This window comes from Hyperolius riggenbachi, chromosome 10 (assembly GCF_040937935.1).
Source record: "Hyperolius riggenbachi isolate aHypRig1 chromosome 10, aHypRig1.pri, whole genome shotgun sequence".
NCBI lineage: Eukaryota > Metazoa > Chordata > Amphibia > Anura > Hyperoliidae > Hyperolius > Hyperolius riggenbachi.
This window is the reverse complement of record NC_090655.1, coordinates 242,664,578-242,808,756: the sequence shown is the minus strand read 5'-3', so window position 1 is coordinate 242,808,756 and position 144,179 is coordinate 242,664,578. Positions and strand designations below refer to the sequence as shown.

The 144,179-nt window shown below is 45.2% G+C and overlaps 3 protein-coding genes, 1 long non-coding RNA gene and 1 pseudogene across 6 annotated transcripts in view; all 5 read right to left on the bottom strand.

The window, feature by feature from the left end:
- The window catches only part of LOC137535068 (gastrula zinc finger protein XlCGF57.1-like), a 4,986-nt gene extending 741 nt beyond the window's left edge, over positions 1 to 4,245 (bottom strand). Inside the window, exons 1-2 of one of the 3 annotated variants that reach the window (XM_068256844.1) lie at positions 4,096 to 4,245; positions 1 to 869 (exon numbers count right to left, since the gene is read on the bottom strand). The exon at positions 1 to 869 is cut by the window's left edge and continues 741 nt beyond it. In XM_068256844.1, the coding sequence (XP_068112945.1) occupies positions 1 to 869; positions 4,096 to 4,132 (906 nt within the window). In that variant the 5' untranslated portion in view covers positions 4,133 to 4,245. Of the gene's footprint in view, positions 870 to 3,838; positions 3,926 to 4,095 lie in introns of those variants that run through there. The other 2 variants (XM_068256845.1, XR_011024394.1) reach the window with 2 other exon arrangements.
- A 48,357-nt stretch (positions 4,246 to 52,602) lies between these two features.
- LOC137537018 (zinc finger protein 776-like) lies at positions 52,603 to 60,861 on the bottom strand. Its single transcript, XM_068259175.1, has 5 exons — positions 60,775 to 60,861; positions 60,601 to 60,679; positions 59,846 to 59,943; positions 58,093 to 58,528; positions 52,603 to 53,904 (listed from the first exon to the last, which is right to left on the bottom strand). Exons 1-5 carry the CDS (start codon positions 60,859 to 60,861, stop codon positions 52,898 to 52,900), a joined length of 1,707 nt encoding a protein of 568 aa, XP_068115276.1. The 3' UTR covers positions 52,603 to 52,897.
- Positions 60,862 to 70,102: 9,241 nt separating this feature from the next.
- On the bottom strand, positions 70,103 to 86,793 carry LOC137535067 (zinc finger protein 502-like). Its single transcript, XM_068256843.1, has 4 exons — positions 86,753 to 86,793; positions 83,519 to 84,566; positions 76,085 to 76,402; positions 70,103 to 71,257 (listed from the first exon to the last, which is right to left on the bottom strand). Exons 2-4 carry the CDS (start codon positions 84,546 to 84,548, stop codon positions 70,398 to 70,400), a joined length of 2,208 nt encoding a protein of 735 aa, XP_068112944.1. The 5' UTR covers positions 84,549 to 84,566; positions 86,753 to 86,793; the 3' UTR covers positions 70,103 to 70,397.
- A 1,566-nt stretch (positions 86,794 to 88,359) lies between these two features.
- LOC137537017 (zinc finger protein 850-like) lies at positions 88,360 to 142,462 on the bottom strand (annotated as a pseudogene).
- On the bottom strand, positions 126,042 to 129,874 carry LOC137535070 (uncharacterized). The gene is made up of 3 exons (XR_011024395.1): positions 129,831 to 129,874; positions 126,256 to 126,319; positions 126,042 to 126,141 (listed from the first exon to the last, which is right to left on the bottom strand). It is a non-coding gene; the product is annotated as an uncharacterized lncRNA (long non-coding RNA).
- Positions 142,463 to 144,179: the final 1,717 nt, after the last annotated feature.

Here is a 144,179-nt window from a genome sequence, read left to right as displayed (position 1 = left end):
ACCTCTGTGAATTTTCTGGTGAGCCAGAAAGCCTCCTTGATACATGAAACCTTTTCCGCATTCCGTGCATGAAAAAGGGCGCTCACCAGTGTGGCTTCTCTGGTGAGATACAAGGTCTACTTTGTGAACGTAAGCTTTCCCACACTCTGAACATGGAAAAGGGCGCTCCCCTGTGTGACTCCTCTGGTGTGTGAAAAGGGTTCCTTGCTGAATGAAACTTTTCCCACACTGTGAGCACGAAAAAGGACGCTCACCTGTGTGTCTTCTCTGATGTCTCAGAAGGTCTATATTCTGAATGAAACATTTCCCACACTCTGAACATCGATAAGAACGCTCCCCTGTGTGATTTTTCTGGTGTCTAACGAAGGCTCCTTTAGAAGTGTAACATTTCCCACACTCTGAACATGAAAAAGGACGCTCCCCTGAATGAAGTCTTTCGTGCATAAGGAGGGCTGCCTTATTGATGAAACCTCTTCCACACTTTGAACATGAAAAAGGACGCTCACCTGTGTGAATCCTTTCATGTAGAACCAGGAGAGAACTTGATTTAAAGCATTTATCACAGTGAGAGCATGGGAATTTCTTACCACCTGTTTGACTAGCAGTAGGTGATTTACTAGGACTAGGAGATGTGTTTGGATTAGGTGAAGTTTTTGATTCGTCCTCACCCTGAGATTGTGCATGGGGAGTCGAGATAACAGTTTTTGATGCATCAGAAGATTCCTCAGGATTGCAAGAATTGTCAACATGGAAAATAGCAATGAGACTTCCTCCAGGAAAACATTGTGTGACACCATTGTCTTCTGCCTTATCATCTGGAGGTGAGATGAGATGTCCTTCTGTGGGAATTCTCACACGGTGTCTATCTGCTAGAGAAAACAATTGCTATGAAAAGAACATTCACTTTTCAAACTGGGTTAAGTCCTAACAACAGTCTAATATACATCAGACGATGTATGGGCAGATCAACCAAGAGACAGATCTCTCTCTGATCAAATCTGATTAGAGAGAGATCTGTTTCCTGACTTTACACCGCAGGCCAATTCCCCAGAGATTTCAGCATGAAATCTCTGGGGAATTGGCCTTGTGATGCCACATTCGCCGGCCCAACGCTGACCCCTCTAATGTAAAATGTTCCTCCCTAGTGCCCAGTGCAGTATACGTTACCTGTCTGTGTCCGCCGAGTTCATGCGCCCCGCCAGGTTGCCGGCGTATGGGAGGGCACACGTGTGACGAAGCCTGAAGTCATTGGTGGACACAGACAGGTAAAGTATATACATTTTACATTAAGGGGACACCACTTGGGATTCAGTCCCGATATTGCTCGCCGTTACTGCCATGCACCCGATCAATCACTACAGCCCGACGTCTTGCAGCATGTCCAATCAATACATGCAACCAATTTCAAGATGAAGTTGGTCGCATCGTTGATTGGGCATACTCTTGGCAGCACGGATATTCATCCAATTCAATAATAATGATTGAATCGGATGGTCGATCAGCCGCCAAGTCGATAGATATATGGCCACCTTTAGAAAAGCATATGTAATAGATCTATAGCTCACTGGTTGATGGTGCAGGCACTCTGTATAGTGATAACAATGTTTTGGTAAGAAAAGGAGACAGACCTATGTCTAAAGATGTTCAACTACCGTCCTTGAGGTCCGCAATTTCTACACATTACAGTATTTAATGTAGTTCTAATTAAAATATGAGAGTAAATGATGTAAGGTCGTTTTAACCAGTATGATGACTCTGTTCTTCTCAAAATATGAATGTAAATATGATCCTCAAGCACTAGAGTTATGCCATCTTGGTTTGCACTGTCACAATATCACCTGTAGGTAAAATGAGTGTTGATGCACAAAGCTGCATTAAAAGTGATGTACATCGATAGCGCACAACAATATTACAGTTACTACCGGCACCAGATATAGCGCACAACAATATTACAGTTACTACCGGCACCAGATATAGCGCACAACAATATTACAGTTACTACCGGCACCAGAGATAGCGCACAACAATATTACAGTTACTACTGGCACCAGAGATAGCGCACAACAATATTACAGTTACTACCGGCACCAGAGATAGCACACAACAATATTACAGTTAAAGCGGAATATAACCCTGCATTTCAACTTTGCTCTAAAACATTATTTACAGTATATTATATGCAACCAGCATTTTTTTTTTTACTAGACCAGCATTGGAAGGGTTACACAGGGCTTTAAAGTCCCTGGAGATTTTTGCAGACGCATCCGAACTTCAGTTAGATACTTTTTCTTTACAAATAAGTATCTAATTGTTTATTGTGACTCATCTCTCTCACTGAGAAGGAGCTTGGAGGACAGCCAAAGAGTGTGTAACTGTTTATCAATAGATACATCTAACTAAATAGAATGTAACTATCTGAACGTCTGCACGGAACTTAAAACCTCTGTGTTTAACCCTTCCAATGCTGGTCTACTAAAAAAAAATGCTTTTTGCATATAATATGCTGTAAATAATGTTTTAGAGCAAAGTTGAAATGCAGGGTTATATTCCGCTTTAATACCGGCACCATAAATAGCGCACAACAATATTACAGTTACTACCGGCACCAAGTTACAGTGAATTATGCTGTTAGCAGGATCCATGGTACTTGAATAACTTGAGCATTGCTATGTTAATGGCATTAATAGCACATGATACCATAGCAACGCTCGTGACACTCAAGTACTGTGGGTCAGGGACGGATCTAGACCAAGTTGCGTCTGGGGCAAGGCCAGGTTTTGGCGCCTAAAGTTCAGGTTTTGGCGCCTAAACTGCCATTCCCCATTCAGTTTTGGCGCCTAAAGGTCAGGTTTTGGCGCCTAAACTGCCTTTCCCTATCCAGCTTTGGTGCCTAAACTGCCGTTCCCTAACCATATTTTGCCGCCTTTTTAAGAATTCAACAAACTGCGCCTGGGGCAAGAGACCTGCCTGCCCCCCCCTAGATCCGTCACTGCTGTGGGTTATACTAATGGTGTACCTCGCAGTATAGTAATGGTAATATCCTACATATCATACACTGATACAAATAATATCAAAATGTGAAGAAGAAAAATTGGAGAAAAACTATGATAAAACTCGAGTAGTTGCTTAGACCTTCCAATCAGAAACCTTGATCTCAGCATCTGCTCCACTTGGACTACTTTTGGTCCAATTTTCGTTGCACTATTTTGGTTACATTTGTCTGTATGTATCTAGTGTTTATTACTTACCTGTGTTGGTACCTACAGAAGATTCATGCTTTTTAGTCATCTCCTTTACGTCACCCTCCTCCACGATTGAATCAGTATCTTCTTCTTCCTCTTTAATTATCCTCATCATGTCACCCTCCTCCATGGACTGCTGCTCACTCCTCACATATGTCTCTTCTTCCTCTTTACTTGTCCTCATCATCTCACCAATCTCCATAGCCTGCTGCTCACTCCTCACATACGTCTCTTCTTCCTCTTTACTTGTCCTCATCATGTCACCATCTTCCATAGACTGCTGCTCACTCCTCACATATGTCTCTTCTTCTTCCTCTTTACTTATCCCCATCATGTCACCCTCCTCCATAGACTGCTGCTCACTCCTCACATATGTCTCTTCTTCTTCCTCTTTACTTGTCCTCATCATGTCACCCTCCTCCATAGACTGCTGCTCACTCCTCACATATGTCTCTTCTTCTTCCTCTTTACTTGTCCTCATCATGTCACCCTTTTCCATAGACTGCTGATCACTCCTCACATATGTCTCTTCTTCATCTTTAATTTCATTTATCATTTCACCCTCCTCTCTCAACTGCACTTCACTTCTCACATACTTGTCTTCTTTGTCTTCTTCTTCAATCTTCCTCATCATTTCACCCTCATCATTAAACTGTTGGTCACCTCTCCCAGGCATGTCTTCTTCCACCTTTTTAATTGTCTTCACTGATTCATCCTCCTCTCTAGATTGCTGATCACTCCTCACATATGTCTCTTCTTCTTCCTCCTTCACCTCAACTTTCATAATCAGCTCTTCAACCTAAACCCACAAAACATCAAAAAATAACATCTAAATAGGACTAAACGTACTTACTGTAGAATATAATTTCATTAAGGATTTTTTTAGTCATAGCTCCTCAGTTCCAACTACCTGATAATGATGAGGGCTGGTGAGAGATTCCTGTGGACAATCCTGGGTATAAAGAGGACCTGTACATCTCTCTGGTGGGTTTCTGTTACTGGATCCATCTGTAGGAAACACACACACACTGCCTGAATACATGGTTCAGATGGTGTACTAAGGTGTTCCAGAGTAGGGATGGGCAATGAGATGCAAATCTTTCAGAATTCAGGCAGGATTTTTCACATTCTGTATGCAAATGTATGCAGCTTGAAAATGGACCATTCAAAGTGCACCTCTGGATCATTTGACAAACTGCATATATTTGCAAACAGAACTTGAATAATCCTACAGCAACTCTGTCATTGGCATCGTATTGCTCATTCTTACTGAACTGGATAACATACGTGATCTAGGAACATATGAAATTGTCTGATGAAGATTTGCAACCCTCACTGAGCAATATCAAAACATACTGGGGGTTCTGGAAGCGTAGTCATTTAGTAAATATGTGTGCATGTACACACCCACAGTGACACGATGAGGGTAAAGAAGCACCCAGGGGTTTATAAAACTGAGTTAAAAACAACAATAAAAACGGTAAATGAGGTGGCTTACCTCAATAAGGACATTCTCATAGTAAAAAAGAGAATTTTATTTTTGCACAGGCAACGCGTTTCACGTGAAACGCGTTGCCTGTCTAAAAGTAACATTCTCTTTTTTCCTATGAGAATGTCCTTATTGAGGTAAGCCACCTCATTTACCGTTTTTATTGTTGTTTTTAACTCAGTTTTATAAACCTCTGGGCGCTTCATTACCCTCATTGTGCTTATTCACCCCCCACATCTTCTGTGGGCGGAATTATAAAACAGACCAGGTTTTAAGCCATTATTCTCCTTTAAAGAAGAAGTGACCACCACAAGTCCCAGTCCGGGACACCCCGAGTGGAGATGGGTTCATTATCTCCACCTGCTTCCTGTGGTCGGTTGCCCCCAACAACCAAGCTTTGTGAGTTTTATCAAGGATATTGTTTTCAATGTAACTGACTTACTACACCATTTGGGCTCCTGATTTTTTTTGTCTCTTCTTTCAAGGGTGTCTCGACACCCCATCCACTGCCTCTAACACCCACAGTGAATAAGTCCAGGCTGTCTCTCCTCCTGACAATGCATGGTGGTATTACTGTAAAAGCACAATCTCTGATTCGCTAACTTCTCAACAATATTTCCTGTTTGGAAGACAGGAAAAGGAAGTCTGCACCTACTAAAAGGTGTCCCTCTTTATTAGAGATGGCCCGAACCCCAGATTTTCTTTTCTGCGAAAGTTCGGTTTGCGCAAACTTTCAAGAACCGCAATAGACTTCAATGGGGAGGCGATCTTTGGAAACTAGAAACACTTATGCTGGCCAGAAAAGTGATGGAAAAGATGTTTCAAGGGGTCTAACATCTGAATTTTTGCATGGATGAGTGGGATAGACGCCAAAACTCCCAGGGAAAAATCTGGATTTGACGCAAAGCAGCGGTTTAAGGGCAGAAATCACATTGCATGCTAAATTGTAGGCCTAAAGTGCTTTAAAACATCTTGCATGTATATACATCAATCAGGGAGTGTAATTAGAGTACTGCTTCACACTGACACACCAAACTCACTGTGTAACACACCGCAAACAGCTGTTTGTGTAGTGACGGCCGTGCTGGACTGGTGCGCACCATGGCGAGAGTGCAGGCCGTGGCGTTTTTCAAGCCCATATGGTCGCCGGGCTGTGGTAGCTCAATGATAGAACAACAGTGACTGTCCAGCTGATCGAATTTGGTCTTTCCACAATGAAGCAACGACCTTATTATCTTCTTGGGTCAGGTGTGCCACCCCAGAGACACTCATATAGCCGTCGTTCATTGCTTCATTGTGATACGCAAGCCCCTTCACTGCGGCAAGGTAATGATCATGAAGAAGAATTGGCACATGTACATGCCTTTTATTTTGTTGTTGCAGCTGCAGTGCAGCCAGAAAAATTAGGCAGGCATGTACACGCACCAGAAAACTAATATAGCGGCCGCTGCTAGCAGCGACCTTAAAAATTCAGGGATCTACCTGGAGTCCTGGACCCTGTTGGTGGTGGCAGTCAAGCGACCTGCAGGCAGAGATGCTGTGTGGGGACTGAGAGCGACTTAGTCTTGGGGCAGGCAGTCACACGGCGTGCAGGCAGAGATGCTGTGTGTGGGGACTGACTTAGTCTTCGGGCAGGCCGGAGCGTGCTTTGCAGACCACGTGGTCAGATGGACTCTTGACCCAACGCTGTGTGCCAGAGATGACACCACTTGCCTTTCAACATCACGGTACAGTTTGGGTATCGCCTTTTTTGAAAAATAATTGTATATCTTCCACTGCGGTGTGTGGATTTCCTTTTGTGTGCTACTTTTCCTCAGGTGGTCATCCCATTGCAGTTTGTGCTTTGTAATCATGTGCCTTCGTAAGGTAGTTGTCCCTACACGGATTAGTTGACCCTAATGATGTACTATGGGGGCAAATCGAACTTCCGGAAAAATTTGCGGTTCTCCGCGAACGCGAACCATGGAAGTTTGTCGGGAACCGTTCGCCAGCGAACTGTTCGGGCCATCTCTACTCTTATTAAATCAGATCCACAAACAGACATGGTAAGCGATGACCCAAACAAGCCAATGTATTTTAAACATTTCCTCCCTAAAGAGACACTGTAACATCAAAAAGTTCCCCTGGGGGGTACTCACCTCGGGAGGGGGAAGCCTCAGGGTCCCAATGAGGCTCTTCCCACACTGTCCTGTCTCACGGGGGTCTTGCTGCAGCCCTCCGAACAGCGGCCCAACAGATCCGAGAGCCTGTTCAGTATTTACCTTTCCAGGCTCCAGCAGGGGCGCTGTTGCGGCTTTCGGCTCCGAAGCAGATGGAAATACCTGCGCAGTAGAGCAGACCCGACGGCGATTGGGTATTTCCGCCTATTTCGGAGCTAAGAGCCGCCACAGCGCATGCGCAGGAGACAGAAAGGTAAATATTTACATCGCTGCTGTTCGGAGGGCTGCAGCGAGACCCCCAGGTGACGGAGGATGGCATGGGAAGCCTCATTGGGACACTGAGGCTTCCCCCTCCCGAGGTGAGTTCCCCCAGGGGAACTTTTTGATGTTACAGGTTTTCTTTAAAGGGGAACTGAAGAAAGAGGTATATGGAGGCTGCCATGTTAATTTCCTTTTAAGCAATACCAGTTGCCTGGCAGCCCTGCTGATCCTCTGCCTCTAATACTATTAGCAATAGCCCCTGAACAAGCATGCAGCAGATCAGGTGTTTCAGACTTTAAAGTCAGATCTGACAAGACTAGTTGCATGCTTGTTTCTGGTGTTATTCAGATACTACTGCAGAGAAATAGACCAGCAGGGCTGCCAGGCAACTGGTATTGATTAATTGGTATTGGTATTAATTGGTGCCATTTAAAGGTATTTTTATTTAAATGAAAATATTTCCTTGGAGAAAACTTAAGAGAAAAGTTAATAGTATATGGGCCTGCATGATTATCAGATAATGGGGGGGATCAAGATGGACCCTACATACTGCTTTCCCTTTTACAGGATACAAAAGTCTCCTCTTACCTGGTGATGTGAGGGGAAGCTGATCCTTCATCATGATGTCCTTGTAGATGTCTCTGTGTCCTCAAAATCCTATGATTCTTGCATGGAGCAATAGACAGGGACATCCTGACATCGTATAGGAACCTGACACACACAATAACAAGGTCCCCATCCAGACACATCCATCGCTGTCAGCAGCTCTTGATGTTCTCCAGCAAGCTTCCTCTCTATGTATCTCCCAGTTATTATCAAGTAGCATGGGCACTGTAACATGAGGTGGGCCATGGAGATGGTTGTCTTGTCCCAGTAGCTTCCCAGATAGCTTTACTACTTCACAAACCTGTGTAATAATAACATAAAGTAACAGAGAGTGAGGTCATCATGTGACACTCCCAGAATCCTCCTCACTTCTCCAGTAAGTAGGTGGATGACCTACAGAGTGCGGTTTAATATCCTCTTGGTCATAAGACTCTGGTTCAATCTCATATGTTCTTGATCTATGTGATCTATTCAGGAAGATCTTCTCTACTGAACGAAAACAAATTGAGAAGACTCTACACTAGTGTTGGGCGAACACCTGGATGTTCGGGTTCGGGAAAGTTCACCGAACATGGCCGCAATGTTCGGCATGTTCGGGCCGAACCCCGAACTCCCCGAACATCCCGCTTTTGGGGGCCCTATGGGGTCGCAGGCATAAGGGGGGAGCATGCCCCGATCGCGGGGGGGAAGGGGGGTCGGAAATTCTCCCCACCCCCTCCACTAGCGCTCCCCCCTCTGTCCGCTTCCCCATACAAAAGTTTCAGGAAGTACCGGTCCGGTGGTAGTGGGTGGCTGGCAGTGGGCGGCACTGTGAAGTGAGTGACTGAGGAGGAGGAGTCCGGAGAGTGACGCGTTGAGGGAGGCCGGGCAGCGGGCGGTTCAGCAGTAGTACGGTACTACTGCTGAACCGCCCGCTGCCCGGCCTCCCTCAACGCGTCACTCTCCGGACTCCTCCTCCTCAGTCACTCACTTCACAGTGCCGCCCACTGCCAGCCACCCACTACCACCGGACCGGTACTTCCTGAAACTTTTGTATGGGGAAGCGGGCAGAGGGGGGAGCGCTAGCGGAGGGGGTGGGGGAATTTCCGCCCCCCCCCCCCCCCGCGATCGGGGCATGCTCCCCCCTTATGCCTGCGACCCCATAGGGGGGCAGTATTCGGCCGAACAGGGCCCTGTTCGGCCGAACAGGGGCCCTGTTCGGCGGCCATTTAGCAGTTCGGGGCGAACCCGAACTTAAAATGCCGAACACCATCAAGTGTTCGGCCGAACGCGAACATCACCCGAACAGGGTGATGTTCTGCAGAACCCGAACAGTGGCGAACACTGTTCGCCCAACACTACTCTACACTACCCTAGGAGGAGGATAGAGTGCATGTATCGAGGGCTCAGCTTGGGTCAGAAAGGATCTACAAGCCTTATTTACAGAGATAGTAGACCCACCTTGGTCTCTCTCTTTGTGTTGGCCTGCAGAAGAGGAGGGTAGATGATCAAGGTCTATCTTTGCTTAGAGGCCTCAGGTCTGTAGTGTCACCATCACTTAGCCTGGGCTAGAGCTACTCGGGCTCTGGTTAGTTGTGTTGTAACCCAGCCTTACTTGTCATGTGAAGCAGCAGTAATGTGACATCCTCCTCTCCCCGCCTTCCTCATTCCTGGCCTGATAAGAGGCAGCAGCTGGAGGGGGAGAGAGACTGCCCCAGTCTCCAGCAGCTTACTATTGTCCTCATTGATCCTGCTTGTAGAATAGATGCTGAGTATGAGGGGTGTTGAGGTAGCCACAGACTGGAAACACTGATCTGTAAATGGTAGAAGGACCTGCTGCAGCTGGCCTACAAAAAGGGGTAGTTGAATTTTTCCCAGCCGATTTATTATAGGAAAGTTTGATCCACTCTATTCTGGATCAGAGATCAGCGGAGGACCGGACACACAAATTAACCCTATGTTAAGTATAGGAACCATTTATATTTGATCGATTTAGCGGATGTTTGTTCAGATCCACAAACATACCCTAAAGGACCACCGGCGCAGATTTTGCACTGTCCACTCTTTCTGGCTGTACGTGATCCGGCCCCAGTGTGGCCCGAGCCTAAGAGCTTTTTTATATTCAGGTCCCTTTTACACAGTTTTTTTGCGTTGCGTCCCTTTCTACACGCAATGTAACATAACAGCAAGGAAAGTATATCGGGCGCAGTACACTTACCAAGTCACATCGGAAGCTTCTGATTCACTGCTGACACCATGTTGCAAAGTCAACAGTGCGACACGTTACCGTGTCACTTCTGCAGCGGCGGAATGCATTGAAGTCAATACGCGATGCAGGAATTTTACATTTGTTGGCCGTGGTGCTGCTGCGGCGTGCATGCATTGTAACAACGCGAATGTGATGGGGAACCCGGGAATAACAGAGACATACTTCCTGTCCAGCAGGGCATACGTCGCTGTGTGAGGGGCGGCGAGCGGTGGTGTGGGGGGGCCGGGGTGCACTGTGGACCCTGTTGGTGAATCGCTCTTTTGCATTGCGGTGCTGTGCGAGGGGGCGGAGCATCGCACCACAACGCTCTCCAGAGATGTAACACCAGCCGCAAAAATGAAATCTAAACAATTTGAAAACATAACATGACGAAAATAATTCATATGAAATGATGGAGGCAGGGGGCATACATATGTTCCTGGCGGCTGTTATTTGGGCGCAGGGAGAAGCTAAGAGATGGCTCTTTACTCCTTTGTAGTGTAATTTGGGGTCCAGCTATTGCCGGTAGAGATGGGCCGAACGGTTCGCCTGGGAACGGTTCCAAGCGAACTTTAGGTGGTTCGCGTTCGCCGGCAAACTTTTACGGAAGTTCAATTTGCCCCATAATGTTCTATGGAGCAGAACTTTGACCCTCTACATCACAGTCAGCAGGCACATTATCACCAATCAGACTGCACTCACGCTTGGAGCCGACCCCCCCCCCCCTTTATAAAAGGCAAGGTTCTGCAGTTGTTTTACTCACTCGTCTGCCTCCAGTAAGTAGTTAAGGGACAGCTGCTGACAGACTCTGCTAGGGAGTGTTTAGTTAGGATCTTGTAGGTTTGTTCCTAGCTGATTGTTATTCCTTATATCTCACTCCCTCCTCCCTCTCTCCCTCCTCCTTCACTCCCAGAGGGAGGAGGGTCTCACTTCCAGGGAATTGTAGTGTTTCAAAAGTCAGCTATAGTCAGAAATAGTACAATTCTGTGGATTAAGCAAGCTAATTTTTCTCTTGGATTGATCATAATGGTACATGCTAGGCTGGCTTCAGCATGTAGTGTGGTTGGTGATATAGTGGTTAAATTAGATACCTACTGCACACTGAGACCTGGGTTCAATTCCCAGCCCAGCCTGGGTTCAATTCCTAGCCACGGTATGTAAACTGGCTTTTGATATAGTACAATTCTGTGGATTAAGCAAGCTAATTTTTCTCTTGGATTGATCATAATGGTACATGCTAGCCTGGCTTCAGCATGTTATGCAGGAGAACAGAGGCGCCAAAAAGGATAAAAGGAAGCTAAATGAGCTTAAAAACCAAATTTTTGGTAAATAGAGGAGGTAGTGGTGGACTTACCTCCTCCAAGTAGACACACAACGACTGTAGTAAAGACAGTCAATATATTTTATTTATGAACTCCAAATATGCAACGCGTTTCGCAGGTTTGATCCCGCTTCATCAGGCAATAACAACGGAGCAATAGCATATGTGGTCAGTAGAAGAGCCAGGCACCTCTGAGAGGTCCATCACAGAGGTGCCTGGCTCTTCTACTGACCACATATGCTATTGCTCCATTGTTATTGCCTGATGATGGTGGAGGGCTGAACCCCCCTTTTCTCATCTACAGTGAGCAACTTCTTATTCCTGAGTGGGGTCAGGAAAATCTCCCCACCTGTCTTTACAGTGGTTGCCTAATGGTAACCCTGGTTTGTGAGTATTAATATTTACTCTATCTAGTAACCATTTACCAGTACATATTACACTATTGGGGCTCTTGGTGTTCAGCATGTAGTGTGGTTGGTGGTATAGTGGTTAAATGAGTTACCTACTGCACACTGAGACCTGGGTTCAATTCCCAGCCACGGTATGTAAACTGGCTTTTGATATAGTACAATTCTGTGGATTAAGCAACCTAATTTTTCTCTTGGATTGATCATAATGGTACATGCTAGGCTGGCTTCAGCATGTAGTGTGGTTGGTGGTATAGTGGTTAAATGAGTTACCTACTGCACACTGAGACCTGGGTTCAATTCCCAGCCATTGTATGTAAGCTGGCTTTTGAAATACTACAATTCCCTAGAAGATGAGACCCTCCTCCCTCCGGAAGGAGGGAGAGAGAGGGAAAGAAAGGAGAGAGGGAGATTTCTGATGTCATAAAGCAGTGTAGGCCTGCAATTGAATTCAATAAAATTTCTGACCTTAAAGAAAACCTGAACTGAAAATTAAAAGTCAAAATAAACATACACAAGTCATACTTACTCCTGGGTAGTCTACTCCTCAGTGTCTTTCTCCTCTCTTGCGTCCTGTTTGTTCACTGTGATCAAGGGAATTTTCCGTCCTCCATTTTGAAAATGGCTATTACCCATAACAGCTTTCTGGTCAGCACACAGTTAAACTGTAACATTTCCCACTTGAGCCATAGGGAAACATGGACATTACCTGGTACATCAGTTTTCCTCTCAGCTATAACTGACAGCAACTGATATATTTCAGATCTGACAAAATATTGTCAGAACTGGAAGGGATTATTGTCAGAAGAAAATGGGGAGCTTCTGAGAGGAACTGATGGCAAGGTAACTATGCAATGTTCATTTGAAGTTACCTGATGTGTTTATTTTAAATATTTTTACTCAGTACAGGTTCTCTTTAAAACACTGCTTTGTATTAAATACAGATTTTTTTCTGGGACTTTTGATGTGTATTTTAATCAACCATGTCTTCCTCCAGGTATTAGACCCCATGAAACATCTTTTCTATTATTTTTCCAGTCAGCAGAAATTTTTTAAAATTTTGAAGTTCGCCTCCCCATTGAAGTCTATTGCGGTTCGCGAAAGTTCGCGCAAACCGAACCTTCCGCGAAAGTTCGCGAACAGTGTTCACGAACCGAAAATCGGAGGTTCGGCTCATCTCTAATTGCCGGCACCTGAATGACAGTGTTTTTATTTGAAATCCCCTGCACTGCTATAGTCGTCATTACATCTATGATGGCACCCAAATCAGGCGCTGCTCGGCGCCGAAGGGACCTGACTCAAAGCAGAGGCATACATCAAATATTGACAAAATTCCCACAATAATTCCACCCCTTCCAGCTTCCTCCTACAGTTTGTTACCCTCACAGACAAGTGGTGCATCTTGCAGGCATCACATGATAAGTGCCACCATCATGACTGGCCCCAACCATATAACAAGTGTGACCTCAAAAATACCTGCCCTGAAGGGCTGTAGTGAGAGGTGCAAGAAATTGGGCCACACCATGGACCTCCTGGACCTCACGGCATCTGTAGTGACTGCAACCCAAATGGTTTTACTCCTAACAAATATGTCAAGGGGAGGCTAAAGTTACCCACAACAAGGGTTACCAACCTTATTGTAACGATCGGTGTAACACAGAGAGAATCTGATTATTGGTGATCTGCAGTATCACCAAGAATACAGATCTATAACTGATTATGGATGATCTGCAGAATCACCAATAATACAGATATAGTGCTAACCTCTGGACACCTCTAGATATACAGTATATATGGTGAGTGTTTGGTGTAACAGTATGACTTTGAGCAACCCACCTGATGAACAGGTGACCCTAAGCAGTACAGAAGACACTGCTATGGAGAGTACAGAAACCTTCCAGCAGCCTGAGACTCTCCAAGGGGTGGAGTCAGGCTGAAGGTAGGAAGGACCAGAGAGTGAGTGACACTTGAAGGTGGATGTCACTGACTGATCTTGGAGACTATCTCTTAAGTGGAGAGAGATAGCTCTCGAGGTTGGGCAAGCCAGGTCGGCAACACACAGACAGATAAAGTATAAAGACAGAAGGCTAATTCGGTATCCAAGTCAGTCAGGGTTTGGCAACGTGATATCAGATAGAAGTGGTACCGAATCAGAAAGCAGAGGGATAGTCAGGAAAGCAATAGGTCATAACAAATATCAAACAATGCCTAGTCTTGGGTGTGAGGTCCGTGGTCTCTACACCCTGGAACTAGTCTGATGTATAACAGAATCATAACACAAGTTCCCTAGTCTTGGGTGTGAGGTCCGTGGTCTCTACACCCTGGAACTAGTCTGAAGTATAACAGAATAATAACACAAGTAATCTGGCTCAGTGTGAATTCCCAGGTCCTCCTGGTTCAAACACACTGTTGGATCTGACTAAGGTCTGAGTGCTTCCACGTAGTGATCGCAACGGCAGACTGTGAGGATCCGCGTGGCTGCCTGTGCAAGCAGGCAGCCTTTTGACCACTGTTCAGGTCTGCATTCTGCAGGTCTCTGGAAGAGAGACCTTTTGTCAGTTGTGCAGCTTGCTGCTGAGGAATTTGCATACGTTTGTCATGCAGATTGCCTAGCCACATCCTTTGTGGGTTTGCTCTATAAAGAGCTATGTTTCCCACAGTAAGTTGCTGGTCATAAGAGTTAGTCCTGTGGAACACTCGCCTGGAGTGTCACCCTTGCTCTTTGTTTGAAGATTAACCTAGAGTAATTCCTGGAACTGCACTAGGCAGTTTCCCTAGTGCAGTTAGGATTGCATTATTTGTATTGCCTGTTCTGTCTGTCTGTGGGGTGCTAACCAGAGCAGCGGTTGTTACTGGTAGGCCCCTCTGTTCTGTTGTTGCCTTACTTGGATCGCACTCGCTCTGACGGTAAGAGCAGTGGATCGTATCTCTTACGTATTCCTGTTTTCGTGTGTCTGTCTTGTCTGCTACGACCGCTTGCTGGAGGCTCGGTGAGGTAACCGTTAAGCAAGCGCTCGCGTCCTCTGTTTCATGTTTGTCTGTCGGTGGTTAGTTAGGCATGCTTGTCTCTGTTGTGCTTATCACGTGGGGACCGCGCACAAACACGTGCACTGGTGCGAATGAGTGCGGTGTTCGCGGTTAGCTAGCGTTTGTTATTTTCCTTATCTCCTCATTGTATGATTTGCTGTGCCTTTGCTACTCTCGTGCTCTGCCTTGCTGTAGTCTTGTGTCTCCTCTGGCAATCGCCTCTCCCGCGATTGCGTTCCTACTTCATATCTGCTGCTGTGTATGCACCGTAGCGGGATTGGCGACTAGTTTGGTGCACACACATACAATCTGTCCCTTTGTTCAATCTCTTTCAGGGCTATCTTGCCCTGCGTTTCTTCCCTTCGTGCAATTCCTGTCTGGCGTGTGTGGCAGGGCAGAGGAGCTATTCCTCTGCACTCCACAGCTCCCCCTGTCGACAGGAATTTCCCTCTACAGGTGCATTGCACCTTTTGCTGGGTTCCCGCAAATTACACGCTTGTGGAGGATTTCCGCAGTGTCAGCGCACGTCTTGTGCGCTGATCACGGAGAGAATCCCACAATCGTTACACAGACAATTTGAGAGTGGCCAGCAGTAACCATATATAGAGTAGTGCTCTCTGGCGCCACCCTAAAGTGATCAACCAATGGTTACCAGCTCTGAGGTCAGCTGACCGGCCTGGTCAGCTGATCCCCCCCTTGATCATCATAAAAGTTCTGCCTTTCAGCGCGCGCGCGCGTATTCCTAAACCTGTGTGAACTAACAGGCTCAGCCACACCAGCTGCACGCTGCTGCGTGCAAACCGCCGCGCTGGACGCGGAACCAGCCTCCTTGCTGTCAGTACATGCGGCGGCTTTTCCGCGTTCTGCCATGTCACTAGATGCATGCTTCCGCGTGCAGACCGCCGCGTTGGATGCGGAATCAGCCGCCTTGCTGTCAGTACACGCGGCGGCTTTTCCGCGTTCTCTCACACTTATCATAAAAGGTCTTGAGACACACAGTTCTCCCCACTAACCAGTACAATACGATGCAAATGTGATTGATTTCAACCAAATTAACATTTAAAAAGTGACTTGTTTTACTGACCAGTGCCAGCCAGGCACTCTGGGAAAGTGTATACAGACACTGGAGAGTTGACCAATCCAGCCATATACATTGAGAGGAACAATGCAGACCTTTTGTCTTACCTTACTACAGTTGGCTCTAACCAGACCATCTGTCTGATATCTGGCGACAGTCAAAGAACATGTTATGGGCAATAGAAGGCACCTTCGTCAAGGTAAAATAATACTTAGTCAGTGCAGATGTACTACACGTACCTGTTTCAATCACAGAGGACCCCACTCAGAATAGGTGGGATCACATTGCTATCTAGTGTGGCTTACCTTGTTATGTTTAACAGTAATGCAGTGGTAAAAGTCTATTCAAATTTCCTTAAAGCTGGCCACTCACAAATTGATTTTTCTGATCTATTCCCTGCGAATTTAAACACTTTGTTCACATTTGCTGGACACGTGTTGCTCCAACTTAACTGACTGCTTCACTGTCAATGGATTTTGGGTAGATTATCAATGAAACATCTGATCAGACATTTTGGAAAATCTCCATCTAACAGGTTAGGGCAGTGGGGGATTGATGGCCGATCTAGGAGTTCAATACTCGTAGTTTAAGCAATGCTCAATAGATTTCTGCTGACATCCAAGGAAACTAGGTTTGCCAAGTAGGTTAGGAATGAACCACATCTCGGTTATTTATCGACTGGCATATTTGGTCAAATCAACCCATGTATGGCCAGAAGAAATTAATTGATTTAAAAACAAGCATTAGATACTTTCCTCTGTGGTTAGAAGGCTCAAGATGGGTCAGAGGCTTCCCAGATCCTCGTAGAGCCCACCGTTCCAGTGTGCATGGTCCCTCCTCATCTTCTGATCCATGCATGGACAAGCGTATTCAGACTGGGCATCTGTGAGTAAGGGCCGTGAATGCCCATTCGAATGAAGCTGCTAGTGAATGGCTTTCTTCATCTGTCCACAAGTGCTTTATTCTACTGGGCAGCAGCATTGAGAAGGGGATACTGGATAGCAGAGCAGGGACAAGGTCCTCCAGCACTAAAGGCTGAGACACCAAAGTGCGCCCCTCCATCCCTCCCACCCCAGCCGTCACACACTGATTGCTATTAGACTAAGAGGCGCCCCCAGGCCCCCAATCCTCCCAACACCTTAATCTCTAGTTATCTGGCTTGCAGTCACTGCCATGTATCCCCTTTTCTTATTTCTTTCTGCTTCATACACAATAGGGGAATGGTAGCTGAGTGAGTTTTGCGCCCCCTCCTACACTGCGCCCTGAGGCTGGAGCCTCAGGTATTAACCTTTTTTTTTTAAAGTTGTACTTTCAGATGTACTTTAATGTGGTGTTCTTGTGGACCACCACTGTGGAGATCCATTGTTTAGCAGTGATTATCCCAACTGGAAAAGTATTGTGAAGCTGAGAGATAGATGATCCACTCTCTTTATTATCCTCATGGCCAATTTTTACACCTAAAATGAAAGAAAATAGAAATGCCAAGCAGAAACCAGCGGTTTGGTACCACTTATTCCTAAAGTAGGGGAAAGTCCCGAATGGTACAGGGCTGCTAACCTGCACTAGCCAACGGAAGTCATTCTCGGCTTGGCCAATGCCATAAAACGGATTGTCACCAGATCAAATGACTTTTGACTGGAATGCTATCAGATCACACCTACCCGCAGCTCAAATGACTAAGCCTGTATTGCCAGATTTCTGGAAAGGACACAAAGGCCTGGGCCTTGGACAGCAGCTGGTGAAGGGGCTGCTGGACATGGAAAGGAGATTACTGTACATGGAAGAAGAGGCTGCAACTGGAATATGGAAGCTTCAAGAAAGGAGCAACATATGGACATAGGGAGCTGCTGCTTAAGGGATGTGTATATAACGGAAGCAGCTGCTCTGTATATAACTGAAGGGGCTGCTGTACATGAACATAGAAGAGGGGTCTGCACAAAGAATAGGAGGGGCTGCTGCATATGGAAGGGAAAGTTGGCCTAGGGGTGGAGAAACTATAAATCCAGCCTTGTTGTCACCACTAAAAAACACATACACAAGGGAGTAAGTCTGGACAGGCACTTGAGCCATACAAATCACAAACATCTTGCTTATATTGCGTTTCACTGCATTTGCATCTCCATGCACATGTTTTGTGTGCAATTTTACATTTTGGAAAAGCGTTTGCATGTGTTTTTACAAACTGAGCAAAATATGTTTCAATTTGAAATGCTCACAGCATGCAGTAAAAAGTTTGGTGTGGGCAGTCCTTTACTCGCAACAGAAATGCGGAAAAAAAATCCTGAATCGGCCCGTAGGAATACATGACACGAGCGTATGCTGAAATGCAGCAGAGAAACCACAACTTACTGTAGTGTGTGCCCTACCTAAGCTAATAAAGTTCTTCAAATACAGGAAACCAGGGTTGGATTTACCATAAGGCACTGTAGGCACATGCCTATAGGCACCTGATGATGATGGAAAGTGCCGGCTGCTTACCTGGTAGCAGTGTTCCGGCGAGTCCTCCAGGACGGCCCTCCTGAGACTGTGTAAGTCTCCCCTCCCAAATCGGAAACACCTGACAAGAATTAAAATCAATTAGTATAAGTTCCACCCCCTCACACACTCATACAGTTTTAGTAGAGAAAAGAATCCACGAACCACTATCATACTTAAATAAAATATATAATAGGGCCGGGAACCTAGACGGCCGTCCTGGAGGACTCGCCGGAACACTGCTACCAGGTAAGCAGCCGGCACTTCCTCCCTACGTCCTCCAGGACGGCCCTCCTGAGATCTAGCGAGAAATTTACCTTAGGGTGGGATAACGGCCTGAAGAACCTTGCGCCCAAAGGCTTGGTCCTGACTAGAAAGGAGCTCCACTCTGTAATGCTTGATGAAGGTCGAGTGACTGGACCATGTTGCGGCTCGACATATCTGCTCTAGAGAAGCTCCCGACCTCTCCGCCCAAGATGCTGAAAGGGATCTGGTAGAGTGTGCTGTAATGTGGTCAGGCACCTGTAACTGCGCCTCTGAATAGGCAAGGAATATTAGCTGTCTAATCCACCTAGACACTGTCATTTTGGATACATGAGACCCCCTCTTAACACCCCCAAAAGCTACAAAAAGATTAGTGGAAACTCTCCACTCTCTGGTTCTCTCTAAATAAGTCAGAACCGCTCTTCTGACGTCTAGAGTGCTCAACCTCCTCTCCTTATCATTCTGAGGACTGGCCAAGAAAGAAGGCAGTACAATATCCTGGGTCCTATGAAAGGATGTGGACACTTTGGGTAAATAAGAGGGATCTAGCCTGAAGACAATCTTATCGGAATGAATTATCATGTAAGGGTCTTTTATCGATAATGCCTGTATGTCTCCTATCCTGCGGGCCGAAGTAATGGCCACTAAGAACACGACTTTAAGCGTGAGGAACTTCAAAGGTACTGAATCCAAAGGCTCAAATTTGTCTGAAGTTAGGAAATCTAATACTAATGAAAGATCCCATGGGGGAACAAGCTTCTGAGGAATCGGTTGAGACCGTTCAACCGATCTCAAAAAATTCTTAACATAAATATCGGCAGATAGCCGTCGAGACAAAAACACAGAAAGAGCTGAAACCTGAGCTCTAAGAGTACTGACGGTCAAACCTAATTTAACTCCCTGCTGCAAAAATTCTAGAACAGAAGTGATGTCGTCTGACCTAGATGCATCCTTCTGCTTCCAGGCCGAAAAGGTGTACCAAACCTTATTGTATTTCCTTCTGGTAGTTGGTTTCCTACAGGCTAATAACGTATTAACCACGTCCTTAGAAAACCCCTGAACTGTCAACATCTGCTCCTCAGGATCCAAGCAGTCAGATTGAACAATCCTGGATTCGGATGGAGATTGCCGCCCTGTAATAGCAGATCCGCTCTGTATTGAAGATGCCAAGGTCCCCGAACCGCTAGGGACTGCAGTAGCGGGAACCAAGCTCTCCTTGGCCACCAAGGGGCTATTAGTATCACTTCTGTCTCCTCCGATTGAATCTTCCTGAGGACCCTTGGTATTAATTTGAATGGAGGGAATGCGTAAAGCAACCCTTTTGGCCAAGGTATTGATAGGGCATCCAATCTGCTCATTGAAGCAGAAGGATCCAGGGTACAGAAATCTTGCACCTTTGTGTTCTCTGGATTTGCGAACAAATCGAGAATTGGAACCCCCCAGTGTTTTGTAATCTCCAAAAACGTTTCTGGATTGAGTTCCCACTCCGACTCCTCTATTAGCTGTCTGCTTAGAGAATCTGCCCGTCTGTTGTGAATCCCCTGTATGTGGACTGCCGACAGGGATTCCAGATTGGCCTCTGACCATGACATGATGAGAGATGTCAGGTGCTGGAGGTCTGGTACTCTCGTGCCTCCCTGTTTCCTGACATAACAGACTGAGACGAAATTGTCCGAGAATACCAGAACCTCTGAGTTGGAGATTATCGGTAGTAGTGCCTGTAAGGCCAGCAGAATCGCCCTGAGTTCTCTGTAATTTGACGACCTCTGGGAGGTCTGTTGGTCCCATGTGCCCTGGACCTGGTGGCCCAGACAATGGGCTCCCCAGCCCCAGGCACTGGCGTCCGTGTATAATTTCAACGGAACTTCCTGAGCCCACTTGCGGCCCTGATTCAAGTTGGACCGTTGACACCACCAGCGGAGGGCTGCTACCACTTCGTCCGGTACTAACACCCTTGTGTCCAGAGAACGGTGATCTCTGTCCCAAGTTGACAACACCCAATTCTGGAGACTCCGAGAATGGGACTGTGCCCACTCTACCGCCGGAATGGCTGACGACATCAATCCCAGGCATGATACCAACTTCCGCAGGGATACCTGAGGATCCTCTCTGATCCTCTGCACCTCTGACACTAATCTCTCTATCTTCTGGTTTGGCAGGAAGACACGCCTGACCGTCGTGTCCCACCTGAGACCCAAAAAAATCAGACCCTGAACCGGGATTAAGTGAGACTTCTCCGAGCTCACAATCCAACCTAACTTGTTCAAAAGTTGAAGAGAAAAACCTAGCACATCCTGCAAGGCTTCTCGAGTTTCGGCCATAAAAAGAAAATCGTCTAGATAAGGGAGAACCCTTACATTGTGGAGATGTAGGAAAGACATTACCTCCGCCACAACCTTCGTAAAGATTCTCGGGGCTGACGAAATTCCGAACGGAAGAGCCTGATATTGGAAATGGCATATCGACTCTCCTGACTGAACTGCGAATCTTAAATATTTCTGAAAAAGAGGGTGGATTGGAATGTGGAGGTAAGCATCCTCCAGGTCCACTGATGCTAGAAAAGCCCCTGGAGACATGAGGTTGCGAACGGAGGCAATGCTCTCCATCCTGAACTTCTTCTCCACAATGTAAGGGTTCAAAGGTTTCAAATTCAAGATCATTCGAAACCCTCCCGAGTGTTTCTGAATTAGAAACACTCTTGAATAAAAGCCTTTCCCCTGTTCCGAGGCTGGAACTCGACAAATAACATTCTTCTGGAGAAGTGACGAAATTGAGTCCATCAATGCCCCCGCTCTGATCTGATCTCTGGGGGATGTTGTGATTGTAAACCGGGAGGGAGGAGGAGAACTGAACTCTATTCTGTATCCCTGTTGGATTAAGTTCAGAATGAATTCGTTCTTTGTCACTTCTCGCCAGGCTGGCGCAAAGTGGTGCAGTCTTCCTCCCACCGGGATCTGCCCGTCATTTAGAGGGCTTTGAAGCAGCAGAGGGTGGCTGGGATCTATTGAAGAGGAAAGGCCTACCTCTACCTGCATTGTAGGACCACCTTTTATTCTGTTTCTGCCCTCTACCCTGCTGCTCCTGCCTAAAAAAGGGCTTTTTGTTCTGAAAGGGCTGCTTCCCTTTCTTTTTCTTTTCCGGAAATTTCCTGGATCTATTGGACGATCTCTCCAATACTGAATCTAAATCCTTTCCAAACAAAAGGTCGCCCTGGAAAGACATCCCACAAAGCTTCTGTTTGGAAGTCACATCGCCCTCCCATGTATTTAGCCAAACAGCTCGCCTAGCCGAATTGATCAGAGCCGCCGTCTTAGCAGCGGCCCTGAGAGACTCAGTAGCCGCGTCTGCCAAGAAAGCAATAGATTTGATAATTACAGGTAAGCTTTCTAAGATTCTTGCATGAGGGGTACCCTCCTCCAGACGGCTCTGAAGCCCCCGAATCCATTTATCCAGATTGCGAGCTACACACACTGAAGAAATGGCTGGTTTAAAGGAGAACGATGTTGAATCCCAGGCTCTTTTAAGAAGGGCCTCGGCCTTCCTATCCATAGGATCCTTTAAGGCCCCCATATCCTCAAAGGATAGATCTGTATCCTTAGAGCACTGAGAGAGAGGGGCATCCAATCTAGGGCATTTAAACAATGCATCATGCTCCTCTACATTGAAAGGAAATCGGCGTTTGAACGATCTGGGAATAAACAGCCTCCCCTCCGGATCCTTCCACTGGGCGGCAATAACACTTTTAATAGCCCTGTGTACAGGGAACACCCGGCCTCCCCGATCCTCCAATCCTCTATCCTAGGTGCATGAGACTTTGACTTATTGTAACATTCTATACATAAAGTCTTAGACGTCCCCTCAGGTAGCCTTGCACCACATTTAGTACACTTATTGGACTTGCCCGGATACTTCTGTGGTTTCTGAAAAATATAACAAACAGGAACAACCCACCAGGGATCCTTAGCTACTGAGTATGGCATACATGAAAAAATACCCATAAATCATCATAGCTGACACCTTACCGGCTGCTGTGCTGCCTCCCCAGTGACAGCCGAAGGCGTTTGCTGTGTCTCTGGAGCGGGCTCTGATGGCTGCTGCATGGCCCCTGCAGAGATACACTGCCTCCGTGCAGTGTGTATGTGCGCTGGGTGGACCTGCGAGTATAGCGCTGATGTCGGAGACTCCCTTGAAGCTGCAGAGGGTTTCCGCGTGTCAGACCTCCGAGCAGACGGAAGTGAAATGCCGACAGACGCTAGTGAAGAACGCCCTCTTCAAGTCACGCGGCCAAACTTCCGCCTGACGCGATACGCGTCATTTCCGCCTCCACTCGCATCAGAAATGCGTAAGAGCGTCCACCCAGCCGATTCAGGAAGGCAAAGAGCGGCGGGAAAATGGCAAAAACCCCTCCGGATTCTACCACCCCACCAGTGGATCCAGGTACAGCTGCCCCTCACTCCACCTCGTCAGGTCGCGCCCAGCACAGACCCAAAACCGCTCCCCTTCCAGAAAACACTTTCATAAGCCTGGTCAATTGAAGTAGGTGCCATCAGGCTCCCCTACCACCAGGAACAACTCCATAGGTGCTTCCGTGGAAAGTCTGGGAAACAAACAAAAAACTGTATGAGTGTGTGAGGGGGTGGAACTTATACTAATTGATTTTAATTCTTGTCAGGTGTTTCCGATTTGGGAGGGGAGACTTACACAGTCTCAGGAGGGCCGTCCTGGAGGACAAATCACAAACATCTTGCTTATATTGCGTTTCACTGCATTTGCATCTCCATGCACATGTTTTGTGTGCAATTTTACATTTTGGAAAAGCGTTTGCATGTGTTTTTACAAACTGAGCAAAATATGTTTCAATTTGAAATGCTCACAGCATGCAGTAAAAAGTTTGGTGTGGGCAGTCCTTTACTCGCAACAGAAATGCGGAAAAAAAATCCTGAATCGGCCCGTAGGAATACATGACACGAGCGTATGCTGAAATGCAGCAGAGAAACCACAACTTACTGTAGTGTGTGCCCTACCTAAGCTAATAAAGTTCTTCAAATACAGGAAACCAGGGTTGGATTTACCATAAGGCACTGTAGGCACATGCCTATAGGCACCTGATGATGATGGAAAGGCAGCTCACTCCCCTCCACCCCCCTCCTTCTCTATGCAGTGACCTGATGAGAGTGTAAATGAGAGGTTATTCACTCTGCTCTTGTCATTCCACTGATGACATCTCCCTTCAGTTAGGGGCACCTCCAGCTACTTAATACTGAGGTTCCTCTAGCTACCTAATACTTGGGGGCACCTTCTGGCTACTTAGTATTAGGTAGCCAGAAGTACCCTCAGTATTAAGGGACACCTGTAGCTACCTATGGTGGGCAAGGGAAGTAAGGGAGAAGTGACACCTGGGTCAGCCAGCACACTTGCGGTGCAGTTCAGTGGGGGGGGGGGGGGGGGTTGTAGGTTCATGGTGGGTGAAGTCTAAGGTGCCAGGACATCTGTGCCTACAGGCTCCTGTGATGCAAATCCAGGCCTGTAGGAATCTATTTGTATTTGCCTTGGATGACCACCATCAAAATCTAGGGGGAAAAGAGATAAAGATCGGATTGTAGAAGCTGTAATTGGGGGCTACTCAATATTACAAGATTTTCCCCTATTCCTAGTCATTAAAGGTGCCAATACATCACTCCGTTTTGCAGGCCGCTTGCCTTTCGATTTAATAATGGCCACCTAATCCATTTGTGGCAGGGACCACCTCCTATTGTTTATCTTGCTGTAATTTACTATATGAACGTGTACCAATTTTAATGATATCTCAAATCACACCTTAACTATGTATTTGTACTTATATTGATAGATGTCATGATTATACAGAGTCTTGGACTTCTTAAAGGGACACTTAAAGGGAACCTTAACTGAACGGGGGTAAAGAGTTTCACTTACCTGGGGCTATTACCACCCCCCTGCAGCAGTCCTGTGCCCTCGGCGCCGCTCTGGAATCCTCTGGTCCCCTGCTGTCACTTAGTTTCATTTTTGACGACTCACCAGTCGCCGGCCACCATGCGTATTATTGGACGCATTCACAAATGCAATTAGCGCTATTGCGTACCGCAACGCGTACAAAAATACGCGTTGCCGCATTCCGCACGTGTAGATATGCGGCAACGCGTATTTTTGGACGCGTTGCGGTCCGCAATAGCGCTAATTGCATTGGTGAATGCGTCCAATAATACGCATGGCGGCCGGCTATGTTCAGTTAAGGTTCCCTTTAAGTCAAACAAAAATAATGAGTTTTACTCACCTAGGGCTTCCAATAGCCCCCTGCAGCTGTCCAGTGCCCTCGCTGTCTCCCTCCGATCCTCCTGGCCCCGCCGGCAGCCACTTCCTGTTTCGGTGACAGGAGCTGACAGGCTGGGGACGCGAGTGATTCTTCGCGTTCCTGGCCACAATAGCGCCATCTATGCTGCTATAGCATATATCATATACTATATAGCAGCATAGAGGGTGCTAATGTGTCTGGGAACGCGAAGAATCACTCGCGTCCCCAGCCTGTCAGCTCCTGTCACCAAAACAGGAAGTGGCTGCCGGCGGGGCCAGGAGGATCGGAGGGAGACGGCGAGGGCACTGGACAGCTGCAGGGGGCTATTGGAAGCCCTAGGTGAGTAAAACTCATTTTTTTTGTTTGACTTAAGTGTCCCTTTAAGTGTATATGTTCTACAATATTTGTTTTGTACTATGTACAGCGCTACGGAAGATGTTGACACTATGTAAATAATAATAATGGCTAAAAGTATTAGAGGCAGAAGATCAGCCGGAGAACCAGAAAAATGGCAGCCTCCATATAACTCTCACTTCAGGTATCCTTTAGAGGACTACATCTCCCAGAGTGCATTGCGTCATCCGGGGGCACCCATCACCACTGCAGCTGCTTTGAAAGGGAGCTCTGAGGCACACAAAGAATCAAAATGGAGATGCACGTTTAGACGGGGGGGGGGGGGGGGGGGGCAGGTGAGAGAGCAGCACCCCATAGGTAAGTAAACACTCGCTGCCTTAGGGGGAGCTTTGTTTCATTTCTTGTTCGATTATATGATGCTCTTAATATCTATGTTATCTTCTGTGGTTAGAGAGTTTTCTTCCAGTTGATATTTTCACATCATAAAATACATTTTAAGCCACCAGCAAACAAGAAAATCCCTTTTATTTTTTAATTGTAAAATGCTGAAAAGTTAGTTTAGCCTCTTGAGGACCGGGTCTTCAACCCCCCTAGCAACCACGCCGTATTTACCAAAATAGGCCACTGCAGCCTTAAGGGTTTGCTGCAGGGCTGCATAACTCAGCACACAACTGATTCCTCCTCCCTTTTCTGCCCTCCAACAGAGCTTTCTGTTGGTGAAGTCTGATCGCTCCCCCAATGTTTATTTTTTAATAAATATTTTTTTTAAAATACATTTTCCTATTTTACTTTTAATTTTTTAAATCCTCCCTCCCCCCGCCAGCCAATCAGCGTGATCGGCTGGAAGCCTATGACAACGGATCACTTCCCTGCCTCCAGAGGGGACAGCTGTGTACATGGCTGTCCCCAGTACAGCACTGCCTTAGATCGCTGCGCTGTACAGTGTTATTAGACATCGGTTTTGCTGTCTAACAGTCCCTAGCGGCGATCGGCATGCGCGATACCCTGCAATCTCCATTCCCAGCCATTCTGCCAATCGGCATGGAGTGGTCCTGGGGTTGCCGCGCTGCTCACGCCAATCGGCGTGCAGCAGTCGTTAGGCAGTTAAAGAGGAGATGAAAACTATCTCCTAGGCAATAACTGAGGAGAAAAAGTTAATTGCATATTTATGCCCATTAACTTGATTCATTAAACATGCGCTGCTGAGTTAAATATCAGCAGCGTGAGTAAAAATCTGCTTGCACATGCTACGCTCGGTAGTGCTGCCTAGCTTGCGCTCCTAAGTTACACACGCTCCTTTCATCTGCCGTGCAATGTGAAGTGTCGCGGTTGCGTTACTGCACAATGCACGGCAGATGAAAGGAGCTTGCGTAAGTTAGAAATGTACGCTACGCAGCAATACCGTGCAAAGCATGCGCAAGCAGATTTTTAACTCACGCTGCTGATTTTTAACTCGTGCGGCTACAGCACATAAGAGCGGTTATGTACATCAACCCCCATTTAAGCAAATCATCATACAAGAATGCAGATTGTATCTAATTACATTCTACTTATGGCTATTTGAGGTGACTTAAAATAATGACAACTTGACAATATAAGATATACTGTATTTTTTGGACTAGAAGCAGAGGCGTAACAATAGACCCTGCAAGGGATGCAGCCGCAGGGGGGCCCAGAAGCCACAGGGGGCCCCGTACTGAAAAGACTGACAACTAAAGGCAAGGAGAGAAAACACTTTCTGCTCTCTGCGCAATTTTTCTAATGACTGCATCTGCTCAGCAACTGATAAAGAATCATACAAAGATTTGTAGACAGTCCCTATTCACTGTTCATCAGAGTCGTGTGTATAGTACTGTTCTACCCCGAGCCTTGCTACCCCTTCCCAAGTGCTGTGTCCAGTAGTGATGCTTGAGGAGTCTGGGCACAGGGAGAAAAAGCTTTCTGTTCTCTGCACAATTGTTCTAATGACTGCATCTCAGTTTAACTGTGCATTGGTTCTCAGTTTACCTGTGCTGAAAGTGTGTGGAGGGGAGAGGGTTGGAGATATTAGGGGCCCCATCCAAAGTTTCGCAGGGGGGCCCAGTGATTTCTAGTTACGCCCTGTCTAGAATACTCACTTTTTCTGCCCCAAAAGTGGGGGGGAGGGGGGGGGGGAGTCACTGCGTCTTATAGTCCAAATGCAGGGAGTTCCTGACTTGTGAACGCCTGCCAATACTAACCGCAATGTCGGGGACTCCCTGTACTGTGCCCATGCAGAGGAGGACACAAAGGGGCATAGAGAACACAAGGAGGACAGAGGCAGACACATGGGGGACACAGAAGGATACAAGGGGGGCAGAGGACACAGGGAGACACAAGGTACAAAGGAGGCATAATACACAAGATGCCCCTTCACCATGGATGCACAAGGTTTAGTATATATATTTTTTCCCTGAGGTTTTTGTCCTCTGAACCTAGGTGTGTCTTATGGTCAGGGGCATCTTACAGTCTGAAAAATGCAATAATTGGCATAGATCAGTACTTTCTTATTTAAAGAGTGCAGTTACTAGTAGTACTTCATGTATTTCTAAAGCCATGTACACATGCTAGATGGTATTTGGTTAGGGTAGCCCCTGCCAGCAGTCTAGCGTGTGTTTATACAGTGCCCCCCAATCCCCCTGGATTCCGGGGTGGTAGATCCAACTGGTGGACAGTCTCAGCAAAGCTGAGGGCATTGTTCTTTTACCCCACCAGCTCGGTGTCACTCTGTTGTGCACTGTGTCATTGTCCCTCACCCCTCTACATAGCAACAGAACATATCAACAGAACATATCAACAGCCTACAATGTTATACTGAGGAATGGAGATGGGCCTTTCATATGGTGTACAGTATCTCCTCCTCATGTGTTGGTGCTATGATGTTACACTGAGGAATGGAGATGGACCTTTCATATGGTGTACAGTATCTCATTTGTTGGTTATACCGAGGAATGGAGATGGGCTATTCATATGATGTTCAGTATCTCCTCCTCATTTGTTGGCACTATGATGTTATGCTGAGGAATGGAGAAGGAGCTTTCATATGGTGTACAGTATCTCCTCCTCATTTGTTGGTACTATGATGTTATGCTGAGGAATGGAGAAGGAGCTTTCATATGGTACACAGAATTCCGTCACCCCTGCTGATGCCAGACTGCTTCCTTGCCTAAGTGCAAGAGGTAGAGAGCTACGTGTCCCCAGCACGCAAGGGGGGGGGGGGGGGGGGAGTTATGTTAGTGACTGTGAAATTGGATACCATGGTAGATCAGATCATAGCCAAGATTAATCCCATATCCCTCCTCCCACTGCAGTGCATGTTCCTCACCTGCACCATATGATCCCTACCATAGTCAGAGTTTATATACTCTGTAAAGTGCTGCAGATGTCAGTGCTATATAAATACTTAATAATAATATGGTAACACATAAGACTGACAGTGGTAGGATTAGATTGGGAGCTCTTCTGAGGACAGGCAGTGATATGACTATATACTCTGTAAAGTTCCGCAGAAGATGTCATAGCTATACGCACAATCATAATATGGTAAGACATTAGACTCTGACTATGGTAGGGGTTAGATTGTAAACTCCTCTGAGATCAGTCAGTGACATGACGAACGTCTTACCATATTATGATTATGTATATAGCTATGATATCTACTGCTGCACTTTACAGAATACATAGTCAGTCACTGACTGTCCTCAGAGGAGCTCACACACTAATCGCTACCATAGTCCTAGTCTAATGCCCTACCATATTATTACAGTATTGTGTATTTATAAAGATCTCACATCTTCAGCAGCACTTTACGGATATTTCACACCATAAGACACACCCAGGTTTAGAGGAGGTAAAAGAAGAAAAAGATTATGAACCAAAAGGTATTACTAAAATATTTTATTTCAACTATGTAACAAAACAGTAGTCAGCAGCGATATGAAGGACCATCATTGCTGCCATTAACAAATGAGGGGAGACTGGTTCAAATATTATTCTAGTTTTCTTAGTACCCCAAGTAGTCTTCATCACTAGTGTCAGAACTTATGGAGCTTGACTGCTCAGAATCACTCATATCACAATCACTTATATCACTTTCTTCACTACCTTCATGCACGTTACCATCCTCAGTTATATCTAACGTATTGCTGATGCCACATTGTGTGAAGGATTCTACAACAGTTTCATCCTTCACGGAGTTCCATGATGTTATCACCCATTCACAAACTTGAGCGACAGCGGGCCTCTTCATTCGTCCCGTCGATGTCAGATCAGGCTTACCACCACTTATCCATTTTTCCCACTCTTCTCGCATTAAGACTTTAAACCGTTTGTTGATGGAAATGTTGAGAGGTTGCAACTGGTTTGAAAGGCCACCAGGAATGACTGCTAGATGAGTCTTCACTGCTTTAAACCTTTTTTTTGTACTTTCGGAAATATGTGCTCTTAACTGGCCAAGCACCAGCAAGGAAGGTTTCTTCAGTAGACCTCCGGGTCGTTTGGACCACACTTTTTCAACCCATACCCTCATTCCCCTTTGGTCCATGCAACCATTCTCCTGGACGTGCACAACAACGTCCTGTGGAAGCTCTTCTTTTGGCAAATTTTTCCTTTTGAGTATTAACATCGGGGACAATTTGGTGCCGTCTGCACAGCAGGACAACACAACCGTGTAATGGGCTTTCTCATGTACTAAGGTTTTCACACCTTTTACATCTACAGTCCTAATAGAGGGCAGTTCAAAGGTTAGTGGGGTTTCATCCATAGCCCCAATCTCACTGATTTCAAAGTTCTTTTTCCTTCTAGCATCAGTTACACATTTCTGAAAAGACAGGATTTTAGTGTCATATTCTATTGGAACCTTTTGCACATTTTTATTGTTGGTGCGCACACCAAGGTCACATCGCCTCAAAAATCTGTGGCACCACGATGGTGATCCAGTAAAGTCTTGAATGCCTCTCTCTGCAGCAATGCGTTTGGCTTCATATCTTATCATTTTTGAAGAGACTGACAAACCATCACTCCGGAGACATTTGACCCAATCTTTCATGTCCAGTTCCAGCTGAGGCCACTTTGCCGCATGCCCACGGAAAGTGTGTTTACCTTTGTCCAATTTCAGCAGCTGATCCTCCTGTTTCCTCCACTCCCTAATCATTTTTTCAGTTGGAGGTCGCCCAAAGTGTCTCTCTGCTGCTCTGTTTCCATGTTTCTTAGCATATTTTACTACCTTTAGTTTAAAAGGAATTTTATATGCTAGCCTTTTCTGCTTTGACATCTCGTCCTGTAGCATGAGGAGGCTGAATTGGTAGTCTTCTGCAAGAAAATCCAGTAATAAAAGAACGGTCAGTAATACAGATATGTCCTTCATTCCTCCCTTTCCCCATATCTCATTCAGGTGCTCTCATATCCCCCATATCTCATCAGGTACTCTCATACCCCCATATCTCAATGGGTTATCTTATAACCCTCATACCTCATCAGGTGCTCTCATACTCCCCATATCTCATTCAGGTACTCTCACACCCACCATCAGCTCTCATACCCCCCATATCTCAATGGGTTATCTCATAACCCTCATACCTCATCAGGTGCTCTCATACTCCCCATATTTTATCAGAAGCTCTCATACCTCATTCAGGTACTCTCACACCCACCATCAGGTGCTCTCATACCCCCCATATCTCAATGGGATATCTCATAACCCTCATAACTCATTAGGTGCTCTGATACTCCCTATATCTCATCAGGTGCTCTCATGCCCCCCCCCCCCCATTTCTCATCAGGAGCACTGATACCTCCCATATCTCATCAGGTGCTCTCATACTCCCCATATCTCATCAGAAGCTCTCATACTCCCCATATCATCAAGTGCTCTCATAACCCACCCCCATACCTCATCAGGTGCTCTCATACCCCCATATCTCATAAGGTGCTCTCATACCCACCATATCTCATCAGATGCTCTCATACTCCCCATATCATCAGGTGCTCTCATAACCCACTCCCACACCTCATCAGGTGATCTCATAACCCACCCCCATACCTCATCAGGTGATCTCATAACCCACCACCATACCTCATCAGGTGCTCTCATACCCCCCATATCTCATAAGGTGCTCTCATACCCCCCATATCTCATAAGGTGCGCTCATACCCCTCCCCCCATATCTCATCAGGTGCTCTCATACTGCCCATATCTCATCAGGTGATCTCATATCCCATATCTCATGAGGTGCTCTCATACCCCCATATCTAATGAGGTGCTCTCATACCCACCATATCTCATCAGAAGATCTCATACCCCCCCCCCCCCCGTATATCACCAGGTGCTCTCATACCCCCACATCTCATCAGGTGATCTCATACCCCCATATCTCATATCTCCCCCCACAGGTGCTCCCATCCCCCCCCCCATCTCATCAGGTGCTCTCATACCCCCCATATCTCATCAGGTGATCTCATGCCCCCATATCTCATCAGGTGTTCTCACACACCCCATATTTCATCAGGCGATCTCATACCCCCATATTTCATCAGAAGCTCTCATACCCACCCATATCTCATCAGGCGATCTCATACCCCCAAATTTCATCCTTCAGCTCCTCTAATTTGCACATAATAATCTTGTTGATTGAAAGTATGTAAAATAAAAGGTATTTCATCACTGCCAAAGCTTAGGAATTTTAAAGCTATATTAAGATGGCATCTGCTTTTGGGAACAAAAAGCTCCTGGCCAGGAAGCTGACACTCTAACATCTCAGTCATTCCAGCCTGTAATTGCCAACATGAATGTCCCAGCACGTTGTCTGTAAGATAAGATTCACTGGAGCCCCATATCAGTCATGTAGCGTGTAGCCCTGCCAACTTGCAGAAAAAGGTCTGTACCTCTTCTATATATTTGATATAGAAAAAGCCAGAGCCATTTTCTGCAAGGAGACAGATCCATGCGCCAGAACTCAGCTGATATGGGGTTCCAGTGACTCTTATTAAAGGGTTACTTAAGGCAAAATTTAATTGACCGCCAGGGAGGTTAAAGGACAATTGAAGTGGGAGGGCTATGAAGGCTGCCATATTTATTTCCTTTTAAGCAATACCAGTTGCCTGGCTGCACTGCTGATCTTTTTGGCTTTAGCAGTGTCTGAATAATGCCTGAAACAAGCATGCAGCTAATCTTTTTCAGATCTGACAATAATGAAAAAACACCTTATCTGCTGCATGCTTGTTTAGGGTCTATTACTAAAAGTATTGGAGGAAGAGGATCAGCAGGGCTGCCAGGCAACTAGTTTTACTTAAAAGGAAATAAATATGGCAGCCTCCATATTGCTTTCTCTTCAGTTGCCCTTTAAAGGGAACCGATCCTTTCCGATCTTACTCAGAGGTACACACCTAGCCTGTCACTCACTTACTCCACTCCTCCAATGAACTTCACCTGACCACCCCCGCATCACCCAGTCCCATTCAAGGACATTTAAAGCGCTTCTCCAACACCATGGAACTCCCTACCTCCCCCCATTAGGGGTTGCCCCCTCCCTCAACAACATCTCCAAGAAGGCCCTCAAAATGCACCTTTTCACTCTGACCTATTCCCCCCCCCCCCCCCCTTCCCAACTAGTGGTCTAAACCTGCAGCTGAATTCACGTGCAGAGTTCACGCACCTCCATTACTGTACATCCATCCTATGGATCTGAGTGAACTCTTGAGTGAACTAATCTCTGTGCTCCCATCAAGTGATTGACTGACCTTGTACTCAGACTGTGCTGCGTGATCTGGTTTGCATGTATTCCTGTATTGTCATATTGCTGGATATCACCCCTAAATATTGTCTGTAACCTTAACTAATGTCCAGTGCTGCGTAATATATTGGCGCTTTATAAATACAATAAATAAAGAGAACCTGAAGTGAGAGGTATGGAGGCTGACAATATCTCCCTTTAAACAATGCAAATTGCATGACGCCCCCCCCCCCCCTCCTCCGCCTATAATTTTGGCCATAGCCCCTGAACAAGCATTTACATCTAGTGCTCTGACTGAAGTCTGACTGGATCTGCCGCATGCTTGTTGCAGGTGTGTGATTCAGACACCACGAATGCAAGAAACATCAGCAGGATGCCAGGCAACCAGTATTGTTTAAAAGGAAATAAATGTGGCTGCCATCACATGCCTCTCACTTTATGTTCCCTTCAAATTCTCTTAATTTATCACTAACCAATCTTCCATTCACTTGAACCCAGCAGCCGTGATCCTAACCTTCTCATCTATGATTAGTCTGATGCAATCTAATCTCAACCGATGAATCTGCCAGCTACTGTATTCCAGCAATTTGTGTTTTTGACGTACCTGTCCTGATATCTTGGTTACTATTCTCATCTTGAACTGACAACATACTTTCATCCTCTTCCATAGGTTGAAGATTATTTTTCACATACATGTCTTTTTCCTTCCTGGATATTTCCATTTCATCCTCCCCCCAAAACTGCAGATCTTCCCTCACATACGACTCTTCTTCCTCTGTTACAGTCCTCATTGCTTGACCATCCTCTGTGGACTGCAGATCTTCCCTTAAATACGTCTCTTCTTCTTCCTCTGTAAATGACTCCATTGTTTCACCATCCTCTACAGACTGCTGATCTTCCCTCACATCCATCTCTTCTTCTTCCTCATTAGCGGTCCTCACTGTTTCACCACTCTCTACAGACTTCAGATCTCCCCTCGCATGTGTCTCCTCTTCTTCCTCTTGAGTGGTCCTCACCGTTCTACTCCTCTCTACAGACTGCAGATCTCTGCTCCCATACGTCTCCTTTTCTTCCTCACTAGTGGTCCTCGCTGTTTCACTACTCTCTACAGACTGCAGATCTCCCCTTGCACGTGTCTGTTCTTCTTTATCTTGAGTGGTCCTCAACGTTCTACCATTCTCTAAAGACTGAAGATCTCCCCTCACACATGTCTCCTCTTCTTCCTCTTTAGTAGTCCTCACCGTTCCACCTCTCTCTATAGACTGAAGATCTCCCCTCACAGGTGTCTCTTCTTCTTCCTCTTTAGTAGTCCTTATTTCACCCCTCTCTGTAGTCTGAAGATCTCCCCTCACACATGTCTCCTCTTCTTCCTCTTTAGTGGTCCTCACTGTTCCACCCCTCTCTATAGACTGAAGATCTCCCCTCACAGGTGTCTCCTCTTCTTCCTCTTTAGTGGTCCTCATCATTTCACCCCTCTCTATAGACTGAAGATCTCCACTCACACGTGTCTCTTCTTCTTCCTCTTTAATTGTCCTCCTCTTTTGATGGTTGTCTGGAGATGTCTGAACAACCCTCATATGCGTCTCTTCTTCCATCTTTACTGTTTCCAACATTCCACCCTCCTCTACAGACTGCTGATGAGTCTTTGCTTTCTCTTTATTACCAATTCTCTTATTAGTACGGTCTTTAACCTAGATTAACAAAAAAATAAATAAAAACTAAACGTTTTTAATGGAAGTGCTGATAAACTGAGGACAAATTAAAATATCATGCAGTTTGTAGTCACTAGAGGTCTAAACAAACCCACTGCTAGCTACACCTACCTGATAACGGGCATAGTTGTGGTCTGCCTGTATACAATTCCGGGAATAAAGAGGATCTGTACATCTCTCTGGTGGGTTTCTGTTACTGAATCCATCTGTGGGAAACAAACACTGACTTAAAATGGAACTGAACTCAGAACTTCCTCTCTGCTCTAAAAGATCAGCCACAGCATGATAACCTTTATGGAAAAACATCTTCATTACCTTTTACATATACATTAAAAAAAAAACCAGAAGTTTAACTTGTTTTCACTTTTGCAGAAGGCAGTGAAAGGGTTAAGCCTCAGTGTTTACTGTATGAGAGCTGCCTTGGCAGAGATCCTGTCAGAGCTCCTGATGTCTATTCACCGCTGCAGCTACATAGACGTGAATTTATTAAAGCATATCAGAGTGAAACATTAAGGGAGAAATAAGGGCTGCTGACAGACGTGGGCATGTTTGCAGTGCCTGACTGCACTTTCTGATTACTTTCAGGGACGATCATTCTTCTGCAATGGACTCGGTTAGCGGCGGCGACTTTATAAGTCACCCACCCTTGACCCAGAAGATTTAGCTCTGTGTATGCGCTATAATTAATATCAAGGATCTGTAAACAGACAATGTGATGGGAGCGTTCGTGCGTTGTGGTCGTGGGCTCGCCTTTAGCACACTCAAAGAGCCTTGAACTGAATTATTGCACATGAGCAGAGCTAATTCTCCAAGGTCAAGGGTTGGCGACTAATAAAATTGCGGCCTTTAACTAAACCTATTGCAGACCAATAGAGCCTCTCAGGACTAATCAGAAAGTGCAGTCAGGCACTGCAAACATGCCCACATCTGTCAGTAGCCTAACACCTCTCTTAATGTTTGTCTCGGGTATCCTTTAAGCAGTTATCGGTGGAATAGTTCCACACAATTAATTGTGTGCTGTGAAAGAGTTCAGGTCTGCTTTAATACATTGGGCTTGAGTCATCAAGCTGCACTGTGAAAGCAGCGTAACTTAATGTTCTGTAGTGCGCGCTATGCACACCTTACATAGCAGAGCTCCCATGTAAGGAGCATGTCTTCCGTAGTTAGGCACATTGCTTCCTTGGCAATGCTCGTAACATTAACTGCGGGTGGCCCTGTTCGAGTGAATTATCACTACCGCGATACTTCACTTGTGACTGCTACTGTGTTAATTTACAACTTTCTATAAATTAATACAGTAGCGGCTGCGAGTGAAGTATCACGGTAGTGATAATTCATTCGAGCAGGGCCACAGGCGGTTAATGTTACGAGCATTGCTAAGGAAGCAATGCATGTAACAAAGGAAGGCAGCGAGCTCTGCTATGTAAGGCAAGCATAGCGTGCACTACAGAACATTAAGCTGCGCTGCTTTAGCAGTGCAGCTCGATAAATCAAGCCCATTGTTTCTAAATGTTTATTAGATGATGGAAGATCTAGGCCAGGCATGGACAAACTCGGCCCTCCAGCTGTTACGGAACTACAAGTCCCACAATGCATTTGCCTTTATGAGTCATGACTGTGGCTGTCAGATTCCTGCTATGCATTGTGGGACTTGTAGTTCCTTAACAGCTGGAGGGCCAGGTTTGCCCATGCCTGATCTAGGCGGACCCTTCATACAGCCCTCTACTTTACAAGAAATTAAAGTCTCTTCTTATCTGGTGGTATGATGAAGCTCTACTGAGGAATGGAGATGGGCCTTTATATGGTGTACAGTATCTCCTCCTCATTTGTTGGTACTATGATGTTATACTGAGGAATGGAGATGGGCCTTTCATATGGTGTACAGTATCTCCTCCTCATTTGTTGTTACTATGATGTTATACTGAGGAATGGAGATGGGCTTTCATATGGTGTACAGCATCTCCTCCTCATGTGTTGGTACTATGAGGCTATACTGAGGAATGGAGATGGGCCTTTATATGGTGTACAGTATCTCCTCCTCATTTGTTGGTACTATGATGTTATACTGAGGAATGGAGATGGGCCTTTCATATGGTGTACAGTATATCCTCCTCATTTGTTGGTACTATGATGTTATACTGAGGAATGGAGATGGGCTTTCATATGGTGTACAGCATCTCCTCCTCATGTGTTGGTACTATGAGGCTATACTGAGGAATGGAGATGGGCCTTTCATATGCTGTACAGTATCTCCTCCTCATTTGTTGGTACTATGATGTTATATTGAGGAATGGAGATGGGCCTTTCATATGCTGTACAGTATCTCCTCCTCATTTGTTGGTACTATGATGTTATATTGAGGAATGGAGATGGGCCTTTCATATGCTGTACAGTATCTCCTCCTCATTTGTTGGTACTATGATGTTATACTGAGGAATGGAGATGGGCCTTTCATATGGTGTACAGTATCCCCTCCTCATGTGTTGGCACTATCATGTTATACTGAGGAATGGAGATGGGCCTTTCATATGGGGTACAGTATCTCCTCCTCATTTGTTGGTAGTATGATGTTATACTGAGGAATGGAGATGGGCCTTTCATATGCTGTACAGTATCTCCTCCTCATTTGTTGGCACTATGATGTTATACTGAGGAATGGAGATGGGCCTTTCATATGGGGTACAGTATCTCCTCCTCATTTGTTGGTAGTATGATGTAATACTGAGGAATGGAGATGGACCTATCATATGGTGTACAGTATCTCCTCCTCATTTGTTGGTAGTATGATGTTATACTGAGGAATGGAGATGGGCCTTTCATATGGTGTATTACAACTTTATAATTTACTCTAAAGGGAAGTCCAATTAATGTGTACCTGAAGGGAAAAAAGTGCCAAATTAAAGGTGGCCACTAATGATCCAATTTCTAGTGAAAAATATTTTGTGTGATTAGAAAATTCTGGTTGGAAGAAAGATTGTTCACTACACCATCAATGAACCAATCTTTGCTTTCTATCACAACCAACAAGAAAATCCAAATTTTGATTTGATGAAAATCCAATCGGACGACTATTTTTACAATAGTTTGTAATCCACAGTGTCCATCAACGGAGATTATTTACAACTGATATGATCAGAATTTCTGATCCCTCAAACGATTTTTTGCTAGAAATTGGACAGTTAGTGGACACCTTCAGGCATTTACTTCAGTAGAGGGAAGCCTGTGGATAATCCAGAGGCTTCCCGGTCCTCCTACTCCTCGCCATTCCAGTGCTTGGACCCCCAAAGCACGTTGACGAGCTCGGCCACACGACAACAGAAGCGTCGAGGGAACGGGCTCGGCTTTTTCCACTGAGCCAGAGTGGTGGCTCCATGATTCTCTGCAGGCACGAGCTCTCCCACACAGTGCAGCTAGGCTCGTTCTTTTACCGGAGCACAGCTATGAGCTTTGGGGTGCCACAGCTAGTACGTGGAGGTGGGGGGACAAGGGAAGCCTCTGGAGGATCCACTGAGGAATCTTCCCTCTACTGAGGTAAGTATCTATGTAAATAAGTATCTTTTTGTAATTGGAACCCCCACAGGTTTGCTTTAAACATTTCAGTATTTTGTCTCTTAATTTACCAGTATCAATACGCATTGACGATTCTTCCTGTTTGACTGTCCGCGTTAATTCTCCCTCCTCCGTAGTCTGTTGATCAATCCTCACGTTAGGCTCTTGTTTTTCTTCTTTAACGTCAACTTGCATAATCAGATTCTCATTCTAAACCCACAGTACAGTAGAAAGTAACATCTTTAACAAGCTACCATTAGTATTAATAACGCACAAAAATATAATCTTGCACAGATTTGGAAACATATAAAAGTTATATTTGTTTGGTTCCACTTACCTGATAATGGTGGGGGATGGTGGGATCTTCCTGTACATAATCTCGGGAATAAAGCGGACCTGGACATCTCTCTGGTGGGCTTCTGTTACTGGATCCATCTGTAGTAAACACACTGACTGAATACATTGTCTCTATGTGATTATCAGATGATGGGGGATCTGGTTGGACCCTCCATACTGCTCTCTCCTGTACAAGAAATGAAGGTCTCCTCTTACCCAGTGATGTGAGTGGGGGCCGATTCTCCACCACTGCTACGTCCTTTTTGAAGTCCTTGTGTCCTAAATTTGGGCATTCCTCAGGGGAGTATAATCCTGTTAGCAGCTGGAGGAGTTTGTAAATGACATGTAGAATCTCCTGCTTGGTGCTTCCCTCAGATGTCACGGAGAGGGGTAGACGTAATGCAATGCTCACCTGATCACCAGACTTTATAGGAGGAACACTCTGCATAGAAAGACCAATTAATGTCAAAAGACACTCCCAGAATCCTCCTCACCTTTTCAGTGAAATCTGTGTTTTATTAAAGGAAAACTGAAGTGAGAGGGATATGGAGGCTGCCATATTTATTTCCTTTTAAGCAATACCAGTTGCCTGGTCCTTTGGCTCAAATTGTTTGGCTACAGACCATGAACAAGCATATGCAGATCAGGTGTTTCTAACAAGATTAGCTGCATGCTTGTTTCTGGTGCTATTCAGATACTACTGTAGCCAAATAGATCAGCAGGACTGCCAGGCAACTGGTTTTGTTTAAAAGGAAATAAATATGACAGCCTCAATATTCATCTCTGTTCAGCTGTCCTTTAACATAAACAGTTGTGATGTCATGTGACCACCCAGAATCCTCCTCACCTTTCCAGTTAGCAGGTAGATGATCTCCAGGGTGAGGTCTAATATGATCTCAGTCGTGTGACTCCAGTCCTCCATTCTCAGTCATGTGGTCATGTGACCTATACAGGAAGCTCCGCTCTGCAGAGGGATAATAAGCACAGAATTACCGTACCTGATCTGTAGGACCTTGGCCTGCGTGAGGTTATCTACACATGTAGGACCTTTTGTGCAAACAATCAATTTTCTAATTGGTGAATGACAGGATGGGTGTGCCAAGCTAATATACAAACATGTCCAACGGCTCCTGTCTGATTTATAACCCAGAAACTTTCATCAGATTTTTGCAATATCAATATGTGCAGGACTGATCAACACAGCCTAATCTAATATAATTACCTAAAGACCGCATCACGCCAACGGGCATGACCACGGCAGAAGCCCCGGGACCGCCTAACACCAATTGGTGTCAGATCCTGGAGCTGGCTTGTGCAGATTGCGCGTGCTGCTGCGCTCTGCCTTCAGTCTCCCAGCGGCGATCGCCGCTCAGAGACTGCTAGACCAGTGTTCTCCCCAGGGCTCTTTAAGTGGGCGGGCCGCCCGGCTGGTTTGAGATCCCGCCCGCCTACCTTGCTACAGCTGATGTCACGCTGGCAGAGTGGTCCATTGCCTGCTATAATCAGTACTCAGCTCTCGCTATACATTCATTGTAGTGCAGGAGCGCTCATCTGCCTGTGTGACCTCCTGCTTGTACAGTGATTGGCTGGGAGGGTTGTAAGGGGCAGGGCTGGATAACTGTCTGTCACCGCCATAACTGAAAGCCTCTTCTATGCCCCGCTTTGCTGGTTGCCTGTGTCTGGTAGCTTGCAGGCAGCTCAGCTACCAGAGGCAGCCGCCAGTTACAACTACAAACAGAGTGCAGGGAAACTAGTCCTGTCACAGTTACTTGAGGGCGGCTGGGAGAGAACCTGAAGCTGCACTCTCTCCCTCCTCCACCTAGCAATCGTATCCACACAGAGGCTCTCCTGTGCCCTGGCAGCATGAATCTTCAGCTCTAGATACAGTACACGGCAAGGAGTTCTGACGCCCCACCCCCTCTGTTTCCTGGCTGCTTCTCTACAACACGAGCTCCTCTGAAGCATGCCACACTGATGCCGGGAAAAGTTCAGAGCACTGCACATGAGTGGATAATCATCCTTCCTCTGGTGTGAGTGAGACATCTTCTAATGCACTTCTTATCTGATATTGTGCATAGTCTGCTGAGAGTACACCCAGCTTTCAAGATAGGGGACCTGTGAAAACAAACAATGGCTGCAATGTGGATTAGCTGACTTGCTGGGGATGGAGGCTGCTGCTGATGCTGTCTGTCTCATCTGCCTGCTTGGTTGCCCATAAGATGTGATACATGACTTGATTTTTAGCAACTGGCCGATTCAATCACAGTGATCTGCCAGAGATCAGTTGTGAAAAGTTTCCTAGGGCAGTAAAAATTACAAATCCGGCCGCCCTGGCTCTACTAGCTGGACAAAGTATGTTAAAAGTTGCTGCTGCTGCTGCAAAAATAGTAAAAATGGAACATAGATCAAGTGTTGAGGGTACGTGCAAGTGCCTTGAAAGGACAGTGTGTGGGGGTGATTCTTGCAGCGTTCACATGCATGTTATTTCATATGGATGTTATTTGCTGCTGGGGTAGAGGGGTATTGCAGATAATTTAGTATGATACTGACTGTATGATACTGTTTACTATCTGCAATACCGCTTGACCCCAGCAGCAAATTACAACCATATGATAAACAAAAATCACCCCCTCTATGAAATGCAATACCCCTGTATGAAACGTGAAATTACTCCCCCCCCATATTTAATGTAATAATCACCCCAGTATGAATAGCAACTATAACACCCATATTCTGTGTTCTCTCCAGGCTCTTTTAGATGGGTGCATCATCTAACTAGTTTTGGTGAGCAACCGGCTGTCATCAGCTCGCCTCCTCATCCTCTTCTTATGCTGTAGGTAGCGTTGCACTGGTCCAGCATTTCCACCTCGCACCCCACCCGGCTACTTTTTCATGCCACCCGGCTGGAAAAAAATCCTGGGGAGAACACTGTAGACGGCAAAACCGCTGTCTAATTACCCCGTACAGTGCTGCAATTTAAGGCAGCGCTGTACTAGGGACAGCCGTGTGACACGGCTGTCCCCTCTTTAACTGCGGAAGTGATCCGCTGCCATAGGCTGGAGCCTATGACAGCCAATCACGCTGATTGGCTGTCGGGGGAAATATAAAATTACTAAATAAATAGTTAAAAATAATAACAAAATAAACTAATAAATATTTATAAAAACAAACAAACAAACACCTGGGGTGCGATCAGACCCCACCAACAGAGAGCTCTGTTGGTGGGGAGAAAAGGGGGGAATCACTTGTGTGCTGTGTTGTGCAGCCCTGCAGCTTGGCCTTAGAGCTGCAGTGGCCAATTTAACAAAAAATGGCCTGGTCTTTAGGGGAGTTTAACACTGCAGTCTTTAAGTGGTTAATGACCGAGAAAGTGATTTTTTATTGGTCATTTCTGATCCCTTTGTGGGAGAATTCCCTTCTGATGAGTAAACTGTCTGATAATTTAAATTGGATAATTTATCGACTGGAAGTGCATATCGGTTAATGTTTACCAGCCCTTGGGATGTAGATATATTGCATGTGCTCCATAATCAGCATGGCAGAGACTCATTACTACAGTAAAACTGTAATCAGACAGACAGGCATTAGAGTGTAAGCTCCTGTGGTGCAGAGACTGATGGGTAGGGATCAGTTATTTCTGCACAGTGCAGTAGAATATGTCAGAGCTAGATAAATGTATAATAATAATAATAGTGTGTGACTGTGGTGAGCACATGAGAGTGTAAGCTTCTCTGTTGGTGTATAGATGAAATGAATGGATCACTGATCTCTGTACAGTACTGTGAATGTCAGACCTATATAAATGTATAATAATAGTGTGTTAGTGTGGTGAGGACATTAGAGTGTAAGCTCCTGTGGTACAGAGATGATGGGAAGGGATCAGTGATCTCTGCACATTATATATAGCATCAGGTGTTGGTGAAGGGGACACAGGTGGGTAGGAGGGGATATTAGTTGGTAGAAGTATATAATAAATCTCGTATTACCTCCTGTGCTGCCAGTCGCAGCAATGTCTTCTCTCGACTTCCTCCAGCTTCAACTACTTCCTGTATGCAGGCCCCGCCCCTGCACGCTCCATTTCCTCTCTCTGTACAGGGTAGCCACCCAGTGGACAGTACAGGAACTGCAGTTATAAGGGACGATTTAGAACAAAGAATACTCAGACAGCTCATCCAGATTAGTGTTGGGCGAACAGTGTTCGCCACTGTTCGGGTTCTGCAGAACATCACCCTGTTCGGGTGATGTTCGAGTTCGGCCGAACACCTGATGGTGCTCGGCCAAACCGTTCGGCCACATGGCCGAACTAAGAGCGCATGGCCGAACGTTCCCCGAACGTTCGGCTAGCGCTGTGATTGGCCGAACGGGTCACGTGGTTCGGGCCCGAACGCGCTCTGATTGGCCGAACGGTCACGTGGTTCGGGTAAATAAATACCCGAACCACGTCATATCTCCGCCATTTGTCTGTGGGTTTAGCTTTGGGTAGGCAGGCAGGGTAGTTCGCTCTCCAGCCACGCTAGCCAGGGTCCCCCCCAGTCATTGTGTGTCGCTGCTGGGAACAGTAGTACACCGCTCGCTCAGCCACACTATATATAGCATTGTTTACTGCCACTGTGTACCTCGCTCAGCCACGCTATATATATAGCATTGTGTTTTCTGACACTCTGTGTACACGGCTTAGCCTGACTAATATAGCATTGTGCGTACTGCCACTGTGCACCTCGCTCAGCCACGCTATATATAGCATTGTGTGTACTGCCACTGTGCACCTCGCTCAGCCACGCTATATATAGCATTGTGTGTACTGCCACTGTGCACCTCGCTCAGCCACGCTATATATATAGCATTGTGTTTTCTGACACTCTGTGTACACGGCTTAGCCTGACTAATATAGCATTGTGTGTACTGCCACTGTGCACCTCGCTCAGCCACGCTATATATAGCATTGTGTGTACTGCCACTGTGCACCTCGCTCAGCCACGCTATATATAGCATTGTGTGTACTGCCACTGTGCACCTCGCTCAGCCACGCTATATATAGCATTGTGTGTACTGCCACTGTGCACCTCGCTCAGCCACGCTATATATATAGCATTGTGTTTTCTGACACTCTGTGTACACGGCTTAGCCTGACTAATATAGCATTGTGTGTACTGCCACTGTGCACCTCGCTCAGCCACGCTATATATAGCATTGTGTGTACTGCCACTGTGCACCTCGCTCAGCCACGCTATATATAGCATTGTGTGTACTGCCACTGTGCACCTCGCTCAGCCACGCTATATATAGCATTGTGTGTACTGCCACTGTGCACCTCGCTCAGCCACGCTATATATAGCATTGTGTTTTCTGACACTCTGTGTACACGGCTTAGCCTGACTAATATAGCATTAGAGAGGAGATTGACATCCTCCCCCTCCTCTAGCCAGTTGTACGCCGACAGACTGACTTCCGCAAACCCAGGACGACCAGGAGGGCAGCAAACAACGCAAGCCGCAGCTAGTGCCCAAAAGGGAATGGTATCGGCAGTGTCCTTGGAGTGGGAAAATTTTCTGACACCCATGCAGCAGCAGCCCACTGAACAGGAAGCGTGCAGATCCACCTCCAACACCGATCGCCTGGAGAAGATGGTCAAGGACTACATGTCAGATGACGTAGCTGTGTCGAACAATCCATCTGCACCCTTCAACTATTGGGTATCGAAGCTAGACACCTGGCACGAACTGGCAATGTACGCAATAGAGGTGCTGGCTTGCCCGGCAGCCAGCGTTATGTCGGAACGCTGTTTCAGTGCTGCCGGAGGCATCGTCACAGATCGGCGTATCCGCCTCTCCACAGAAAATGCAGACCGTCTGACTCAAATTAAAATGAATCAATCCTGGATTGGAAACGACTACTACACTCCAGGACCCCAACCAAGTAACATGACCAATGAACATCTGGGATGGTGTAGCGTTACCGGTCCCTGTTTATTGAACCTCTCATCTGTATTACATTTATGACTGCATGGCGGCAAAAAGCATTGCTGCTATATCCGCACGCTTTTTGTCCTCATGCAAGGCCTGGGTTGTTGTGTCTCAAAAAGCATGGCCTTCTCCTCCTGCGCCTGCTCCTGTTCCATCACGTGTGCTGCTGCTGCTGCTGGGTTAGCGTTGCCGCGTGGTCCCTGTTTATTGAACCACTTATCTTTATTACATTTATGACTGCATGGCGGTACAAAGCATGCTATCCGCACGCTTCTTGTCCTCATGCAAGGCCTGGGTTGTTGTGTCTCACAAAGCGTGGCCTTCTCCTCCTGCGCCTCCTCCTGTTCCATCACGTCTGCTGCTGCTGGGTTAGCGTTGCCGCGTGGTCCCTGTTTATTGAACCACTTATCTTTATTACATTTATGACTGCATGGCGGTACAAAGCATGCTATCCGCACCCTTCTTGTCCTCATGCAAGGCCTGGGTTGTTGTGTCTCACAAAGCGTGGCCTTCTCCTCCTGCGCCTCCTTCTGTTCCATCACGTCTGCTGCTGCTGGGTTAGCGTTGCCGCGTGGTCCCTGTTTATTGAACCACTTATCTTTATTACATTTATGACTGCATGGCGGTACAAAGCATGCTATCCGCACGCTTCTTGTCCTCATGCAAGGCCTGGGTTGTTGTGTCTCACAAAGCGTGGCCTTCTCCTCCTGCGCCACCCTCCTCCTGTTCCATCACGTGTGCTGCTGCTGGGTTAGCGTTACCGGTCCTTTTTCCTGGAACCTCTTATATGTATTACATTTATGACTGCATGCCGACAAAAAGCATGTTACCTGTGCAAAGAAAACAGACATTTCCCGCATTTAAAAGACAGTTTTCCCTTTGAAACTTTAAAATCGATTTTCTCAAAAACTATAACCTCTTTTTGCTAAAAAATTTTTTCCTCTTGTACCCACTCCCAAGGTGCACATACCCTGTAAATTTGGGGTATGTAGCATGTAAGGAGGCTTTACAAAGCACAAAAGTTCGGGTCCCCATTGACTTCCATTATGTTCGGAGTTCGGGTCGAACACCCGAACATCGCGGCCATGTTCGGCCTGTTCGGCCCGAACCCGAACATCTAGATGTTTGCCCAACACTAATCCAGATGCCTGATGGGAATTGCAGGTTGTATGATAGGTTACAGTGCTGGAGATCAGTAGAGACATGAGGTATGGGCAAGTATGACAATAGTAATAGTTGGAAAGAGCATTGATATTGTATGCTGCAATAAAAGTTTATGGATGGAAAGGTGGTGATAGGAAAGAAAAAATTAGTAATTAGAGTTAGATGAATGAACACTCACTCAGGGCTGGTGCACACCAAAAACCGCTAGCAGATCCGCAAAACGCTAGCAGATTTTGAAACGCTTTTTATTATTTTTCTATGGCGTTTTGCTAGCGTTTTGCGGATTGCTGCAGCGGATTTCAGTATAGTACATTTCATATATTGTTACAGTAAAGCTGTTACTGAACAGCTTCTGTAACAAAAACGCCGGCAAAACCGCTCTGACCAGGTGTTTTTCAGAGCGGTTTGCGTTTTTCCTATACTTAACATTGAGGCAGAAACGCATCCGAAATCCAAAAAATGCCTCACCTCAGCATTTTTCGTTTCTGCAAAACGCCTCCCGCTCTGGTGTGCACCACCCCATTGAGATACATTGACCAAGCGGATCCGCAGCCGCAAGCGGCTGCAGAAACGCTGAAAAAGCCGCTCGGTGTGCACCAGCCCTAAGGCCCAGTGCACACCAAAACCACTAGCAGATCGTCAAAACGCTAGCGGTTTTGGGTGCAGAGAGCAGATATTTGGCCGGGTGCACACCAAGCGGATTTTGTATGCGATCCACCAGCCGCATCAGCCAGTGAAAACGCTTGGCTATTGTATTTCAATGTGTGGTGCACACCGGCGGTTTGAGGTTTTTTAGCAAACCGCAAACGCGCAGCAGGAGGCGCGTTTGCGGCTTGGCAAAAACCTCAAACCGCCGGTGTGCACCATCCCATTGCAATACATTAGCCAAGCATTTTTCCAGGCGGATGCGGCCGGCGGATCGCTCCAAAAACCGCTCGGTGTGCACTGGGCCATAGTGCTCTTCTCCTGTCAGTTCTTGAGCACTGCAGCCACAGAAGACACTCAGCAGGCCACCCTGAAATATTAGGGAGTCTTCTTGCTAAAAGCTATTAACCAAACAGGAAAACTAACCTGAGAGGAATATAGAAACTGCCTTATTTCAATACCAGTTTCCTGGCATTCTTCTGACCTTTCATGCATCAAGTGTCGGAATCACACACCTGAAACAAGCATACAGCAAATGCAGGAAAACTTAAAGGAAACATGAACTGAAAGCGATGTGGAGGCGCATACCTATGAAATAGCCGCCAAGACATTTGGGTGCAGGGTAAAGCCGACATACGGCTTACCCTGCTCCTGCACAAGTCCCGGCGGTGTTAAATTTAATTCCCCCTCCAGATCAACGTGGATGGTGGGGAATGATGTAATGTGGCTTCCAGCTATTGCTGGCAGCCGAATTACAGTGTTTTAAAAGTAATTTGAGCTCCCTCTTGACGGCGCTCAAATTACTGAGTGCCGCTAAACTATAGCCATAATTCCTATTACGGCCTATGGTGGCGTAGGTTGCGCCCAAATCTCTTGCGTTGTTTTCACAGCGCTTGTGTGGAGGCTGCCATATTTATTTCCTTGTAAACAATGCAGATTGCCTAACTGTCCTACTGACCCTCTGCCTTCAATACCAATTGCCTGGCATCCTACAGATGTTTCATGCATCAATAGTCTCTGAATCACACCTGAAACAAACATGCAGAAAATGCAGTTAAAGGGAACCCAAGGTGAGAGGGATATGGAGGCTGCCATATTTATTTCCTTTTAAACCATACCAGTTGCTTGGCAGTCCTCCTGATCTTGTGTCTCTAGTACTTTTAGCCATTAGACCCTGAGCAGGCATACAGCAGATCAGGTACTCTGACTCAGCAGACTCAGGTTTTACTGGATGAGTCATATGCTTGTTCCAGGTCATTTTTATGAGTGGGAGGATAAATTGTTTATCTCATAAGTTTATTTTCACTTAAACATAATCTGAGATGGTTCACTAGCGCTAATTTATACTTATCTGGGGCTGTCTCCTGCCCGTTAAATACTGTGACCTCCCTCGCTGTCCTCCTCAGCCCCTCTGTTATGCCGCTATGACTTCTGGTAATGCGGACAGTCATGGCCTTCTGCGCATGCGCGGCTCGGCCGCGTGCACCCCGCTCGTCGCGCTCCCATACCCTTGGGCGTTCTGCGCCTGTGCAGTAGTACTGCGCAAGCAGAGAATGCTCTGGGACGGGAGCGCAGCAGGCGCACGCACGGCTTGAGCTTTGCGTGCGCAGAAGCCCTCGACTGGTGGCAACTGAACAGATTACCGGGAGTCGTACCGCCAGAAGGGAGGGGCTGAAGAGAACAGCGAGGGAAGCCACAGTGCTTATGGGGCAGGAGGAAGCCCCAGGTAAGTATAAATTAGCACTAGTGTACCATCTCTGGTACACTTTAAGTAAGTTTCTGCTTCCATGAGTTTGTGTGTAAAGAACAGGAGAATTGGTACATCCGCCGTGTCCTGGTACTAGTGAAGGAGGATTATTTGTTACATGGTTTGATACACAGAGGCATTATGGACACCACGAGATTTGAAAGATCCTACTTACTAATAACCTTATAACTTGGGTAACAACCTTAAAGCTCCTCTTACACTTGCCTTGCAAACCTGCATTGCGTTACCCTGTTTTGCTGCAAGGTAACGCAACAGCAATGCAAGGCAATTGGGCCTAGCACACTTACCGCATCGTGTTATACCAGAAGTGGCTGATCCGCCGCAAAGCTGCAGCAAAGTCCACAGCGTGTCACAGTTGGACTTCCGTGGCGACAAAACGGCGGCAGAAGTAATGTAAGTCAAGGGGAGATTTTTAAACATGCTGGCGGCGGAGTTGCGCATGCGTGGGACAACGGAGATACGACTGTGAAACCCGGGAATCTCAGTGATGTACTTCCTGTCCAGCAGGGAAGATGTCAGTGGGCGAGGTGGGCGGCACTATGCATATAACCCTGTCAGCGCACTCTCCGCAGGGTCATTGATTGACATTTTGCGCTTTGTGGAGCGATGCGATGGGGGCGGAACATCACACAGCAGGTGCACAGGCCAGGTGTAAAACCGGCGTCAAGGACAACTGACCTGAGAGATATATATGGAGGCTGCCATGTTTACTTCCTTACAAGCAATACCAGTTGCCTGGCAGTCCTGATGATCTTTCATGCATCAGTATTGATTCACACACCTGATACAAGCATGTGGAAAATGCAGTCAGACATCAGTCAGAAATATTTGATCTGCACGCTTGTTCAGGGTCTATGGCTAAAAGTATTAGAGGCAGAGGATCAGTAGGATACAATACATCCAATGTGTATTGTTTAGTTTACAAAAGGCCCTTATTAAAAGTAAAGGCAAACATAGTCATCAACAGAGCATGGTGCAATTTAAACCAGTTGAAATGACATAAGCATAGCCAACAGTTACTTACAGTATGGTTGGCTGACAATCAAATGGTAAAACATAACAAAACACTAAACTATTTTGCTCCACAGTACAAGAAAAAGAAAAAACATTGCTGAAACATTGGTACAAAATGCAGCAGACATATTATTAGGCAGAAGAAGAATTGGACTTATATGCAGACCAGTCGGACCATAGAGGAGATAAAGCTGGCCAGTCTATCAGTTTCCATGACAAGATCTAACCTTTGTTCAAATTGTGAAAACGGCAAAGTAGGTTATTTCCAATTAAATGCAATGACCCATTGGGCAGCTAACAAGGGATGTATGGATAACTGGAGCATTAGCATATAACAGAGCTTGGGCAGGGACAAAGGAAACCATTATCTGAGTGATATTGTGAAACAAAGACCAAACTTCAGCCCAGAGGGATTGAGCAATCGTACAATCCCAAAAGATATGAGTTAAGGCCCATACACACGTCTGATTTTTTTTAAACGATGGGTCGTTTGGACATCCGGATGTCAAATCGGGCGTGTGTACAGTCCGTTGTTCAGCTGATAAGACTGGTCTTGAGCGATCCGCCAGGCGGAAATCTCGTGGAGTTTAACCGGGGTATTATACCATCTCATCATCACCGCCTGCGCAGTTCGCTCCGGTCCACGTGGCAGTGATTGACAGTGCCGCTCGTGCAGGCGCAGTACAGGACGACGTGACGTCATCGCTGAGGCCCGGGAGCTGCGGCGAACGGCTGCGGGGAGAGCTGCGGCGAGGGACATGCTGGGAGCTTGGGGCTGGAGGAAGCCCGGAGTAAGTAGCGTTTGTTTTCTTAATTTAGCCTGAAAACTCCTTTAAGAGCTGTTTCTCCTAAACAGGGGGATGGGGAGGATTTCTGTATTCTATTATAAATGAGTGCCCATTGATTTTCTGTAAGAACCATTCCCAACTCCACCTCCCAATCCAGGATATATTTAGGTTTGGTGTCAGTGTCAGTAATCCTCATAAATAGTGGAAATTAACCCTTTACTCGGTGTATCCCCTTTGCACAAGTTATCATAGAGGGAGGGGGAATCAACCCTTCTGCCAAGGCTTCTTAAACGCAAAAAATGCCTAATCTGCAGATAACGAAAAAATTCTGATCTAGGGATATCCTTGGTAAATCTAAGCTGTTCAAAGGAGACAAAAATATCAGAGATCCAAAATGTTTTACTTAGGAAAGCAGCACATGATGTGGTGAACAGGATACAACAGTACATATTATGCGGTCGTTGGGGGCGGGGCGAGCCGAATGACAGCTCACCCTGCTGCTGATGAAATTCCCAGCAGCGTTAAATACTATTCCCCCTCCGAGTCATAGCTACTTGAGAGGCGATCACCCATGAATCAACCGTTCGTGGGGTGTGGACTATAGCACTGCAGTTACAGCCGTGCCATCATCTAGAGCTACGCGGCTCCGTGCGTGCTCCTAGATGACCTGCTTCGCATATAGCACTAGTCCTACTAAGAAATCTCAAGTCTAAGTATAATAGAGCACACTATAATAATGTGTACTGTATAAAGAAGCACTTAATTTTGATCTGAACAACAATGGAATTTAGATGGAAAGTAAATAGAAGGCAAAACACATTTGTCTGACTGTGGAAACATTGCTGATAAGAAGGTGAAGATGAAGCAGATTTTACATCAGTTATGACTGTTGTTTAAAATTAAAAATGCAGATCTTAAACGGAAAATAAAAATAGGACACTCAGTTCTATGTTACTAATATTATATTTATCATTAGTGCTACAACTACAATTAATTATTTCCCTCCCAAAATATGGACAGTGTTGTAAAAAAGTAATACATCAAATAAATCACGAGTAAACATGTAACACAATTTTGCTTTTAAGAATTTATTTCAGGAACAAAGCTGTCCACCACCAAAATCAATTGCATGAATACGTATCTGCTCTTCAGATTCTTAAATACATGACCACATACAACTGATAATTGGACACAGATAACTAAGCACAGACAGGCTAGATTGAAGCCGGACATATTGAACGCTGAACCTTCCTATGTGTGCAAACAAGGAACAGGGTTTTATTTCCGTGCCAGTAACATCCAATGCTGGGACTCCAGTCTGAACCACAAGATTAACCTCCTTAGTGGTAACCCCGACTCAGGCTTATGCCGGAAATCCATATCTTAGAGAGGTAATCCCGATCCTGACTCGGGGTAACCGCCAAGAGGAGTATGTAGAGCCTGCGCACAGCGGGCGTTTGTAACTCACCTCCTCCGGGATCCAGATGCTGGAAGACATTCTTCTTCCGGTTCTCAGAGAATTTCGATCCCTGTAGTGAGATCGCCTTTTGTTACATGGTGACAGACGGCGATCTCACTATGGCGTACAGCGCCACCCAGTGGACAGAGGAAGAATTGCAGCACTGGATCAAGGGAAGGTGAGTAAGTGCAGGGGCTGCCGCAGATCGATCCAGCAGTATAATTTATACCTGCTTTTAGGGTATAAAAGTATGTGAAAAAATGCACTGCTTTAAGCCCCTAAAATCAGGAAGTAATCCTACTGCTAGGGTGGTTAAAGGATACCCGAGGTGACATGTGACATGATGAGAGAGACATGTGTATGTACAGTGCCAAGCATACGAATAACTAGTAGAGTTCCTTTTTTTCTTTTTCTGCCGTAAAGAGTTAACATTTCGGTATGTCAGAGTGGTATTGTTATCAGCAATTGTTGGGTACTCTAGGAAGAATGGAGATCGGTGCTGCAACTCAACATAGATAAGTAAAAAGCCTTGAAACTCAACCCCCCTGGATGTGTGAATTGTATGCTGGCTCTTGAACTACTTTTTTTTTTGAAAACAGAGAGATGTGAGAGAGAAATAAGAGTGGGTGGGGTGGGAATGGGGGGAGGTATGGGCTTTTCTTTTTTTTGTTTATTCTTATTTTCTCATTGTCAAGACAACTTGCCATTGTTGAAAAATTAGAAAAAGAAACAAAACTGTTATTTAGAAAAAAAAGCAAATCTGAAAAGTGAAAATAAACGGGATAAAAAAAAATAAAAATTTGGTATGCAAGTGACATTTTCCTTTAAGTCGGCACTTAGGGCCCATTTCCACTAGAGCAGAATGTGGCACGAATATGCAGCATTTCTCTGCATGCGAGCTGCATGGAGAAACAGTTCTATGGATTACCATCAGAATCACACTCTGGTGCTATTTTGGATAACATGCTAAAGTTTCCTGCAGCACGCACCCAAATCCCTATAGCTGTGCATGGAGCGCTAATCGATTCACATGCGTAATTTCATCACTACAAAGTGCCGGTGTGCATCCTGCAAGACGCATGCTGTTCCAGTGGAAACCGTCCCTTAGACCTCATTGATAAGGAATTACAGCCATAAAACACTTTCCTTGCTGAGAACAACTTCAATGCAGGGGATAGATAAAAATTGTCAATAGTATATGTATATATATATATATATATATATATATATATATATATATATTTAAACAATAAATCATTCATAGGTCTTAGCTGCTGGGACACTGAAAGACTGTATCATATGAGACAATCCAACATTAAACATTCTTTTCTTAGCTGATACACAGAAGATAAAACTGAAGGATTTGGAAAAAGTAAATAGATACAATTGTTTATCTTAACAGTTTATGTTCACCTCGGGTTTCCTTTAAGAGGATAGAGTGTTATCTCAATTTGTAACTTGCAATTTTTGTAAAAGTAAAAATGTTGGCATTCGATGACAGCTATTTTTGTACCGAGGAAGACAAAGAAGTCTATGTTGTGTGAATACTTTGGTGCTTGCGAAGGTTCCTTTTTTGCATGAAGTATTTCCCACACACTGAACATGAAAAAGGGTGCTCACCAGTGTGAGTTCTCTGGTGTGAGAGAAGAGCCGATTTCCGATTGAAATCTTTCCCACACTCCGAACACGAAAATGGACGGTCACGTGTGTGAATTTTCTGGTGTCGGAGAAGGTTTGCTTTATCGATGAAGCCTCTGCCACACTCTGGGCATATAAAAGGACGTTCACCTGTGTGATTTTTTTGGTGTCTAATAAGGAGTCCTCTCTGACTGAAACCTTTTCCACACTCTGAGCACAAAAAAGGGCGCTCACCAGTGTGAATTCTCTGGTGGGCATAAAATCTTACTTTATGAATAAAACTTTTCCCACACTCTGAACAGGAGAATGGGCGCTCTCCCGTGTGGATTTTCAGGTGAGCATTTAAATTTCCTTTGTGGTTAAAGCATTTCCCACACACTGAGCAGGAAAAGGGTTGCTCGCCTGTGTGACTTCTCTGGTGTCTAAGAAGATCTACATTCTGGCTGAACCGTTTCCCACACTCGGAACATGCAAAAGTCCGATCATGAGTTCTCTGGTGTGCATTAAGGTTGCGTTTATGAACAAATGTTTTCTCACACTCTGAACAAGAAAAAGTCCGTCCGCCCAAGTGCCCTCTCTCATGGGCGTTTAGGTTTCGTTTATGCGTAAATGTCTTCCCACACTCTGCACATGAAAATGGCCGCTCCTCTGCAAGAGCAAGTCCTGATCCACTTTTAACAGACTGAGAACATGGAAATCTTTTATCACCTCCCTGTGCAGCAGTACAAGAGTTTCCATGACATTCCCCAGTATTAGATGGATTGATTGATATCTCTTCACTTTGAACTCCCTGATATACAAATAATATAATGGGGATTCCACCTGGAGAACATTGTGCTATGTGATTATCTCCTGCAGGTATTAAAGGTCCATCTGAAGGCATCCCGGTATTGTGTCCATCTGTTGGGAAAACAATATTGACAAGGAAAGCACATCAATTTTTAATGTTTCACACTTGACGGGGCAATGGATAAAACAATCTATGAGAATCAGATTGTATAAACTACAAAGCACAAGCCACCCACCTATGATACAACTGTTTTGGTGGCACTATAATGTTATACTAAGGACTGGAGATAAACCTTTCCTATGGTGTACAGTATATCCTAATTTGTTGGCGCTATGATGTTGTACTGAGGAATGGAGATGGGCCTCTCATATGGTGTACAGCATCTCCTCCTCATGTGTTGGTGCTATGATGTTATACTGAGGAATGGAGATGGACCTTTCATATGGTGTACAGTATCTCCCCCTCATTTGTTGGTGCTATGATGTTATACTGAGGAATGGAGGTGGACCTTTCATATGGTGTACAGTATCTCCTCTTCATTTGTAGGTACTATGATGTTATACTGAGGAATGGAGATGGGCCTTTCGTATGGTGTACAGTATCTCCTCCTCATTTGTAGGTACTATGATGTTATACTGAGGAATGGAGATGGGCCTTTCGTATGGTGTACAGTATCTCCTCCTCATGTGTTGGTACTATGATGTTATACCGAGGAATGGAGGTGGACCTTTCGTATGGTGTACAGTATCTCCTCCTCATGTGTTGGTACTATGATGTTATACTGAGGAATGGAGATGGGCCTTTCATATTGTGTACAGTACCTCCTCCTCATTTGTTGGTGCTGTGATGTTATACTGAGGAATGGAGATGGGCCTTTCATATGGTGTACAATATCTCCTCCTCATTTGTTGGTACTATGATGCAGGGCTGTGGAGTCGGAGTCGTGGAGTCGGAGTCGTGCAATTTTGGGTGCCTGGAGTCGGAGTCGGGAAAAAATGCACCGACTCCGACTCCTAATGAATTTGTAACTGTAATTAAAATAGAAAATATGATAAAATGTTCTATTTCTCAGATAATAGTCATTAAAAATAATGTATATATACAGTATATATACAGTAATAGCTGTGCTTAGTCTACAAAAATGAAATAAACCAATCAAAATTAGTTACTTGTGCTGCTTCAATAAAGCAGTCCCCGTATTTTTAAAGTCAGATATACATATCTGATTGTGACTGTATATATGATGTGTACACAGGAATCTCTTATATATACTAAATAACATCTATACTGTAAGTATAAAGCCTGATGTGTAGCTGTGTCACTAACAGAGATGGTCAACGAGATGGAAATAATTCTGCATTGATGCTGATTTATGCAAATGTATGCACTCCCTTTGCTGATGAAATCAAATAATTTGATATGTTATTAAAATTTGGTTTGGTGACTACAAATTAAAGGGAAACTGAGACGGATGAAAAGTAAAGTTTTATACATACCTGGGGCTTCCTCCAGCCCCCTTCAGGCTAATCAGTCCCTCACTGTCTTCCACCACCCGGATCTTCTGCTATGAGTCCTGGTAATTCAGCCAGTCAGCGCTGTCCGGCCGCATGCCGTTCCCACAGCCAGGAACATTCTGCACCTGCGCAATAGTGCTGCACAGGTGTAGTATGCTCCTGGCGGCGGAGTGTGTGAATGCGCACTACGCCTGACTGGCTCAAGTACCTGGACTCATAGCAGAAGATCAAGGTGGTGGAGGAGGACAACGAGGGACTGATTATCCTGAAGGCAGCTGGAGGAAGCCCCAGGTATGTATAAAACTTTAATTTCATCTGTCTCAGGTTTACTTTGTTACACAGTAGTACTATACTCTACATATGCACTCCCCACAGAGCTGCAGGGAATCCACTGAGAATGCTGTGCACATTGAACACAGAGGTGTTGTCTGTTTACAATCTCCTCATTCCCCTGCAGAGTACCTGCACATCATTCTTACATGTACCCACACTTACATTGCCTAGGGCCTGATAGATGTTCTTTGTTCCGGTTTGTACCTTTTACAAGTACTCTTACCAAGGACTAGTTTTAGTCTAAAGGGAATAAATATAGTAGTCTACATATCCTTCTCACTTCAGTTGTTTTGTAAAATTCCTAAGCGTTGGCAGTTAAGAGACGAATTTCACGTTACATACTTTTAATCAACAAAATTGTAATATGCAAATTAGAGGAGTCTGAGTCGTGGAGTCGGAGTCGGTGGAATCCTAAACTGAGTCGGAGTCGGAGTCGGTGGATTTTTGGACCGACTCCACAGCCCTGCTATGATGTTATACTGAGGAATGGAGATAAGCATGTCATATGGTATAAAGTATCTCCTCCTCCTCATCTGTTGGTGCTATGATGTTATACTGAGGAATGGAGATGGGCCTTTCATTTGGTGTACAGTATCTCCTCCTCATGTGTTGGTGCTATGATGTTATACTGAGGAATGGAGATGGACCTTTCATATGGTGTACAGTATCTCCTCCTCATTTGTTGGTACTATGATGTTATACTGAGGAATGGAGATGGGCCTTTCATATGGTGTACAGTATCTCCTCCTCATTTGTTGGTGCTATGATGTTATACTGAGGAATGGAGATGAGCCTTTCATATGGTGTACAGTATCCCCTCCTCATTTGTTGGCGCTATGATGTTATACTGAGGAATGGAGATGGGCCTTTCATATGGTGTACAGTATCTCCTCATTTGTTGGTACTATGATGTTATACTGAGGAATGGAGATGGGCATTTCATATGGTGTACAGTATCTCCTCCTCATTTGTTGCTACTATGATGTTATACTGAGGAATGGAGATGGGCCTTTTCATATGGTGTACAGTATCTCCTCCACATTTGTTGGTACTATGATGTTATACTGAGGAATGGAGATGGTCCTTTCATATGGTGTACAGTATCTCTTCCTCATGTGTTGTAACACCATGTTATACTGGGGAATGGAGATTAACCCTTCATATGGCGTACAGCAGGTATGTCAAACCAATCCTACGAGGGCCGAGATCCTCACACATTTTTGATGCAGCTCAAATGAATTGATGGGTCTAAATCAGGAAAGGTGTGGTCCATCAGGTAGAACACATTCCTTTCTTTCTCAGTCCATCCTAAACACTGGCATGGATCTGGCCCTCCAGGCCTGGCGTTTGACACATGTAGCGTACAGTGTACAGATGGACCTTTCCTGTACAATGTGTACAATATCTCCTCCTCATTTGTGGTATCTATGATATTCCTGACAATTTTCCCCACAAAAGCGAAAGCACTTCAAAAAAGTACACAGAATCTACCTCACCACTAGATCTTGCATCATGCACTCCATGGTTATGCTTCCAAATCCTACCAGTTCTAGATGCTGTAGAGACCATGGAGACCTTTTCTATGTGTTATAGAGGTTCTGAAAACTTTACAGCTTCTAGAATAGTACTACAGATATGTTGAAAAAAAAATGTAATGTACAAATTGATAGAAATTAGATTTCATGTAACTTAGGGCATGTAGAATAGTTAAACTAGAACGGGTGTGGCAATAGTGCTTTTTCAAGCTAAAAAAAATGATACTCCAGCACTAGAAGGACACAGTACCACCTTCTGCTAGTAAATGGATAACACAAATGAAAGCCTATTTCCAAATGTTTGAGTTGGAATTTGCAGTCTGGAATCTGAAGTAAATATTTTTTTATGTTTTTATGTAAAGTGGGGAACCAGGTCAGAAGTTGAGTATATAGATTTGAAATACCCATTATTGTGGTGCCACCATGGCCAAGATCTAGAGCAAAGGTCAGGGGCAATAAAAGAACCCTCACCCCCTGAAAAATGTCTCTTTTGTATGAAGTACAATTCCACCTCTTAGGATGATGATACGGAAAACACAATGGGCTTGATTCACAAAGCAGTGCTAACTGTTAGCACTCTTGTGAAAAGCCCATTATCACGCCTAAACTCAGTTTAAAAGAACTCCGTGTGCAAAATCCCGCGCGCACAGCGAGTGCGCCATTAAGGTCGCACCCCATGCTGTGCGCGTGCAAGACTTTGCGGGCGGGACTTTGCACACGGGGTTATTTTAGAACCCAGTTAGCACCCAGTTATCACGCCTAAAGTCTTTTAGACGTGCTAACTGGGTTAGCACCGCTTTGTGAATCAAGCCCAATGACTGTTCAACACTCCTCCATCATGTTGTGTTAAATCTATCACTCTTCACTTCCATCAATAAAAATGTAACAGCAGCAAATACCTTTTACACTTGCTTACCTGTTCTGATATCTAGAGAAGATTCCTCCACTTTAATTGTCCTTATTTCATCCTCCTCCATAATCTGCTGATCACTCCTCACATTCGTCTCTTCTTCTTCCTTTTTAATTGTCCTCATCCTTTGACCCCCCTCCTTAGACTGCTGATCACTCCTCACATACATTTCTTCTTCCTCTTTAATTATCTTCATCATTTCACCCTCTTCCACAGACTGATGATCACTCCTCACATACGTCTCTTCTTCTTCTCCTTTAATTGTCCTCATTGTTTCAGGCTCCTCCATAGACTGCTGATCACTCCTCACATAGGTATCCTCTTCTTCCTCTTTGATTATCTTCATAATTTCACCCTCTTCTGTAGATTGCTGATCACCCTTCGTATACATCTCTTCTTCTTCCTTCTTAACCTCTTCTTTCATGGCAATCTGTTCTTCCCACTAAAACAAAGATGATAGCAAAGAAAATGTTAGCATTCAGTGGTGTAATTGGGGAGGAGATACCTTCCTCACTTTCAGTACAGAAGCTCAACATTCCATTGCTCTTTATGAAAGCTGCTGTTCCTCCCACCCCCATGAAGGATAATGTGGCAGTGGAGATTGTATACTACCTACTCCAGCTTAGTCTTTCTCTTCAGTACAGCCGCCCATAGTGATATTTTTGCATTTTGTGTGACATTACAAGACATCTGGGCAGACCTGGGAGCAGGACGAAGGACAGTGACAGTGGTTAGGTCACATGAAGAGAACTGCTCGCATCAGGGACTGGAGCAGGTAGTATAATTGCCTCACAGCAGTGCTACTCTGCATAAGGTGGAGGGAGGGGGGGGGGGGGTGGCTGCTCACTTGTTTTGCGGGGTGGCATTTATATGTGGGTAATGGTAGTAGCACTGATCCTGGAAAGGGGAATAGGGGGAGCTGTCCATATTTGATGGAGAAAGGGGGGCTTATAGTAGCTGTATTTGTAATAAGGCCCGATGGGTCACCGCAGGAGAGCAGGGGGAGCAGTGCATCAAAATTTCACAGGAGGGGGGGGGGGGGGGGGGGGTTACAAGAATTGTGATAATGTAAATGTTAAAGTGTAGCTGAAGGCATTTTTAGGAAATATAAATTACTCACCTCAGTAGAGGGAGGCTTCCCCCATTCTCCTTGAGCTCGCATTCCATTGCTGTGTCCCTCTGAACCTATTTGACAAGGGTTTGTAAATCGGTTTGCACGGCCACGCTCCTGTCCCATATGAGCACAATCACACTGCACAGGAGAAGGACGGCCTCTGCAGAAGCACCGAGACACTTGTGCAAGGCCTTTTCTTTTGTTGGCTCTGTGCTCCTGCACTGTGCAGCTGTGCTCTTTATGGACAGGAGTGCAGCCACGAAAGGAGAAGAGCAGTGGCGTAGGGATCACCATAGTAGCCATAGCGGCTGCTATGGGGCTCACAGCCAAAAGGGTTACCTAATACTGGGGGGTTGCCTAATTCTGGGCGGCGACGTCTGGCTACCCAAAATTGTGTCTTGAGGAGGGGAGGGACACAAAGCTTCCTTATAATTTTTTTTAGGGGGGCAACCAAAATTTTGCTATGGGGCCCCATGGTTTCTAGCTACACTTCTGAAGAGGGTCCCAGCGGCCAATGGGCTGCAGGAGGATTGGTGAAGCTTCTGGAGGATCCAGAGGTTTTACCCTTCTGTGGTAAGTATATAACTTTTTAGTTTGGCAAAGTGGCAAGCTTTAATAACTACACAGTAGAATCTGATATCATACCTGATAATGGTGGGGGATGGTGGGATCTTCCTGTGGACAATCCTGGGGATAAGGAGGACTTGTACATCTCTCTGGTGGGTTACTATTGTTGGATCCATCTGTAGGAAACACACTGACTGAATATGTTGCCTCTATGTGATTATCAGATGATGGGCAGCACGGTGGCGTAGCAGTTAGCGCTCTCGCCTTGCAGCGCTGGGTCCCTGGTTTTAACCCCAGCCAGGTTATGTTCTCCCCATGTCTGTGTGGGTTTCCTCCGGGCACTCCAGTTTCCTCCCATATCCCCAAAACACACAGATAAGTTAATTGGCTTCCCCTAAATTGGCCCTAGACTACGATACATACATAGACATATGACTATGGTAGGGACTAAATTGTGAGCCCCTATGAGGGACAGTTAAGTGACAAGACAATATATTCTGTACAGCGCTGCGTAAGAGGTTGGCGCTATATAAATACTAAATAATAATGATAGGAGATCAACGCTAGACTAGTTTAGGGGTCCCAGCAGGAAACCTCATAGGGAGCAGTTCTCCAATCACAGCACCCTCTAAAGCACATAGTGTTGTGATTGGCTGAATAGTGTGGCTGTACGTTTTTTTTAAAAAACCTATTCGAAACCTAGAAGTTCGAGAGAGTGCTGCTCACTCAATCCTGTCAGCAGAATTTCCCTATGAGGTTTCCTGCTGGGTCCCCTGAAGTAGACTAGTGCCGTGAGATCTAGGTGGGCCCTCCGTACTGCTCTCTCCTCTTACCCGGTGATGTGAGGGGCGGCTGATTCTCCATCATGATGTCCCAGTAGAGGTCCTTGTGTCCTTCTATATACTGCCACTCCTGCATGGAGAAATAGATGGTGACATTCTGACATCTTATAGAAGATTAGGAATTCACATAGAAACGTTAAAATATATATTTATGCACATTATCACCTCCTCTTCTGACAGTTCCAGCAATGTCTCCTCTCTACTTCCTCCCACCTCCCCTCTAACTTCCTGTCTATGCGTTCCATTTGGCATAGCTGAGATTTCCACCCTGTGGAGACTGGAGGAACTGCAGGCATCATTACAATACTAAAAATCAAAAGTTATTATTATTATTATTATTTTTTATTTATATAGCGCCAACATATTCCGCAGCGCTTTACAAAGCACAATAAGACGACAAGGGGAACATAGATACAACTAACAAATATACAGCAGAGTTCCAAGCAGCACAAATATTGTTACAAAGACAGTAAACATTAGGAGGATGACCCTGCCCTTGCGAGCTTACAATCTAATGGGTAGTGGGGGACACACTAGGTAAGGGGGTGGAGGATGGATGAGGCAGTGATTCTTTGCCTCTGATTACATTGTGACAAATAAGTAAATAAAGGGCTATAGAATGTTATAAGCTTGTCTGAAAAGGTGTGTTTTAAGAGTGCGTTTGAAGATGTCCAGGTTTGGAGCATGACGTACAGGCTGTGGAAGAGAGTTCCAGATAAGGGCTGATGCTCGTGTAAAGTCCTGGATGCGAGCATGAGAGGAGGTGATCAGCTTAGAGGCCAGGAGAATTTCTTGGGAGGAGCGAAGGTTGCGGGAGGGACAATATCTTGAGATTAGTGAGGAGATGTATGGAGGAGACAACTCGTGGAGGGCTTTGTATGTTAGAGTCAGGAGTTTGAACTGGATCCTCTGGGTAATGGGTAACCAGTGGAGAGAACGGCACAGTGGGGCTGCATCGGAAGAGCGTGTGGAAAGGTGAATGAGGCGGGCCGCTGCATTTAGAAGGGATTGGAGAGGAGCTAGCCTGTTTTTTGGTAGGCCACAGAGCAGGGTGTTGCAGTAGTCTAGGCGGGAGATGATTAAGGCATGAACAAGCATTTTGGTGGCCTCTTGTGTGAGGAAGGGACGGATACGGAATATATTTTTGAGCTGGAAATAGCAGGTGGTGGTTAATGAGGCAATGTGAGGTTTAAAGGAGAGCTCTGAGTCAAGTATAACCCCCAAGCAGCGGGCCTTAGTGGTTGATGTTATTGGGGTGTTGTCTACCGTTATGGTTGCAATTGGTGGGGGTGTAGATAGCAATGGTGGAAAAATCACAATTTCCGTTTTAGTCATGTTGAGTTTGAGGAAGCGGGAGGACATGAATGCAGAAATGGCACGTAGACAGTCGGGGACTCTGGATAGTAGTGAGGACAGGTCAGGAGCTGAGAGATAGATTTGGGTGTCATCCGCATAGAGGTGATACTGGAAGCCAAAAGAGTTAATTAGTTGTCCCAGGCCACGGGTGTAGATTGAGAAAAGAAGTGGCCCAAGAACAGAGCCTTGAGGTACACCAACAGACAGTGGGTGTGGAGAGGACTTGGTGTTAGAGAAGGAGACAGTGTAAGAGCGTCCAGAGAGATAAGAGGAGATCCAGGAATGTGCTTGTCCCTTGATTCCTAAAGATGACAGTGTCTGCAGAAGCAGAGCATGGTCAACCGTGTCAAAGGCAGAGGAAAGGTCAAGGAGTATTAGAATGGAGAACTGGCCTTTGGATTTAGCTACCAGTAGGTCATTAGCAACTTTCGTGAGGGCAGTTTCAGTGGAATGGTGTGTGCGGAATCCAGATTGAAAGGGGTCAAGTAAGGAGTTGGTAGAGAGAAAGGCAGACAATTCTGAATGGATGTGACGTTCCAGCAGTTTAGAAGCAAAGGGGAGGAGCGAGACAGGACGGTAGTTGGATAGAGAAGTTGGATCAAGAGAGGGTTTTTTGATTAGTGGTGTGATGATAGCATGTTTGAATAAGGAAGGAAAAGTGCCAGTGGAGATAGAAAGGTTGAATAGAGTTGTTAGAGCGGGATTAAAGGAGGAGGAAAGCTGGGGGATTAGATGAGAGGGAATGGGGTCCAGGGCACAGGTAGTGAGATGCGCTTTGGAGATTAGTGAGGAAAGACACTGTTCAGTTAGTGTGGTGAAAGATGTTAGAGTGGGAGACTGGTCTTGTGGAGCGGGGGGAAGGCAGTTAGTGGTGGGTGAGGGTGCAGGCGGACAGAAGGAATTTATGGGTGACGGCTGTGCTGGTAAAAATGGTTGCGCGTTGAAGCTATTACGTATTGCATCAATCTTGCTTGTAAAGTATGATGCAAAGTTGTCGGCTGACAGACATGTGGTAGGGGGAGGAGGTGGGGGACGAAGTAGGGAGTTAAAGGTGTTGAACAATTGTTTTGGGTTGTGGGACTGTGAGGAAATGAGCGAGGAGAAATAAGATTGCTTAGCAGAAGTGAGGGCATCCCTGAGCTCCTGCATAGTTTGTTTATAGTGATTGAAGTCTTCTACAGCAGCGCTTTTTCTCCAGCATCTTTCTGCCACCCTGGAGTGCCTTTTCAGCTGTTTGATTTGTTCAGTGAGCCAGGGCTGCTGGTTAGTTTGGCGGGGGCGGGTGGTGGTGAGTGGAACGGCTGAATTCATGGCAGAGGAGACTACATTAAATAAGTAACTGGATGCTGCCTCAGGGTCAGTGTAGGAAGACAGGGTACTTAGAGGTTGCAAGGCCTCAGTCAGGGAATTCACATCCAGGTTGCGGTAATTCCTGCGCGTGACTGTATGGTGTAGTGTTGGAGGAGTTGACGGTAGAGAAGAATTGATTGAGAAGGTAAGAAGGTTGTGGTCTGAGAAGGGAAGCGGAGTGTTATGAAAGCTTGAAATAGAACAGAGGCGGGTAAAGACAAGGTCAAGAGTGTGGCTGTCTTTGTGGGTGGAAGTGGAGGACCATTGGGCGAGGTCAAACGAGGAGGTGAGAGAGAGCAGTTTGGTGGCAGTAGGGCAATTAGTATCGATGGGTATATTAAAATCTCCAATGATGATAGAGGGTATATCAGTGGAGAGGAACTGGAGAAGCCATGCTGAAAAGTGATCAATGAAAGTAGAGGCTGGACCGGGCGGGCGGTAGATAATAGCAATCTGAATGTGGTATGGAGAGTAGAGACGGACAGCATGAACTTCAAAGGATGAGAGTGCGGGCAGTGGTGTGAGTGGCTTAAAGGAACAGTGTTCAGAGAGGAGGATCCCCACCCCCCCTCCATGTTTGTGACCAGGTCTAGGGGCATGACTAAATTTTAGACCACCATATGATAGAGCAGCTGGAGACACCGTGTCTGATGGAGTTATCCATGTTTCAGTGAGCCCCAGGAAGGTGAAAGTGTTAGAGATAAACATGTCATGAGTAAAGGCCAGTTTATTACAAACGGAGCGGGAGTTCCATAGAGCCCCAGATATGGGGAGGGGAGAGCTGGGAAGAAGGGGGATGTCAATAAGATTGTAGGTGTTCTGGGAGGGGAGGTGGTGAGGTTTGTTATTGGTGGAATGAGTTGTAGTCTGAGCAGTGTGAGGTCTAGGAGTGGGCCCTGGGTTCGGTGATATGTCCCCAGAAGCCAGAAGGAGTAGTAGGCAGAGCAGAGAGATGTGGGGGTGGGACTTGTGTGTATGCAAGTTAGGTTTAGTGAGAGCAGAGGAGGGGTAGTGTGAGCACAGAAATAGGAATAGTTCGTGGCTAGAGAAAAGGGGAGACGATAGCAGAGAGGGAGCAATCTGTATGGTGTTGCTGACAGTGGGAGGATGAAGTGACATGTGGATTTTCAGGAACAGAAGGCAAAAAGAAGCGGTTGAGAAAGACATTTTAAACATTCTGAAGGGATCTACAGAGCGATTGATAGCTGACAGCAGGAGGGTGGGGTATGTTTAGAAACAGGAACTGCAGAAACAAGCAAGCATATGGTGAAACAGATAAAAAACAGTTAAGTAGCAAACCATGTGATCAAAGTGCCGAGTCTCCTGGCAGTTCCTTCTGTTCCCTTCTGGTTCAATTCTGGTCTAATTTGGGTCTTTAGCTGTGCACTTCAAATCATGCACTTAAAATTAATGCACATCTGACTAAAGTCATATCTGACTTAGAGACTAGATTAAGTAGACAGCAGAGGGGATGGAGATGAGTGCTGGAATGAGGATCAGGTGTGAATGGCCAGGCCTGGGCTGTGGGAGGCTGGGTCAGTCTACAGACATGCAAATTATGACTAATTAATTAGGTACACATTGCAGCATAAGGCCTGGCACCAGGAAATGGTCACAATTATGTATGCGTACCATAAAGTTAAAAGCAATGCAGGTAAAGTTGAACATAAGCAAGGTTTGTTTGATTGCAGAGAGAAATTGCATGAAGACAGATATAAAATCAGATGCAGATGCAGATCATATGCGTACCATAAAGTTAAAAGCAATGCAGGTAAAGTTGAACATAAGCAAGGTTTGTTTGATTGCAGAGAGAAATTGCATGAAGACAGATATAAAATCAGATGCAGATGCAGATCATATGCGTACCATAAAGTTAAAAGCAATGCAGGTAAAGTTGAACATAAGCAAGGTTTGTTTGATTGCAGAGAGAAATTGCATGAAGACAGATATAAAATCAGATGCAGATGCAGATCATATGCGTACCAGATGCATAATATGTATTAACAAAAGAGTCCAGAACAAACCAGCAGTCTTGACCAACCAGCACAAATCGCTGGCAATACACACAGTGGTGAAGTCCAACTTCTTAGGCTGTTTGTGGGCTCTGCTGTGTTTCACACAGGGCAGCTTCTAGATTTTTTGCCACCTAAGGCAAACTTGTGAGAAACCGCCGCCTCCCCCAACCGTGGGTGTGGGGGACTGCTGAGCTGGAGAGGGTAGCAGGTAGGAAGGGGTTATTGGGCACAGTGGCGGGAAGGGGGGTTAGACCACCCCCCTCCCCTGGGTCCCCCGATCTGCACTCCCCCTCTAACTTTTAAGTGCAGCAGCAGCGTATTAATACCAGGCAGTGGGCGGGGATGACTAACCTCTTCCGTGTTCCAGCGTTCGTTCCATTCCTGTCACTTCCTGCAATGCCGTCCACTGTATTGTAAGCGACGAGAGCGGAACGCACGCTGGACTGCGGAAGAGGTGAGTCATCCCCACCCACTGCCTAGTATTAATCTGCTGCTGCTGCACTTAAAAGCTAGAGGGGGAGCGCAGATCGGGGGACTAAGGTGAGGGGGGATCCCGGGGGTACCTCCCCCCACCCTGCCGCTGTGCCCAATACCCCCTTCCTGCCCGCTACCCCCTCCAGCTCGGCGCCCCCCTCCCCACACCCACGGCCAGGCGGGTGTCGCCCCCCTGGACTTTGCTGCCTGAGGAACCCACCTCACCCCGCCTCATGGGCGAACCGGTCCTGTGCATTATATATAATAAACAGGACCTCCAAACCAATTATATTCTAATAAAGGTGTTGAATTAAAGCTACGATCCACAACATCACTGGAAAAGCAGCAATATTGAAACTCTGTATGAATAAATAAATATGCCACAGATCAACAAACTACCGTAACTGCAAAAAAAAAAAAAAAAAAATTATATATATATATATATATATATATATATATATATATGTATAAATATATATAAATATATATACAGTGCCAACAATATTATGTGAAACAGCCAGAGGGCAGATTAGAAACAAAATAGAAGCAGGAACGCTGCTAAAGTAAAGTGCATGAAAAGAACAGAGTGACCCGTGGGAAGGTGCTTGCGTGCCAGCAGAGGAATGGAGAGCCTGGTATACCCAGCGCAGAACCACCTTCATGCATCTCACGAGCACCCCTGCTTCTGAGACAGGCTGGGCCTCCACATTTAGCAGCGCTATTTCCAAGCATTATACATTTGCATAACATCTTCAATCTATCATAAATGATAAAGTAGTAAGAGCCATTGTATTACTGCCGCCGTCAGACACCGTCTCTCCAGGCAGACACAATGCCTGGGAATATTTCCTTGTTTAACAGTCTCTCCAGGCAGGTTGTGATCTCATCCATGTGACCCAGGGATGCATTAAGATGTAATGCGGCTCTAAGCAAAGTAGTACATTTTGGGCCTCTTTTTGGTCCTTTTGGTAACCTGAAGTGGAGATAGGTCACAGAAGGTGGCAGATGGGCCCCTTGATACCCACTAAGCCCCAAGCACCTTCCTAGGTTGTCTGGTGGTTGATCCTGTTCTGATGAGACCTTTCCACCCTGCGTTTCTGTGTTGAGGGATCAGAGGTCCCAGATACTATATATCCATACTGTCCAATATAGATGTATATCTCCACCTTGGAAAACAGATGGCTGTGAGGTGACCTGATTAACATGTATAAATGACTGGAAGACTGGATGGTGTAATGGTTAAGGGCTCTGCCTCTGACACAGGAGACCAGGGTTCGAATCTCGGCTCTGCCTGTTAAGTAAGCCCGCACCTATTCAGTAGGAGACCTTAGGCAAGTCTCCCTAACACTTCTACTGCCTATAGAGCGCGTCCTAGTGGCTGCAGCTCTGGCACTTTGAGTCCGCCAGGAGAAAAGCGCAATATAAATGTTATTTGTCTTGTCTTATTTGTCTAAATACATCAGAGGGCAATACAAAAACTAACAGCTTGGCAGATTAGCTTTTTGTCCCTAGGCTTGTACAATGACCAAGATCTGTTTATCTAGGAAAATTTTTTTTGCCATCTATTTAGAAAGGGATCCTTTCCAGTAAGAGTGGTTCAGATCTGGAATATCTTACCTCAGTAAGTAGTTATAGTAAACTCTATGGGCCTGATTCACAAAGCGGTGCAAACTCTTTAGCACGGGTGTGCTAAACAGTTAGCACGTGAAGTGCCATTCGCGGACTTTTGCGAGCGCAAAGTGCGGCGATTCGCGCGATCGCGGACTTTTGCGTGCCCAATTTGCGGCACATTGCGTGTTAAAGTCCGCAATCGCGCGAATCGCGGCACTTTGCGCACACAAAAGTCCGCGAACGGCACTTCACGTGCTAACTGTTTAGCACACCCGTGCTAAACAGTTTGCACCGCTTTGCGAATCAGGCCCATTATCTTCATTTAAAGAGGGTTTGGATGCTTTCCTTGCATTGAAGGCACGGCTGTACTTACTAGGTAATTCCAGGAGAGTTCATCCAGGAATTTATCTGACTACCATCTGGAGTTGAGAAAGAATTTTACCTTTTAAGGATAATTGGCCAAGGCCTTGTAAGGTTTTTTACCTTGCCCTGGATCAACTGGAATATGTGTGGGTTCAGGATGGTGTGTTTTTTTTCCCCTTCTGGTTGAACTGGATGCACGGATGTCTTTTTTCAACCAAACTAACTATGTAATTATGGGGTTGATTCACTATAACAAATAGCATGCCTTATCAGAGTCAACATGCCTTATCATGGTAAAAGTGTATTGTCCGAGTTAACATGCCTTATTAGAGTTAGCCTGTCTTATCAGAGTTAACGTGCCTTATCAGATTTAGCATACCTTATCAGAGTAGCATAGCGAGCGCTACGAACTTATGCCTGCTAATTGGCAATGATGAGAGCTCCACTCATCCTGCCCTGAGCTCCTGTGGGTCCAATCACTTTAAAGGACATTATCCCCGAACTTTGATTGGCCCAATAGGCCTGTCTGTTACTTGGCAGGAAACTTGACAGGCAACCTATTGGGCCAAAGTGTGGGGATAATGTCCTTTAAAGTGATTGGACCCGCAGACGCTCAGGGCAGGATGAGTGGAGCTCTCGTCATTGCCAATTAGTAGGCATAAGTTTGTAGCACTTGCTATGCTAATCTGATAAGGCAGCAAACTCTGATAAGGCATGTTAACGCTGATAAGGCATGTTTACTCTGATAAGGCATTCTATTTGTTATAGTGAATCAATCCCTATGTAACCACAGTGCTAGCGGAAACACAAAGTGGATGGGGTGTGTGAGCACCCTGGAAGAAAAGATACAAGAGAGAAAACGGGAGCCCAATAGTGCAGTATGTCAAAGTAACACAATTTTTGGAAAGAATTAAGCAAAAGGTCTGCTCACAAAGGTGGGTTGCTAGGGGCAGCAGGTGGAGACAATGAACCCGATTTCACTCAGGCTGGTCCATCAGGACCTCGGCTGGTCGCTCTGCTTGATAAAAAGAAGCACAATGCTTGTGTAAAAACACAGTGGCTAATGCTTATACCCCTTCAACGGGGGACGTTGAGGGGTGGATTTAGCACATATAGGGGATAAAGAGGCACCCTGGTTGTATAAAATACGTTAAAAACAACTAAAAAGAAAAAAGTGAGGTGGCTTAACTCAGAGGCGAAGTTCTTAAACAAAGAACTTTTAATAACAGAGCACAGGCAAAGTGTTTCATGGGTCTGAGCTCGCTTCCTCAAGCCAATAAAAGTGCCATCAGTCTTTAGAACGCTAACTTGCGGGCTTCGCTTGAGTCATGATTAGGGATGAGCCCAAGTATTTTGCCGAATTACAACTATTGCATTGGAATTTCAAGTTAAAACTTGGAATTCTACCATGTAAAATTCAGGGGTTATGCAAACATTTTTTCCCGCATAGTTACCAAAAGCGGTCTATTAAGCTTGCTTAAGGAAGCATGAATGAGAAAATTCAATGTGAAAATGCAAAATTTCTAAGCAAAATTCTATTGTGAACAAATTTCTGCAAATTAAGTTGCTAACTATGGGGTTGATTCACATAGGTTAGTTACTTTTTACCTTAACTGTAAGGAGTGCTAATGCATGAAATAAACAAATAAGGAGAGATAATTCATGAGATAAATAGATAAGGAGAGCTAAACCATGAGTTATGTCAAATAAGGAGAGCGTGTAAGCAGGGTAGGGGACAACTGCAGTTTCAGAGAGGTGTAAGCAGGGGAGGGGACAGCTGTATTGTCATAGAGGAGTAGGCAGGGAAGGGGGTAGCTGCATTGTCAGAGAGGTGTATACAAGGGAGCGGATAGCTGCAGTGTCAGAAGTGTAAGCAGGGGAGTGTTCCCTGCCTCCACATTATACACACACTGGCCTCAATTCACGGAGCATTATCAAACGTTTATCAAACACTTTATCAAACGTTTGATAATTTACCTCATGGGTAAAATCTCATTTTAAATTCACTAAGGTGTTATATATTTATCGAATGTTTTACCGACTAAATGTTCAACAAATATATAACACCTTAGTGAGATTTTACCCATGAGGTAAATTATCAAATGTTTGATAAAGTGTTTGATAAACGTTTGATAATGCTCCGTGAATTGAGGCCATTGTAGTCCTCCCAACCATAACAAACCATCCCCCCAACACACATTACACACAGCTTTCTGGATACCCCTATAATCTCATATTTTTCACACTGATGGGATTCTGATATTTAAATATAATAAATGTGTTACAATCACATAAAGAGAACCTAAGTAAACACACAAATCACATTTTAAAGTTTTAGTATATTTATTTAGGTGGAAACTTATATATGAACAAAAACAGAGTCCAAACTGTACATGGATACAGATGATTGACTAGATTCCCGGTACCCCTGCAGAGTCGCAGTGAACCTTCTTGTAAGAATATCCACAAAACCGGGCTCTCTATTCTGGTAAAATCCAGTGCCGGGACTCCATCCTCTACTGTTTGCTTATGTGCTGGGACAGTTATGCTGATTTCTAAAGCCACTTGATCCAAAAAGATGAAATTCAGTACTTGGCGACAGAGTAGTTACGACGCACTCTACACTTTGTGTATCTTGTAGTGTCTAAGGAGGTCTCTTTTATCAAGAAAACCCTTCCGACACTCTGAACATGAAAAAGGACGCTCCCCCGTGTGAATTCTCTGGTGGGAGAGAAGGGATGATTTCCTAGTGAACCCTTTCCCACACTCTGAACAAGAGAATGGACGGACACCCGTATGGATTGTCCGGTGTCTATGAAGGTCACTACTATGAGTGAAATTTTTCCCGCACTCTGTACATGAAAAAGGCCGTTCACCTGTATGGCTCTTCTGGTGTCTAAGAAGAGGTCTTTTACTGCTGAAACATTTCCCACATTCTGAACATGAAAAAGATCGCTCACCTGTATGAATTTTCTGGTGTTCGGAAAATGTTGGTTTATACATGAAACATTTCCCACACTCTAAACACGAGAAAGGACGCTCACCTGTATGAATTCTTAGGTGCACATTAAGGCTTCCTTTGTGATTAAAACTTTTCCCACACTCTGAGCATGAAAATACCCTTTCACTTGAGTGAGCTTGTTTGTGCGCATTAAGATTCTTTTTACAACTAAAGCTTTTCCCACACTCTGAACATGAAAGTGTCTGATCTTTTGCATGGGCTGATGAAGCAAGACATGGTTCACTTTTGAAACTTTTATCACAGTCCGTAGATAGAAGTATTTTATCACCTCCATGAGAAACAGTATGAAATATACCGGAAGATTCCACAGAAGATGAATTGTTCAATCTGCCTTCACTTTGAGGTCTGTGACATGCATTCACAAGAATGGGATTTCCTCCTGAGGGATATTGTGGTGCACCACCATGTCCTGACGATATACAGTGTGCCTCTGAGGGATTCCCGATATTGTGTCCATCTGTTGGAGAAATATATGGCTGTGAAAATACTTGTATTCCTGTTATTAGGTAAGCAATAAAGTTAACTCGTTTGGCAGTCAAGGATTTCCCAGAGCTGTGGCTTTCAATGGAGTAAAAATGTGTTGACCCCTAGAGGAATGGAGATGGGCCTTTCATATGGTGTACAGTATCTCCTCCTCATTTGTTGGTGCTATGATGTTATACTGAGGAATGGAGATGGACCTTTCATATGGTGTACAGTATCTCCTCCTCATTTGTTGGTGCTATGATGTTATACTGAGGAATGGAGATGGACCTTTCATATGGTGTACAGTATCTCCTCCTCATTTGTTGGTACTATGATGTTATACTGAGGAATGGAGATGGGCCTTTCATATGGTGTACAGTATCTCCCCCTCATTTGTTAGTACTATGATGTTATACTGAGGAATGGAGATGGGCCTTTCATATGGTGTACAGTATCTCCTCCTCATTTGTTGGTACTATGATGTTATACTGAGGAATGGAGATGGGCCTTTCATGTGGTGTACAGTATCTCCTCCTCATTTGTTGGTACTATGATGTTATACTGAGGAATGGAGATAGGCCATTCATATGGTGTACAGTATCTCCTCCTCATTTGTTGGAATATGATGTTATACACCTCAACATATCCAAGATAACCTTAGCTTTGATGAATTGACTGACTCCAGCTTGGACCCTGATACTCTGGTGTTTAAATACAACAAATGTGTGTCCTCCACCTTTGAGACCATTGCTCCTCTGCGCACCAAATATCTTACTCCACACCATCATGCACAGTGGTTTGATAACGCTATAAAAGAGCTGAAAAGACAAGGCCGAAAACTTGAGAGTCTGTGGCGCAAATCTCAGTCCCCAGAAGACAAACATGCCTTAATCCTCCACTTGAAGAGCTGCCAAAAGGTAATCACGGGAAAAAAATCATCCTTTCTATCGCAAGAGATTGCAAATGCAGTTAACAAACCAGCCCAACCACGCACAGTGGAAAAACTCTGCAACCCGGCATGTCAAAAACTTAACATCGAGTCTTCAAAGGACCTCTGTGACCAATTTGCCCATTTCTTCACAGACAAAGTCTCCGCTATAAGGTCCGCCATCCAACTTACAGCATCTGAGCCTAATATAGCGCCAAAGACCATTAGCAGAGACAATGTAACACCTTGGTCAAACTTCAAAGAAATTGATGAAGAAGTCACATCAAGCATCCTCCTTCACGTCCGCCTAACTACCTGTGACCTAGATCCTGGCCCAACACAGTTCATGTTGAACTGCCCCGACCTGTTCGTAACGGTATTCCTAAAAATTGTTAACTGTTCCTTAAAATCAGGGATATTTCCTGCTTTACTGAAGGAAGCAATCATCAGGCCTCTCCTCAAAAAACCCTCCCTGGACCCAGATGCAATGACCAGCTACAGACCTGTCTCTAACCTCCCCTTTCTGGGCAAGCTAATTGAAAAAGCTGTTTACCTCCAGCTAGAAGCCAAAATCCTACAAAACAACAGTTATGACCCATTCCAGTCTGGCTTCAGGAAACACCACAGCACTGAAACTGCCCTCATCCAAATATGCAACCACCGGCTCATGGCAAGAGACAGAGGAGAGTGCTCCATCCTCATACTGCTAGACCTTTCTGCAGCCTTTGATACAGTTGACTATGACATCTTGATAAACAGGCTACAGGAATACTGCGGCATTGATGGCATAGTTCTTCAGTGGTTCCAATCCTTCTTGAGTGGCAGAACCTACAAAGTGTCTGTGGGGCCCTTCCTGTCCACCCCTGTATCACTTAAGTATGGGGTGCCCCAGGGCTCAATCCTCTCTCCCCTGCTTTTCACGATTTACATGTTACCGCTGGGAAAACTAATCCAAAAACATGGCCTGACATACCACTGCTATGCAGACGACACCCAACTATATCTTTCCTTCAAGCCTGGTGTGACAGACCCAACTCTAACTATAAACGCCTGCTTACGTGAACTACAGCAATGGATGAATGACAACTGGCTGAAACTAAATGCAGACAAAACTGAAGTCCTTCTGATAGGAGGGCAGAGCATGATAACAAAACAACTTAACTTGCAGTCTTCACCACTGGGAATAGGAGGCACGGATCTGCGCAGCTCTGATCATGTGCGTAGCCTGGGAGTTCTAATTGATTGGGATTTAAACTTCAGAACTCAAATCTCTGCTGTGGTGAAATCATCCTATTTTCACCTGAAGAACATTGCAAAAATCAAGCACCTCATACCCCCAGAAGATCTGCCAACCTTAGTCCACGCCTTCATCACATCCCGACTGGACTACTGCAATGCTCTCTACACTGGCCTTCCAAAAAAGGTCTTGTACTGACTACAGCTGATACAGAATACTGCTGCCAGACTGCTAACCAACCAACCCCGTCACTGCCACATAACGCCAGTCCTGCACTCCCTTCACTGGCTACCTATAGAATGGAGGGTCCTATTCAAGATCGGCCTACTGACATTTAAATCCCTGAATAATTTAGGCCCTGGATACATGAAATATATGTTGCAGCTGCGTAGCAATCCCCGCATTCTCAGATCAACAGGTTCTAATAATCTAGTCATACCCAGAGTCCACTTGGAAACTTTTGGTCCCAGAGCCTTCTGTCATGCTGCCCCTACGTTTTGGAACTCCTTACCTCAACAGATCAGGACAGCTCCATCCCTGGACGTGTTTAAATCCAGACTGAAAACCCACCTGTTCAGTTTGGCATTTGCAGAAATATAACTTTTGTTGTGTGAATACTTCATCCTACTAATTACTGAATCTGAGAGAGCCTAAGCGCTTTGAGTCCTATGGGAGAAAAGCGCTATAGAAATGTTATTGTATTGTATTGTATATGGTGTACAGTATCTCCTCCTCATTTGTTGGAATATGATGTTATACTGAGGAATGGAGATGGGCCTTTCATATGGTATACAGTATCTCCTCCTCATGTGTTGGTACTATGATGTTATACTGAGGAATGGAGATGGGCCTTTCATATGGTGTACAGTATCTCCTCCTCATTTGTTGGTACTATGATGTTATACTGAGGAATGGAGATGGGCCTTTTATATGGTGTACAGTATCTCCTCATTTGTTGGTGCTATGATGTTATACTGAGGAATGGAGATGGACCTTTCATATGGTGTACAGTATCTCCTCCTCATTTGTTGGTACTATGATGTTATACTGAGGAATGGAGATAGGCCTTCCATATGGTGTACAGTATCTCCTCATTTGTTGGTGCTATGATGTTATACTGAGCAATGGAGATGGACCTTTCATGTGGTGTACAGTATCTACTCCTCATTTGTTGGTACTATGATGTTATACTGAGCAATGGAGATGGACCTTTCATATGGGGTACAGTATCTCCTCCTCATTTGTTGGTGGTATAATGTTATACTGAGGAATGGAGATAGGCCTTTCATGTGGTGTACAGTATCTCCTCCTCATTTGTTGGTACTATGATGTTATACTGAGCAATGGAGATGGACCTTTCATGTGGTGTACAGTATCTCCTCCTCATTTGTTGGTACTATGATGTTATACTGAGCAATGGAGATGGACCTTTCATATGGGGTACAGTAGCTCCTCCTCATTTGTCGGTACTATTTTATACTGAGGAATGGACTTGGGCCTTTCATGTGGTGTACAGTATCTCCTCCTTATTTGTTGGTACTATGATGTTATACTGAGCAATGGAGATGGACCTTTCATATGGGGTACAGTAGCTCCTCCTCATTTGTCGGTACTATTTTATACTGAGGAATGGACTTGGGCCTTTCATATGGTGTACAGTATCTCCTCCTCATTTGTTGGTGCTATGATGTTATACTGAGGAATGGAGATGGGCCTTTTATATGGTGTACAGTATCTCCTCATTTGTTGGTGCTATGATGTTATACTGAGGAATGGAGATGGACCTTTCATATGGTGTACAGTATCTCCTCCTCATTTGTTGGTACTATGATGTTATACTGAGGAATGGAGATAGGCCTTCCATATGGTGTACAGTATCTCCTCCTCATTTGTTGGTGCTATGATGTTATACTGAGCAATGGAGATGGACCTTTCATGTGGTGTACAGTATCTACTCCTCATTTGTTGGTGCTATGATGTTATACTGAGGAATGGAGATGGGCCTTTCATGTGGTGTACAGTATCTACTCCTCATTTGTTGGTACTATGATGCTATACTGAGCAATGGAGATGGACCTTTCATATGGGGTACAGTATCTCCTCCTCATTTGTTGGTGGTATAATGTTATACTGAGGAATGGAGATAGGCCTTTCATGTGGTGTACAGTATCTCCTCCTCATTTGTTGGTACTATGATGTTATACTGAGCAATGGAGATGGACCTTTCATGTGGTGTACAGTATCTCCTCCTCATTTGTTGATGCTCTGATGTTACACTGAGGAATGCAGATGGACCTTTCATATGGTGTACAGTATCTCCTCCTCATTTGTTGGTGCTATGATGTTATCTTGTGTCTGAAAAGTGGCTGGATAGTGTAAAGGTAAAGGGCTCTGACTCTGAAACATGAGACCAGGGTTCATATCTCAGCTCTTCCTGTTCAGTAGGCAAGCAGCTACTCAGTAAGGAGGCCTTGGGCAAGACTCCCAAACACTGCTACTACCTACTGAGCATGCCCTAGTGGCTGCAGCTTAAGTGCTTTGAGACCGCCAGGAAAAAAGTACAATATAAATGTTGTTGGTTTTGTCTTGTCTGAAAAGTTCCCCCCTCTGAATGAAGCTTTTCCCACAGTCTGAGCAGGAGAGGAGATACTTGCCTGTATGACTGAACTGGTGCCTGAGGAGGTTTTCTTTTTGGTTGTAACTTTTTCCGCACTCTGAACAGGAATGATGGCGCTCGCCTGTGTGGCACAGCTGGTGTCTGAGCAGGTGGACTTTTTGTAAGAAACCTTTTTTACAGGCCAGACATGAAAAAGGACGCTCGCCTGTGTGGCTCCTCTGGTGTCGAATAATGGATCCTTTACGGACAAAGCATTTACCACACACTGAACACGAATAAGGACGCTCCCTTGTATCCATAGAGTGGGAACATTTTCTGAAGTGTTTCTTTGAGGTGTCCCGGATATAATGGCCATCTGTTAGACACAAGATTGTATTGAAAGCACATACTGATTTCCTTACTTTTGAAAGCATGCCATTGTAAATACATTAGTAATTGGGTAGTCAACTTACTAGGAAAAGTTATACTGAGGAATGGAGATGGACCTTTCATATGGTGTGCAGTATCTCCTCATTTGTTGGTACTATGATGTTATACTGAGCAATGGAGATGGAGCTTTCATATTATTATTATTATTTATTGTATTTATAAAGCACCAACATATTACGCAGCGCTGCACAATAGATAAATGGGTTAACATACAGGTAGAACATACGGAAACTCACAACAAAACAAGATCATGCAAATGATTTGATAACAATACAGTGTCATAGGTCAAAGTAGAGACTGTTCGAGTCTACAAGAGGGGTGGTTGTGAGTAAGATTGCATAATCAAGCTGGATACATTAGGGAGGAGGGCCCTACCAGAGGCTTACAATCTAAAGGGTGGGGTGGAGACAATAGGTGCATCTTTTGAGAGGGTGTCTAACAGAACATATTATGGTGCTGGTGTAGGGGGGTATGCGAGCGTGAAGAGGTGAGTCTTGAGAGCCTGTTTGAAGGTATTAAAGGTGGGGGCGAGTCTGACGGTTGGTGGGAGTGAGTTCCAGAGAGTAGGGGCAGCCCTGGTGAAGTCCTGCAATCGTGCATGTGACTGAGTTATGCGTGGTGCGACTAGGCGCAGGTCATTGGAGGATCGGAGGGAACGGGATGGTATGTGCCTGTAGACCAGATCAGAGATGTAGGTCGGGCAGGTCTTGTGCACTGATTTGTAGGCCAAGCACAGGATTTTAAAATTGATCCTAAAGCTGATGGGGAGCCAGTGTAGTGCTTTACAGAGCGGAGTTGTAGAGGCGCTGCGGTGAGAAGAATTTCAGTCTGGCTGCCGCATTCATTACCAATTGAAGTGGGGCAGTATGGTTAGAGGGGAGGCCAGACAAAAGCAAATTGCAGTAGTCTAGGCGGGAGAGGACAAGGCCGTGGATAAGGAGTTTAGTGGTGTCAGGGGACAGGTAGGAGCGGATCTTGGAGATGTTGCGGAGGTGGAAGTTGCAGGATCTGGCAATACCTTGGATGTGGGCTGTAAAGGAAAGTTCAGAGACCAGAGTAACGCCTAGACAGCGGGCTTGGGAGGTAGGGCGGATGGTAGTATTTTCGATAGTGACGTGCAGATCTGGGAGGGGTGCAGCTGTGCGGGGTGGGAATATTAGAAGCTCAGTCTTGTCCAAATTAAGCTTCAGGTACCTGGCAGCCATCCAGGAGGAAATGGATGTGAGGCAGGCAGAGACTTTGTCCATGGTAGAGGAGGAGAGATCTGGGGTGTGGAGATATATCTGGGTGTCATCGGCATACAGGTGGTAATTGAAACCCATGGAGGAGATGATTTTGCCAATTGAGGCAGTATAGAGTGAGAACAGTAGTGGTCCTAGGACGGAACCTTGAGGAACACTAACTGAGAGGGGTGTAGAAGTGGACGAGGAGCCATTGAAAAATGTTGTGAAGGAGCGGTTGGAGAGGTAGGAGGAGATCCAGGCTAAGGCTAGGTCCTGAATGCCCATTAGCTGCAGGGAGTGGAGGAGGAGGGAGTGGTCGACAGTGTCAAATGCCGTGGAGAGGTCCAGGAGGAGCAGGATGGAGTATTTACCTTCGGCTTTGGCAAGGGCAAGGTCGTTTACCACTTTGGTGAGGGCTGTTTCTGTAGAATGGGCTGTGCAAAAACCAGATTGCAGGGGATCGAGAAGGGAGTTGGAGTTAAAGAAGTTGGTCAGGCGTTGGTGGGCCAGACGTTCAAGAATTTTTGAGGCAAAAGGGAGGAGAGAGATTGGGCGGTAGTTGGATGGCAGAGCAGGGTCAAGTAAAGATTTCTTTAGCAGGGGAAGCACAGTGGCTTGTTTGAATATGGAGGGGAAGATGCCGGTGGAGAAGGAGAGGTTGAAGAGGTGGGTGAGGACAGGGGCCAGATCAGAAAAATGTGGCCGCAGAGAATCAGATGGGACTGGATCTAGGGGGCAGGAAGTGGCAGGTGAAGTTGCCAGCAGCTGGTTGACTTCCTCCACCGTGACAGGATTGAAGGAGGTAAGGGAGGAGAAAGAGGCAGGAGTCGGATGTGGTGGGGAGGCGGGGGCGATAGAGTGGAGGAGAGAAATATCCCTCCGGATGGTTGTAATTTTGTTGATAAAGAAGTTAGATAGGTCAGTGGCTGAGAGGGTGGAGGTTGGGGGGGAGGTGTGGGGTTAAGTAGGGCATTGAAGGTGGCAAAAAGACGACGTGGGTTGGAGGCTTGGGTAGCGATCAAGCGAGTGAAGTATATCTGTTTACTATCAGCGAGGGCAGTATGGTACGTCTGCAACTTGGTCTTGTATCCCAGGAAATCATTGTTGTGGCGGGATTTCCTCCATTTGCGTTCTGCAGCTCGTGTCTCATTTTGTAGTTTTTTTGTGAGGGCAGTGTGCCAAGGTTGGGGGTTGGGGCGACTGTTGGTACGAAATGTCAGGGGAGCAGCATGGTCTATCTAAGGCTGCGGAGAGGTTACTGTTGTATTGAGCTGCCGCTTCGTTGGGGCAGGTTAGGCTGGGGAGAGAGGAGGAGAGAGAGTGGAGGGGTGTGGTGTACAGTATCATCTCCTCATTTGGTGGTGCTATGATGTTATACTGAGGAATGGAGATGGGCATTTCATATGGTGTACAGTATCTCCTCCTCATTTGTTGGGACTATGATGTTATACTGAGGAATGGAGATGGGCCTTTCATATGGTGTACAGTATCTCCTCCTCATTTGTTGGTACTATGATGTTATACTGAGGAATGGAGAGGGGCCTTTCATATGGTGTACAGTATCTCCTCCTAATTTGTTGGTACTATGATGTTATACTGAGGCATGGAGATGGGCCTTTCATATGGTGTACAGTATCTCCTCCTCATTTGTTGGCACTATAATGTTATACCGAGGAATGGAGATGGGCCTTTCATATGGTGTACAGTATCTCCTCATTTGTTGGTACTATGATGTTATACTGAGGAATGGAAATGGGCCTTTCATATGGTGTACAGTATCTCCTCCTCATTTGTTGGTGCTATGATGTTATACTGAGGAATGGAGATGGGCATTTCATATGGTGTACAGTATCTCCTCCTCATTTGTTGGTACTGTGATGTTATACTGAGGAATGGAGATTGGCCTTTCATATGGTGTACAGTATCTCCTCCTCATTTGTTGGTACTATGATGTTAAACTGAGGAATGCAGATGGACGTTTCATATGGTGTACAGTATCTCCTCCTCATTTGTTGGTACTATGATGTTATACTGAGGCATGGAGATGGGCCTTTCATATGGTGTACAGTATCTCCTCCTCATTTGTTGGCACTATAATGTTATACCGAGGAATGGAGATGGGCCTTTCATATGGTGTACAGTATCTCCTCCTCATTTGTTGGTACTATGATGTTATACTGAGGAATGGGGATGGGCCTTTCATATGGTGTACAGTATCTCCTCCTCATTTGTTGGTACTATGATGTTATACTGAGGAATGGAGATGGGCCTTTCATATGGTGTACAGTATCTCCTCATTTGTTGGCACTATGATGTTATACTGAGGAATGGAGATTGGCCTTTCATATGGTGTACAGTATCTCCTCCTCATTTGTTGGTACTATGATGTTATACTGAGGAATGGAGATGGGCCTTTCATATGGTGTACAGTATCTCCTCATTTGTTGGTGCTATGATGTTATACTGAGGAATGGAGATGGGCCTTTCATATGGTGTACAGTATCTCCTCCTCATTTGTTGGTACTATGATGTTATACTGAGGAATGGAGATGGGCCTTTCATATGGTGTACAGTATCTCCTCCTCATTTGTTGGTACGATGATGTTATACTGAGGAATGGAGATGGGCATTTCATATGGTGTATAGTATCTCCTCCTCATTTGTTGGTGCTATGATGTTATACTGAGGAATGGAGATGGCCTTTCATATGGTGTACAGTATCTCCTGCTCATTTGTTGGTACTATGATGTTATACTGAGGAATGGAGATGGACCTTTCATATGGTGTACAGTATCTCCTCATTTGTTAGTACTATGATGTTATACTGAGGAATGGAGATGAGCCTTTCATTTGATGTACAGTATCCCCTCCTCATTTGTTGGTACTATGATATTATGCTGAGGAATGGAGATGAGCCTTTCATATGGTGTACAGTGTCTCCTCCTCATTTGTTGGTGTTATATTGAAAAGAATAGTGTACAGTTTCTGTAAAAGGGTAAATTTAATATCCACCTTATATAAACATGGATCAGACTGTATTCAATTATGCAGAAATGTTTCCCATATATAGATGTGAGTAAGTTAGGTTATTACTGTGGTTAAAGGGAAGAAGATGTCTACTTATAAAGCTGCTGTCTGGCAAGACAAGTATATAACTTCCAACAAAAGTCAATATTTTCATTCCTTTTTGGGAAAACAATGTTATACTGAGAATTATTCTGTACAAAAGAGTGAGATGTTGGTCTAGGTTTTGATAGTCATAAAAAGCTACAGAGATATCCCCTGGTAAGAGGATGTGGAAGCAAACTTCAAACACACATTAATGAGAGTTCTAACTGGCATGGGGCTTTGGCTCATTAAAGTTTAGAGCGTTAAGCAGCGTGGGTTAAACCGTTGAGCACATGCTAATGTCAGCGTAGTATGTGCTCCACTTAAGGACCAGGCTCTTTTTGGCTGATCTGTGCTGCGTAAGCTCTTCAGCCTACAGCACAGATCAGATAACAGGCAGGGCGATCAGACTTCCCCCCCCCTTTTTTCCCCACTAGGAGGATGTCCTGCTGGGGGGGGGGGGGTCTGTTCGCCGCCGCTCTGTGTGGCCGAGCGGGGGCTCCTCAAAGCCCCCCTCTGCAGCGATTTTCAGCGTCCCTCCCCTCCTTCACATGGGCGGTACAGGACGGCGATTCGTCCTGCACCGCCTCTGATATGCCTGCGATCCCCGGCCAATCAGAGGCCGGGGATTGCCGATCTTCTTTACAGCGCTGCTGCGCAGCAGCGCCGTGCGACGTAAACACCGGGGATTTCTTCCCCGCGTGTTTACATTTAGCCTGCGAGCCATGATCGGAGGCTCGCAGGCTGTTCACGGAGACACCCTCCGTGAACTGACATGGAATGGGAACGTAAATGTAAAGGAAAAAAGGGGGCTGGGGAGCATATGTCACAAATCACCAAAATCAAAAAATAAGTGAAAAATTACAAAATTTATTAATGTTATAATTGAGCATATTAAAAAGCACCAGTGTAAACTGCCAAGAGACCACACTCAGCAACCAATCAAACATCAAACACACCGCTGCCTAAGACCACCTAATGTGATCAGGGATCCCAAATGTCATATAAAAAATAGGCCTAGGCAAATACAGTGCATCAAAAATGGAGACAATGGGAAAGTAGCAGTTTTAGCAGGCCGGTACAGATGACAGAGGCAAAGTAGGTCAATATATCCAGCAAAGGTCAGGAAGCCAATATAGCATCTGCAGACAAACTGTTCAATGAAACAGCATAGCCAGCATGGACAGATGGAATGCAGGTTGCAGCAAGCACAAATCAGAAAAATGGCATGAAGCATAAGCCATACTATACCCAATCCTGGTACAGCAATGCGGAGTCCAGTTAGCTCCTGAAGGCTGTCTGGTCTCTCAACCCCATATGTAGAAGCCCAAGGCTGGGGGAGTGACTTTTGATCCAGTAGAGGAATCAGGTCCAATGTGCTAATGTGGCAGGCTATGATGGTCAGAGCAGAGTCCCATGTAGGCAGAGAGCTAGTGGCCATCCAACTGGAGATCGTAGAGATTCCTCAGGCCAGCAGAGGGTGGATGTGGAGAGTGGAAGGGCAGCAGGACAGAGGCAGACAGGTGCTAACACCACGCCGGCAGCCCTGGAACGGTTCCATGTAAATCCACTTACGACCAGCCGCCGCCTATCGGCGTTAGGTGGTCGTTAAGTGGTTAAGCTACACGTGTTCCTTTGAAGTGCTGCTCGATGGCATGTAGCGTGACCACATAACTCTACTAGTGTGGCCGCTACTACATTAACATAGTAGGGGTTACACTAGCAAAATATCGTGGTCGCGCTACATACTATCATGCATAGCTTAAGAGCACACGCTACGCTAACAGTAGTGTGCGCTCGCTGGTTTGACCAGCGCTGCTTAGCGCAGTAGATTTTAATGAATCAAGCCCAAGGAGAGGTTAGCCAGGCATTACATAAGTCAGACCCCTGCATAATGCATTTCTTATGCTTCATACACACTTGAGATAACAGTCTTTGGAAAAGGCAAGATCACAGACCAATTTTACCCCCTTCCATTTAGTACAAGAGCCATACTCTACACAGTCTACTCTATGGAGCTGAACTCCCCATCAGATAAAATCTTTGCGAGATGCTGCACACACAGATGCTGTACAGACACAAAAGATCATTATCTGCAAAAGATCTGTTCCTGTGAAAATAGCCATTCCTGCAAAATGCATTCATAGTCTATGCGATCTGCAGATCCTCATACACACCTTGTTTAACAGACTTCATCTGCATATCTGGCAATCATCTGCAGATCTGAAAATCCATCCTGGTGAATCTGAGCTGCAGATGATTGTTTGTTAAACCAAGTGTGTAGGAGGATCTGCAGATCGCATAGACTATGAATGCATTTTGCAGGAATGGATATTTTGTAGGAACAGATCTTTTGCAGATAATGATCTTTTGAGTGTGTACAGCATCTTTGTGTGCAGCATCCTGCAAAGATTTTATCTGATGGGGAGTTCAGCTCCATAGAATAGACTGTGTAGGTAGGGCTCTCATACTATATGGAATGGGGTAAAATTGGTCTGTGATCTTGCCTTTTCCAAAGACTTTTATCTCAAGTGTGTATGAAGCATTAGTGGTAGCAAACCAATCAAGTTGCAGCTCTGTGAATGATGATAAGAAAAGCTTGTTAATTCTCTGACATGTCTCCTTCACTATATTAAGTACAGAGGTGTATAACACTATACTTCTATGTATAATGGTTTAGTAAGAATGTGAGATGGGTCTACATTATTTACCTGCGCTGGTGTGAAGAGAAGATTCTTCCACTTCATTTGTCCTCATCATGTCACCCTCCTCCATAGACTGCTGATCACTCCTCACATACGTCTCTTCTTCTTTAATTGTCCTCATCATGTCACCCTCCTCCATAGACTGCTGATCACTCCTCACATAAGTCTCTTCTTCTTTAACTGTCCTCATCATGTCACCCTCCTCCATAGACTGCTGATCACTCCTCACATAAGTCTCTTCTTCTTTAACTGTCCTCATCATGTCACCCTCCTCCATAGACTGCTGATCACTCCTCACATAAGTCTCTTCTTCTTTAACTGTCCTCATCATGTCACCCTCCTCCATAGACTGCTGATCACTCCTCACATAAGTCTCTTCTTCTTTAACTGTCCTCATCATGTCACCCTCCTCCATAGACTGCTGATCACTCCTCACATAAGTCTCTTCTTCTTTAACTGTCCTCATCATGTCACCCTCCTCCATAGACTTCTGATCACTCCTCACATATGTCTCTTCTTCTTCCTTTTTAATTGTCCTCATGCCACAATCCTGCATAGACTGCTGATCACTCCTCACACGCATATTTTCTTCTTTTATTGTCCTCATTATGTCACCCTCCTCCATAATCTGATGATCACTCCTCGCATACGTCTCTTCTTTTACTGCCCTCATTATGTCACCCTTCTCCATTGTCTGCTGGTCACTCCTCTCATATGTCTCTTCTTCCTCTTTTAATGTCCTCATCATCTCACCCTCCTCTGTGGACTGATGATCATCCCTCACATATGTCTGCTTTTCTTCCTCTTTAACTGTTCTTATTTTTTCACCTCCCTCCATAAAATTCTGATCACTCTTCACATACGTTTTTGGTTCTTCCTTTATAATTGCCCTCATCATGTCTCCCTCTCCCATAAAGTGCTGATCACCCCTCACATGCATCTGTTCTTCCTTAATTGTCCTGATCATGTCACCCTCCTCCATAGACTGCTGATCACTCCTCACATATGTCTCTTCCTCTTTAACTTCAGCCTTCATGAGAGTGAGTTCTTCACCCTGAACCACAAACAACATCAGGTGGAACATGAACGTTAATAATGAGAAATTATAAAGCACAGGATCTCAGATGGTTCTGAGTTGTAGACACCCAGTTCAACATACCTGATACTGGTGGGAGATTCGTAGAGGAATAGACAGTGACACCTTTTGGATTGCAGTTGCCTCAACGGAGGGACAAAGAGAGCAAAGATTCTCCAGAATGTGTTAATTTTCTCTGATTTCTAGATCCTACTGCCAGATCCGGTGTGGTGAAATTTTTTGCAACTTTATCAGATTTTGCAACCGGTTGCATTTATTTATACGTATAGCTATCAGAAAGTGCAACCTAACCATTGACTTTAACCTAACTGTATCAGAAAATGCAACCCAACCAAACCCTACTCTCACACAGAACCCTCCCCTCTTGCTCAACTAATAACCCCCCCTGGAGGGAACAATCCCCCCTCTTCCTCAACTAATACCCCCCCCCCCCAGGGAACAACCTCCCCCCCTCTTGCTCAACTAATAACCCCCCCCTGGAGGGAACAATCCCTCTTCTAGCCCAATGGGATCTGTGGTTGCAAAAAATTACAGGCGTGTTAACAGAGAGAAGCCACGCCTACACAGTCATACACTGTCCTCTATGGCAAGTTGCAAAATATGATAGGTAGCAAAATTTTTCACTACACCGGTACTGGCTCCTCTCTGTACTTCCGCCCATATCCCTCTGATGATGATCTGCTTTCTATGCTTTCATTTAATAAATTGAGATCGCCACCTTGTGGTGCATAGGAGTACTGCATCCATCGTTACACTGTCATTCTGCTTATTGCACAGTATCTTTATTACACATAAATGGCAGTTACTTATCACTGGGGGAGGGCTCCATCGTGCACCAGTGTAGCACCACCACTGTACACTGACCACATCAGAGGCACAGGAACAGACAGGTATGGGATGGGTGGAGGGTAGTTTTCGGCACAGGATAGGGTAGATTAGGCATGAGATGGGTGGAGGGTTGTCTTATGCACAGGATAGCGTAGGTTAGTGTTAGGCCAGTGGCGTAGTTAAAGAGAAACTCCAACCAAAAATTGAACTTTATTCCAATCAGTAGCTGATACCCCCTTTTACATGAGAAATCTATTCCTTTTCACAAACAGACCATCAGGGGGTGCTGTATGATTGATATTGTGGTGAAACCCCTCCCACAAGTAACCCCTCCCACAAGAAAAGTTCGAACTTTTGTGGGAAATAGCTGTTTACAGCTGTTTCCAACTGCCAAAAACCATGTAGTAGCTACATCACCTGCCAACAGTAAAATGTTCACTGGAGTTCCTCTTTAAGGAGTTATGGGCCCCAGTGAAAGAGTTATATTGGGCCCCAAACTCTCCATACATAACCAATGATATGGAGTACCAAAACCTGCCAAGGATTACAGTGTCAGAGGTGCAAGAAGGGGATGGAGAATGGTGTTGGAGAAGCTTCTGATACTTGTGATCACATTAGGGCCTGTTTACAGGGGCTGCTGCTTGCGTCCGTGCATGTGGTTCACCGCCAGGATACACCACGTCCTGCATTGAGATGAATGTGAGCGTTCTTCTCAAATTGTTTACCGTCAGTTGCACAAATGCCGCGGCCAAATTTTCCAAGAAGCTGCATATTCGGATTTTCCAAGACTTCTAGCATTGCCCGCGTTTGCGGTTCCATATCCCTCTAGGGCACATGTGTCAAACTCCAGGCCTGGAGGGCCGAGAAAGAAAGGAATGTGTTCTAACTGATGGACCACACCTTTCCTGATTCAGACCCATCAATTCATTTGAGCTGTATCAAAAATATGTGAGGATTTCGGCCCTCGTAGGACCGGTTTGACATACCTGCTCTAGGGGCTCAAAATGTGACACAACAATAAATCAAATGTAGCAGAAAAGCATTTGATATCGGTGAAACAAGCTGCTGGCAGGGGCCGTGGGAACTGACCCTTACTGGCTGCACTCAGTTCACAGGGCTTGGTAAGCCCTTGTTTGATGATATTCTTCAGTAAAACATCGTGTTTGTTTCTGGAGGGTATGATGTGTCTGTAACACAAGACAGACACAACATAACCTACAGCCATTACCTTGATCAGATCACACTCCTTCCATGTTCATCTATGGATCTTTGGACAGACTTCATACACAGAATTATTGTTAGTGTGTGATGCTCACCAAAATGTCACAAGTATTTGGAAAACCGCAAGACAGCGAGATCATCTCATGCAGATAAAGGCAACAACTAAAAACCACAATACAGTAAACACAAAACACGAAACATGCACCTTTACAAAATGGACAGTGCCATCTTGTGGCCATTTAACATACACACAGCTTAAGCATGAAAGATGTTGCAACAGTAATCCCTGGGACACAGGACTTCTTGATCGGTGTGTCAATTAGATTTTATTGTGACTTTTTCATACAATAGAACAGCGACGCAAAATAATACAGGAGAAAAGAACACACAGCTTACAGTAACAAGAAAAAGGAACAAACAACATTTACAGGTAACAATAAATAGGCTGACATAAGGGACCTTAGTTCAAATGTTGTCATTAAATACATAATTTCCATGTCATTGCTCACTTCCTGCATTTAATGTGTGCCACATCGTTACTGTATGCAGATCTCCTCTTTTCAGGTCACCACTGATCTACAGGCCTGTTAGTGTTGAGGATGGGGAGGCAGCTGGAAGCTTCATGTCCCCACTGACACCAATGCCCTATTTGGAAGGGGCGACTATACTGGGGAGACCAATGGTTAACTACCTACACTTAAAGGCTACTTTTTTGGGGTTGGGGGACACATCTTTGGCTACCTATTCTTATGTGAGAACGGAACTCTGACTGGGGGGAGGGGGGGAGTGGCATAGAAATATGGGATGCACAGGTTGCAATTGCACCGGAGTCCCTGGATCCTCCTCCATCCATCCATCTTATTAGCGTTCCACTGGTGTTATGCTGGTGGTAATGAACACCTCTGTATGTAAATTACTCCAAATTCTGTATACTAGCGGACACGCACCGTAGCATACGCCGCATAAGAGGGTAGCGGGTAGAAAGGGGATATTGGACACAGCGGTGGGGAGGGGGGGGGTCGGACCCCCCCTCCCTCACCTGGGTCCCCCATCTGTGCTCCCCCTCCAGCTTAAGCGGCGGGGAGGGGGGTTGGACCCCCCCTACCTCACCTGGGTCCCCCGTCTGCGCTCCCCCTCCAGCTTAAGAGGCGGGGAAGGGGGTCAGACCCCCCCCTTACCTGGGTCCACCATCTGCGCTCCTCCTCACGCTTAAGCTCAGCAGCAGCAGCCACCGCTATTAGTAAGAGGAGGGGATGACTCACCACTTCCACGTTCCAGCGTGCGTTCCACTAACGTCACTTCTAGCAATGCCGCCAACTGTATTGTAAGTGGACGGCATTGCAGGAAGTGATGACAGTGGAACGCACGCTGCAACGCGGAAGAGGCGAGTCATCCCACCCACTGCCTCTTACTAATAGCGGTGGCTGCTGCTGAACTTAAGCTAGAGGGGGAGCGCAGATGGGGGACCCAGGTAAGGGGGGGGGTCTGACCCCCTTCCCCGCCTCTTAAGCTGGAGGGGGAGCGCAGACGGGGGACCCAGGTGAGGTAGGGGGGGTCCAACCCCCCTCCCCGCCGCTTAAGCTGGAGGGGGAGCACAGATGGGGGACCCAGGTGAGGGAGGGGGCGTCCGACCCCCCCTTCCCACCGCTGTGCCCAATACCCCCTTCCTGCACGCTACCCCCTCCAGCTCGGCGGCAAATCTAGGACCGCCCCTGGGGGCAGGGCACTACTTCTTCTTCTTGCTTGGACCAGACCCTTCTTCTTGCTTGAAGGTTGAGGCACGTAGCCTATTATATATATATAGATAGATACTCAAATACAAGTCTACCCCATGTATAAGTCAACTCTAATATTTAACCCTCTTCAGCTGGATTTTTTTTTATTGAGTCAAGTATGAGTCTACCCAACAAAGTTAATGGCTGCACTTGGGGATCAGCATTGGGGAGTCTGGAGATGAGGAGGGATTAATGACTGCACTGCATACAGTATTGCAGCCATGAACCCCACCTGTCCCTTAAGTGCAGCCAATACCTTCTCCAGGCCCCCAAGTGCAGCAATTATTCATTCCCTTTTATGCAGCCGAGTATTTCCCCCCTGCCCCTTTCCTTGTTAACTGTTGTGGCCAGGACTTTCAGACCTGTTTTGTCTTGGTATTTCCTTTATCAAGAAAGTGTCACTTAGCACAGCGTAAATTGCAAATGGGAATGTCACTAATAGTACACACATTACTCAGTGTTGCCTGTGACTCATATATAAGTCGACACCTATACTTTTATGAAGTGAATCAGACCTAAATTTCTTGACTTATACTCGAGTATATACAGTACACCTCTCTGACACTGCAGCTGTCCTTGGTATGTTTTGGGACTACATATCATTAGAGTGCTTAGGACCCCATGTAAAACTCCCACAGGGGCCACAAGCTCCTTAGTTACACCCCGGGGGGAGGGGGGCTACATATTATGTGCTGCTTGGGGCCCCCGGAAACCTTAGCAGCACCCCTGACCACAGCAACAGGTTTTGTCATCTAGCTTCTCCAGTCTGGTATCTTAGAATGATCCCCACATTGACATGTTAATATCTTGAAACTCTTGTGACCTATGGACAGTCTGGCCTTTCCACTAGAAAAACATGTTTGTCTAATGCAGCTTCTCTAGACTGGTGTCTCAGCTGGGATCCACAATGTACAGACTATTACCCAGCATTCACTACAGCAATCCAGACACTCCCTTCACAAGGCCTTGGAAGCAAGTAACTAAAGCAACGATATCTCATTAAAAAGGGTCTTATATTAAAGAGGCACTGTAATCACATATAGTACAATGCAGTCAATTATTCAGGATCTTCACTTTAGTAGTAATTTTCCAGGTCTCAGCACCAGAAACACTTCCTGCATCTATATATTGCTGTATACTGAATGTAGCCCTGCTCTAAAGTTTAGCCTAGGCTGATTAGCTATGTGGATTTCTCCCCCTCCCCCCTAGCATTCTGGGAGACTGGGTATATTTTGTACTGGCTTTGGAACTCTTAGTAAACATTCCACAGAGATCACCTGGCAGGACTAAAGATGTATGATGTACATTGTAAAAAAAAAACAAGTTATTTTATTGATTACGTTATTCCACTACAGTGCCTCTTAAACCGCTAAATAAAAAGAGATAACATAGGCCTCTTCATTAAATCACATCTTGGTAGTGTAACCTGGATGGTCACTGCATTATTATTATTATCTTGGATTTATATAGCGGCAGCATCTTCTGTGGCGCTGTAGAATACAGAGATCCCAGTAGAGACAGTTACGAGGCAATGGGTTACAGATCAATGACAATTGGGCAGGTCAGCAAGGCACCATACATGGAGGAGGAAATACAGTAAAATTCCTTTATAGTAAACTCCAAGGGGCCAGGAAAAGTACTGTAGTTTACTATATCAGAAGTTTACTATATCAGAATTGGTCTTACATTGTATATTTATACAGACGCATTTGCTGGGACCTGAGGACTGAGTTTACTATATCCAGAGGTTTCCTATATCAGAGTTTACTATAGCAAGATTCTGCTGTATGTAACAGGTTACACAGCTGGTTGGGACCCCTCGTGCTCCTGTGGGTAGAGGCTGGACGGCTGTGAGTGGTTCAGTTACCCAGGACTCTGCATGAGATCAAAGGAGACAGTAGCTGACTCCACCCACTAGACTCCATCTACAGCTTTCGGGTGGAGTTATGTTCTGAGAGCTTCTCATCTATAGCTTATCATTTTGTTAGTGATATTTTATTGAAATGTATGTGTCATCCACACTACAGTCCTTGTGAACTCTGATCCAGCATTAGATTGCCGTTGGCACCAGAGAACACGCTTGCCTTTTCTGATGTCGAACTAGATTTACTTTCAGTGTGAAAAATGTCCCACAATCTGAACATGAAAAAGGGCGCTCACCGGTTGTGAAGTCTTTTATGCAGGCAGAGACTCACGTTCTGCGTAAAACATTTCCCACACTCTAAACAGGAAAAAGGACGTTCGCCAGTGTGAATTCTCTGATGCGTGAGGAGAGATGTTTTAGCACCAAAACTCTTCCCACACTCTGAACATGAAAAAGGCCGCTCACCTGTGTGAGTTTTCTGATGCCTGCGAAGGTCTCCTTTGCGAATAAAACCTTTTCCGCACTCTGTGCACAAATATGAATGCTCGCCTATGTGCCTTCTCTGATGTATAAGAAGGTATTGTTTATCCATGAAGGATTTCCCACACTCTGGACATGAAAAGGGACGCTCCCCAGTGTGAATTCTTTGGTGTCTCTGGAGATTTCCCTTTGCAAGGAAACACTGCCCACACTCTGAACATGAAAAAGGGCGTTCACCTGTGTGAATTTTCTGGTGTCTATGATAATTTCCTTTCTCAACAAAGCATTTCCCACACTCTGAGCATGAAAAAGATTGATTGCCAGCATGACTTCTCTGGTGCCTCAGAAGGCTTCCTCTTACAGTGAAACTTTTCCCACACTCTGAACATGAAAAAGGCGTCTCCTCTGTGTGCTCTCTCTGGTGTAAAGCAAGGAGAGAATTCTGGTCAAAGCATTGATCACATTCGGAACATGAGAAAATCTCATCACCTCCACATATAACAGACAGTGATTGATTGGACAAAGACTCCTCAGAGTGACACGGATCATGTGATCTCTCTGTGTTATGAAATTCTGGATGGACAATTGGGGTAGCAGTCTCTGGTCCATCAGACGATTCCTCAGGATTAGGGGGATCTGGTGATCTTTCCTCAGGGTAAATTCTCTCCTGTGTACTTCCAGTAATGGAGTTTCCTCCTGGAGAACATTGTGTGACGCCATTATCTTCTGCAGCATCATCTGGAGGGGAAATGAGATGTTCCTCCAATGAGTTCTGTACATAATGTCCATCTGTTGAGAAACAAGCACATTTCTACAGTTTGAAGACTGTACTGAAGTATTGTAGTAGTAATAGACAGGGCTGTGGAGTCGATACAAAAATCATCCGACTCCTCAGTTTATGGAACCATCAACTCCGACTCCAGGTACCCAAAATGGCTCCGACTCCGCTTCCTCGACTTTGACTCCTTAGTATAACACTTACCAGGGCTATGGATTTTGTAAAAAAAATCCTCCGACTCCAACGTTCATGAAACTATCGACTCCAAGTACCCAAAATTGCTCCGACTCCTCGACTCTGACTCCACAGCCCTGGTAATAGATTCACCCTGCATGCAAAGGCTATTATTAAAATACTAATGTTGGGATGGAAATCAGGTCAACTGTACAATTACACCAACCATAGATGGCACTCATTCTGTTAGTTATGGTGAAAGTCTTGTTTACATTTTTATTTTATACGATTTTAATATAACTGTTTTTAGATTGTGGAACAAATTAACTGGGTTTCCATTAATTCTTATGGGGAAATTTGCTTTGATATGAGAGTGCTTTTTAGATTACAAGCATGTTTTCAGAACAAATTATGTTCGCAAACCAAAGTTCCACTGTACACTGTACTGTGCTATACACTGCCATACTGACAAACAGGGATTGGCCTTTCATATGGTGTACAGTATCTCCTCCTCATGTGTTGGTGCTATGATGTTATACTGAGGAATGGAGATGGGCCTTTCATATGGTGTACAGTATCTCCTCCTCATGTGTTGGTGCTATGATGTTATACTGAGGAATGGAGATGGACCTTTCATATGGTGTACAGTATCTCCTCCTCATTTGTTGGTACTATGATGTTATACTGAGGAATGGAGATGGGCCTTTCATATGGTGTACAGTATCCCCTCCTCATTTGTTAGTATTATGATGTTATACTGAGGAATGGAGATGGGCCTTTCATATGGTGTACAGTATCTCCTCCTCATGTGTTGGTGCTATGATGTTATACTGAGGAATGGAGATGGGTCTTTCATATTGTGTACAGTATCTCCTCCTCATGTGTTGGTACTTTGATGTTATACTGAGGAATGGAGATGGACCTTTCATATGGTGTACAGTATCTCCTCCTCATTTGTTGGTACTATGATGTTATACTGAGGAATGGAGATGGGCCTTTCATATGGTGTACAGTATCTCCTCCTCATTTGTTGGTACTATGATGTTATACTGAGGAATGGAGATGGACCTTTCATATGGTGTACAGTATCTCCTGCTCATTTGTTGGTACTATGATGTTATACTGAGGAATGGAGATGGGCCTTTCATATGGTGTACAGTATCTCCTCCTCATGTGTTGGTGCTATAATGTTATACTGAGGAATGGAGATGGGCCTTTCATATGGTGTACAGTATCTCCCTCTCATTTATTGGTGCTATGATGTTATACTGAGGAATGGAGATGGGCCTTTCATATGGTGTACAGTATCTCCTCCTCATGTGTTGGTGCTATGATGTTATACTGAGGAATGGAGATGGACCTGTCATATTGTGTACAGTATCTCCTCCTCATTTGTTGGTACTATGATGTTATACTGAGGAATGGAGATGGGCCTTTCATATGGTGTACAGTATCTTCTCCTCATTTGTTGGTGCTATGATGTTATACTGAGGAATGGAGATGGACCTTTCATATAGTGTACAGTATCTCCTCCTCATTTGTTGGTGCTATGATGTTATACCGAGGAATGGGAATTGGCCTTTAATATGGTGTACAGTATCTCCTCCTCATTTGTTGGCACTATGATGTTATACTGAGGAATGGAGATGGGCCTTTCATATGGTGTACAGTATCTCCTCCTCATGTGTTGGTGCTATAATGTTATACTGAGGAATGGAGATGGGCCTTTCATATGGTGCAGTTTGCACTCCTTATTTGTTGGTGCTGTGATGTTATATTGAATAGTATAGTGTACAGCTTCTGTAAAAGGGGAAATTTAATACCAACCTCATGTAAACATGGGTTAGATTGTATTCAACTATGCAGAAATGTTTCCCATACATAGATGTGAGTAACTTAGGTTATTTCTGTGGTTAAAGGGAAGAGATGTCTACTCATAAAGCTGATGTCTGGCAAGACAAGTATCTTTATATATATAATAGGCTAAGTGCCTCAACCTTCAAGCAAGAAGAAGTAGTGCCCTGCCCCCAGGGCCGGTCCAAGCAAGAAGAAGGGGCCGGGCCAAGCAAGAAGAAGTAGCGCCCTGCCCCCAGGGCTGGTCCAAGCAAGAAGAAGAGGTCGCGCCCTACGCCCCCAGGGGTGGTCCTACACTTACCGCCGAGCTGGAGGGGGTAGCGGGCAGGAAGGGGGTATTGGGCAAAGTGGTGGGGAGGGGGTTCGGACCCCCCCTCCCTCACCTGGGTCCCCCATCTGCGGTCCCCCTCTGGCTTAAGTTCAGCAGCCGCTGCTATTAGTAAGAGGCAGTGGGCAGGGATGTCTCACTTCTTCCGCGTTCCAGCGTGCGTTCCACTGTCATCACTGCCTGCAATCCCATTCACTTACAATACAGTGGGCGGCATTGCAAGAAGTGATGACTGTGAAACGCACGCTGGAACGCAGAAGAGGTGAGTCATCCCCGCCTGCTGCCTCTTACTAATAGCGGCGGCGGCTGCTGAGCTTAAGCTGCAGGGGGAACGCAGATGGGGGACCCAGGTGAGGGAGGGGGGTCTGACCCTCCTCCCCGCCGCTGTGCCCAATACCCCCTTCCTGCCCGCTACCCTCTTATGCGTCGTATACTACGCCGCGGGTCCGCTAGTATAACTTCAAAGTCTAAATTGTAATTCCTTTTTGGTAAAACAATGTTATACTGAGAATTACTCTGTACAAAAGAGTGAGATGTTGGTCTAGGTTTTGATAGTCATAAAAAAGCTACAGAGATATCCCCTGGTAAGAGGATGTGGAAGCAAACTTCAAACACACATTAATGAGGGTTCTAACTGGCATGGGGCTTTGGCTCATTAAAGTTTACCGCGTTAAGCAGCGTGGGTGAAACCGTTGAGCGCACGCTACTGTCAGCGTAGTATGTGCTCTTAAGCTACGCGTGTTCCTTTTAAGTGCTGCGCGATGTCCTGTAGCATGACCACGTAACTCTACTGTGGCCGCTAGTACATTAATTAACGTAGTAGGGATTACGCTAGCAAAGTATCGTGGTCGCGCTATATACCATCAACCGTAGCTCAATAGCACACGCTACGCTGACAGTAGTGTGCGCTTGCTGGTTTAACCAGCGCTGCTTAGCACGGTAGATTTTAATGAATCAAGCCCAATGAGAGGTTAACCAGGCATTACAAAAGTCAGACTCCTGCATAGTGCATTTCTTAATGGTAGCTGATCAATCAAGTTGCAGCTCTGTGAACGATGATAAGAAAAGCTTGTTAATTCTCTGACATGTCTCCTTCACTATATTAAGTACAGTGGTGTATAACACTATACTTCTATGTATAATGGTATAGTAAGGTTGTGAGATGGGTCTACATTATTTACCTGTGCTGGTGTGAAGAGAAGATTCTTCCACTTCATTTGTCCCCATCATGTCACCATCCTCCATAGACTGCTGATCACTCCTCACATACGTCTCTTCCTCTTTAGCTGTCCTCATCATGTCACCCTCCTCCATAGACTGCTGATCACTCCTCACATAGGTCTCTTCTTCGTCTTCTTCTTTAATTGTCCTCATCATGTCACCCTCCTCCAAAGACTGCTGATCACTCCTCACACAAGTCTCTTCTTCTTTAACTGTCCTCATCATGTCACCCTCCTCCATAGACTGCTGATCACTCCTCACATAAGTCTCTTCTTCTTTAACTGTCCTCATCATGTCACCCTCCTCCATAGACTGCTGATCACTCCTCACATAAGTCTCTTCTTCTTTAACTGTCCTCATCATGTCACCCTCCTCCATAGACTGCTGATCACTCCTCACATAGGTCTCTTCTTCGTCTTCTTCTTTAACTGTCCTCATCATGTCGCCCTCCTCCATAGACTGCTGATCACTCCTCACATAAGTCTCTTCTTCTTTAACTGTCCTCATCATGTCACCCTCCTCCATAGACTGCTGATCACTCCTCACATAGGTCTCTTCTTCTTCGTCTTCTTCTTTAATTGTCCTCATCATGTCACGCTCCTCCATAGACTGCTGATCACTCTTCATATACATATTTTCTTCTTCTTTAACTTCAGCCTAAATGAGAGTGAGTTCTTCACCCTGAACCACAAACAACATCAGGTGGAACATGAACGTTAATAATGGGAAATTATAAAGCACAGGATCTCAGATGGTTCTGAGTTGCAGACACCCAGTTCCACATACCTGATAATGGTGGGAGATTCGTAGAAGAATAAACAGTGACACCTTTTGGATTGCAGTTGCCTCAACGGAGGGACAAAGAGAGCAAAGATTCTCCAGAATATGTTCATTTGTCAGATTTCCAGATCCTATCCTACTGCCAGATCCGGACTGGCTCCTCTCTGTACTTCCGCCCATACCCCCGCTTTCAATTAATGAATTAAGATCGCCACCTTGTGGTGCATAGGAGAACTGCATCCATTTTTACACTGCCATTCTGCTTGTTGCACAGTATAGTTACAAATCCAAAAAAGCTTTATTGGCAGGACCAAATACATTTAGCATTGCCAAAGCAAAACAAAAGTGTGTGTGTGTGTGTGTGTGTGTGTGTGTGTGTGTGTGTGTGTGTGTGTGTGTGTGTGTGTGTGTGTGTGTGTGTGTGTGTGTGTGTGTGTGTGTGTGTGTGTGTGTGTGTGTGTGTGTGTGTGTGTGTGTGTGTGTGTGTGTGTGTGTGTGTGTGTGTGTGTGTGTGTGTGTGTGTGTGTGTGTGTGTGTGTGTGTGTGTGTGTGTGTGTGTGTGTGTGTGTGTGTGTGTGTGTGTGTGTGTGTGTTAAAGGGGGTTGGGTTATATAGTCCATAGGTGTGTGGAGGATGTAAGGGACAATATGGGGGGCTGGGATGTGTACAGTCCATAGGGAGTATTGGGGGAATACACATCCACAAATGGCAATTACTTATCACTGGCAATGCTGGTGTTCTAAACACACAGTGGACAGTTTCATATTACATACCATTCTAGGCGCATATACATCGCAGGATACAGGATCAAGATAAAAAACAGAGATCCAATCTTACCACATGTGGATCCTCGTATATACCAAAGACCGCAATCTGCAAAAATTATGAGTGCCAAGTATCATGTATACATATAGGTTTAAAAGGAAAAATACAAAAGAGTAGGAAAAATAGGGAAAGAAAAACCTCCATATGTTTATACATAATTTTGTATTTGTATTTTATATATGTATATTATATGGAGGAGGAGGAGGAGATTTTAAAATTTTTCCGACGGAATTCCGTATAGGTCGGAATTCCGCGGAAAAGCTCCGGAATACCGTCGGAATGAGACGGTAGCGGAATTTCGGTATAACGGTATGCGGAATTGTCCCGGAAACGGAAATGGGCTCTTCCGACCATGCCTGCTCGTCTTCAGTATGAGGGTCATTATATGCAGGGAGTCTATACTGATGTAGTGATGCACATAGTGTTTGCATTGTAATGAGGGATACAATATAGAGAGTCTTATGAGGACATTGGGTTGGAGCAATAAAGGGCATCATTATTATTATTGATTTTTAAAGCTTCACTGACAGTGGCGGCTATGCCCTCACATTTGGGGGGGGGGGGGGGGTGCACAAAGGGGACAGGATGGCTGGCTGGTGGGGCCCATTTGTGTGATCATGTTTGTACGGCAAACTATAGATATTTTTTGCCTACCTCAGGTGATAAAAATTAAGGCAATGATAGTAAGCAAATGTAAGCATCAAAAACAGAACTCCTGTGTGGACAGATCACAGACAAATCATTCCAGCCCACATCCTAGGCTCACAACTCTACAAGCAAGGGGAGGGGGGAAGGGCAGGAGGATGAGAATTCCTTATCTTGGTAGCTAAGCATTGCTGGAGACTAGGGCTTGTATTTTACAAACATTGAGTTTTTTACAGACCCAATCATGTTCAGTGTATGCTGTTGGAGCCTGGAAACAGTTACAGTGTGTTACTGAGCGGGGACGGGCACTCAGAGGGGCACATTGATTCCCAGGGGGGCAGTGCCCCAGTGTAGCACCACCACTGTACACTGACCAAATGGGGGCACAGGAATATGAATGGGTGGAGGGTAGTTTTTGGCACAGGATAGAGTAAATTAGGCATGGGATTGGTGGAGGGTAGTCTTATGCACAGGATAGGGTAGGTTAGTGTTAGGGCAGTGGCATAGCTAAGGAGTTATGGGCCCCAGTGCAAGTTTTATATTGGACCCTACAAGCTCTCCATACATAGCCAATGATATGGAGGACCAAAACCTGCCAAGGATTACAGTGGCAGAGGTGCAAGAAGGGGATGGGGAATGGTGGAGGAGAAGCTTCCGATACTTGTGATCACATACAGGATTAGGGCCGGTTAAGAGGGGCTGCTGCTTGCGTCCGTGCATGTGGTTCACCGCCAGGATCCTCCACGTCCTGCATTGAGATGAATGATTCTCTAATCATTTATCATTAATTGCACAAGTGTCGCAGCCAAATTTTCCAAGACGCTGCATATTCTGATTTTCCAAGACCTCTAGCATTGCCCGCGTTTGCAGTTCTATATCCCTCTAGAGGCTCAAAATGTGACAACAATAAATCAAAGGTAGCAGAAAAGCATTTGATATCGGTGAAATAAGCTGCTGGCAGGGGCCGTGGGAACCGACCCTTACTGGCTGCACTCAGTTCTCAAGGCAAAGCCCTTGTTTGATGATATTCTTCAGTAAAACATCAAGTCTTTGATTCTGGAGGGTATGATGTGTCTGTAACATGAGACAGACACAACATAACCTACAGCCATTACCTTGATCAGATCACAATCCTTCCATGTTCATCTATGGATCTTTGGACTGACTTCATACAAGAATTATTGTTAGTGTGTGAGGCTCACCAAAATGTCACAAGTATTTGGCAATTACAAGCCAGGATCGTAGCAGGGAGTGGCAGAAACAGCACAGAGGGGCCCAGGAGAACATAATGAAAAGAATGGTATGCTTTTTATTGTAAGAATTTTAGAGTACACATTCTCTTTAAGCATGAAAGATGTTGCAAATTCTAACAGTAATCCCTGGGACACAGGACTTGATGGGTGTGTAAATTAGATTTTATTAGGATTTCATATTTTTCATACAATAGAACAAAGCAAAATAATACAGGAGAAAAGAACACACAGCGTACAGTAACAAGGAAAGGGAACAACAGAGAAGAAGGACAAACAACATTTACAGGTAACAAGGAACAGGCTGCACTAGTCATAAGGGACCTTAGTTCAAATGTTGCCATTAATACATCATTTCCATGTAATAACTTATACATACTGGTCTACTCTGCCTTTTGTATCTTGAAATGCAAGAACACCACCCTAACCACATATCTTTCTCATCCAGCTTCTCCAGTCTGGTATCAGATGGACTCCGGAATTTACATCCAGTAAATATCTTGACGTTCTCATGCAGGACCATTCCATCCACCAGACCAAAACTAGGGGTGCAGCTGGGCCCAGGCAACCCAAGCATCACTCACTTTAGGCCTCACCTACAGCAGGGCCCCCCCATGCTGCCAGGTCTGCCCTGCCTGTGACTTGTATGGCTGCCACTGTTTCCTTATTACACCTCAGATCAGTGGTGTGGCGCAGAGAGTACATTCCAGATGAGGAAGTGAGGTCATTGCTCACTTCCTGCACTTAATGCGTGCCACATGGTTACTGTATGCAGCTCTCCTCTTTTCAGGTCACCACTGATCTACAGTGTACACTCTTTGGGATGGGGAGGCAGCTGGAAGCTTCATACCCCCACTGACACAATGCCCTATATGGAAGGGGGGGACTATACTGGGGAGACTGGGGGGGGGGGGATTTGCATCATTGGTTACCTACCTACACTTAAAGGCTACTTTTTGGGGGTTGGGGGGAAACATCTTGGCTACCTATTCTTATGTGAAAAGGGGCTTCTGACGGGGGGGGGGGGGGGGGCAGTGGCATAGAAATATGGGATGCACAGGTTGCAATTGCACCAGGCCCCTGGACCTCCTCCATCCATCCATCTTATTAGCTTTTCACTGGTGTTATGCTGGTGGTAATGAACACCTCTACATGTACATACAACCTGTGTCCTTAATCCAAATACTGTATATACTCGAATACAAGTCAACCTCGTGTATAAGTCGACTCCAATATTCAACCCTCTTAAGCTGGATTTTTTTTATTGACTCAATTATAAGTCTATCCAGCAAAGTTAATGGCTGCACTTGGGGATCAGCATTGGGGAGTCTGAGGATGAGGAGAGATTAAAGCGGACCCAAACCAAACAGTTTTTTAATTCAAAATATTTAGTTGCACCACTCTGACACATACAAAGATAAATAAACACTCCTATAAGCCTATGAGCATTTCAGTGCATGCTTTTCACCCTGCTCTTTCCATAACTAGGGTTATACAGGTGGGAGCCATTAGCAATTCCTCCTTTGCTATTCCCCCAGTTTGCCGGATTCTGTCCCGGCAATATGAAAGGAAGTGAGAGGCTTCTCCAATAAATGTAAAATATTTTATATATTTGTCATCATGCAGCTGGAAAAAGGCTGATATTTATTATTATAATTTAGAAAATAGATTTTATTTCTGAAATTTTGTATTTTTAATTTGGGTCCACTTTAATGACTGCATTGCATACAGTATTGCAGCCATTAACCCCTCCTGTCCCTTAAGTGCAGCCAATACCGTCTCCAGGCCCCTCAAGTGCAGCAATTATTCACTCCCTTTTATGCAGCCGAGTATTTCCCCTGCCCCTTTCCTTGTTAATTGTTGTGGCCAGGACTTTCAGACCTTTTTTTGTCTTGGCATTTCCTTTATCAAGAAAGTGTCAATTAGCACAGGGTAAATTGCAAATTGGAATGTCACTAATAGTACACACATTACTCAGTGTAACTCTAGACTTATACTCGAGTATATACAGTACACTTCTCTGACACTGCAGCTGTTCTTGGTAGGTTTTGGGGCTCCATATCATTAGAGTGCTTAGGACCTGATGTAAAACTCCCACAGGGGCCACAAGCTCCTTAGTTACACCCCAGGGGGGGGGGCTACAAATTATGTGCTGCTTGGGGCCCCCGGAAACCTTAGCAGCACCCATGACCACAGCAACAGGTTTTGTCATCTAGCTTCTCCAGTCTGGTATCTTAGGATGATCCCCACATTGACATGTTAATATCTTGAAACTCTTGTGACCTATGGACAGTCTGGCCTTTCCACTACAAAAGCATGTTTGTCTAATGCAGCTTCTCTAGACTGGTGTCTCAGCTGGGATCCACAATGTACAGACTATTACCCAGCATTCACTGCAGCAATCCAGACACTCCCTTCACAAGGACTTGGAAGCAAGTAACTAAAGCAACGATATCTCATTAAAAAGGGTCTTATATTAAAGAGGCACTGTAGTCACATATAGTACACTGCAGTCAATTATTCAGGATCTTCACTTTAGCAGTAATTTTCCAGGTCTCAGCACCAAAAACACTTCCTACATCTATATATTGCTGTATACTGAATGTAGCCCTGCTCTAAAGTTTAGCCTAGGCTGATTAGCTATGTGGAATTCTCCCCCCAGCATTCTGGGAGACTAGGTATATTTTGTACTGGCTTTTGAACTCTCAGTAAATAAACATTCCGCAGAGCTCACCTGGCAGGACTAAAGATGTATACATGTGCATTGTAAAAATTAAAAACAAGAAAAGTGGAGCTCCAGCACTCTTCGAAGTTGCGGCAGGAGGCTGGACTTGACTGTAGTTTGCTATGGACTGTAAGGGTGTGAGTCCCTTTTAAAAAGCGTGCACAGGCTATATGGCAGAAAGCAGTCTTGTATAGAGAGGTGAAGCCAGCACTGCGATTAAGTTTGTTTATTGGGAAACATAATAGTAAAAACACTTACAGTCAGCATAAAGTCAGAAGCAAAGCGTGTAGAGTGGGCGCCATTCCCCCTGCGCAGGGGAACATAGACCTGGTGCCCACTCTACCCGCTTTGCTTCTGACTTTATGCTGACTGTAAGTGTTTTTACTATTATGTTTCCCAAAAAACAACCTTAATCGCAGTGCTGGCTTCACCTCATCTCTCCTCTCTATACAGAACATTGTAAAAAAAACAATTTATTTTATTGATTACGTTATTTCACTACAGTGCCTATTTAACATCTACAGGGGTTGGGCAAAATCATGGAAACACCTTGAAAATCAACAAAATATATTTTAATATGGTGTAGGGCCACCTTTTGCGGCAATTACAGCCTCAATTCTCCGAGGTATTGATTCATACAAATTGTGAATTGTTTCCAAAGGAATTTTAGCCCATTCTTCAGTTAAAACACTTTCCAGTTCTTTTAGAGACGATGGCGGCGGAAATCGACTTCTTACTTGAATCTCTAATAACCAACATAAATGCTCAATAATGTTGAGGTCAGGGATTGTGGTGGCCAGATGAGATGCTCAACTTCATTAAAATGTTCCTGGTGCCATTCTTTAACAATTCTAGCTGTATGGATTGGAGCATTATCATCTTGAAAGATGGCATTCGCCTCTGGAAACAGTTCTTGAACCATAGGATGAACTTGGTCGCCCAAAATTCCTAAATAATCTCGGCTGTTAATTCTTCCATGATGTCCAAGAAATAGCACCCCAGATCATCACAGAACCCCTGCCATGTTTTACGGTTGGGAGAAGGCAGCATGGATGAAATGCTTCTTTCGGCTGTCTCCAAACGTACACTCGGCCGGAGGTCGGAAATAGGGTAAACGATGATTCGTTAGAGAAAAATCACATTTTTCCACTGCTCGAGGGACCAATTGTAGTGGTTTCTACACCACTCAAAACGCTTTGAAACATTTGTCTTTGAGAGCAAAGGTTTTCAAAATGCAGTTCTTCCGTGGAATCCAGATTTGTGCAGCTCCTGACGAACAGTTTTTGTGGAAAATGGGTTCTGTAGGTGTTCATTCAGCTTTGCAGTGATTTTATTGCGACCTTTTCTAACACTTTGATTTAGAGTCCGACGGTCTCTCTCAGACAACTTCGACTTTTGGCCACAACTGTGCTTTGCTGAGGACGTTTTTCCTTCTCTTTCAAAGGCAGTCATTAGTCATTACTTTTGAGTAGAGTTGGGCCGAACGGTTCGCCGGCGAACGTGGTTCGCGCGAACGTAGGTGGTTCGCGTGCGGGTACCGCACGCGAACCTTTTGCGGAAGAAGTTCGGTTCGCCCCATAATGCACTGAGGGTCAACTTTGACCCTCTACATCACAGTCAGCAGGCCCAGTGTAGCCAATTAGGCTACACTAGCCCCTGGAGCCCCACCCCCCCTTATATAAGGCAGGCAGCGGCGGCCATTACGGCCACTCGTGTGCCTGCATTAGTGAGAGTAGGGCGAGCTGCTGCAGTCTCTCATATAGGGAAAGATTAGTTAGGCTTAACTTCTTCCTGGCTGCATACCTGTTCTGTTCAGTGAGCCCTCAGCCCACTGCATACCTGTACTGTGATCCTGCCACTGCATACCTGTTCAGTGATCCTGCCACTGCATACCTGTTCAGTGATCCTGCCACTGCATACCTGTTCTGTTCAGTGAGCCCTCAGCCCACTGCATACCTGTACTGTGATCCTGCCACTCCATACCTGTTCAGTGATCCTGCCACTGCATACCTGTTTTGTTCAGTGAGCCCTCAGCCCACTGCATACCTGTACTGTGATCCTGCCACTCCATACCTGTTCAGTGATCCTGCCACTGCATACCTGTTCAGTGATCCTGCCACTGCATACCTGTTCTGTGAACCCGCCACTCTATACTTGTTCTGTTCAGTGGACCCGCCACTGTATACCTGTTCTGTGAACCCGCCACTGTATACCTGTTCTGTTCAGTGGACCCGCCACTGTATACCTGTTCTGTTCAGTGGACCCGCCACTGTATACCTGTTCTGTTCAGTGGACCCGCCACTGTATACCTGTTCAGTGAACCCGCCACTGCATACCTGTTGTGTTCAGTGAACCTGCCACTGCATACCTGTTCTGTGAACCCGCCACTGTATACCTGTTCTGTTCAGTGGACCCGCCACTGTATACCTGTTCAGTGAACCCGCCACTGTATACCTGTTCTGTTCAGTGGACCCGCCACTGTATACCTGTTTAGTGAACACGCCACTGCATACCTATTGTGTTCAGTGATCCTGCCACTGCATACCTGTTCTGTGAACCCGCCACTGTATACCTGTTCTGTTCAGTGGACCCGCCACTGTATACCTGTTCTGTTCAGTGGACCCGCCACTGTACACCTGTTCAGTGAACCCGCCACTGTATACCTGTTCTGTTCAGTGGACCCGCCACTGTATACCTGTTCTGTTCAGTGGACCCGCCACTGTATACCTGTTCTGTTCAGTGGACCCGCCACTGTATACCTGTTCTGTTCAGTGGACCCGCCACTGTATACCTGTTTAGTGAACACGCCACTGCATACCTATTGTGTTCAGTGATCCTGCCACTGCATACCTGTTCTGTGAACCCGCCACTGTATACCTGTTCTGTTCAGTGGACCCGCCACTGTATACCTGTTCAGTGGACCCGCCACTGTATACCTGTTCTGTTCAGTGGACCCGCCACTGTATACCTGTTTAGTGAACACGCCACTGCATACCTATTGTGTTCAGTGATCCTGCCACTGCATACCTGTTCTGTGAACCCGCCACTGTATACCTGTTCTGTTCAGTGGACCCGCCACTGTATACCTGTTTAGTGAACACGCCACTGCATACCTATTGTGTTCAGTGATCCTGCCACTGCATACCTGTTCTGTGAACCCGCCACTGTATACCTGTTCTGTTCAGTGGACCCGCCACTGTATACCTGTTCTGTTCAGTGGACCCGCCACTGTATACCTGTTCAGTGGACCCGCCACTGTATACCTGTTCTGTTCAGTGGACCCGCCACTGTATACCTGTTTAGTGAACACGCCACTGCATACCTATTGTGTTCAGTGATCCTGCCACTGCATACCTGTTCTGTGAACCCGCCACTGTATACCTGTTCTGTTCAGTGGACCCGCCACTGTATACCTGTTTAGTGAACACGCCACTGCATACCTATTGTGTTCAGTGATCCTGCCACTGCATACCTGTTCTGTGAACCCGCCACTGTATACCTGTTCTGTTCAGTGGACCCGCCACTGTATACCTGTTCTGTTCAGTGGACCCGCCACTGTATACCTGTTTAGTGAACACGCCACTGCATACCTATTGTGTTCAGTGATCCTGCCACTGCATACCTGTTCTGTGAACCCGCCACTGTATACCTGTTCTGTTCAGTGGACCCGCCACTGTATACCTGTTTAGTGAACACGCCACTGCATACCTATTGTGTTCAGTGATCCTGCCACTGCATACCTGTTCTGTGAACCCGCCACTGTATACCTGTTCTGTTCAGTGGACCCGCCACTGTATACCTGTTCTGTTCAGTGGACCCGCCACTGTATACCTGTTCAGTGGACCCGCCACTGTATACCTGTTCTGTTCAGTGGACCCGCCACTGTATACCTGTTTAGTGAACACGCCACTGCATACCTATTGTGTTCAGTGATCCTGCCACTGCATACCTGTTCTGTGAACCCGCCACTGTATACCTGTTCTGTTCAGTGGACCCGCCACTGTATACCTGTTTAGTGAACACGCCACTGCATACCTATTGTGTTCAGTGATCCTGCCACTGCATACCTGTTCTGTGAACCCGCCACTGTATACCTGTTCTGTTCAGTGGACCCGCCACTGTATACCTGTTCTGTTCAGTGGACCCGCCACTGTATACCTGTTCTGTTCAGTGGACCCGCCACTGTATACCTGTTTAGTGAACACGCCACTGCATACCTATTGTGTTCAGTGATCCTGCCACTGCATACCTGTTCTGTGAACCCGCCACTGTATACCTGTTCTGTTTAGTGGACCCGCCACTGTATACCTGTTCAGTGAACCCGCCACTGCATACCTGTTGTGTTCAGTGAACCTGCCACTGTATACCTGTACTGTTCAGTGAACCCACCGCATCAGTGCGCATACCTGTGCAGTTAAGTGAACCCACCTACCTACGTGAGTGCACGCAGTGTGATATACCACTCCGTGCATACCCAATATGGACAAAACAGGTAGAGGAAGAGGAAGAGGTAGTGGCAGAGGCAGAGGAAGGCCACCCGGCAGGTCTGCGCGAGGTCGTGTAAATGTAATTTCGTGTGGACCTGGCCCACAGTACAGTGCTCGGAAGAAGGCACGTCCCATCACCTCCCAAGATTGTCAGGACGTGGTTGAGTATTTAGCGACACAGAACACCTCATCTTGCTCAGCCACCAGCGCTACTACTAGCACCACTTCCGCTGCATTTGACACTTCGCAAGAATTATTTAGTGTTGAAATCACTGATGCACAGCCATTGTTGTTACAGCCAGATGAATTTTCACCAGCTCATATGTCTGAGTTACGCGGCAACACTATGGATGTAACGTGTCAGGAGGATGAAGGACCTACTGATGGTGCAAGTTTGGATTTGTCTGAGGCAAGCGAAGCTGGGCAGGATGACTACGATGATGACGGTAATAGGGATCCTCTGTATGTTCCCAATAGAGGAGATGAAGAGGGGGACAGTTCAGAGGGGGAGTCAGAGAGTAGTAGGAGGAGAGAAGTTGCTGAAAGAAGCTGGGGCAGCTCTTCGTCAGAAACAGCTGGTGGCAGAGTCCGGCACCATGTATCGCCACCTATGTACAGCCAGCCAACTTGCCCTTCAGCATCAGCTGCTGAGGTCCCCATAGTGCCCACATCCCAGGGTGGCTCAGCGGTGTGGAAATTTTTTAATGTGTGTGCCTCAGATCGGACCAAAGCCATCTGTTCGCTCTGCCAACAAAAATTGAGCCGTGGAAAGGCCAACACTCACGTAGGGACAAGTGCCTTACGAAGGCACCTGGAGAAAAGGCACAAACAGCAATGGGATGGCCACCTGAGCAAAAGCAGCAGCAGCACACAAAAGAAAAGTCACCCTCCTTCTCCTCTTCCTCCTTCAGGTGCATCATCTGCTTCTGCCGCTTTCTCCCTTGCACCTTCACAGGCACCCTCCTCCACTCCGCCTCTGCCCTTGAGCGGTTCCTGCTCCTCTGCCCACAGCAGCAGTCAGGTGTCCGTGAAGGAAATGTTTGAGCGGAAGAAGCCACTTTTGGCCAGTCACCCCCTTGCCCGGCGTCTGACAGCTGGCGTGGCGGAACTGTTAGCTCGCCAGCTGTTACCATACCGGCTGGTGGACTCTGAGGCCTTCCGTAAATTTGTGGCCATCGGAACACCGCAGTGGAAGATGCCAGGCCGCACTTATTTTTCGAGAAAGGCCATACCCCAACTGCACAGTGAAGTTGAGAGGCAAGTGGTGTCATCTCTTGCGAAGAGCGTTGGGTCAAGGGTACACCTGACCACGGATGGCTGGTCTGCCAAGCACGGGCAGGGCCGCTACATTACCTACACAGCCCATTGGGTGAACCTGGTGGTGAACGATGGCAAGCAGAAAGCGGCGGACCAAATTGTGACACCTCCACGGCTTGCAGGCAGGCCTCCTGCCACCTCCTCTCCTCCTGCTACATGCTCTTCGCTGTCCTCCTCCTCCTCCTTGGCTGAGTGGCAGTTCTCCTCTCCAGCTACACAGCCCCAGCTCCGCAGGGCCTATGCTGCATGCCAGGTACGACGGTGTCACGCCATCTTAGACATGGCTTGTCTCAAAGCGGAGAGTCACACTGGAGCAGCTCTCCTGGCTGCTCTTAAGAAACAGGTGGATGAGTGGCTGACCCCGCACCACCTGGAGATAGGCAACGTGGGGTGTGACAACGGCAGCAATCTGCTTGCCGCTTTGCATATGGGGAAGCTGACACACATACCCTGCATGGCACATGTCATGAATCTAGTGGTTCAAAGATTTGTGGCAAAGTACCCTGGCTTAGCGGATGTCCTGAAGCAGGCCAGGAAGTTCTGTGGGCATTTGAGGCGCTCTTACACAGCCATGGCACGATTTGCAGAAATTCAGCGTAAAAACAACATGCCGGTGAGACGCCTCATTTGCGATAGCCCCACTCGCTGGAACTCGACCCTGCTCATGTTCTCCCGCCTGCTAGAACAGAAGAAAGCCGTCACCCAGTACCTCTACAACTGGAGTAGAACGAAACAGTCTGGGAAGATGGGGATGTTCTGGCCCGACAACTGGACACTGATGAAAAATGCATGCAGGCTCATGCGGCCGTTTGAGGAGGTGACCAACCTGGTGAGCCGCAGTGAGGGCACCATCAGCGACTTAATTCCCTACGCGTACTTCTTGGAGCGTGCTGTGCGTAGAGTGGCGGATGAAGCTGCGAATGAGCGTGACCAGGAACCGTTACGGCAGGAACAGGCATGGGACCAATTTTCATCAGACCCAGCTGTTTCCTCAACACCTGCGGCAGCACAGAGGGGGGAGGAGGAGGAAGAAGAGAGGTCGTGTGCAGAAGACGAGTCAGACTCAGAGGATGATGAGCAAGGTGTTTCTTTGGGGGAGGAAGAGGAGGAGGAGGAGGAGGGGACAGCGGCAGGAGAACAACCGCAGCAGGCGTCGCAGGGGGCTTGTGCTGCTCAACCTTCCCGTGGTATTGTTCGCGGCTGGGGGGAGGAGGTTGACTTACCTGACGTCACTGAGGAAGAGCAAGAGGAGATGGAGGGTACTGGATCCGACTTTGTGCAGATGTCGTCTTTTATGCTGTCCTGCCTGTTGAGGGACCCCCGTATAAAAAACCTCAAGGGGAATGAGCTGTACTGGGTGGCCACACTACTAGACCCTCGGTACAGGCACAAAGTGGCGGACCTGTTACCAACTCACCGGAAGGTGGAAAGGATGCAGCACATGCAGAACCAGCTGTCAACTATGCTTTACAATGCCTTTAAGGGTGATGTGACAGCACAACGCCAGCAAGGTACCACTGCCACTAATCCTCCTCCCGTGTCCACGCAGTCAAAGACAGGACGCTCCAGCGATCTCATGGTGATGTCGGACATGCGGACGTTCTTTAGTCTAACGCCTCGCCGTAGCCCTTCCGGATCCACCCTCCACCAACGCCTCGACCGGCAGGTAGCCGACTACCTGGCCTTAAGTGTGGATGTAGACACTGCTGTGAACAGCGATGAGGAACCCTTGAACTACTGGGTGCGCAGGCTTGACCTGTGGTCAGAGCTGTCCCAATTTGCCATCCAACTTCTCTCCTGCCCTGCCGCAAGCGTCCTCTCAGAAAGGACCTTCAGCGCAGCTGGAGGCATTGTCACAGAGAAGAGAAGTCGCCTAAGTCACAAAAGTGTTAAGTACCTCACCTTTATCAAAATGAATGAGGCATGGATCCCGGAGGGCTGCTGCCCGCCCCAAGACTAAGTCAGTCCCCGCACACACAGCATCTCTGCCTGCACGCCGTGTGACTGGCTGCCTGGCCTGCCCCAAAAAGACTAAGTCGCTCCCAGTCCCTCCACACAGCATGTCTGCCTGCAGGCCGCTTCACTACCTTCTCCGCCACCACCAACAGGGTCCGGGACTCCAGGCGGATTGCTGAATTTTTTAGGCCGCTGCTAGCAGCGGCCGCTGTAATAATTTTTATGGTGCGTGTACATGACTGCCTAATTTTTCTGGCTGCACTGAGGGCAGCTGCAACAACAAAAGAAAAGGCATGTACATGCGCCCATTCCCCTTCGTGATCATTACCTTGCCGTGGTGAAGGGGCTTGCGTATCACAATGAAGCAATGACCAGCGCCTAGACGAGTGTCTCGGGGGGCACACAAAAGATAATAAGGTCGTTGCTTCATTGTGGTCAGACCAAATTTGATCAGCTGGACAGTCACTGTTCTGTCATTCAGCTACATCAGCCAGGCCGACCATATGGGCTGTAAAGCCACCAAAACCTGCACTCTCGCCATGGTGCGCACCAGTCCAGCACGGCCGTCACTAGTACAAACAGCTGTTTGCGGTGCATTACACGGTGAGTTTGGTGTGTCAGTGTGAAGCAGTACCTTAATTACACTACCTGATTGATGTATACACATGCAAGATGTTTTAAAGCACTTTAGGCCTGTCATTTAGCATTCAATGTGATTTCTGCCCTTAAAACGCTGCTTTGCGTCAAATCCAGATTTTTCCCGGGGACTTTTGGCGTGTATCCCACTCCGCCATGCCCCCCTCCAGGTGTTAGACCCCTTGAAACATCTTTTCCATCACTTTTGTGGCCAGCATAATTATTTTTTTTTTTCAAAGTTCGCATCCCCATTGAAGTCTATTGCGGTTCGCGAACTTTAACGCGAACCGAACGTTCCGCGAAAGTGCGCAAACCCGGTTCGCGAACCTAAAATCGGAGGTTCGGCCCAACTCTACTTTTGAGACAGAACCACTTGAAATGCCAAGCATTGGGGCAGTTTCTGTTCCAGTAGCGCCTGCCATACGAGCACCAACAATTTGGCCTCTATGAAATTCTGAGAGATCTGCCATTTTTATAAATTATAACCAACTTTTGTTTAAATATCTGTAAAAACTATTATTTTAATTAAACATATCAAATAACAGAAATAATAAACAAAAAAAATTAACATATGTCAAGGTTTGATTGCTTAAAACATGTTCATAGATTATGATGCCAAAATGTTAGGTGTGTCCATTATTTTGTCCAACCCCTGCATATAAAAAGAGATAACATAGGCCTCTTAATTAAATCATGTCTTGGTACTAGTATAATTCTACAAAATGTAAAGGAGAAAATTGATGGTCACTGCAATATTATTTTTTTGGGTTTATATGGCGGCAGCATCTTCTGTGGCGCTGCATAATACAGAGATCGGCAATGGGTTACAGATAAATGACAGTTTGATTTGCCCTCTTAAAACAGAAGGAATTTACAATAATTCAGCTATAAGTGAACATCTGTGGTTACCCACAATGCACCGCTACTGAATATGCAAATGATCTCTTTATGCCCCAGAAGCCAGGCTTGCATCCAGAACCGCTGGTGTATAGCAAGCCTATAGTTTAACATTTTACAGAGCCACATCAACTACACATGCAAGTAAGATAAATGACAACTGGACAGGTCAGAAATGCATCATACATGGAGGAGGAAATACAGTAGAATTCCTTTATAGTAAACTCCAAAGGACCAGGAAAAGTAGTTTACTATATCAGTAGTAGGGTTGATCAATGAGATGCAAATGGTTCTGAAATTATGCAAATTTTTATGCAAATGTATGCAGTTTGAAATCGGACCAATCCATTTAAACCCAGGTTAAAATTGATTGGTCCATTTTCAAACTGCATATATTTGCATAAGAATTTGCAAACATTTGCATCAACTCTGAACAATTTGCATATCTGTTATCATCCCTAATCAGAAGTTTACTATATCAGAATTAATCTTACATTGTATATTTATACAGACACATTTGCTGGGACCTGAGGACTGAGTTTACTATATCCAGAGGTTACCTATATCAGAGTTTACTATAACGAGATTCTGCTGTATGTAACAGGTTACACAGCTGGTTGGGACCCCTCGTGCTCCTGTGGGTAGAGGCTGGACGGCTGTGAGTGGTTCAGTTACCCAGGGCTCTGCATGAGATAAAAGGAAACAGTGTCTGACTCTGCCCACCAGACTCCAGCTACAGCTTTCGGGTGGAGTTATGTTCTGAGAGCTTCTCATCTATAGCTTATCATTTTGTTAGTGATATTTTATTGAAATGTATGTGTCATCCACACTACAGTCCTTGTGAACTCTGATCCAGCATTAGATTGCCGTTGGCACCAGAGAACACGCTTGCCTTTTCTGATGTCGAACTAGATTTACTTTCAGTGTAAAAAATATCCCACAATCTGAACATGAAAAAGGGCGCTCACCGGTGTGACGTCTTTTATGTAGGCGGAGACTTACGTTCTGCGTAAAACATTTCCCACACTCTGAACAGGAAAAAGGACGCTCGCCAGTGTGAATTCTCTGATGCGTGAGGAGAGATGTTTTAGCACCAAAACTCTTCCCACACTCTGAACATGAAAAAGGTCGCTCACCTGTGTGAGTTTTCTGATGCCTGCGAAGGTCTCCTTTGCGAATAAAACCTTTTCCGCACTCTGTGCACAAATACGAATGCTCGCCTATGTGCCTTCTCTGGTGTATAAGAAGGTATTCCTTATCCATGAAGGATTTCCCACACTCTGGACATGAAAATGGACGTTCCCTAGTGTGAATTCTCTGGTGTATAAGAAGGTATTGCTTATCCATGAAGGATTTTCCGCATTCTGCACATGAAAAAGGACGCTCACCGGTGTGACTTCTCTTGTGTCTCTGGAGATTTCCCTTTGCAAGGAAACACTGCCCACACTCTAAACATGAAAAAGGGCGTTCGCCTGTGTAAATTTTTGGTGTCTAAGATAATTTCCTTTCTCAACAAAGCATTTCCCACACTCTGAGCATGAAAAAGGTCGATTGCCAGCATGACTTCTCTGGTGCCTCAGAAGGCTTCCTCTCACAGCAAAGTTTTTCCCACACTCTGAACAAGCAAAAGGCGTCTCCTCTGTGTGCTCTCTTTGGTGTAAAGCAAGGAGAGAATTCTGGTCAAAGCATTGATCACATTCGGAACATGAGAATATGTCATCACCTCCACGTATAATAGAGAGTGATTGATTGGACAAAGACTCCTCAGAATGACTCGGATCATGGGATCTCACTGTGTTATGAAATTCTGGATGGATATTTGGGGTAGCAGTCTCTGGTCCATCAGACGATTCCCCAGGAATAGAGGAATCTGGTGGTCTCTCCTCATGGTAAAGTCTGTGATGCGCATGTCCAGTAGTGGGGTTTCCTCCTGGAGAACATTGTGTGACGCCATTATCATCTGCAGCATCACCTGGAGGGGAAATGAGACGTTCCTCCAATGAGTTCTGCACATAATGTCCATCTGTTGAGAAACAAGCACATTTCTAAAGTTTGAAGACTGTACTGAAGTATTGTAGCAGTAATAGATTCACTCTGCATGCAATGGCTTTGATTAGAATACCAATGTTGGGATGGAAATCAGGTCAACTGTACAATTACACCAACCAAAGTACAGTAAAACCTTGGATTGAGGACAACTTGGCTTAACCTCTTCAGGGTCACAGGCTTTACCCCCCTAAAGTCCACTGCAGCTTTAAGGGCTCGCTGCAGGACCGCACAACTCAGCACACAAATGATCCCCCCCCCTTTTCTCCCCACCAACAGAGAGCTCTCTGTTGGTGGGGTCTGATCGCACCCCAGGTGTTTTTTTTTTATTTATTACGTAAATATTTTTCCGTTTTTTTAAATAATTTTATAACTCCCCCTCCCTCCCTTTGCCAGCCAATCAGTGTGATCGGCTGTCATAGGCTTAAGCCTATGACAGCCGATCACTTCCGCAGCTACAGAGGGGACAGCCGTGTCACACGGCTGTCCCCAGTACAGCGCTGCCTTAGATCGCAGCGCTGTACAGGGTAATTAGACGGCGGTTTTGCCGTCTAGCAGTCTCTGAGTGGCGATCGCCACTGGGAGACTGAAGGCGGAATGGAGCTTCGCCTACCAAGCGGAGATGTATGCACAGTGTGTGCGCGCGCGCTCGCTCGCTCGCTATCTCCTGCAAAAGCCAGCCCCAGGACTTTACGCAGGCGTTAGGCAGTCCTGCTGCTGCCGCCGCGGATACGCCCATTGGCGTGACGCGGTCCTAAAGTAGTTAAAGGACTACTGTAGGGGGGTAGGAGGAAAAAGAGTTGAACTTACCTGGAGCTTCTAATAGTCGCCCACAGACATCCTGTGCCCGCTCAGCCACTCACCGATGCTCCATTCCCCGCCGCCGGTTCACTTCTGGAATTACCGACTTTAAAGTCAGAAAACCACTGCACCTGCGCGGCCATGTCCTTGCTCCCGCTGACGTCACCAGGAGTGTACTGCAAGGGCCTAGACTGTACTGGGCTTGGGCAATACACTCCTGGTAACATCAGCGGGAACGAGGGCGCTGCCGCATGGGTGCAGTGGTTTTCCGTCTTTAATGTTGGAAATTCCAGAAGTGAACCGGAGCCCGCCTGAACCGGAGCATTGGTGAGTGGCTGCGCAGGCACAGGATGTCTTCGGGGGACCATTAGAAGCCCCAGGTAAGTTCAAATCATTTTCCCCCTACCTCCCTATTAGTAGTCCACGTTACCCTTCAGTCGTTTTTCACCTTATGCATCTGAGCAATTTTCACCTCCCATTCATTCGCCAATAACTTTATCACTACTTATCACAATGAATTGATCTATATCTTGTTTTTTCCACCACCAATTAAGCTTTCTTTGGGTGGTACATTTTGCTAAGAATTATTTTTTAGTAAATGCATTTTAACAGGAATATTAAGAAAAAAATGGGAAAAAAATCATTATTTCTCAGTTTTCAGCCATTATAGCTTTAAAATAATACATGCTACCATAATTAAAACCCACATATTTTATTTGCCGATTTGTCTCGGTTATTACACCATTTAAATTATGTCCCTATCACAATGTATGGCGCCAATATGTTATTTGGAAATAAAGGAGCATTTTTTTAGTTTTGCGTCCATCACTATTTACATGCTTATAATTTAAAAAGTATTAGTTGTATACCCTCTTAAAATGCACAATAAAAAAGTTCAGACCCTTAGGTAACTTGAGGCACAGCAGCCTTTTGGACATGAAAGTCACGTACAAAAGGCGAAAAGAACGATTTGCAATACAAGCAAACATTTTTGTGAAATCTTGACTTGATATACAAGAAACGTCTTGATACACAAGCAAAAAAAGTATACCTGCGTCACGTCATCACAACTGAGCCGATAGTTCTTCTCCCTTTGGTGCTGCAGGATTGTACTTAAAGGGAACCTAAACTGAGAGGGATCTTGATCTCTCCTTTTAAACAATTCCAGTTGCCTGGTAGTCCTGCTGATCTCTTTGACTGCAGTAGTGGCTGAATAATACACCTTAAACTAGCATGCAGCTAATCCAGTCTGACTTCAGTCAGAGCACCTGATCTGCATGCTTATTGAGGGGCTGTGAATTAAAGTATAAGAGACACAGGATCAGCAGGAAAGTCAGGCAACAGGTATTATTTTAAAAGGAAAAATCCATATCCTTCTCAGTTTATGTTCCCTTTAACCACTTAAGGACCAACATATAAAATGGCCTTAAGGACCAGAGCGTTTTTTTTGGTTTTGACATGCTTTGTTTGAGTTTAGATATTTCAGTAAATTTTTGGTCTATCCAAACAAATGTGATATTGTTTTTTTCAGAACAAATAGGGCTTTTTATCTATACCACTTAATTATATTGATAATGGAATTTTATATGTTTTTTAAGAGAATTTATGCTAAAAAAAAGTAAAAAAAATGTATATTGTCTGAAATTTTCAACCAAAAATATGTATATATCTTGAATTAAAACATAAATTCTTTTCAAAATGTATTCTGCCATATGTTTCTAATATATATGTGCAAAAAAAATGAAAACTATTTACATCTTTGGTACATTGTAGAGACTGTGAAAAAAAGTGTAATTTTGCTTTTCAGTGAACAAAATCTACAATGCTTGTTTTCTGCGTTGTACATCACTTCTCTGAAGCACTAAGTCACTGAAATAGTAACATTCCCACCAAAATCACCCCATTCTGTAAACTAGACCTCCTGAGGTATCCATCGATGGGGGCATTGGTGATTTTGACTGCACAGATTATTGGTGGAAATTGATGGAATGTATAACGACAAAAAGAAAAAATCATTTTTTTTGTTCAGACATGTCAGTTTTTTCTGTTTTTTGACAGACATGCTTTGAAGTATTGTAGAAATTCACCCCACAAATGATTCAGTAATTCCTTCTGAATAAAACGATACCAAATATGTGTGGCTAGACTATTGCTTTAGTCCAATACAGAGCTTAGAAGAAGTTGTCAATAATTGAACTTTCAAAGACCATAAATCACACGCTTGCATTTCCCAGCACAGCCTGCTTTTGATGAAGTCTGAGGTAAAAAGTCTGTCAAATTCCCGCCAAAATGACCCCATTCTGTAAACTAGACCTCCTGAGGTATCCATCGATGGGGGCATTGGTGATTTTGACTGCACAGATTATTGGTGGAAATTGATGGAATGTATAACGACAAAAAAAAATAATAATTTTTTTATTCAGACATGTCAGTTTTTTCTGTTTTTTGACAGACACGCTTTGAAGTATTGTAGAAATTCACCTCACAAATGATTCAGTAATTCCTTCTGAATAAAACGATACCAAATATGTGTGGCTAGACTATTGCTTCAGTCCAATACAGAGCTTAGAAGAAGTTGTCAATTATTGAACCTTCAAAGACCATAAATCACACGCTTGCATTTCCCAGCACAGCCCGCTTTTGATGAAGTCTGAGGTAAAAAGTCTGTCAAATTCCCGCCAAAATGACCCCATTCTGTAAACTAGACCTCCTGAGGTATCCATCGATGGGGGCAGTGGTGATTTTGACTGCACAGATTATTGGTGGAAATTGATGGAATGTATAACGACAAAAAAAAATAATCATTTTTTTATTCAGACATGTCAGTTTTTTCTGTTTTTTGACAGACACGCTTTGAAGTATTGTAGAAATTCACCTTACAAATGATTCAGTAATTCCTTCTGAATAAAACGATACCAAATATGTGTGGCTAGACTATTGCTTTAGTCCAATACAGAGCTTAGAAGAAGTTGTCAATTATTGAACCTTCAAAGACCATAAATCACACGCTTGCTTTTCCCAGCACAGCCCGCTTTTGATGAAGTCTGAGGTAAAAAGTCTGTCAAATTCCGGCCAAAATGACCCCATTCTGTAAACTAGACCTCCTGAGGTATCCATCGATGGGGGCATTGGTGATTTTGACTGCACAGATTATTGGTGGAAATTGATGGAATGTATAACGACAAAAAGAAAAAATCATTTTTTTATTCAGACATGTCAGTTTTTCTGTTTTGTGACAGACATGCTTTGAAGTATTGTAGAAATTCACCCCACAAATGATTCAGTAATTCCTTCTGAATAAAACGATACCAAATATGTGTGGCTAGACTATTGCTTTAGTCCAATACAGAGCTTAGAAGAAGTTGTCAATAATTGAACCTTCAAAGACCATAAATCACACGCTTGCTTTTCCCAGCACAGCCCGCTTTTGATGAAGTCTGAGGTAAAAAGTCTGTCAAATTCCCGCCAAAATGACCCCATTCTGTAAACTAGACCTCCTGAGGTATCCATCGATGGGGGCATTGGTGATTTTGACTGCACAGATTATTGGTGGAAATTGATGGAATGTATAACGACAAAAAGAAAAAATCATTTTTTTATTCAGACATGTCAGTTTTTCTGTTTTGTGACAGACATGCTTTGAAGTATTGTAGAAATTCACCCCACAAATGATTCAGTAATTCCTTCTGAATAAAACGATACCAAATATGTGTGGCTAGACTATTGCTTTAGTCCAATACAGAGCTTAGAAGAAGTTGTCAATAATTGAACCTTCAAAGACCATAAATCACACGCTTGCTTTTCCCAGCACAGCCCGCTTTTGATGAAGTCTGAGGTAAAAAGTCTGTCAAATTCCCGCCAAAATGACCCCATTCTGTAAACTAGACCTCCTGAGGTATCCATTGATGGGGGCATTGGTGATTTTGACTGCACAGATTATTGGTGGAAATTGATGGAATGTATAACGACAAAAAGAAAAAATCATTTTTTTATTCAGACATGTCAGTTTTTCTGTTTTGTGACAGACACGCTTTGAAGTATTGTAGAAATTCACCCCACAAATGATTCAGTAATTCCTTCTGAATAAAACGATACCACATATGTGTGGCTAGACTATTGCTTTAGTCCAATACAGTGCTTAGAAGAAGTTGTCAATTATTGAACCTTCAAAGACCATAAATCACACGCTTGCATTTTCCAATACATCCCGCTTTTGATGAAGTCTGAGGTAAAGAGTCTGTCAAATTCTGTAAAATAGACCCCCTGAGGTATTCATCGATGGGGGCATTGATGATTTTGACTGCACAGATTATTGGTGGAAATTGAATAAAATAAATGAATTTTTCTTTTTGTCCTTATACATTCCATCAATTTCCACCAATAATATGTGCTGTCAAAATCATCAATGCCCCCACGGATGGATACTTCAGGGGGTCTAGTTTACAAAATGGGTTCATTTTGGTGGGAAATTGAGGGACTTTTTACCTCAGACTTAATTGAAAGCGGGCTGTGCTGGAAATTGCAAACGTGTGATTTATGGTCTTTGAAGGTTCAATAATTGACAACTTCTTCTCAGCACAGCTTTGAACTAAAGCAATAGTCTAGCCACGCATATGTGGTATCGTTTTATTCAGAAGGAATTACTGAATCATTTGTGGGGTGAATGCCTACAATACTTCAATTTGAATGGAATGTTTGGGAAGAAAAAATAAATGTAGCAATTTTTTTTGGGCGGGGGGTTTCAGTTGCTCCTTCTGAATAAAATTATATCGCCTATGTGTGGCTACTGGCGCTTTGTGTACCATAAATTTGAAGGACAATCCAAGTTAAAAATTTAGGCAGGTGTGGTACACTTTGAAACAGTCTTTCAAACAAAGTCCTGGTTTTTCGGGACATTCGGGGCAATGGTATCGTGTATCCGTCCTTATTTTTTGTTTAGTGCAGACCCTACACTTTTTCTGGGGGTATTGCTTTTTCCCCGTCTGTGGTATAATTTCTGGAACATGATATCCAGAAAGTCTCTCGACTGAATCAAATCTTCTGCCAGGGTGAGTTGCAGCTTTGGAAATGAGAGATTCAGCTATTTCCTCGTGGAATTCTAAATTGCTGAGAGGGTTTTTTGACATTTTGTATAGTATAAAGCTGTTGTAAATTCCCAACTGCAGCCTAATTTTTTATACCAATATCTGGTTTTGCGTGCGGCCAGGTACGGCTTCATTGCCGCGTCATTGCGGTCTACACCACCCATATATTGGCTGTACTCATGAACACATTTAGGTTTCTCTTGTGCTCCAGTCCTGGGTGTTATGCTTTCAGGAGTATGTATGGTTGAAAGCATATATACGTCCCTTTTTCCCCTGTACTTCAGAGCCAGCATCTCTTCACTGCGGAGACCCTCAGATTCATCAGGTTTGAGGCGCTTGTTGACAAGGCTCTGAGGGAAGCCTTTGCGGTTGGATCTGATGGTACCGCAAGCTGGCGTGTTCTCTCTCGCTAAATGTTTGAATAGTGGGATGCTGGTGTAATAGTTGTCTAGGTACAGGTTGTATCCTTTGTTCAGGAGAGGGTGAATCAGATCCCAGACAACTTTACCATTTGTGCCCATATAAGGTGGGCACCCAGGTGGATCCAGCTGGCTGTCTTTTCCCTCGTACACTCGGAAAGCGCATGTAAAGCCAGTGCTGCTTTCACAAAGCTTATAAATTTGTATGCCATATCTGGCACGCTTGGAAGGGATGTATTGCTTGATCCTAAGTCGACCAGTGAAGTGTACCAGGGACTCGTCAATACTTATATTTTTTTCTGGCACGTATACCTCTGAAAAGTTTTGCGATAGGTAGTCAATTAGGGGCCGAATTTTGTATAGGGGATCAATATTTGGATCTTCTCCGGTTTGGTACTGGGAATTGTCACTGAAATGGAGGAAGCGCAAGATGGTCAAATAACGTGTCCTCGACATTGTTTGCGAAAAAATCCCCATATGTTGAATTGGTCTTTTCGACCAATACCGTTTTAGGTCTGGTTTTTTGGTAATGCCCATGTTTATTGTGAGGCCTAAAAATGTTTTTATTTCCTCCACTGTAGTGGGCCACCAGTTCTTAGGCCTCGCATAGCTGGATTGCGGTTTCTCAGCAATGTGTTGCTGAGCGTATAAGTTTGTTTGCTCAGCAATAGAGCCGAGGAGCTCATCAGTGATTATGAGTTCCATAAATTGAATTGGGGAGAGGTTAGCCGTTTGCACTTTTATTCCAGCCTGGCCTGTGAAAGGAGGAATTGAGGGTGCTTCTAGGTTGGCAGGCGACCACACGGGGTGAAGCAATTCCTCCGGTACGTCAGTGCGGCGACGTTTAGTAGAAGCGCTCTGTTGCCTGCGGCGTCTCTGTCTGGGTGTTGCGACACTCTCTTCCTGCTCCTGACTAGTGCTTGGCTGCTCTGGCATGGCTGTCTCAGAACTCTCAGTCTCCTCCACGTCCGATTCACTTGGTAGGGTGTCACTGTCAGGGATTGGCTCAAACTCTGAGTCTGAATCTTCAGGCTCTGATTCTTCAGAGTCTAATTCCTCACTGGATTCCCCAGACTGGCAGATCAGATCTACAATCTGCTGAGCAGTAAAAGATCTCTTCGCCATCACGTATATAGTGCAGAACACAATATAAAGGACACAATATACCCTAACAAGCCTGTATATGCACAGACAATATCAGACCCCACACTGACACTATATACGTAAGCGTATAAACCCTGAACCTATATGCCACCCTTTACACTACTGATATACAGCCCTATATACCCTACACTGTACACTAAACCCGATTTACCCTACACGATATACCCGACACTATATACTAAACCCTTTATATCCTACGCTATATACTAAAGCCTATATATACACCCTACACTATATACTAACCCCTATATACTAAACCCTATACACCCTACACTATATACTAATCCCTATATACCCTACACTATAAACTAAGCCCTATATACCCTACTCTATATACTAAACTATATACTAAACCCTAAATACCCTACACTATACCCTAAACACTATATACCCTGCCTATTATACTAACCCCTATCTAACTGCAGTAAAGCACAGTAAATAAAATCACAATCCAGTAAATATTATATATATATATATATATATATATATATATATATATATATATATATATATATATATATATATATATATAGTTATATACTATATATATAGCTATATGCTATATATATATATAGCTATATACTATACATATATATAGCTATATATTCTATATATATATATATATATATATGGGTGGTTGGAAGGGGATCAAGGGATGAATTGGGGGGAGATCGGGATAAATAAATGTATCTAAAAGTGTTATTTTTTGTAAAATCGCACAGCCTGTCACGGCTGCAGGCTGTGCGTCTCTCCCTGTCACAAAAGATCCTCACAGTGACAGGGAGAGGGAGGCGGAACGGCAACTATGTTGCCTTTCGGAGGGTGATCGCTGTGATTGGCTCACAGCGATCACACGGCAGGGAGCCAATCAGTGACGGCTCCTGCCGATACCCGGAAGCCTTAGCTGTCATAAGACAGCTAAGAGATCCGGATTCCGTGCAGACGATCGCGGCGGGGAGCGGCGGCGCCGGTGATAGAGATCTACGCCCTGCCAACTAGGAGCCCATCAAAACAGGGCGTAGATCTCTATCACCTTGGTCCTTAAGTGGTTAATCTGAGTGTAGAGATGGTGCAAAGTCACATTTCCATTTCATTGGGTGAGCCAAATGTTTTTGGATTGTGGAACAAATCAACTGGGTTTCCATTAATTCTTATGGGGAAATTTGCTTTGATATAAGAGTGCTTTGGATTACAAGAATGTTTTCAGAACGAATTATGCTCGCAAACCAAAGTTCCACTGTACACTGTACTGTGCTATGCACTGCCATACTGACAAACAGGGATTGGCCTTTCATATGGTGTACAGTATCTCCTCCTCATTTGTTGGTGCTATGATGTTATACTGGGGAATGGAGATGGGCCTTTCATATGGTGTACAGTATCTCCTCCTCATTTGTTGGTACTATGATGTTATACTGGGGAATGGAGATGGGCCTTTCATATGGTGTACAGTATCTCCTCCTCATGTGCTGGTACTATGATGTTATACTGGGGAATGGAGATGGACCTTTCATATGGTGTACAGTATCTCCTCCTCATGTGCTGGTACTATGATGTTATACTGGGGAATGGAGATGGACCTTTCATATAGTGTACAGTATCTCCTCCTCATTTGTTGGTGCTATGATGTTATACTGAGGAATGGAGATGGGCCTTTCATATGGTGTACAGTATCTCCTCCTCATTTGTTGGTGCTATGATGTTATGAGGAATGGAGACGGGCCTTTCATATGGTGCACAATATCTCCTCCTCATTTGTTGGCGCTATGATGTTATACTGAGGAATTGGGGATGGGCCCTTCATATGGTGTACTGTATCTCCTCCTCATGTGTTGGTGCTATGATGTTATACTGAGGAATTGGGGATGGGCCTTTCATATGGTGTACAGTATCCCCTCCTCATTTGTTGGTGCTATGATGTTATACTGAGGAATGGAGATGGACCTTTCATATGGTGTACAGTATCCCCTCCTCATTTGTTGGTACTATGATGTTATACTGAGGAATGGAGATGGACCTTTCATATGGTGTACAGTATCTCCTCCTCATTTGTTGGTGCTATGATGTTATACTGAGGAATGGAGATGGACCTTTCATATGGTGTACAGTATCTCCTCCCCATTTGTTGGTACTATGATGTTATACTGAGGAATGGAGATGGGCCTTTCATATGGTGTACAGCATCTCCTCCTCATTTGTTGGTGCTATGATGTTATGCTGAGGAATGGAGATGGACCTTTCATATGGTGTACAGTATCTCCTCCTCATTTGTTGGTACTATGATGTAATACTGAGGAATGGTGATGGGCCTTTCATATGGTGTACAGTATCTCCTCCTCATGTGTTGGTGCTATGATGTTATGCTGAGGAATGGAGATGGACCTTTCATATGGTGTACAGTATCTCCTCCTCATTTGTTGGTACTATGATGTAATACTGAGGAATGGAGATGAGCCTTTCATATGGTGTACAGTATCTCCTCCTCATGTGTTGGTGCTATGATGTTATGCTGAGGAATGGAGATGGACCTTTCATATGGTGTACAGTATCTCCTCCTCATTTGTTGGTACTATGATGTAATACTGAGGAATGGTGATGGGCCTTTCATATGGTGTACAGTATCTCCTCCTCATGTGTTGGTGCTATGATGTTATACTGAGGAATGGAGATGGGCCTTTCATATGGTGTACAGTATCTCCTCCTCATGTGTTGGTGCTATGATGTTATACTGAGGAATGGAGATGGGCCTTTCATATGGTATACAGTATCTCATCCTCATTTATTGGTACAGTAAAATTATGTTATAGTGATTAATGGAGATGGACCTTTCATATTGTGAGCAATGACTCTGTACTTGAGGGGTATAGCTGATAGGCTGGGGTTATTATTGTGAATTGTATGTGTAGTAGTAATGGTAAATAAAGCTTTAGCAATAATTTTAGTTTAAAATCTGAATTTAATAGGCTGGATTCTAAACAACACCAATGACAGTATGATGTAAAATCCAATTCATTCAGCTGCAAAACAAATTGCAAAATTACCCTTTGAACACTTCAGCAATAAAATGCTATCAGCATTGTTTCCTCAGGTAGATAAGAATGTGTTGCCTTCTATTTACATTTCAGGATAGCAGGCTAAATTTGACTTTCTGCCTGACTGCCTAAGAATACTGAGGGCATCAAAGTTTTGGGCATCAGGACCAGCCCAGTGAGATTAACAAAATACAAAGTCAGGGGAATGGCATGCTTGTTTGTCTGTTTTGCTACATAAGCCTTTATCATGTGTGGGGACTTTACAATCATGGCACCCATGTGGTCACGTCTTACCACAATAGGCAGCTGCGTGCTTTATAACATTGCGGCAGTTATTAGTTCAGCTCACCAACCATCATGGCTGTCATTCACTATGGCTCCTGGTCCATTAGTTGTAGAGGTGGGAGAGTGATAACGAGCATGAAGATGTAATGCAATGTCTGTATGCATTTAAGTAAGCGTGTCTGCAATACAAGAGCAGAAACTGAATCCCCCTCCTCCTCATTAATGGTACAGCTAACTCCCCAGTGCCACACTGTGCAGAGCAGCCCATGAGGACAGGAAAGGTAAGAGATGACTTAGGATCACTCACCTGTGCCAGTATTCAGAGAACATCCTTCCTCTGTAGCTTTCCTCTTCTTTTCACCCTTCTTCATAGACTGCTGATCACCACTCACATACGTCTCTTCTTCCTCTTCCTGTTTTACTGAACTCACTAGATCGTCCTCCTCCATAGATCCCCCAGCGATTCTCTCATACGTCTCCTCATCTTCCTCTTTGGCCTCCAGTTAGGAGGTCATCACCCTACAGTTGTGTTACAGGAAAAAGTATAACAGAGTAACCAAGCAGCTCGGGGTGACCCAAACCACTAGGAAAATATGGGGGACTCAAAGAGACAGATAAGCCCTCCTACTAAAAAGCATTGCTTAGTGTGGTTTACCTTCTTAAAACAGAAGGTATTTGCAATAATCCATGTGGTTACCCACAATGCACCACAACTGAATATGCAAATCATCTCTTTATGCCCCTAAAGCCAGGCTTACATCTAGAATCGCTGGTGTATAGCAAGCCTATAGCTTATACATTTTAGAGGAAACTGTGTAACCACAGATGTTCACTTATAGCTGAATTATTATTGCAAAGACCTTCTGTTTTAAGAAGGCAAACCACACTAAGGAAAAAGTTTTATCATTAACACATGCTCAGATGTAATGTGAAGCCACAGAGCAAATGTTTATGCAGTACCAGAGATGCTCAAATGTACCCAAATTCGATTCAAGTACATTCGAATTCGTATCAAATTCGGATTCGGCCGGTTTGAATGGACTCGAATTCGATTCAGGTGGATTCGAATCCGGGGCAGGGGAAAATTCGGCCGTGATCATTAATTTGTGATTCAAAACCCGACGACTTTAAGGGTTAATTGCAAAGCCCCCTTAAAGGCCTTATACTTTTTGAGAAAATCGATTTTAAAAGTTCAAAGAAAAAAAATGGCACATTTAAATGCCGCCGATCAAAGAGTGTGGGAAATATTTCCCAGCAGTTAATAGCAAAGGCCCCTTACATCCTAGCAACACCACATTCACAAGATATGTTAAAAAGATAGTGGAAATCAATATGTACAAAAAAAAATTAAACATTTTTAATTTTGGGGAATGTTCTGTCTGAGTGTGGGAAATCTGAAAAAAAAAAATGACATGGGGTCCCCCCTCCCGAGCCTCTGTAACCCCTTGTCTCCCATGCAGGCTGGGATAGCCAGAATGCTGAGTCCCAGCCGACTGGGGCTTCACACCCTGAGCTATACCAGCCCGCATGGTCCATGGTATGGGGGGGCTCCGGGGGAGAGTGGTGGCCAAGCCTTCCCCTCTCCCCCCGAGCCCTTGTCCAATCCATGGACAAGGGGCTCTTCCCCACCTCTGGTGCCCCAGGAGGAGGTGGGGCGACGACTCCCTGGGGGGGGGGGGTTCATGGTGGAATCTGGGAGTCCTCTTTAAGAAGGGGACCCCAGATGCCCACCCCCCTCCCAGGAGAAATGATTATAAGGGTAAAAAGTACCCCTTACCCATTTCCACAAAGGGTTAAATGAAATAAAAACACAACAACAAAAAAAGTCCTTCTCCCCCGGAGCCCCCCCATACCATGGACCATGCGGGCTGGTATAGCTCAGGGTGTGAAGCCCCCGTCAGCCGGGGCTCCACATTCTGGCTATCCCAGCCTGCATGGGGGACAAGGGGTTACAGAGGCTCAGGAAGGGGGACCCCATGCTATTTTTTTCAGATTTCCCACACTCAGAACATTCCCCAAAAATTGTTTCCCACTATCTTTTTAACATATCCTGCAAATTTGGTGTTGGTAGGATGTAAGGGGCCTTTGCTATTAACTGCTGGGAAATATTTCCCACGATCTGTCATTGACCGGCATTTAAATGTATCGTTTTTTTCTTTAAACTTTTAAAATCGATTTTCTCAAAAAGTATAAGGTCTTTTTGAAAACATTTTTTCCCCTTGCTCCCACTTTTCTTCTTAACATAACCTGCAAATTTGGTGATTCTGGCATTTAAGGGGGCTTTGCTATTAACCCTTAAAGTCGGTGGGTTTTGGGCGATGGTAGCTGAATCCAAATTCGTGATCACAGGTTTAACACCCGTGATCACGACCAAATTCGAAAGTAAAATTCGGATACAATCGGATTTGAATTCGTGATCGGTATCGATCTTCGAATTCGACTTCTGGATTCATAAAAAACTACCCGTGATCACTGGTAAATTCGAATTCGAGATCACTGGCGAGCAGCCCTGTGCAGTACTGGACACTCTTTTGAGTAATATTACATACTTGAGTTCACCTACCTGATAATGGTGTTGGATGGTGGGATCTTCCTGTGTACAATCCTGGGAATAAAGTGGACCTGTATGTCCCTCTGGTGGGCTTCTCTTACTGAATCCATCTGTAGGAAACACACTGCCTCAATACATCTTTATGTGTTTATCAGATAATGGGGGATCTAGATGGGCCCTCCATACTGCTCTCTCCTTTACAAGACATGAAAGTCTCCTCTTACCCAGTGATGTGAGCGGTGGCCGATTCTCCATCATAACGTCCTTGTGTCCTAAATACTGCCACTCCTGCATGGAGAAACAGACAGGGATGATATGACACCTTATAGGAATCTGACACACACAATGATAAAGTCACCATCCAGACACGTCCCTTGTTGTTACTGAACAATGTCCCATAATTCTCAGCACTGCAAACCTCTCTTGTCAGCAGCTCCATCATCTTCTTTGTGACATTGCATATCTTTGTCTTGGTTTGTATCTAATGTGCCACTGTTGGAAGTGGAGATACTATGATGGACATTATAAACCTTAAAGAGACTCCGTAACAAAAATTGCATCCTGTTTTTTTATCATCCTACAAGTTCCAAAAGCTATTCTAATGTGTTCTGGCTTACTGCAGCACTTTATACTATCACTGTCTCTGTAATAAATCAAGGGGCTTGATTCACAAAGCTGTGCAAAGTGTTTGCACGCCTGTGAAAAGCCCTTTATCACGCCTAAACTCAGTTTAGGCGTGATAAGAAGAAACTCGCGCGATCTTCCGTGCGCAAAGTCTTGCGCGCGTAGCGCACCATGCTGCGCGCGCAGTGTACCGTGCTTCGCGCGCAGCGTCCATTGAGCCCTATGGGACTTTGCGCGCGGGAGCTTCGCGCGAAGAGCAGCACAAATCGGTGATAACTCAGCTTTGCACGGCTTATCACGCCTAAAGTCTTTTAGGCGTGATAACTGAGTTATCACCGCTTTGTGAATCAAGCCCAATGTATCTTTCCCCTGTCAGACTTGTCGGCCTGTGTCTGGAAGGCTGCCAAGTTCTTCAGTGTTGTGGTTCTGCTATGAACTCCCCCTTCCAGGCCCCTCTATGCACACTGCCTGTGTATTATTTAGATTAGGGCAGCTTCTCTCTTCTCTCTTATCTTTTACAAGCTGGATAAATAGTCCTCTGAGCTGGCTGGGCTTTCACATACTGAAGAATTACAGACAAGGGCAAAGCTGTTTGCAGGAAGAAACAAGCAGCCTGAAACTTCAGTGCATGAGAACAGGGGGAAAGAAACACACAAATGATCTCTTGAGATTCAAAAGGAAGGCTGTATACAGCCTGCTTGTGTATGGATGTATTTTCTATGTGTGGACATACTGTACATCAACCTACTTCCTGTTTTGGTGGCCATTTTGTTTGTTTATAAACAAACTTTTAAAAACTGTTTTTAACCACTTTTAATGCGGCGAGGAGCGGCGAAATTGTGTCAGAGGGTAATAGGAGATGTCCTCTAACACACTGGTATGTTTACTTTTGTGCAATTTTAACAATACAGATTCTCTTTAAAGCAGAACTGAAGATTCTTATAAAAACAAACAGTTTCACTTACCTGGGGCTTCCCCAAGCCCCAGCAGCCGTCCTGTCCTGCACTGGTCCTCCACAATCCTCCGTTCTCCCGACTTGTAAGTCGACAGCAACTGCGTCTGCGCACAATGGGCTACGCGTAGCTTTCTTCGCATTCCATCAGCTGCGCTAATAGCACAGGATGCTACAGTGGGCGGGAACGAGAAGGAAGCTACGCATGGTCCGCGGCGCGCAGACACAGTTGCCGTCGACTTCCAAGTCAACGGTAACGAAACAAGCTGGCGGCGGGAGAAAGGAGGATCGTGGAGGATCAGCACGGGACAGGACGGCTGTTGGGGGCTTGGGGAAGCCCCAGGTAAGTGAAACTGTTTGTTTTTATAGGAATCTTACATAGTTACATAGTTATTTTGGTTGAAAAAAAGACATACGTTCATCGAGTTCAACCAGTACAAAAGTACAACTCCAGCCTGCTCCCTCACATATCCCTGTTGAGGAAGGCGAAAAAACCCTTACAAGGCATGGTCCAATTAGCCCCAAAAGGGAAAAATTCCTTCCCGACTCCAGATGGCAATCAGATAAAATCCCTGGATCAACATCATTAGGCATAACCTAGTAATTGTAGCCATGGATGTCTCTCAACGCAAGGAAAGCATCTAAGCCCCCTTTAAATGCAGGTATAGCGTTTGCCATAACAACTTCCTGTGGCAATGCATTCCACATCTTAATCACTCTTACTGTAAAGAACCCTTTCCTAAATAAATGGCTAAAACGTTTTTCCTCCATGCGCAGATCATGTCCTCTAGTCCTTTGAGAAGGCCTAGGGACAAAAAGCTCATCCGCCAAGCTATTATATTGCCCTCTGATGTATTTATACATGTTAATTAGATCTCCTCTAATGCTGGATACACACTATGCATTTCCGCGTGCGACGCGGCCGTCGATACGCGTCGATTCGATTATTTCCGAGATGTCCGATTCAAGCTTCGATGGATCATTAGGTCGATTTGCCATACTTTACATGGCATTCGACCTAAAAATCATCGAAATTCGTTCGGAAATAATCGAATCGACGCGTATCGACGGCCGCGTCGCACGCGGAAACGCATAGTGTGTATCCAGCATAAGGCGTCTTTTTTCTAGACTAAATAAACCCAGTTTATCTAACCTTTCTTGGTAAGTGAGACCTTCCATCCCACGTATCAATTTTGTTGCTCGTCTCTGCACCTGCTCTAAAACTGCAATATCTTTTTTGTAATGTGGTGCCCAGAACTGAATTCCATATTCCAGATGTGGCCTTACTAGAGAGTTAAACAGGGGCAATATTATGCTAGCATCTCGAGTTTTTATTTCCCTTTTAATGCATCCCAAAATTTTGTTAGCTTTAGCTGCAGCTGCTTGGCATTGAGTACGATTATTTAACTTGTTGTCAATGAGTACTCCTAAGTCCTTCTCCAAGTTTGATGTCCCCAACTGTATCCCATTTATTTTGTATGGTGCTAGACCATTGGTACGACCAAAGTGCATGACTTTACATTTGTCAACATTGAATTTCATCTGCCATGTATGTGCCCATATAGCCATCCTATCCAGATCCTGTTGCAATATGACACTATCTTCCTGAGAGTTGATGATTCTGCACAATTTTGTATCATCTGCAAAAATAGCAACATTGCTCACTACTCCATCTACTAGGTCATTAATAAATAAATTGAAGAGCACTGGACCCAGAGCAGACCCCTGTGGGACCCCACTGCTAACAGTCTCCCATTTTGAGTACGATCCATTGACCACAACTCTTTGTTTTCTGTCCATTAGCCAGTTCCCTATCCATGCACATCTTCAATTCCGCTTTAACTGTAAACAACAGCAATCTTTACTAGCAGAATAGTTGAGTTCCTAAACTATTCTAGCATACAGATTGGTGGTAGTAACAGAACATGTGTGTGGTTAGTGCTTATCATCTCTACATTATTGTCCTATGTACAGTATGTGTGTATTTATATTATTATTAGAGTGTAAGCTGCTCTGGTGCATAGACTGATGGGAATGGATCAGTTTGCTGAGGAAGTTCACAGCTAATACATGTGATTGATAAATATAAACTTTGTTGTCCTGTATGGGTGCTGCATTAGCTGCTGGTGTTGGGGCAGGGGACACAGGGAGGTTACTGGCTGTAATTACAATTTATAATAATAATACTGTATCTATAAAAAATAAAAAGGTGTATATTCTTACCTCCTCTGCTGCCAGTTCCAGCAATGTCTTCTCTATATTTCCTCCAGCTTCACCTTTGACCCCAAACTTCCTGCCTGTGCGTTCCACCACTTGCTGATTATGCGCTCCATTTGGAATCCACCTTGTGGAGAACATAGGAACTGAATCCTTCATTACACTGCATTGTGCCATGTTTTCCCACTCCGAGATAACCAGTGTATGAAAGATGTTTCTTGTAACATCATAGCAGTATCAGAGGTGCAAGAAGGGGAAGGGGAACAGTTTGTTAATGATCACTACTATTCAAAACACATATAGAGGTGATTATTACAAGCACAGGACCAATATAGAGCTTATACTGCGGTTAGGGAAGGGCTCTAAGGGGCCTCTCTAGCCCAAGGGCCCCGGTGCGGTCGCAGTCTCTGCAATCTTCCATATTTCTACGCCACTGCAAGCTATGAATCCACCAGACTACTGCATCCCAAACCACCAGCCTGGACTTGGCTCCATGGATTATGCTGTCAATGACACCTTCTGCCCCCACTCTACAGGCTATGTTTTTTTTCTAGCCGTTATGTTGATTGTGTGCCCACTGTAGCCTCAGCTTCCTGTCAGCTGAGGGTTAGAGATGGCCCGAATAGTTCGCCAGGGTGCAGTATTCTGTGAACATCGGCTGTTCGCGGCGAATAGCAAACATTTGGCATGTTCAATTTGCCACCTTATACATCATCATTGAGCTAAACTTTGACCCCCTACCTCACAGTCAGCAGACACATGGCAGCCAATCAGCTAGCACCCCCTCCTGGAATCCCCACCCTCCTATCAAAAAGCAGTTGCGGTGGCCCTATTGGATCAATTATCTGCTGGCTGCTGACTGTTACTGAGAGCAGGGACAGACTTGCTGCAGATAGGTAGGGAAAGCATTAGCTAGGTCTGTGTCCTTGTTCCTTACTAGCTGTGAAAGTGAACAGCCATTTTGAGGGCTAGCACATTGGCCTCCTGTGTTTTTTTGTGTGACACTTCACAGCCCACTGACACATAGATCTGTGTGCACACTACTGCTGTTGCCTCATTAAGTTACAGGCACAGAACCACTACAGTCATGGGCTTCCCTACGTTAGGCAAAAATTTAAAAATTTTGGGCGACCAAGTTCTTCCTATGGTTCAAGAACTGTTTCCAGCGGCGAATGCCATCTTTCAAGATGATAATGCCCCAATCCATACAGCTAGAATTGTTAAAGAATGGCACCAGGAACATTCTAATGAAGTTGAGCATCTCATCTGGCCACCACAATCCCCAGACCTCAACATTGAGCATTTATGGTAATTTTTAGAGATTCAAGTAAGAAGTCGATTTCTGCCGCCATCGTCTCTAAAAGAACTAGAGGGTGTTTTAACTGAAGAATGGGCTAAAATTCCTTTGGAAACAATTCCCAATTTGTATGAATCAATACCTCAGAGAATTGAGGCTGTAATTGCCGCAAAAGGTGGACCTACACCATATTAAAATATATTTTGTTGATTTTCAAGGTGTTTCCATTATTTGTGTCCAACCCCTGTATACAGTATATACATACATACACAGAGGGGCTGCAGCACAGAACAGGAAAACAGTGACGGGGCTCTTGGTTACGCTTTAATGTGCTTAAGCTCACCAACTGCGCCAAAGTGTCCCCAATCTGGCGAGTCCCACTCTAACCATGCAAAAATGCTAGTTTTTATTAGCATTCTAGTGGGAACTAATCCGAAATCCCAAGAGTCAACTAAATGGCCCAGTCACTGTTTTCCTGTTGTGTGCTGCAACCCCTCTGTATTTATATACAATATTTCTTATGGAGACTGGGGATCTCCAGTGCTGTGTGCATGCTTTGCATAGTATTGCATATAATTTGATTTGTGCTGATCATCCCTTGACTTATATTATTTTCCTCTGTGAGCGTGCATAGCCATGCCCACCTCTACCACAGTTAAGCATATAAATGAGAGGAGGTCATAGTTCAGTCAGTAGCTAGTAGAAGGTGAGGTGTTTTTAAATTTCCGTTTTCCCATTTAGTTGACTCTTTGGCTTTTGGATTTGTTCCCACTAGAACACTAATAAAAACCAGCATTTCTGCATGGTTAGAGTAGGACTCACCAGATTGGGGACACTAGGGCAGTTGGTGAGCTTAAAGGACTTACGAGGCCTGTTTGCTCAAAAAAAATAAATAAAAAAAGTTAGATACCTGTGTCAGTTTGTGAGGCACGGAGGACGCCGTCCGTGCCCTCCGTGCCGTTCCGCCGGGTCCCAGCCGCTCAGTATCCCCCCGAACGTCCCCTGACTGCACGGCCCGGGTCAGGCTTTCCAGCCTTCACAAAGATGGCCGCCGGAGCTGGCCGCGGCTGCGCAGTCCGCATAGCCGCGAGTGCGGCTGCGCAGCTCTAAGGCCAACCCCCCCGATCCACGCTACAGGAAAAAGCCTGTTACGTGGATCGGGGGGTTGGCCTTAGAGCTGCGCAGCCGCACTTGCGGCTATGCGGACTGCACAGCCGCGGCCAGCTCCGGCGGCCATCTTTGTGGAGGCTGAAGATCCCGACCCGGGCCGTGCGGTCGGGGGACGTTCGGGGGGATACTGAGCGGCGGGGACCCTGCGGAACGGCACGGACGGTGTGGGTGGCGCCTCACAAACTGACACATGTATCTAACTTTTTTTTTTTGAGCAAACAGGGCTCGTTAGTCCTTTAAGCACGTTAAAGCATAACCAAGAGCCCCTGTCACTTTTTTGCTGATGTGTGCTACAGCCCCTCTGTATTTATCTATTTCTAATGGAGACTGGGGATCTCCAGTGCTGCGTGCATGCTTTGCATAGTATTGCATATAATTTGGTCTGTGCTGCTCAACCCTTGGATGGAGATATATATATATATATATATATATATATATATGTGTGTGTGTGTATATATGTATGTATGCATGTATATCTATCTATCGATCTGTAAATTAACACTATTATTCACTTTAAAGGACACCGGAAGTGAAAATAACCAAATGAAATAAACAATTGTATCTATCTTCCTTCTCCTAAAAATGATTTTTTAAGATATTCCACAGTTTTATTTAATATTTAAATCTACTTTTTAAGTTTCTGCTGTTTTATTGTTTTTGCTCAATGACACTTTCGTTGAAGTATGCCAGAGCTAAAATCTATGAACTATTGATCCTTTGTATCTCTTTCCTGCTCTTAGAAGCCATTTTCTGCCAGGAAAGTGTTTTATAGTTGTAATTTCTTATCAGTGAGGGTCACACTGTAGTCTGACCTAGTCCTGACTCAGACAGGAACTGGCACTTACATACCTGATGTTTAACTCTTTCAGACAGAGAAAGAAAAAGAAAGCAACACAGCATAGTTATTTGCATGCTTGGCACTGTACATACCCATGTCTATCTCATCATGTCACATGTCACCTCGGGTATCCCTTTAAAATCCATTGTTTGGACCTCAGAATTGCCTACAAAGTGATGTTCTTTTCCTATGCATTCACTTGAACAATCTGCATGCACAGATTGTTGCAGAGCATGTGTGAGTGTCTATGCATGAAGCGGCTAATGCATGGACCACAAAGCCTTGCACCAGTGGGTTCATTATACTGGACATGCACGGACTGTACTTGTGTATGCCCAGTAGGGAGAAGCTCATAGCAAACGGGAGCACAACCACAAACTCGACAAGCGCGGACCCTGTGCTGGAGCGGAGAGCTCTCCAAGGATTTGGGAAGCCTCTACTATCCACAGGCTTCCTACTACTGATGTAAGTATCTCATTATCATTTTAAATCGTGCTTTACGTACACTTAAAAGTGGCGAAAGGGGAAAAAAAAGCCCTTCAGGTTTATCGATCCCTCCCCATCTGCCCAGGCTGCCTCTATCCTCCGCTAGGCGGCGTGGTAAGGTCCACCAGTCGTCGCAGGCACAGTCCGGCCACATGGGCTCCCCAGTCACACTCAGGGCTGTGGAGTCGGAGTCGAGGAGTCGGAGTAATTTTGGGCACCCGGAGTCGAAGTTGGAGTCGTGGTTTTAGAAACTGAGGAGTCGGAGTCGGGAGTCAGAGTCTCATGATATTTCTACAAAATCCACAGCCCTGTTAAGTATTAGACTAAGGAGTCAGAGTTGAGCAATTTTGGGTACCCGGAGTCGGAGTTGGAGTCGTGGTTTCAGAAACTGAGGAGTCAGAGTTGGAGTCGGAAGATTTTTGTACCGACTCCACAGCCCTGGTCACGCTCCCATAACCAGGAGCGTTTTGCACATGTACCGTAGTACTGTGCAGGCGCAGAATGCTCCTGGCCATGGGAGCATGATGGGGCATGTGCAGTACTCACTGAGGCGGAATTAACGGGGCAGCTATCATCAGCCTGAAGCGGGCTGGAGGAAGGTATGTATATTTTTTTTCCCTTTACATCTCAGGTTTCTTTTAAGCATTTATCCCTTAGACAATATTTTTATACACCAGATAAAGTGGACCCATGAAAAGCATACTATCTATCTTTGGTATAGAATAAACAGTGAAGGAAACATATTACAGTCCATTTTATTTGAGTTTAATTGTTTTACCCACTGGGCTTCTCCAACATGTTCCTGCTCATATTTGCAGCAGGTTACACAGTGAAATGTTAGCAGAGGGTTATTATTGGGAAAACAGGCAGGGTAATCAGTGAAGAGGAGAGGCGGCCAGTGTGGACCACCCCAGGGATAAGGCAAGTATGAAGTCTTTTATCGGTTTCCCAGACTAAGAGGATGAAAAAGAAAGATCTCCTGTGTGACGCTTCTGGTGTCTAGCTAGAATCTGTTTTGAGCGGAAACACTTCCCACACTCTGAACACGGAAAGGGGCGCTCCCCTGTGTGACTTCTCTGATGCGTCACAAGGTTTCCTTTCTCAACAAAACATTTCCCACACTCAGAACAGGAAAAGAGTGGCGCGCCTGTATGCATTCTCTGATGAGCGAGAAGGTTTGTTTTCCAAGTGAAGCATTTCCCACACACTGAACATGGGAAAGGACGCTCACCAGTGTGACTTCTCTGGTGTTGCAGGAGCTGTCCTTTCAGTGCAAACAGCTTCCCACACTCTGAACAGGAAAAAGGGCGATCACCTGTGTGGCATCTCTGGTGTCTAAGAAAGCTTGCTTTGATAAAGAAATGTTTCCCACACTCAGAGCATGAGTAAGGTCGCTCACCCGTGTGTCTTCTTTGGTGACAGAGGAGGTCTTCCTTCTTAATAAAACATTTTCCACATTCTGCGCATGAAAAAGGACGCTCCCCTGTGTGGATCCTCAGGTGGGAACGAAGGTTTCCTTTCTCACTAAAACACTTCCCACACTCTGAACATACATAAGGCCGCTTACCTGTGTGGCTTTTCTGATGTTTGAAAAGGTATTCTTTCTGACTGAAGCTTTTCCCACACTGCGGACATGAGAAAGGACGCTCACCATTGTGCCTCCTCTGATGGCTGAGGAGGACTTCTTTCCTGTTAAAACATTTCCCACACTCTGAACATGAAAATGGCCGCTCGCCTGTATGAGTCTTCTGGTGTGTAAGCAGGTTTCCTTTCATACTGAAACATTTCCCACATACTGAGCATGAAAATGGTCGCTCTCCTGTATGACTTCTCTGGTGTCTCTGCAGGGTTTCTTTTTGACTGAATCCTTTCCCACAATCTGAACATACAAACGGCCTCTCTCCTGTGTGAACTCTCTGATGCACAACAAGATAAGAATTCCTCTTAAAGCATTTATCACATTCAGAACACTGAAATCTCTTCTCATCTCCCTGTCTTACTGTACCAAATTTACTAGAAGACTCTTCAGAATTAGATAGATCATGTGATCTACCTCTACTGAGGAGCTCCGGCTGGATATTTGAGGTAACAAGATGTGACCCATAAGAAGTCTTCATAGGATTAGAGGGATCCAGTGATCTTGTGTCATGGTGATGTTTGGAATGAATACTTTGGGAAACTTGCATCACTTCTGCAGAATATTGAGTTACACTATTATCTTCCATATCAGAGGTTGAAGGTCTTCCCTGGTCATTCTTCACATAGTGTCCATCTGTCAAGAAAAAAACAAGAATATGACTATTCAAAGCACTTATTTTTCATATTTTGTTAAACCCCCTCCAGTCTGGCTTTTTCTTTCTACCATTCCACAGAAACAGTCCTCACAAGACTCCTCAACCTTTCCTCTGCCTTTGACACTGCTTCCTCAACCTTTCCTCTGCTTCTCCAAAAATTCTCTGCACTGGGTATTAAGGGCCTAGAACGTTCTTGGACCTACTTTTAACCTGTATGGAAATTATTTTACTGTCTCCTACTCCAATACTACTCCACGTTGGCTGCTTGTTGGCATACCACAAGGCTCAGTTCTTGGTCCTCTTCTCTTCTCCATCTAAACTCATGGCTGGCGACAAGTAATAATCTCTTTTGGTTTCCAGTATCGCCTCTGTGCTGATGACCCCCAAATCTATCTCTCAGATCCTGACCTCTCTACACTATTATCTCAAGTCCTTGACTGTCTATCTGCTGTTCCTGCATTTATGTTTCCTCAAACATACTGTAACATGATTAAAACAGAGATTGTGATATTCCCTCCACCTCTCTCTGCTCCCCTACCTCCAGTTTCCATTAATGCAGAAAACATCCCAATAACCTCAACTCCTAATGCTTGCTGCCTTGGGGTAACTCTAGATTCTGAGCTCTTATTTAAACCACATATTAACACATTAACAACCTCCTGCTACTTCTATCTGAAAAACATTTTCAGAATGTATCCCTTACTTTTCACAGGAGGCTACTATAATGTCTGTACATGCTCAAATAATGTCCTGCCTTGACTACTGTAACACCCTACTCTGTGGCCTACCAAAGGACAGATTGGCACCACTCCAGTCCCTACTGAACTCTGCTGCTCATATCATCCACCTTTCGCTCCACTTATACCTCCCCTTTCTGCCAATCCCTTAATTGGCTGCCAGTAACCCAAAGGATCTAGTATAAACGCCTAACGCATCATGCAAAGCTCTACACAAGCTGTCCTCCCACGATACCCTCTTGTCGTCAGCTTGGTCACTGTCGCCTCCAGGACTTCTCATAAGCATTGCCTCTGCTGTGAATTCTCTCCCATAGCCTGCCTATCATGCTCCAAGCCTGGAAATTGTCAAATGTACTCTTAAAGTGGACCCAAACTAAAAATACAAGATTTCAGGACTAAAATCTATTTTCTAAAATATAATAATAAATAGCAGCTTTTTTCCGCTGCATGATGACAAATATAAATTACTAGCAGACCCAAGCCCGTTTAAAAACGGGCTCTAGGGTCTGTGTTTTTTTCGCCGCCGCCCGCCTCCACATGTACTGCGCACGCAACACACGCGCGCTGCCCACCCGGCCGTGCGCGCACCTGCTGCACACCCGCCCGCCTGGCTCCGTCCCTGTCCTCCTGTCTGTGTGAGGCTGTACGCAGGGACAGTTGCCTATTATTATATAGGATTTTACATTTATCGGAGGAACCCCTCCGTTCCGTTCACCGGGACAGAATCCGTCAGACTGGTGGAGGAGATAAAAAACAAAACACAGGCTGATACTGATAATGTCACAGGGGAGGTGATCTCAGCTTGTGTGAGATCTCACATAGACGACACCCCTGCGAGGGAGGGTAGCTGATGACAAACACACCCATGATCTCAAACCTCCTACTAAGCTCAGAAGTAATCACTGCCACCTGTATAACCCTAGTTATGAAAAGAGAAGGGTGAAAAGCATGCACTGAAATGCTCATAGGCTTGAAGGAGTGTTTATTTATCTTTGTATGTGTCAGAGTGGTGCAAATAAATATTTTGAATTAAAAAAAAAAAAAGTTTGGTTTTGGTCCGCTTTAAAACACAACTTTTCAGATAAGCTTATAATTTGCTTTAGCTAGAATGAGAGGCTCATCTGCTAAACCCTTGTCTCCTCTCCAGATATCTCCAAACACTACCCTCTAGACTGTAAGCTTGGAAAGGCAGGGACCTCCCCCTTGTGTTTCAAGTTTGTGTTGTTTTTTTAACACATGTACCAGTATTGGTAATGCCTCATACTAAACACTAACTGTGTATATATATATATATATATATATATATATATATATATATATATATATATATATATATATATATATATATATATATATATATATATATATATATATATATACATACACACACATACACATGTTGCTGGTTGTCTTCATTGTACAGTGTGCTTCCCACTATTGTCTATTTTGTACTATGTACCGCTGTACAGAGGATGTTGGTGCTATATAAAATAATACAAAAAAGAAGAAGAAGAATAGCAAAGTGAAATCTTTATACACAATGGGCTTGATTCACAAAGCGGTGCTAACCTACTTAGCACGTCTAAAGTCTTTAGACGTGCTAACCAGGGTGCTAAGTAGGTTAACCAATTGAGAAATCCGGTGCTAACCTACTTAGCACCCTGGTTAGCACGTCTAAAGACTTTAGACGTGCTAAGTAGGTTAGCACCGCTTTGTGAATCAAGCCCAATATGTTTGTTACTAACCTGTTCCAATGTTTAGAGAACATTCCTTATTTTCACTTGTTTTTACGATTTGACTCTTCTCCATAGTCTGCCAATCACTCTTCACATAAGTCTCTTCTTCTTCCTCTTTTATTGTCCTCATAATGTCACGCTCCTCTATAGACTGCTGATCACTCCTCACATACATGTCTACAACTTCCTCTTTAATTATCCCCATCATGTTGCCCTCCTCCATAGACTGGTGTTCACTCTTCACATACATCTCTTCTTCCTCTTTTATTGTCCTCATTATTTCATCATTCTCAATAGACTTTTGGTCACCAATTAAATACTTCTCTTCTTCTTTAATTCCCTCCATGATGCCACCATCTCCCATAGATTGCTGCTCACTCCTCACATAGTTCTCTTCATCTTCCTTTTTAACCTCAACTTTCAGAACAATGAGGTCCTCACTCTACAGCCACAGTATGATCAAAAATTATGAAGACTTTATTCATGTGAAACTACATAGGAAAACATAATCTAGTACAACTGTGGACACAATTTTGATTTCTGTTCAATTTCACCTACCTTATAAATGTCAGGGATGGTGTGATCTTCTTGTGTACCATTCCGGTTTCTGTTACTGGCTCCCTCTATGGGAAACACACACAAAGTCCTATCAATAAATGGATTTCATATTTGCATTCAGTAAAGCGTTATGAATTCACACACATGAAACATAAGTATTAATCAGTAAGGTATTGCCAAGAATCTTTATTTCTCAGTGATTGGATGTGCAGTCTACCTGAAAATGTCCCAGTATGTGAGCAGTAGTTAGCATAATATTTCCTGTCAAAAAGGTGCGGCATGCTTGCCTTATCCAGAAAACCATGAATTACGAAAAAATATGAATTCCAGGGTTGATGTGAGTTCAGCTGTCCTGCTTGTAGAAGCAGCTGTGTGGAGGGAAAAATAGATAGCAGCAGAGAGGGGAGTTCCTCTCTTTTGGAGTTTTGGCGCAAAGTTTTACGACATGGAGAGGTGTGAATAGTTGTTTTCATGTACTGACTTTTGCATGGACTTTTGTAGTCATCCAGTCTGGAATGAAAGCTAGTTTATTAGGTTCTGTCAGGGTCAATTTGGGATGATTGACTGGCCAGTCACCAGGGGTGCTTGGAAGCCTAGGAAGGCCTTTGAAAAGAGCTAAGAGCTCTATGTTGTACATGAACCCCATTGCCTCTATGTGTTTATCAGATGATGGGGGATCTAGGTGGACCCGCCATACTGCTCTCTCCTTTACAAGAAATGAAAGTCTCCTCTTACCCGGTGATGTGAGGGGCGGCTGATTCTCCATCATGGCATCCTTATAGAGGTCCTTGTGTCCTTCTATATACTGCCACTCCTGCATGGAGAAACAGACAGAGACATCCTAACACCTTATAGGAACCTGAGACACAATGATACTCTGGCATTTCTTGCTGTTTCTGAGTAATGTCCCATATTCTCCCAGCAATACTCACCTCTCTTGCCAGATGACTCCTTAAATCTTCTGCTTGTTTTGCTTACCTGATATGACAGGAAGGGAGATGGAGGAACAGACATCACCACCAGACATCACTGGAGTAAATGTCTTTGCTGGAAAAAAAACAACAACAACAACAATAATGTGTTTATTAATGTTTCCAAGTATTCAGACACAGAACAGATAAGTGGGACTAAAGCCTTGTACACACGCCCAACTACATTCTAAGGCAGGGGTAGGGAACCTTGCCTCTCCAGCTGTGATAAAACTACAAATCCCAGCATGCATTTGCCTTTATTAATCATGACTGTGGCTGTCAGAATCCTGCAATGCATTGAGGGACTTGTAGTTCCTTAACAGCTGGAGAGCTAAGGTTCCCTACCCCTGGTCTAAAGAAACACAGAGGCGCTGTACTTGACTACACAACTTCTGAGTTACTCCTATCTGTATTATTGCCTGAGGAAGCAGGCTAGAGACCTGCAAAACGCGTTGCATTTGTTCTGGAGTACAAATTAAATCTTGTTTAAAGGGAAGGTCCAAGCAAAAAAAAAAAAAGAGTTTCACTTACCTGGGGCTTCTACCAGCCCCATGTAGCCATCCTGTGCCCTCGTAGTCACTCACTGCTGCTCCAGTCCCCCGCTGGCAGCTTTCTGACCTCGGAGGTCAGGGCCGCATTGCATACATTTTTACGCATTCCAGCTAGTGCAGGAACAAAAATGTATGCGTTGCACCACTAACGCGTAAAAATGTATATGTTAATGTTCCTGCACTAGCGGGAATGCGTAAAAATGTACGCAATGCGGCCCTGACCTCCGAGGTCAGAAAGCTGCCAGCGGGGGACTGGAGCAGCAGTGAGTGACTATGAGGGCACAGGATGGCTACATGGGGCTGGTAGAAGCCCCAGGTAAGTGAAACTCATTTTTTTTTTTGCTTGGACCTTCCCTTTAAACCATACATAGTGGTTGTGTTTGGTTTTGGGGAGGTAAGTCCATCCTTGCCCCCCAATTTTTATTTCTTTTTACCTATGATCAACTTTTACTCTGCTGGCGCCTCTGTTTCCATTGCAAGTCTAAGGGAACATCTGATAAAGGACAGGGTGGTGACTTACTGATACATTGGCGGCAGCTTAGTGCAGGCTTGTTGTGATCATATGTAAAATATTTTACAATGTATGCATAACTACTGTTATTTCTGTTGGAAGCCCAATCCAGTGACCAGTAGCAGAGTTCTTTAAAAATCAACTAAACCAGCCCCTCCAGCAGTAACAGCATAGCTCCCAACTGTCCCTTTTTCGGAGGGACAGTCCCTTTTTGGGAGCCCTGTCCCTCTTTCACCCTCATTTGTCCCTCTTTCAGGACTTTGTCCCTCTTTCTATGTAAATATGTATATTTCTATACTAAAAATGTGTTTGATTGACTCTAAACTTTATTCCCAACCTTTAAATTGATATATTACTAATTTGAAAATGTTACTATGAAGGAAAATGTACCAGGATAGAAAGGACCAGTGTAGTTTGAATTATAAAACAACATATGTTTCTTATGAAATCTTTATGGTATGCGTGACTAGAGGCGTGGTGAGGGCGTGGCCAGGGGTGTGGCCGGGACGTGGCTTAAGTGTCCCCTTTTCTCATCTCAAAAAGCTGGGAGGTATGAGTAACAGTAAAACGGTACATCTCCCAACCACCCCAGTTTATCTGCGACTGTACTGGGGAGGTGTGGTCCTGTGGCAACCACCCATGTCCTGGCAGACCTCCTGTCCTGTGCTCTCCCAGCCCAGTATATGCAGAGTGAATGTGCAGTGGTGGCGCTACTCTCACCTCCTCTGGACATTCCAGCAATGTGCATCCATCCTCTTACCTCTCTCACTCCATTGCCTGCTTTTTCTCATGTTTTAAGTGGTTACATGCGACAGATGGAGATGGAGGAGAGCGAGATGCTGGGCAGGAGGAGAGCAATGAGTAAAAGGACACACATCGTTGGAGCGCCCAAAGGCGGTGATAGAAGCCACTATTGCGCATTTACTCTGCATCTACCGGACAGGGGACACCGCCAGGGAAGCTATATGGGGGAGGGGGGAACCATTAAACACCAGGCAAGCTTTATGAGGAATGCATGGGGGACCCCTAGACACCAGGCAACGTATGGTGGAGGGAGGGTGGAACCACTAGCCCCCAGTGAAAGCTATATGGGGGAGGGAGGGGAAACCACTAGACACTAGAGAACCATACAAGGAAGGGAATGGGATCATTAGACACCAGTGAACTGTATAGGGGTGGGAGGGGGGCCACTAGACACCAGGGAACTGTATGAAGAAGAGTGTGTGTGTGTGTGTGGGGGGGTGCACCACATACAACTGTGCGTCCCATTTTACTGGCTCCAAAAGTTGTGAGGTATGATAATGCTATATCAGCTGGGATATAAGGGGATAACACCACACCGCTGTATATAAAACAGTGCAAGAAAATACCAAACCAAATGTGTTGTAAAAAACGTACTTACTTACTTTATGTCTCACCCATGGGGAAAAAAGACGGGAGGGAGTCACTGGGTCTGGGTGCAATATCTTCTCATCTCCTCTGCTGCCAGTTCCAGCAGCTTCCTCTCCTCATCTCTTCTATCTTCTGGCTTGTGCGTTCCACGTGGTAAAGAAGAGATTGCCATCTTGTGGAGGATATGGGAATTGCAGACATCATCACACAGCAATACATTTTGACATACCGTAAATTAGTACATTATGAGCATCCAACATCCACACACAAGCTAAGCAGCTCAGTATTGTACTAAAGAGGGCCATGATCTTTACAGTGAGCATATTAAAGGACCACTATTTAATAGCATTTCAATTAAGTGATAATCACACACACACACACACACACACACACGCACGCACGCACGCACGCACGCACGCACGCACGCACGCACGCACGCACACACACACACACACACACACACACACACACACACACACACACACACACACACACACACACACACACACACACACACACACACACACACACACACACACACACACACACACACACACACACACACACACACACACACACACACACACACACACACACACACACACACACACACGTAGTGGGATGCGAAAGTTTGGGCAACCATGTTAATCGTCATGATTTTCCTGTATAAATCGTTGGTTGTTACGATAAAAAATGTCAGTTAAATATATCATATAGAATACACACACAGTGATATTTGAGAAGTGAAATGAAGTTTATTGAATTTACAGAATGTGTGCAATAATTATTTAAACTAAATTAGGCAGGTGCATCAATTTGGGCACCACAAAAAAAATAAATGAAATCAATATTTAGTAGATCCTCCTTTTGCAGAAATTACAGCCTCTAAACACTTCCTGTAGGTTTCAATGAGAGTCTGAATTCTGGGGGGGGGGGTGGGGGGGGGTGGGGGGGGTGGGGAGGAGTAGAGTTATTGCATGCTGGGACTGGGGGACAGGTATACTGGGACTAGGGGACAGGTATACTGGGACTGGGGGACAGGTATTCTGGGACTGGGGGGCAGTTATACTTGGACTGGGGGACAGGTATACTGGGACTGGGGGACAGGTATACTGGGACTAGGGGACAGGTATACTGGGACTAGGGGACAGGTATACTGGGACTGGGGGACAGGTATTCTGGGACTGGGGGGCAGGTATACTTGGACTGGGGGACAGGTATACTGGGACTGGGGGACATGTACACTGGGACTAGGGGACAGGTATACTGGGACTAGGGGACAGGTATACTGGGACTGGGTGACAGGTATACTGGGACTGGGGGACAGGTATACTGGGACTAGGGGACAGGTATACTGGGACTGGGGGACAGGTATACTGGGACTGGGGGACAGGTATACTGGGACTGGAGGACAGGTATACTTAAAAACTTGTAATATTTATTACTTTTTTTTTACAACCCCTCCCTACCCCAGCCGGCCAATCACGGCAATCGGCTGCCATAGGCTTCTGCCTATGAGAGCCGATCGCTCTCTTGTCCCCCAGGGGGACAGCCGTGTCACAGAGCTGTCCCCAGTACAGCGCTGCTGCTGATCGCAGCTCTGTACATGTAAATAAATTGCGGTTTCGCCGTGTAACAGTCTTCCGAGCGGCGATCGCCGCTCGGAGACTGAAGGCTCCGCTCACCAAGCAGGAGATGTGCGCGCAGCCTGCCCACGATCTCCTGCAAACTGCTGCCCCAGGACTATACGCTGATCGGCGTTAGGCGGTCCTGGAGCTGCCGTCGCGGCCACGCCGGTCGGAGTGACGCAGTCG

What these genes read in the sequence shown, in the direction of transcription:
- LOC137537018 (XM_068259175.1), bottom strand. Translation starts at nt 60,861, where the DNA reads ATGCCAAATGGAACGCATAGACAGGAAGTTAGAGGGGAGGTGGGAGGA. An exon ending in GCCGCCCCTCACATCACCGG is followed by an intron (nt 59,944 to 60,600) that starts GTAAGAGGAGAG and finishes TGTTTCCTACAG; the next exon opens with ATGGATCCAACAATAGTAAC. An exon ending in CCATCCCCCACCATTATCAG is followed by an intron (nt 58,529 to 59,845) that starts GTATGATATCAG and finishes TCTTTGTTTTAG; the next exon opens with TGGGAAGAACAGATTGCCAT.
- LOC137535067 (XM_068256843.1), bottom strand. Translation starts at nt 84,548, where the DNA reads ATGAAGGCTGAAGTTAAAGAGGAAGAGACATATGTGAGGAGTGATCAG. An exon ending in TTCTCTTCACACCAGCGCAG is followed by an intron (nt 76,403 to 83,518) that starts GTAAATAATGTA and finishes TGTGTCTAACAG; the next exon opens with ATGGCCATTATATCCGGGAC. An exon ending in GCACCAGTTCAGTCATACAG is followed by an intron (nt 71,258 to 76,084) that starts GCAAGTATCTCC and finishes TTTCTCCAACAG; the next exon opens with ATGGACACAATATCGGGAAT.